We start from the raw sequence: 144,179 nt of genomic DNA on the forward strand, positions 1-144,179 counted from the left end.
CTTAAATATAAACCCTTCAAAAATACTTCTCAATATAGGAAAATGTAATTGGGTTTATTACATGAATATCTGGATGATCCCACTAATAAGGTCAAACCTATATTTTAATATAAATAAAGGCTTCCAAAATATTGTTATGCTTGGTTAACATGGATCATAAGTGTGCTACAAAAGGTTGTTAATTTTCCCATTAAACTTACACCATTTTTATTTATATTTAACAAAATTACAAAAGTTTTCATGTTTTTAGGGGGAAACTTTTCATTGACACTCAAACCGTTTTAAACATAAACTTCAAGGGAAACAATAAAGAGCAGCTGTAGACATAGTTGTAGTGATATTGTGTTTATTTCTCTCGAATGTTTCTTCAGACAGTCATTTCTCCTGAACTACTGCGCATGGACGCCACAACACGTCTTAACAGTGTAAAACCATTATTATTTTTTTACTTAATTGAAATATAACAATAATTTTCTTCTATTACAAAATACCCTGCTATTCACTGAGAGATACAGCAAATCGTGTAAGACGTCATTAGTGTCCTCCACCACTAGAGGGCAGAGCTGTAATGATACATTTAATGCTTAATCTAAGGTGACATTTCCTCTGCTCTTCTGCCAGTAATAACACACAATGTGATTTACAGTCAGTGATAAAAGAACATCTTAAAATCATGTGACATGTGTATGAACAGCCTTTCATATCACAACTGGCAGCTGATATGTCAATTCTAGAAGTTGTCCATATAAACTTGAGTGCATTTTCTATCCCCTCAAATTATAGGCCTAGCCTACAGTAAAATAAAGTTCAGCATAAAATACAAAAAATAACAATTCTCAAAAAACCGGAGCAAAAAACCAAACGTGTTAAAAATATTAATATATTTTCCTCACTGTTCTCCAGAGCTAAATATAACATGACATCTCATTGACGGATGACAGTGATGAGAGAACTATTGAATATGTGTCTCATCTTTGGTTCAAATAATACACAACAAAAGTGCACTCAGTAATTATTTTATGTTGCACTAAGTCTTCTCGGACTTACAGTACACTGATAGGCTAAATAGCAACGTGAATGTAGCATCATGCTAAAGATAAAAGTTTCGGTTTTAAATTCCATTATGGAAATGCACTTTTCACAGTTAGCCATGATAAATTGATTCTGTGAGTGAAATCGTAACAGGTAGATATCTGCAATAAAGTGATTAGTTTTATGTACGCAGTCGTGTATTTTGTCAATGTAAAAGCTTTTATTAGACTATATTAATGGAGTCTAATGTTATATGGTCCTCAATGAGGGCAAATTACTGAGTGCACCCTTTTAGAAACCTTTTAATAGCTCAAAATTTGATTTGGTTATATTTCATTAATATCTGGATGGATGTTGTATTTGCTCACACACAACAGAACAACAATACATGAGCATGTGTCTTGCATAACATTTGCATTGATCAATATGATGCAGGATTGTGCACAAATCTCCCAAGTTTAAATATTTCAAAACCTTTTTACAAAATGAACTGGGTGGCATGTGCGTATGAAAGGTTAATTAATCTGTGTGAGCATGAGGAGAAAAAAACAACAACATTGATTTGTTTTCAATTCTCATTCAATTCTCATTCTCCACACACACACACTTGTTACCGAATACACCACACCAAGACTGAAATGTGTGAATATTGAGTTTGGCAACATGTTTAACTGAGAACTGAAGCAATCTCTCAGTAATCAAAACGCCAAGTCCATGATGAGGTGCAAAGCATAGAACGGGCCCCATCATTGTTAGAGGAGGTGAACGTCTGCAAGTAAATGTCACACATTTGAATATAACCGTTATAGGCTAATCATTTTCTTCTATCAATTATAAAATACATTTTCAGTCAGTGCTAATAAACAGCTATTTTCACACACTCTTCAATAAATAGCATAGTTATTTAACAATGCAAGAATAAATAAGCACAGCTGCGCAGTTGTGTTCCAGATATTAATTACATATGACAGCTAATTAGTTTGCAACTTCATAGCACCTGACAGGTTTTATTTTCATTACAATGCAGGTGATAAAATGCGACGAGCTGAAGACAAACGAGAGCAACGAGTGCGCTTATGTCACCTTCTCACACCGGTGTATTTTTAGAAGTGAGAAAACTAGGAAAGAACTCACCCCGTTAGCACCAAAATATCATGCAAAATTCCATGCAAAAACTCCAGAATCTGTTAATCTGATGTCATGTGGCTGCTTTTGATATATGTGTGAGGCGATATAAATAGTGTTGATCCGTGTTTGTGTATTAGTTTGCTTAGTGCTGATATAGAATGAATAAATTATATGAATTATTAACACATTGGCATGCTTAATGTTGAATTAGTCTCAGAAAATACAATGCAATGCAAAAGCATAAGATGTGTTTTGCTGCCCACGTCTGTTGGTCATCTAACGAATCACAACTGCAACCAAGTGTGCTTGGCATTGAAGGGTACAATCTAAAAATACATTTATCTTTCACAATGACAAATTAATAACACATACTTGTCATTTATGTACAACACAGTACATATACTGTTTTAAATGTCAGTTCTATCTGCTCTGTTGTGCAGCTACCACATGTACGTTTTTGAAGTGTCTATCTGTGAGTTTTGAGGGTCAGCAGCACCCTCTTTCTCTTTTTCTGTCTCATTCTCCCAGAGGTTAATAAGCGGTGGGTAGAGTTCGTTCAGGGGAATGGAGGTGGTGTGCTGCATGTACTTCTTAAGAGAGTGATGACAAGATTTCTGCTTCATGCGCCGTCCCATATAGAACACCAACAGTGCCATGATGCAGATGGCGAACATTGAGCCCATGACCGCTGCCAGGGCTACATTGGCCGGTTGAGCAACCATCTCCACAGCAAAGCTGGCTTCTTTGGTGGTCACGTTGATACAAGAGTGCTGGGTCTGCTCGGTGCCAGCCATGGTCAGGCAAACTTGGTACTCTGTGGATGGTAGGAGGTGTGTGAGGTTGTATTCTTGGACATCTACGGGGACCATTGCTGTGTAGCTGATCTGTGGGTTGTCGATCTTTACAGTAGCGCTGAGCCATTTGGGTTGTGCCACCTCATGGTTAGAGGAGACAACATATGGATGCACCTTCCATTCCAGTACCACAGACTGGGAATGGACAATTTTTGCCAGGATAACCAAAGATCCAGTGGTGTTCACCACCCCATGATGACCTCCAGTAGACCGTCCACCATGCCAGTTGCTCCTATCCACGTACACAGAGACACTTCGGGTGTCAGCTCCCTCTGCATTCCAAGCAACACATGTGTAGAGACCAGCATCCTCAGGTTCAACATGAGGGATCTCTAGAGCACCTTGTTCTTGCATCCGGTGCTTCTTCATCATTCCTCCTCCTTCATTTGCGGATGGGGAAACAACTTCAGAAGTGACTTTGTCACCAGTGGGTGTCACCCAGTAAAACTGAGGTGCTGGATCTGCCACGGCCCAGCAGTTGAGTGTTAGAAGCTGCCCTAAGGTTACATTGAGCAGTGGAGGGAAGGCATGCTGGGAAATTAGAGGCAGGCAGGTATTGCTTGCCCCATTCCAACTTGCAGACACCACGTCCTGAAGGGATTGGCCGACAAGATGTGATGGGGAGGCACAAAGAGTTATTTGGGGCTCCAGAACTTTGAGGCTTGATTGGTTGCCCAGGACGGGCCACCAATTGGCGAGACAATCACACCTGAGTGGGTTGCTATGAAGACTGATTTCATCCAGATTGGGGAAAGCGGATAAAATCTCATGGGGCAAAAGCGTGAGGTCATTATTGTGGATCAGTAAGGTGCGCAAGCTATGCATTTTCATGAAAGCGGCTCGGTCTATAAAGAACAGGTGAGGGTTGTTGTAGAGCTCCAATTTGGCCATTTGCGGTAAGTTTGAGAACGCGCCCCTCTCCACCGCCACAAGTTCCTCCATGTTGTTCAAACTGAGTTCATCTAAGTGGGGAAAGTCTCTGAAGTCGCCTTCCTGTATACGGACGATAGGATTCTTGTTAAGGTCAAGGAACTTTAGGCTTGATAGAACACGTAGGGCTTTCTTTGGCACAGCTGTGAGCTTGTTATCGAAGAACGAGAGACTCTCAAGATACTCTAATCCCTGGAAAGCACCCTCAGGTATTTCCCTGAGCCCCATTCCCGCAAGAACCAGGCTGTGCAATTTAGAGAGGGGGTGGAAGTTCATGTCTTGCAGCCCAAGAATGGGGTTTTCCCCTATCATTAATATCTCAAGGTTGGGTAGGGACTCAAACCAATGGCTGTCTATCGCCACAAGCTTGTTGGAGTTAAGGTGAAGCCTCAAAAGGTTCCCCAAGCCTGAAAAGGCATTAGGACCAATAGAAGAGATCTGATTATGATTAATATAAAGCTCCTCCAAGCTGACCAGGTCCTTTAGACACACATCAGGCAGCTCTTTAATTTGGTTTTCCTCAAGGTAGAGTGTGACCAGTTGGGTTAGGTTACTTAAGCCAACGTCTTGGATTTGTGTGAAGTGATTCTGCGAGAGATCCAGTTCCGTGAGGTTGACCAAGCTCTGGAGTTCTGAGGTTACCCTGGAGATATTGTTGCTCTGAAGAAGCAGCACCTGAGTATCAGTTGAAATATTCCATGGGATTCTGCTCAAATGGAGTTCGTTGCAGTCAACAGTCTTGGCTTGATGGTAGACCGACTGAGGCGTGTACCATGGGCGGGTCTCGCAGACACATTGGGCAGGGCAGAAGGGAATCGCTAGGGAGCAGCGAGACACAGCCAACACAAAACAGACTGTGAGCAGTGAAGTGGAAATGGCAGTTCTCTCCATATTGAGCATCTCTAGAGTGCTGTGCCCAGTGGGTAGTTGACAGTCGGAGGGAAGATTTCTACGAAATGGAAGACAGGAGTTTTCTCATCCAGCCCTGCGAAATGAAAAAGAAAGAAGACATATAAATCATGCAGATTATATGATGTCAGCCGAGTGCAAATGACATTAACGGCAACTTTAGATGTGATATTTATTAGCATGAGTTGCAGTACGTGCAGAAGGAATATTAAACATAAAGACTGCAATTTCTGCTCTCTTTAAGATGACAAACAAATCAAAGCATCATTTTTTGCAATGAGTAAATACCCAGATTTTACATTTTTAATATTCTACACTTCGTTCCCCTGCCAGTGCTTAGAGATCCCTCTGATAATTGATTATTCAGTCATCTCTCATTCTAGTCAACTAGAGAGAAATTGTTAGCGAGTGTGCAGCATTATTCCGGCCTGCATGCAAAAATACACCTGCCAAGCACAGGCTCCAACAAACACATGAAAGGAGCTGCACATCAAAGCCTGAGTGTGCTCCACCGTATGTTTCAATAGCATCGCAACATAAATGTAAGTACAGCTGGAAGAATTGCACAATATTGTAACCTTTGAGTGTAACTGCTCTCAGAGGGGCTGTAACTATACAGAAGGAAAGACAAAATGAACACCAATGCAATAAAACAGATTCCAAGCACTTTATCACACTCTAAATATCCAACGGACAAAATATCTCCAGGCCAGACGCATTTGAGATCTCCAGAGCATGTTTAAGCCTCAAGCATTTTGGCTAGTTTTTGAATTTGATTACCACACATATTCAGTCTTCTGCAATACAAACCAAGGCATTTGTAGTGAAAATAATCTATACAAAAATGGCATTTGTCTTCGTCCTTTTTCAACATCATAAAACAGATATAGGCCTATCCTGTGTTCAAACAGGAGCCTTTGGTGATGGACTACCGTTTGATCTCCCACCATGCCAGGGTCTGTGATGCATTTCTCCCCTGATTGCCGCTCGGTGCTAATGAGCTGAATTTAACTGGCAGGAGGCGCGAGAGAAGAACTGAAGACTGAGAGCTGTTAATAGGTTTTACAGCATATGACTCACACAGACACTAAACTAGGAAAATCTAAAAGTCCTACCATATGTCTGAACAAATCTGTAATTGAAGATGAAGATCAACAGTGTTAATTGGAACAAACGGCAACATTGACTAACTTTAGAAGAGTTGTTACAGGGGTTCTCAACTCGTGGGTCAAAGGTTTGTACTGATGGGAAATTTAAATAATATAAAAAAACATTTAACTCACCATATACATGTGCATAGTTATGATAGAAAAATAAATAGGCTAGATAAGAAAACAATTCCTTATTCATTAATTAATATATTTTGTTGTTATTGTTAAAGGCTGTGTTTCCAATCAAACTTTACAGTCTGTTGATGCAAATACATCTCTCACTCATAGGGCTCTATCATACGCAATGGCAAGTGTTTTTTGCTAGTTATCATTTTCATTGTCAGCCCACAGATTTTTAAAATACTAAATACACTAATGCCCATCTGTTTCGCCCATAGGTGTGCAAGTATGAAAACAAGGTGTGTTCAGGTGCATTGTTGGCACATTAGTGATATGCGGCTAAAGGTGAGTACACCATGCACATACACTCTGCTTGTTATACACACGCAGCAGCACACAGACATGCAAAATATATTTAAAATAAAAGCAAAACAAAGTAAAATATTATAATTGTGTACATAAAGATTAGATTACTGTAATGCACTTTATGCAGGGATTAGTCAGTCTTCACTGTCTCGCCTGCAGTTAGTGCAAAATGCTGCAGCTCGTCTGTTAACTGGGTCCCGAAGATACGAACACGTTACCCCCGTTTTGGCTTCTCTGCATTGGCTACCTGTGCGTTTTCGTGTTGATTTTAAAATTCTTTTATTTGTTTTTAAGAGCCTGAATGGTCTCGCTCCACGGTATCTGTCTGACCTTCTTCAGCCTCATGCACCGTCCCGCTCCCTTAGATCGGCAAATCAATCTATGCTCATTGTCCCTAAAACAAAGAGAAAGCGAAGAGGTGACCGTGCTTTTTCAGTCGCTGGCCCCAAATTATGGAATGAGTTGCCACTTCATATCAAGCGGGCTGACTCACTTCTAGTTTTTAAATCTCTTCTTAAAACACATTATTTTTCTTTGGCCTTTAACACAGTTTGAGATGACTTTTATTGTGACTGCCCTTTTATTGCGTTAAACATCTGGTTATTAAATTTAAATTTTGATATGGTGACCTTGAATAGTTTTTAATGTGTTTTATGTAAATTATTTTGTGTATTGCCAATGTACAGCACTTTGGCTAACTTTGTTATTTTTAAAGTGCTTTATAAATAAATGAGATTGAGATTGAGATTGAAAGATACAAATGCCTACATGTAAGAATGGATAGTCATTGCATGTATCAGAATTAACTATTTAAAGTAATGACAAATGAAATTGGTTAATTATTTGACCAATTGTGGCAATACACACGTATTAAAACTGATTCATCAGGTCAAGGGTGACTATATTCCACCATGTAAATAGTGAATCTGTTATGGTGCAAACGCACCCGGCTTTTAAAGGTAATGGGAGATGAGACGCTGATTGTTTTATTGGACATTATGCCCAAAACACACACGACTCATTAAAAGACTAGGTACAACCCTTTTGGACCATGTGTCTGGCGCGTCCAACATTTTTTCTGTGTTAAACTAGCAAAAGTAGATTCAGCCCACAGTAAGTGCACCTGTGCCATGCGTTTCAGATCATTCGCGTAGATAGTTCAAATAGGGCCAATAGTGTTACTGTACTTTAAATAATAAAGCAATGGGTTTGGGTCATGGGTTTGATTCCCAGGGAATGCATGAATTGATTCAATCAGTTCAGTTCATGCAATCAGAGTCAAAACTATAATATTAATGACTAGTAAATTCAAAATTAGACGACAATGTAATATGAACAAATGTCAACATTTTAAAAACAAATTTCTTTATTTATGATAAAGTATTTTCCATAGACACACTGTAAAAAAAAATGTTTTGCCTTAAAATTGTGAGTTTATTGAAATTGAAAATTTGAGTTGATACAATGAAGGAAATTTGTTTAATAAATAGAAACTCAAAATATTATTGTATCTGAACCACATAAAAAATGTGATGAATCACACAATTACCCAATATGCTTACAAAATCTTTTAATAATATTTTAATAAAGGTTGTCGAATCTCAAAAAATGTTCATTGTATTAACTCAAAATTTTAATTTCAATTAACTCAAAATTTTAAGGCAACCAGGCAACTTGTTTAAAGGAAACTTTTTTTCTAAATAATTTTTTGCAGTGCAGTAAAAGAAATGGACAGAGCGATCCCATAAACTTCAACGGCGGAAAATGAAGTAGATTAGAAGCACTCACTTCCTGATGGCTGAGCGTACTGCGCAGGCTGAGGACGTAGATGTGACATGAGCCTCCTGTCTGACAGTTGTAAGTCTTCTAGTAGTTGTGGAAAGTGAAATCTGAATCACGTTGTTTAAATGTTTTGTCCCGTTGCTTTTGGCTCACTATGGGCTTCTCCCCATTCTTGACTTTATCGGACTTTATGTCTCCACGTCCCCCCGACTGCCTCATAGACAGTAAAAGATTGCTTCTGAGCGCCTCCTCCTGTCTATACGGTAATTTCTCACTGTGCAACGGAGTCACGTTGGTTATGCCGCATTCGTTAGCCTATTTTTTTTTACAAAAACAGCTTCTACGGGGCGATAGTGTAAGATACAAGGTAACGGAGCCCTTTATGCATTGTTGTGTTTCTTTATAAATAGACAATTGTCAAACTGAGTCTTTAAACACCTCAGATGTAAAGTCATTCACTGTCAAAGTGACACAAAAATGAATGGGAGTCAATGGGATGCTAACAGCAGGTGATGGCTTGGTTAGCAATGGCCGCCCCTATGGGTGGAACGCTTTCCGTGTGCTAGATTACCCCCTTGGTATTTTCGTACTGTGTTGGGTCAGCACTTGATATCCAATGTAAAATGTGGGTCCTGAAGAAACATCAGCGAAAAATAAAAATCATATTATGACACATTTCAAATCAAAGCTGATACATGACGGAGCGCTGTGCGGATTCAAAGTGACACTTATGTTGTGCACCAAATGTAACAACACTTTTGTTCAAAGCCCATCAGTAAGACGAATAAAGTTTCTCACGAACCACACATCCTGGTTGCACATTAGAATAGACCCAATGATGCAATCAAGCGCAACTTTCTTTTCTGTTATGTCATACGCAAAATAAGATACTAACTAGGAGAGCACAAGGTATTATATGCTTCTACATGATTCAGTATTGAACATCTGTTGTCCTAACTGCTCATCTGACCTTTACATAAATGCACTGTGGTGAAGCGCTTTCATAATACCCCAAAAAATACCATGGTATTTACCATGATGATAATACTATGGTGTCCTATACTTTGAAAAATACCATGTAGGGTTACGTGCAATTTACCATGCTATTTACACTTGAAGAAGTTCAAAAAACACCATGGTAAAAACCATGGTACTTTAAATAATATGAAAGAACTTTACATTAATGAATGTCATAAACCTCAGTGATCTGACTTTAGTTTGTGTGCTTTAAATAGCACACCATGGTAGATAAATCCACTTGTGGCGACAGTAAAACAAGCAAATCCAACGCTTTTCACACAGACATGAGCTGCCTATTCCGCTGAGTCTTGGGGTCTTTTAATCTGCTCAGCCTGCTCTTGATTGCAGCGATAGGCCTGTTAAAGATTTCTAGAACAAAGACAAAACGTGGACACGGCGCTCAAACGGCACTGGCTCTGGAAATGAAAACAAGATGGGGAAAAATTACCCACCCTCGCTCACCCCCTCCACACTGTGATCTTTTCATGCGTCGAACACAAATTAACTCCCCTGAGAGGTGTGTTGAAGAGGGGTGAGATGAGACGGGGGAGGGGACAGTCAGACGGATGGGGTGTGTCCCTCTTTGCTGCAAAGAGCCTCAAACGTCTGATGTACCTCAAAGACTAGTGCTGTCACAACACATCAGAGCATAAAAGTCCAAAATATTTCATGCAATCTCTTGCATTAGATTGTTGTCGAATTGGAGACAAGCTTCTTAAGCAGTTCAGGTAGGACAGATCAGATTTGAACAACACTAGAGTCACTTCTACACACTTACAACCTGTTTCTTTGGAAACAAAGCTGCTGGGAATCATGATGACATTTTAGATAACAAAATCCCTAATGACACAATACACCGTTCTGAATAAAGCCTGAAATGCACTCTACACAGGTATGTGAAAGCAAAAGCTTTTAGCAACTATTCTTCATAACTCAATATGCAAGCGCAGCGAGGGGTGCTGCTAAAGCTGATATTAGCATAAACCGTTTTCTCTTTCAGGTCAACTACTCTCGAAAGAATCATGCTGAGCCAGTTAAATCACATGAACATGTTTATAGCAGCTATCTGACCAATAAAACACATGGTTTAATGGCACAAACAAATGAAGGTAACTCTATCACTCCCTTGAGTACTGAGCTTTGTTACTGTCACAGTAACACAGGGTCTGTTTGTTTACATTTATTTACATTTACCAACTTTATGAAACCCCTCTGGTTCTACTCGCACCTCTCCGAGAGGAATTTAGTACTGGCGTTTCTGGCATAGGAGGCGGGTGCACTAACAAGGATCATCAGAGGCTAGGGCGCCTCTTGAGGCCAGGGGAGTGAGGTTTACCTGCAAAGCTCTTTACTAGCTTCCGTTACATTCACTCCCCTTAATCCTCACTCCCATCCAGGTCATGGCACTAATGTAACCTACGGTTCAACTCACACTGCTCCGAGTAGGAATTACACTAAAGACCGCAGCCTCTACACTGTAAAAAAATTCAGGTCTCCAATTGAGAATTTTCAAGTGACTGATCACATTAAAAATTTTCAGTTGGCTGGATTGAAATTCTGTAAATTGATGCAAGCGTCAGTTGCTAGTGCAACTCTTGAGGCCTGGGGAGTAAAGTTTACTCACACAACTCTTACTAGCTGGCCTTCGTTACAATCACCTCCTCTAATCCTCACACCCATCCGGGTCATTGCACCATTGTAACCCCTTCGGTTCTACTAGCACTGCTACATTTCTGGCATGGGAGACGAGAACGCTAACAAGGTTATCTGAGAAGTATCTGACAGTGGAGCACTGAGTCATTTGAGAAAATATTATGTGTAAAAAAAATTTTTTTTAACATGATTTTAGCATAAAAAGCACCGTTTATGATACCACTGCTGTCACATTTTATTCCTGATTCAATATATTTTTAAAAATGTATTTCGACAAACAGTAATCAGTTTATAATCAGTTTTATATATTACTATATAATATATTGCACACTATGTGTATATAATACAATTATAGTATGCAATTTATGATTCTAGCTTCAATCTACTTGAATGGAGAGAAAGTTACAGGCTTTATATCAGTGTGAATTTATTATTAAAGCACTTTTATATTATTTATTAATATTTTGAATTCACTTTTATTTTATATTTTCCGCATTTTATATTTAATAAAGTTTTTGTAATCTTTATTTCAATTACTTAAAAAGACATCTAGATTTAGTTAAAGGGTTAGTTCACCCCAAAATGAAAATGATTTCATTAATTACTCACCCTCATGACGTTGGACACCCGTAACACCTTAAGATATTTTTGTTGAAAGCTGATGGCTGAGAAAGGCTTCAGATAGGCCTCCATTGGCATTCAGTACATTCCCACTCACAAGACCCATAAAAGGCAATAAAAACATCGACACAAAGTCCATCTCACTACAGTGGCTGTACAATAATTTTACAATGCGACTAAAATAGTTATTGTGCGCACAAAAATAAAAATAACAACTTTATCCACCAAGTTATTGATGTGAACTCGACGCATGTGTGAGAATATGACGCAGCTCCACCGTCCGAATACATGACCCGGAAGAGGAGGAGCACCGCTATCTCGTGAGTTCACGTCCGAGACCTACACGGAAGACAATAACTTGCTGGATTTTTTGCGCATAAAAACTACTTTCGTCGCTTTGTAAAATTATTGTACAGCCACTGTAGTGAGATGGACTTTGTAACGAAGTCTTTAGTGCCTTTTATGGGTCTTTCTGAAGCCTTTCTCAGCATCAGCTTTCAACAAAAATATCTTCATTTGTGTTCCGAAGATGAACAAAGGTGTTACGAGTGTCCAACCACATGAGGGTGAGTATTTTCATTTTTGGGTGAACTTATCCTTTAACAATAAATGCACTGCTGCGAATAACAAGTATGCTACTTTCAGAAGAGGATAGTATTATGCTAGCAATGCGTTGGCCAAGCATTTACATCTAACTTTGCATATTTGCGTATTTCTTGCCTAAGGCTAGAGTGTTTCTCTATTCTCAGTGCGCTATCTCTCATTCTGCCAACTCGTGCATTTTAATAGCATCTGGGGAAGAATTCTTGGGAGAAAAGACAAAAAGATGGTAGTTAACATACAATAAGAGAACAGAGTACAGAGCTAGCAGCTCACATCATTGGTTATTTTGTGATCTTGAGTACATATTGAGATTTCTCACTTTGGTATCATGGCAAATCTCAGGCTTATCAATAAATCAGAGGCAAATTCTCCTTTTTTTCGCTCTCTTTTAAATCTCATTGCTGTCTCAGAGAAGCAAGCAATATTTAAAGAGTGATATTTCTTTCCTATGTCCCCACCCTCAGAAGTGCTGATCCTTTAACAGACTGGAGACAGAACATCTTAAGCAGAAGCCATCTTGTTTCCTCCCATCCTGCTGCTGCAGAGATCAGATCACCTTCAGCGATAAAGGTGGAGATTCTGTGAGTGTCTGCGAGGGAGGTTTCTGTGTATAAGTGCATCAGCTGAGTCTCAGGCTGGCTGTAGCGTGTAAAACTACTCCGCACGCCTGTCTGATCGCATTAGACACTGGGACGGTCATTCTGGACGTAACCCCCACGGCCCCTCTGCACGGCAGGAAATGGGGCCACCTTGCCTGATGCCATGGCAACCTGACAGGAAGAAGCAAAAAGGACCAACCCTTGGGGCTTCCTTGTGCATATGTGTGTGATGCCGGGACATACTCTCTCAGTGTGTGTGTGAGAGAGAGAGCTGGGAAAATACTGAATGAAAGACAGAGAGAACAACTTGAGTGGGTTAGTGAATCTGGAATATAAGAGATTACAAGAATAAGGCCCTAAAGGAAACAAAGATGAAAAAGACAAATATAGAAAGAAAAATGTATCTCGTTAAACTCTTGGAACTATCCGGTAATGAAAAATCATTCCAAAATAAATTAAAATAAACACTGCACTTTAGTTAAATAAATACCCACTATATAAATATGTGTGTGCGTTTGTGTGTGTGGGCATGTTTTTTGTGAAATATCAGGACACAAATATGTATAATGACATGGCTATGACATAGGTATTACAAGGAGAGGGTGAAATATGAGGACATTACTCATGTCCCCACTTTTCAAAATGCTTATAAATCATACAGGATGAGTTTAGTTTTTTTTTTTTTAAATGCAGAATGTTTCCAGTGATGGGTTAGGGGCAGGGGCAGTGTGGGGATAGAAAATACAGTTTGTACAGTCCCCATTTATAATACGAAGTTTGAGTATATGTAATGAAACTCTGAATATATATAATGCAGCATTCTTAAGGCTTATGAGCAATCATGTTGTTGCAGAAAACATTATGCATCATTATTGAGTGTTGGGGGAAATGTTGGCCAAAATTGTCACATGCCTGTCCTGTCTTGTGTGCACATGTGGGTTTGTCATGTCTACTGTCAACCCCGCCCTTCTTGTTATCTGATTATTGGTTCATTTGCCCCACCTGTTCTCCCTCATTATCTGCCTTGTTTGTTCCCTTTATAATCTCCTTGTGTTTGTCAGTCTGTGTTGGATCCTTGTGTAATGTCTGCGTCTTCCGTCCTCCCCGTGATTCTGTTGGTTTGTTTAAGTTTGTATTTATATTATTCTATTATGTGTTTTTCCCCTCGTGGGTTTTGTTTTGAGTTTATGTTTTATTTTATAATAAATTATCATTTTCTGCACTTGAGTCCTCGCACCCTTTTCCCTTGTCTGTGACGTGACAGAAGGATCCAACCACTTGAGGACTCAGCAGGACTTGTATTTTTTTTGTTGTTTTCATTTTTGTTTTTCTCCCTGTATCCTCCTATGGAGTGGGAGAAGAACCTGCGGGTGATGCGTTACCTGAACTCCCGGTACATCCGTCAACAGGGGACGGATGTACAAGAGTTTGCAGGACTGTTCCTCAAGGAGGTCGAACATTTTGGGCTCAACGAGGCAGAGTGGAAGGAGACTTTTAACCTCTGCCTCGACATGCCCCTCTCTCCAGGGGTGATGGACAGGATGGGGAGTCTGGGGTTCTGGGAATTTGTCTACTGCCTGGGCCCCAGTCCTTCCATGGTGCGTGTTCCGGCGGATCGTGCTCCGGTGGTCCCTGTGCCGGTGGATCGTGTTCCGGTGGTCCCTGCTCCGGTGGTCCCGAAACGGAGGAGGAGGAGAAAGGCTCCCTCCGTACCTGCTCCGGTGGTCCCGATTCCAGGGGTCCCAGTACCGGTGGATCGGATTCCGGTGGTCTCTTTGCCGGCAGATCGTATTCCGGTGGTCCCTATGCTGGCGGATCGTATTCCGGTGGTCCCAGTACCGGTGGATCGTGCGCCGGTGGTCCCTGTGCCGGTGGATCATGTTCCGGTGGTCCCTGTGCCGGTGGATCGTGTTCCGGTGGTCCCTGTGCCGGTGGATCGTGTTCCGGTGGTCCCTGTGCCGGTGGATCGTGTTCCGGTGGTCCCTGTGCCGGTGGATCGTGTTCCGGTGGTCCCGAGTCCGGAAACGGCCTGGAGGGCTGTGATGGGATGCTTTGTGGTGGCAGTCCTGCATGCGTGGAAGGAGCACAGGGCTTTATCCGAAGCCCCGGAGGCAGTTCCGGTGGTCCCAGTTCCGGTGGATCGTGTGCCGGTGGTCTCAGTTCCGGTGGATCGTGTTCCGGTGGTCCCTGTGCCGGTGGATCGTGTTCCGGTGGTCCCAGTTCCGGCAGATCATGTTCCGGTGGTCCCAATGCCAGCAGATCGTATTCCGGTGGTCCCAGTACCGGTGGATACTGCTGGACTGGAGAAGTTTCCCCAACGCCCTGCCTGCGCCGCTGAGGCGCCCTGCTCTCCCTGCGCCGCTGAGGCGCCCTGCTCTCCCTGCGCCGCTGAGGCGCCCTGCTCTCCCTGCGCCGCTGAGGCGCCCTGCTCTCCCTGCGCCGCTGAGGCGCCCTGCTCTCCGTGCGCCGCTGAGGCGCCCTGCTCTCCGTGCGCCGCTGAGGCGCCCTGCTCTCCGTGCGCCGCTGAGGCGTCCTGCTCTCCGTGCGCCGCTGAGGCGTCCTGCTCTCCGTGCGCCGCTGAGGCGTCCTGCTCTCCGTGCGCCGCTGAGGCGTCCTGCTCTCCGTGCGCCGCTGAGGCGTCCTGCTCTCCGTGCGCCGCTGAGGCGTCCTGCTCTCCGTGCGCCGCTGAGGCGTCCTGCTCTCCGTGCGCCGCTGAGGCGCCCTGCTCTCCGTGCGCCGCTGAGGCGTCCTGCTCTCCGTGCGCCGCTGAGGCGTCCTGCTCTCCGTGCGCCGCTGAGGCGTCCTGCTCTCCGTGCGCCGCTGAGGCGTCCTGCTCTCCGTGCGCCGCTGAGGCGTCCTGCTCTCCGTGCGCCGCTGAGGCGTCCTGCTCTCCGTGCGCCGCTGAGGCGTCCTGCTCTCCGTGCGCCGCTGAGGCGTCCTGCTCTCCGTGCGCCGCTGAGGCGTCCTGCTCTCCGTGCGCCGCTCCTCCCTGGCACCCCCTGCACTCACCGCGCCACCCAGGAGTCCTGCTCTCACCGCGCCGCCCTGGCCGCCTGAACTCTGCGGGCCGCCTGAACTCGGCGGGCCGTCCTGGCCATTCGAACTTTGTGTGCCACCGTGGCCTCTTGAACTTTTTGTTTTCCTTGTCCCTCCCTTGTTTACCCCTCCCTTGTCTGTTTCTTCCTGGTCTGTCCCTCCCATGCCCCCCTGGTCAGTCCCTCCCGTGCCCCCCTGGTCAGTCCCTCCCGTGCCCCCCTGGTCTGTCCAGAATATCAAAATATCACTCCAGGAAGAAGCTAATATACAAGTGTGTGGTATGCACATTTGGAGAGCACATGGATTAAATGATTATGACCACTGACAGGAGAAGTGAATAACAATGATTATCTTTTCATCACAGCTCCTGTTACTGTGTGAACAGTGGTGAACCGATCATGGGCGGCCAAGGCTCATTGATGCACAAGGAGAGCAAAGGCTGGCCCGTGTGGTCCGATCAAACAGCCAAGATACTTTAGCTCAGATTGTTCAAGAAGTTAATGCTGGTTTTAGAAAGGTGCCAGAATACACAGTGCATCACAGTTTGTTGCGTATGGGGCTGCATAACCACAGACCAGTCAGGGTAACCATGCTGAACCCTGTCCACCACCGAAAGCACCAACAGTTGGTTCGTGAGCATCAGAACTAGACCACGGAGCAATGGAAAAAGGTGGTCTGGTCTGAGGAATCATGCTTTCTTTTACATCACGTGTGTGTCTCTTACCTGGGGAACACATGGCCCCAGGATGCACTATGGGAAAAAGGCAAGCTGGCGGAGACAGTGTGATGCTTTGGGCAATGTTCTGCTGGGAAACCTTGGGTCCTGCCATATGGATGTTACTCCATGTACACCCATTCACAGAAACGGTATTCCCTGGTGGCTGTGGCCCTTTTTCTGCAGGATAATGCGCCTGCCACAAAGCAAAAATTGTTCAGGAATGGTTTGAGAGCACAACAATGAGTTTGAGGTGTTGACTTGGCCTCCAAATTCCCTAGATCTCAATCTAATCGCTCATCTGTGGAATGTGCTGAACAGACAAGTCTGATCCATGGTCCCCACTTCGCAACTTACAGGACTTAAATAATCTGCTGCTAACATCTTAGTGCCAGATACCACAGCACACCAGGGCTGTTTTGGCAGCAAAAGGCAGACCAACACAATATTAGGAATTAGGTCATAATGTTATGCCTGATTGTTGTAAATTACATTATAAAAAATTACCAATTAATTACTAATCACATTGACAATAAGGATCTATCTCAGTTCTAAATTTGATATAACTTACTGATTAGTTAAGCCTACTTTCCATATTGGTTAATAGTAATAGCTGTGTTTAATGTAGTGCTACTCATCTGACTTGCATTCATTCCTGCATAGTTACCTATTAATGACGGACCTTTATTCTAAAGTGTTATATAGTATATGTACTATATAATCAGTTTCATTCCATATATTCATTCTGACTATATTTATTTTCATTCCATATACAGGTCCTTCTCAAAAAATTAGCATATTGTGATAAAGTTCATTATATTTTAGATTTATTGCACTCAAATATTTCAGGTCTTTTATTATTTTAATACTGATGATTTTGGCATACAGCTCATGAAAACCCAAAATTTCTATCTTAAAAAATTAGTATATCATGAAAAGGTTCTTTAAACGAGCTATTAAACCAATCATCTGAATCAACTAATTAACTCTAAACACCTGCAAAAGATTCCTGAGGCTTTTAAAAACTCCCAGCCTGGGTCATTACTCAAAACCGCAATCATGGGTAAGACTGCCGACCTGACTGCTGTCCAGAAGGCCATCATTGACACCCTCATGCGAGAGGGTAAGACACAGAAAGAAATTTCTGAACGAATAGGCTGTTCCCAGAGTGCTGTATCAAGGCACCTCAGTGGGAAGTCTGTGGGAAGGAAAAAGTGTGGCAAAAAACGCTGCACAACGAGAAAAGGTGACCGGACCCTGAGGAAGATTGTGGAGAAGGACCGATTCCAGACCTTGGGGGACCTGCGGAAGCAGTGGACTGAGTAGAAACATCCAGAGCCACCGTGCACAGGCGTGTGCAGGAAATGGGCTACAGGTGCTGCATTCCCCAGGTCAAGACACTTTTGAACCAGAAACAGCGGCAGAAGCGGCTGACCTGGGCTACAGAGAAGCAGCACTGGACTGTTGCTCAAATTTTGCATGTCATTCGGAAATCAAGGTGCCAGAGTCTGGAGGAAGACTGGGGAGAAGGAAATGCCAAAATGCCTGAAGTCCAGTGTCAAGTACCCACAGTCAGTGATGGTCTGGGGTGCCATGTCAGCTGCTGGTGTTGGTCCACTGTGTTTTATCAAGGGCAGGGTCAATGCAGCTAGCTATCAGGAGATTTTGGAGCACTTCATGCTTCCATCTGCTGAAAAGCTTTATGGAGATGGAGATTTCGTTTTTCAGCACGACCTGGCACCTGCTCACAGTGCCAAAAACCACTGGTCAATGATTTACTGACCATGGTATTACTGTGCTCAATTGGCCTGCCAACTCTCCTGACCTGAACCCCATAGAGAATCTGTGGGATATTGTGAAGAGAAAGTTGAGAGACGCAAGACCCAACACTCTGGATGAGCTTAAGGCTGCTATCGAAGCATCCTGGGCCTCCATAACACCTCAGCAGTGCCACAGGCTGATCGCCTCCATGCCACGCCGCATTGAAGCAGTCATTTCTGCAAAAGGATTCCAGACCAAGTATTGAGTGCATAACTGAACATAATTATTTGAAGGTTGACTTTTTTAATATTAAAAACACTATTGGTCGGATGAAATATGCTAATTTTCTTTAGATTTATAATTTTGGGTTTTCATGAGCTGTATGCCAAAATCATCAGTATTAAAACAATAAAAGACCTGAAATATTTCAGTTGGTGTGCAATTAATCTAAAATATATGAAAGTAAATTTTTATCATTATGGGAAAAAAATGAACTTTATCACAATATGCAAATTTTTTTAGAAAGACCTGTATATATATATATATATATATATATATATATATATATATATATATATATATATATATATATATATATATATATATATATATGGAATGAAAAGTAATATAAGGAGTGAAAATGAATATATGGAATGAAACGGTTTCATTCCATATATATATATATATATATATATATATATATATATATATATATATATATATATATATATATATATATATATATATATATATATTCAGTTTAATTCTATACATTCAGAGTTTAATTCCATATACTACTTTTCACTCTATATATTCATTTTCATTCCATATATATATTTGGTTTTATTCCATATAATCAGAGTTCTGTTCCATAGATTCAGTTTCATTCCATATATTCAGACCAGCTTTTGATGTTTTGTTTTTCATTTTATTATTAAATAAATAAATTATTAATAATTATAAATAAAGTAGCTATGCATTTTGTATTTTAAAGTTTACATGTAATTAAAATCAACAACAAAATATACTTTAAAAACATCATTGCACTGTATAGTGACAGATGTTGTTTGATTCGCTGTCTTTATTATAAAAAGTTGTGCCACTCGGCTCGGACCAAGCAATGAATGAATGGCTCAGATTGTAATTTAAGCGAGATTATCCAGCCAGCTGTTCACAAGTCTGGTGCAGAAAGTTGTACTGCTAGACTTCGCCTTTGAGCTTTTAAAAGTGATTATGTTTGCTGGAAACAAACAAGCATCCTGACAATTGTATTTACATGGTGCCCTACATTTCACACTCTGCAATGTACACAGAACATAATAATGCGTTGCTGCAAACCATTAAAACGTAATGATATGAAAATGTACACGACTGCATACATCAGAGAAAAGTACAATGGAGAGCAAGACAATGGAGTTCCCGTCGATGTGCTGTAGTACAGCGGTGATCAGAGATTAGGAGGGTGTGTAGCCGATAACCCTCTGGGGCTGATCTCTCTTTTAGTATACTTTCCTTTCCTTTTTATTTGCCATGCCTGAACACAGCCCCTCACATCTGCAAACGTATTGAAGCCGATGAAATATTCATGGATGGGTTATTAATTATTGAGAGCACTGCAGGCAGGTCTTTAATTTTCATCCTTGCTTTTTACTATTGGGTAAAAAATGGAAAAAATGCAGCTGTTAATTGGTGTGAAGGAAAGATGCATCTGGCCCGTCACAATTTGTCAACACTTTGCAACCTCATTTTCGACCCTTCATCACCTTCTCACGCATTAATATAAATGACCAATACCAACATGACAGTTCAAGTGGTTAACCTGCACTGAACAAATGGTCTAACTAATGTAAATCCATTTAGCCTCAACATGTCTGGTATTGCATTTTTTAAAAGTTTTGTGCTGCTATTGGCACGGGAAATAACGCGAGGTAACCCCTGCTTGAGACCGGAATTGTTATTAAAAATTATAGCCCCAAAGAAGCTTGCGGTCCAATTGATGGACCAGGGAATGTTTGGGGAGATGTGGGGATCAAGAATTGTGTTCTGCAAAGAGAGTTTATAAAGAGGTTAATAAATAATTTTGCAATGTGCTGCTTTTGCGGCAGGTCAAGCAAATGTTTGTGCTTTGTTTCTGTTTGATATAATTGTAAATACATCTATTAAAATACTGATCTTCGGGTCTATATCTCTTCCCCAAACTCCCACTGCCCTGTATCTTGTTCTCTCATTGGCTGTCGGTCATCGCAAATAAAATTCTCAGTCTTAACACATTTCACACACACAGCAGAATTTTGAATCGCAAACAAGTCCAGATATTTAGCATGCCAAATATCTCACAGGCACCAGCGACTCACCTGCGATTCTCTCAGATTGCTTCTTTGATTGAATACCCAATGAGTGATTGTCACTTTAGTGAACAATCACCGAATTTCCTTACGATTTTAGGCATGTGTCTGCGATTTTCCTGTTGGCAAGTCAAAATCGGGGCTAAAATCGTGTAGTGTGAACTCGGCATTACTTGACCTAAAGTGTAACTTCACAGATTTTCAACCCACTTTGTATTGTTAAAATGTTGGTAGTAATGTTGGCAGTATATTATAAGTTAACAATGTTTACTCATTCTCTGTATTACTTGGACAGAGAAATTCCCACCAAATTGTCCATGAAACTAGCCTAGAAATCCAGAAGCACTCCATAGCAGCAGCAAATCTAATCCGCCGCGAATGTCGTCTAGCAACTCTCAATACTCTTCTGAGCTGTAAAAACCAAACTCTGGTCAGGCCAATCACATCGTGTATAGAGTCGGTGGGCGGGGCTTAACATAATTAAGAGAGAACTAGAGGTGTTAGTGAGGCCAGCAGGGGGTGCTCACCCTGTGGTCTGTGTGGGTCCTAACGCCCCAGTATAGTGATGGGGACACTATACTGTCAAAGAGCACCGTCCTTCGGATGAGACGTTAAACCGAGGTCCTGACTCGCTGTGGTCATTAAAAATCCCAGGATGTCTTTCGGAAAAAGAGTAGGGGTGTAACCCCGGCATCCTGGCCAAATTTGCCCATTGGCCCCTGTCCATCATGGCCTCCTAATAATCCCCATAACCTGATTGGCTTCATCACTAGGTCTCCTCTCCACCAATCAGCTGGTGTGTGGTGAGCGTTCTGGCGCAAAATGGCTGCCGTCGCATCATCCAGGTGGATGCTGCACATTGGTGGTGGTTGAGGAGATTCCCCCCTTCAATGTAAAGCGCTTTGAGTGCCTTGAAGAGCGCTATATAAATTGAACGCATTATTATCATTATTATCATTATTATAATGACGGCAGAGTTTTTATGTTAAGTAAAAATGGTGAGTTTCCAGACCAAACATTTTGATGTGGGTCAGGCTTGTCAGGCTACTATGAAAACAATCTGTCACCAAATATCCGTTGAACTTTTGACAGCTCCAAGGCTTTAGTGAAAACTATAGATTATACTTCCACATTTTTGTACCCCTGCACACGGACAGTCAGGCCGACAGAGGGTTATTAACAAACAGCTATAGTAAAAGTAGGTTTATCACCAAAAACGGAATCATACTTTGTCTATTCTTTAAGAATAGAACTACCGGAATTCTATAACTAGGCCTACTAGAATGGCCATAGCTGTCATTCTGACCGTTCCTACAAGTCTGCACCAAATGTTGTTTATGTCATATTTACATTTGAAGCTTCTAGGGGTGTAATGATATATCGTTAACCGATATATCGCGATATAAAAATATGACGATATGTATTGTTGATGGAAACGATATGACTCGCGATATAGAGTTGTTTTATCCAAGGCTCAACTTTCTATTTATAAGGTATAATTCACCCAAACACAAATTTACAAATGTAGGCTACCACAAATGTAAACTGTCATCATGTACTTACTTACCATCGTGTCGTTTTTCATTTAACTTCCAAACAAAAATGAAGAACTTCTTTTTGAAACCTTAGAGATTTATGTCCCTATTTTTAAAGTCCATTCCTCTCAAACTTAAAATATGCAAAAAATTTAATAAAGGCATGTAAAAATAACTAATCGAGTGTCTAATCCAAACATTCTTTAGTCTTCTGAAGAGACACAATGGTTTTATGTGATGAATATATATTTAACACGACGCACTGTAGTAAACACTGACGTTCAATTGGTTGCATGACGCGAAAACAACCAAGAATTCTTGGATGAGCTAAACGTTTACAGTTTAAGAGCGGTCATTCAGACGAGCTTTCTTGCGATTAGAGCTGTGACGGATTGCATTGATCATCTGAAGTGCGCGCGCTGGCGGAACTATACATAATGTTGAATATAATGTATAATAATGGAATGGGGGAATATTTTTGGGGCCTGATAATAAAGCACAAATAATAATAATATTAATAATATAAAAAGGTAAACAAAAATTGTTTTAAAAAGTTTTTTAGTTTATTTTCCATTTTTTCCCTGTATGAGTTTGACCTGAAACACTGTGTTTGTGTTTGAAATGCTGACAAGTTGTTTTTTTTTAAAAGATTTTCTAAATATTTTTGAGGCACTGCCTACAATCGAAAGTAATTCACACTCGCTAGACTTTTACTCGTTGAATTATTATTGCACTGGGAATAATAAAGTCGACAACTATATAACTAAGTTTGCTAAGAGGTATTTCCAACTAAAGCAAGATGGTATTTGACTCGAGTAAAGGCCCTCACACTTTCAACAATCCTGGGTAAATCCGAACATGGGAGGAATTGTGAAACAAAATGATAGCCAATCAGAAAGCGAGCTGACAGAAGATGGAAGCATAACAGGACTTCCTCCAAAGCTTTTTCGCTCCACACACAATAGGAACACAACTGTTAAATCAATGATTGTTTTCATCGTCATGTTTGTGACATTTTGACAATCTGATTAGTGTGGGCAAGCCTTAAGCGTTTCCATAGCAGACTGAGAGTGGCCTTGGACGGCAACATGCCCAGTGCATTATGGGTGTTTACGTTTTTGGCAAAAGGGAAAGACAACAGCCTTTTTTTCTCTGTTTTCTCTAGTCAGGTAGCCCTTCTATGGTATAGACAGCCAAGTTTGAAGTGAAAGCCCATTTTGCCTGCAGTGAAGTACCCCTTTAACCCACATTTGACAGTCCGAACTATAGATGTTTAGGTTGACATAAGCCAGTGACGCTATACATTTCATCATTGTAACATCCAAAGCTGTGAAGAGAAACAAATAAAAGCTGAAAATGTGGAGCTAGTGCAGCGCTTAAATGAAATGGATGCATAATGAATCAAAGAAACACCAGCATAAGCATTTTTGCGAGAGAAAAACACTTAAAATTCAAAGCTTTCTCGTTTTGATGCCAATAAATGCACTTGTAGGGCCCATGTTTTTTACCCTATCACTGGGCTGCTGGGGTGAAAAAACACTGAGCATTAAATGTAAAGGCCCAGAACATATCTCATCCACATACACCCACCATAGCAGAGAAAACTGTCCATGAATACACTTATTGGTGTATAAAAAAAGGACAGAGAACTGTTGCTGGGAGAGTGGGCTGAGTGTATAAAATAGTCTTATGAGTCACTGTTTAAATATCTCTAATGAAACATTACAGAGCAAAGTTAAGATCTGGCAATATTTGAAGCTGTAAAACTAACACGAGCAATCTCTGGCAGGAGTCAGCCTTTACTAAACAGGCTTGTGCGCTATTCTGGATCGGACTGAGAATGCCTTTTAAAGTCCAGTTCAAATCCAGAGTTTTGTAGATTTGAATTTATGGATGTAGAATTCAAGTGGAATGAAAGTCAAAGGCGAGTGCTCATTTTTGTTTGTGTATGAAGTCATAAAAGCTATCATGCACACAACATATGAGTTATTTCCATAAGATAATATTATTAATATTTAAAATTCCAAAAATATAAACGTAAATCATATATAAATATTCAAAACTCCTTTATTTTACCCTATGTATTAATATTTATATAATAAAATATATATTATATAATAAATATATATTATATAATAAAAAAGGTTTGACGTTATTTGTCTATGTTTAGGGGGAAAATATATTATTTAATTTTTTAACTAATGAAATACATCTGTTGTGTGATTGTACTACATTTCTTCTGATTTCTTTAAAATTCCTACTTCAGACATTCCACTTCCTGTTATTTAGATTCTGAAGCAAAAAAAAAAAAAAATGTAATGTCCGCACATTGATTAAACTGCTCCAATTTATTGCATTTCATCGTTTCGACCGATAGGTCTTCATCAGGCATTCAGGAATTTACATTCTGACTCATCAACTGTAAGGAACCCATTCAATTCAGATTTTTACTAAAACCTGGTATTAAATGGTAAGTGATAGACTAAGTGATTTATCACTGTCCTCTTTTCTCTTTCTTTGATTTAACATTGCGCTGTGAAGGCGAGAATCATTTCTGATTAAGAAGATAAGGATAAGAAGTGGAAAGGACAAGAGAGACAGAGTGAAAGTGAGCGAGACAGATAAGCCTAAATGTTGACAGAGACATGGAGCGAGGGAGAGAGATGGAGTTGAAAGCATCTCTCAGGAGACAGGAGGACTCGCTCAAGGACAAGTCCGAGAGTTATTTCATGCTCATTTGTTCTGGGCCACAAAAGACCTGATGCATTTCTCCACCCACAGCACCGCTGGCTCTTAAAAACCTCTCCAAACTAATGCAACGGTGCAACTCTCTGTACAGCCCAAACTCTTGAGTGCGTTATGCAAAGCACCGGCAGCAGCCCTTTCACCACTCAGGCTGGAGAGATGCATCCCACATCCAGCATGGTCCGGAGGTGGGACACTTCATCACACTCATAACACATAACTACAACTCACACAGAGATCAGCATTAGCATTTAATAATGCCTGAGAAACGTACAAAAACCTCAGCTAGAGAACTGTTCAGATAAAAGCTTTCCATGGTTCCATACAGTCTCCATGGAGTCAATAATTGTATACATCTTTGATTGCCAAAATGACATTCTGTATTTAAAAGTTTTGTTTTTTTTAATGTGAAAAAAATGTATCCATGCCTTAAAATAGCTTGAATGTAACTCTACACCCTTGCTTCATTTTGTATACGAGAAACCATGAATATGCAAATGAGCCCTGCCTCCGCTCACTCATACAGGGGCGTCTACTACAAGTCGATGTATTAGAATGGTAAATGAACTAAAGACGTCGTTACAAAGCCCATCTCACTACAGTGGCTCTACAATCATTTTATGAAGCGATGAGAATCATTTTTGTGCAGAACCCCCCCGAAATTCATAAAGCTTCGAACTGTTATGAATCAGTGTATCGAATCAGCGGTTGAGCCAAAGCAGACTGATCACATGAAATGGCGTATGAAGGATACGCCAATTCGTATGCCATTTTGGCTTGCGAATCAAGATGCATCATCGCTTGTTAATCAACGCCGTTTCATTCTATTTCCCTACACTGCCCCTACCCCTAAACCTACCCATCACACACACACACTGCCCCTGCCCCTAAACCCTACCCATCACAGGAAACATTCTGCATTTTTTACATTTTCAAAAAATATATAATTTAGTATGCTTATAAATCCATTTACATTGTGGTTCGTTTCAGGGTAGACAATCACACGGAATCACACGGCGTAGACATACACGCAGATAGCTCAAAATATGTACAGATAACACGCTTTAGAAAGTGCCGTGTATGTTTACGCAAAGTCACGATGTCATGTCGGCCAAAGTCACCTGATTTCAGCAGTTTGACGGTTTGACACACGACCCGAATCATGAATCGATATGGTGATTTATTAAGCTCAGAGGCTTCAGGAAGACGTGTTTTGAAATCAGCCATCACTACATAAGTCGTTATTTAGTTTTTTTTGCGCATGGTAAATGGACTGCATTTATATAGCGCTTTTATCCAAAGCGCTTTACATTTTTGCCTCACATTCACCCATTCATACACCAACGGCGATGTCAGCCATGTAAGGCGCCATCCAGCTCGTCGGGAGCAGCTGGGGTTAGGTGTCTTGCTCATGGACACTTCGACACTTGGTCAGGTGGAACCGGGGATTGAACCACCAACCTTCTGGTTTGTAGACAACCTACATGAACCACTGAGCCACTGCCTTCGCACAAAAATTGTTCTTGTCAGTTCATAAAATGATTGTAGAGCCGCTGTAGTGAGATGGGCTTTGTAACGACGTCTTTAGTGCCTTTATGGGTCTTGAGAGAGGAAATGACATTGGTGTCAAAGGCCTTTCTGAGCCATCGGATTTCAACACAAATATCTTCATTTGTGTTCCGAAGATGAATGGAGGTCTTACAGGTCTGAAACGGCATGAGGGTAAGTAATTATTGACAGAATTTTCATTTTTGGGTGAACTAACCCTTTAATGATAATGATATCTCTAAAGCCCTCCCACATGTTGACGTGATTAGTTATAAGGTGATTTGTGACGACAGAAACACCAGCGAATTCAAGAAACACCAGTGAGTTTTTGTTAATTAATTTTTTTACTGCATTATTAAAGAGAAAGCATTAAGAATTGGTATGTATGCCTAAATACAATGCAAGTTGCTTTGGAGAACGTCTAAATCAGTGGTTCCCAAACCTGTCCTGGAGGACCCCCAGCACTGCACATTTGGTATGTCACCCTAATCAGACACACCCACTTCAGGTCTTGCCATCTCTACTAATGAGCTGATGAGTTGGATCAGGTGTGTCTGATGAGGGAAACATGCAAAATGTGCAGTGCTGGGGGTCCTCCAGGACAGGTTTGGGAACCACTGGTCTAAATGCATAAACATAACATCACATTGCTTAGCAGTTGTCCACTATTGTGGGCCAAAACTGTTGTCAATTTCCTGAACAAAGATCTGGCTATAAAATCTCACTCTGGGATTGTATCATTAAAGCAGTAAAAACAGGGAAAGCAGCCCAAGGAAATAAATCCACACTTAGTAATCAAATGGAGTGTGAGATCACATGAACTGAGGATGTAGGCATCCATTGTGACTGTTAAGGGTTCCTTTGCTGTCTGCGCTACGGGTCACTCATATTCCCACGGGCCATTTTCTCCTGGTTTGTTACTTCAGGTCTCCTGCACGGTTTTATTTAGAGCAGCTATAATTAAACAGCGCATTTTTGTTCAATGCACGCCAACACAAGGCACTTAAACAAGAAAACATCACTGGGCCATCAACTATGATAGGTTATGATGCATTGTTTCTGCTTATATCATACGTGCCTGATATAAGATTATATATACAACTGCACTTCTATAACGTCATGCTATTTTGTTACATTTTTGATGAAACACCATAATTATTTAAATAAAACCATTATTATTTATTATTATAAAGTAGATACGACTTAAAATAGACAGTTTTGATGGCTCCATTTGGTATAGCCTATTGAAAGTCATGACAGGAACAAATGCACATAATACTTTAAATTACAGTGACATATTTTACAAATACTACAGTTAGACGAATAATACACTAAATGACTCAGTAAGTGCTCAGTTTTCTCAGTAAGTGCCGTGTACACTGTAACACAGTGAGACATTATCACTGTAATTTAAAGTGTGACCCATATAAAAAAATACACAGATTAAAATAATATAAACAAACAAGGCTGGCTTCTAATGGTTCTAAATATTCTAATATATGCTTCCTACATGGTCACTAAAAGCAGGTGAAGACGAATTGACCATCACCTCCACACAGACAAAAAAATCAAGCGAATTCAAAATAAAGGCACGAACTCCGAAACTTCAGAAACTCTTAAAATATAATACAGTACATTTACTAATTGTTTTATTCCCTTTAAGAAGTAACATTAGTTTGTGAGTTTGTAACTTCTGAACTTAAACCACAAATGCCAAAGAGATGCTTTCAGAAACGCCCTTACCTCCAGCGATTGTAGGATGGAGCCGATCCAGGGTCTCACTCTCACCTCTTTCTCTACTATTATGTTGCAATTTGAGCAAATAACCGCGTCTACGGTAGGCAGTTGATTTGATTATTTGCTTATTTCATCCTAAAAATGAAGTCTATCGTCACCATCTCGGTCCGTTCGAAAGCTTGTCTCCGGAGTGAAATTATTCTCGCATCACCAGCATCAGCATCGCTCCCTTATGCATCTTTTACAGTGTATTTGAAGCGCCCCTGCACGCCGAGGCCACGCCCCCTCGCTGCTTCCCGTTACGCTGTCATTAACCAATGGGAATGTCAGGCCAGGTCGTTCCGCCAATGGCACATAGGGGCAGGACCTCGGTCTATCCCACAGCAATGATGTAATGGTCCAGTTTTCGCTCTCCCTCCAGGTTGAGCGCTCCTGCGGCAGCGTCAGGGATGAAGAATAACCCCTGCCATCAGCGCTGAGCTCATACAGTCTCGTATTTCTGTTCAACACAAACGCATGATGTCAGAGATAACTCGTAAACCTTTATCCTCTCGGGAGCAAGCAAACAAAAGATGTTGACATTCGTAACATTCTTCAACATTTATTTGAAAGATTTATTGATTCTTTGCGGAAAAATATTGATGGTGAATATTTTCTTTTTGTATAAAGGGGCAATTAAATTTTTATTTTCCATATATGTTCATCTTCGGAACACAAATGAAGATATTTTTGTTGAAATCCGATGGCTCAGAAAGGCCTTTGACACCAATGTCATTTCCTCTCTTTTAAGACCCATAAAGGCACTAAAGACGTTACAAAGCCCATCTCACTACAGTTTTCACGAGGCAATGAGAATAGCTTTTGTGCGCAAAAAGACCAACGAAATAATGACTTATAGCTATGCTAGATATATATATAGCTATTGATGGGCCGATTTCAAAACAAAGATTCAAACCGTGAATCAGTGTATCGATTCATGATTTAGATCCCCAAAGTCACGTGATTTCAGCAGTTTGGTGGTTTGACACGCTATCCGAATCACGAATCGATATGCTGATTCATAACTGTTTGGCGCTTTGTTTTGAAATTGGCCCATCACTATATTCTTGTCGCTTCATAAAATTAGGCTATTGTAGAGCCACTGTAGTGAGATGGGCCTTGAGAGAGGAAATGACATTGTGTCAATGAAGGCCTTTCGGATTTAAACAAAAATATCTTCATTTAATGAACGGAGGTCTTGGGTGTCGGACATTAGGGTAAGTAATTAATTACTGAATTTTTATTTTTGGGTGAACTAACCCTTTAATAAACATAATAATTATTATTTTATATTGTTTTCTTTCTTGTTTGTTTTTGTTTTATTTTGTCAATTTTTTGTTGTAATTTATTTATTTACAAAGGATTTTTACATATGTAACAGTGTTCAATAATAAACAAGACATATATTTTCAAGATCTTTGTAGGAAAATAATGATGGTGACTATATTCTTTTTGTATAAAGACAATTTTATGTTAAATTTTATATTAAATTAAATATTTTTTAAAAACCATATTTATCTTTTTTTTCTTATTTTGTTCGTCCATTTTTTTAATAAATCTATTCATAATCATTTATTTATTTTTAAAAGATTTTGACATTCGAGAGTGTTCAATAAGAAACTTAAGTTATTAAAAGTAATGATTTTTTTCTTTATTTTTTTGTTGTTGTCTTCTTTTGTTTATCCACTTTTTTGTAATCTATAGTAATCCTAATAATGCATTTATTAACAAAAGATTTAGACATTCGTGTCCAATAGTGTTCAGTGTTCATCTTTGAGGATATAAATCAAAATATTGAACTATAGATGATGTGGACTATTTTAAAATTATATATATATATAACTTAATTTTTTTACCAATAATTTTTTTTATATTTTTTCTATATTTTTCTTGATTTGTTGTTTATTCATAGTGATTTCTTTATTTATTCATTTATTTGTAAAGCTTTATTTTATTATTTTTAAATTTTGCTGTTTTAATTTTTTTTTAATTTTGTTTTTCTTTCCAATCAAACATACATTTATTTTATGTTATGCATGCGGATATACGGTTCTCCTTTTTTTTAATCATTTAATGTTTAGTAACATTTATTGCATTGCTTTATAATATTTTGTTTTGTCTTGCTTTTCATTACCAGAAAATAATCAGGCAGTCTTTATGTACTGCAGTTTCTGCCAGCGTGTCATCGCATGTGTTCTGAATGTGACAGACTCAGTCCCTCAGTTTTATTTAGTCATAATTAAAAGTGCAGCCTTCATATGATGAAACGCTTCGGGACAGCTCTTCAGCAGATGGGAACAGTTTGATCAAATATGCTCTGTTTTTGTCACTAAGATTTTATGGCAACTTTATAAGATTGTAAAAATTACAGATTAGAACCATCAACCTTTGTTCTAATGGACATTTTGCAGTAAGAGGATGTATTCTGAGCATTTTCCAGTTCCAGCTGTTTTGGGCTCATGGAAGCAGCTTGAAATACGCAACAAAACCAAGGGTGACTAATAGCTTCACCCATGGGGCTTTGCTAGGGGAAGAGAATGTTTACAGCCTCATTACATAACAATAAAAAGTCATCTTTCCTCTCTATAAGAAACGATTGCTTGTGAAGCATACGGAAGCATGTGATGTCATTGTCGAATCATGATTGACTGTATCATGTCTTTACTGAAGGGCTAGGGAATTTGCTCATATTCTATATTTCAAAACAGCCTGTCAAAAGAAAATCTCTGTAATAACCTTTATGAACTGTCAAGCATTCAGACTATATTTGTTCTATCCGTAAATGCATTTTGGATACCACAGGTCAATGTGGTCTAATACACCAGCACTGGGTTGAGAACAGATTAAAAAGATTTTGAAAGATAATGAAACATTGAGCATTTGATTTTTATGCTTGTTATCTTGCTGAGCTGATTGGCTCCATTTTTCTATCTCTTCTCATCCACTAATGGAGGAAAAAATCCTGTGACCTTCCCATGATCATTAAGGCCTCCGTTTTCTGTCTATTTTTAATCGCCATGCTAGATTGAAAAGAAATTTCACATGCTTCTGAAACCTTTTAATTTACATTTATGTTCTTTGCAGATGCTTTGTTACCAATGTGAGATTTGTGTTTGTACTGGAAGCCAATGATACAAATCGAGCATTCAGACAAAACCTCAAAGTGCTAGGCAACAGAACATTTATTTATTTGCAGATTTGCTGTATTTCAGCATCACATACTTTGATGTGCAAAAGATATAAAAATACACTCTTGAAACCTCTGCATCAAAGGAATGTTCCAGGTTTAACGCACGACAGTGCTGTGTGACGAGCTGTCGATTACCAGAGAAGATAAACCTGACGCATTTCTCAGTCTGAAAAGTCACAGGGTAAAATAGCAGGAATTGACTGTAATGCACTTACATGCAAGTCTATGAAATTTGCAGTTAATATTTTTTGTCAAAGCACTTTTTAAAAGTAATTTTTACTTTTGAGTGCGGTTCACTTTTCTAGCTGTTAAAAAAAGAGTTTACTGTGCACTTGATTTTTGATTTTACTGTGCACATGATTCTTGGGATGTTCTTTTTTTAAACATCCCAAGGAGCACTGTGCAAGCGATAATATTGAAACGGAAGGAGTATCAGACCACTGCAAATCTACCAAGACCTGGCCGTCCCTCTAAACTTTCAGCTCATACAAGGAGAAGACTGATCAGAGATGCAGCCAAGAGGCCCATGATCACTCTGGATGAACTGCAGAGATCTACAGCTGAGGTGGGAGACTCTGTCCATAGGACAACAATCAGCCGTATACTGCACAAATCTGGCCTTTACAGAAGAGTGGCAAGAAGAAAGACATTTCTTAAAGATATCCATAAAAAGTGTTGTTTAAAGTTTGCCAAAAGCCACCTGGGAGACACACCAAACATGTGGCAGAAGGTGCTCTGGTCAGATGAAACCAAAATTGAACTTTTTGGCAACAATGCAAAACGTTATGTTTGGCGTAAAAGCAGGGACAGGGAAGATGGTTCAAATTCATGGGAAGGTGGATGGAGCCAAATACAGGACCATTCTGGAAGAAAACCTGATGGAGTCTGAAAAAGACCTGAGACTGGGACGGAGATTTGTCTTTCAATAAGACAATGATCCAAAACATAAAGCAAAATCTACAATGGAATGATTCAAAAATAAACATATCCAGGTGTTAGAATGGCCAAGTCAAAGTCCAGACCTGAATCCAATCGAGAATCTGTGGAAAGAACTGAAAACTGCTGTTCACAAACGCTCTCCATCCAACCTCACTGAGCTCGAGCTGTTCTGCAAGGAGAAATGGGCAAAAATTTCAGTCTCTCGATGTGCAAAACCGATAGAGACATACCCCAAGCGACTTACAGGTGTAATTGCAGCAAAAGGTGACACTACAAAGTATTACAAAGTATTATATATATATATATATATATATATATATATATATATATATATATATATATATATATATATATTCGGTATTCGGCCCCCTTGAACTTTGCGACCGATATATATACATATAATTAAAATTAAGGTAATTTATAATAATTCTATCTGAAAATTGATTAAAAAAATCCTTCAGTTGACCAATTTGATAATGTAACAATGAAATAATGCCCTTGTCCTAAATTGTGTTAGAGCAGTATTATTTAATATTTAATACTTACAGATTAAATTTTTTTTTAAATAAATACTATACAGCCCATTTTAACTTTTATTAATGTCCTTCAAAAAAAAAAAAAAAAACCTGTGGCTGTCTTTGCCACGTTCAATGAAAAACAATCCTTTGAAATCTGGGATTAAGTGGGATTAAGCAGGCAAATATTAATTCTCACAGGCCAGTCTGTGGGAGAGGCTCGTGACTTCAGAGGCCGCTGATACACACACACACACAGCCAAGTGAGTTTCCTTTGTAAATACCATGATCAGAGAAAAGTCTGTCGTACATGTGCTCTTTCATGAGGCTCATGCCAAGTAAGCTTTCAGTGCTATTACTTTTCTTTATTGAACAATGCAGTGCTTTAAGGCGATGTAGTTGTGGTGAAGTAGTTGTGTAGTTGTAGCAGATGCAGGGCTGGATTGCTGAATCATGAAGTGCTGTGTAAAAGGATGAGCCAGTCCTACACACAACACAGACATGCGACTGACTCAGTGAAGGCCATTGGGGACCAGTGTTAACTCGAGAAGAGACGGGGGGGCGTCTGTTCTGTCACGATAGAACAAACTGACTGTTCAAACATCTATTATTAGAATCTTTCTGTGATGTTTGTATAATTTAGATTTTTTTAAAGGGACCATATCATGAAAAAACAAAAGTGATACATCAAGTTATTTGGATCCCTGTGTCAGTGAGATTTGCACTGTCAAACATCACTCAGACTTGTCCTATATGCCCTTGCAACTATACTCAGAACACTATAGCAACTGCATAGCAATGCCCTGATAACCATCGACAACACTAGCCTGGATGCCAGCCGAACCGAACTCCACCCACAACATTTTTATGTCGGGCGGTTCGGTCTGGCCTCGATCCATAGAGGAGTAATTATCCCCGAACAGAAACTGTTCAGACCAATTAAATCATCAGGACGGGCTTTAGATGATGACGGACAGATGATCAACAGTAACGTAATCATGCACATCATCATGCACGTCAGCAAGGGGCTTGGATTATATTTGTTCGAATCCTAAATGGAGAGCTTGTTTGTATCTGCATTCACCTTCACTATTTCTCTCAAAAATGATGATCATGTTGGATAAGTACTCTGTGTATCATTAAATTATTTCATTTTTTTACAACACCGGCAAAGATCGTTTATTCCAGCGCGCGTGCAGACCATAGACCGTAAAAAAATATGGACGACGCGACATCATCCGTTTCCGCTTGGCAGATTTGAAGCTTTCAGGCGCCCTTGCACGGCGCGGACATCTTGGGAACGAGTCTGCGCAGTAGCGATTTCGGGACCGGAGTTGCGCAGTAGAGCGCAGGAAGTAGAGCAGGAAGTACAGTCGCGATATCAAAAGCCCGCCCACACTCTCGCAGATGCAGAACAATTAATTATGTTGGTGTGAAATAAACAGTTATGGAAATGTAGAAATTAAAGCTAAAGCTCTAATCTGCTCCCAAAAATTTCGAAAAAAGTCCGTTAGTGCCTCAGTGACAACTTCACTCAGAGAAGACGTCAGTCTCAGCTGTCAATCATGACGTCACACCCCCCGTTTTTATAGCATCAAATAACTAACTCAAAGTAAACTTATTTTTAAAACGAACACCTGAAATGAAATCATCGTGATGATAACTGCCTTCAGTGACATAAACTAACTTTGGGGAAACATTTTTGAAGTGTAATTTTATTATTTAGTTTGCCTCGCGTCCATTAGAAATCACAGAGGGGCGGCTATACTGGGACCGGTCACCGGGGGGCGATCGAGGCGCGAAAGCTTCAGTAAATGAGAGGGAGACTGCAGGCTTGGTGCAGACAGGATTGCCAAGTTTTTACAACAAAACCCGCCAACTACTAGCCCTAAACAATACCTTCTCAAGGTTGCCTGCTAAAATTTGCACTCGTAGGTCTATATATCACATATATGTTCGATTCAACCCGCGGACATAGAAAACAACCCGCGGAAAAAAACGCAGACTTGGCAACACAGTGCAGTTGAGCTCTGTTGACATTTGACAACTAACGTAATGCGTTGCTTCGTCGCTCTGATTGGTTGTAGCAATTGATGTCTTTTCTAGTTCGGTTGAAACACGCTCCATAATCACAGCCCAATAGAGCAGTTTCAGACTCATATACTGACTAGAATTGTATGACCACGTCAGACTAAGACAACACCCTACTGCATTGTGACACAATAGCAACTGCACAATGCACTATAATCCATTTAGAACACCTTAACAAATGTATAGCAACACTGCATTGTGCCAGTGAGTCATTCATAGCCAAAACCTACTCATATTTATGCCCTAGAAACCAGAAGAACACCTTAGCAACTGCATAGCAACACCCAGACAACCACCCATGACACACTAGCATTGTGACATGACATGACACATAGCATTGTTCTGGTGAGTTGGGCACAGACACACACCACTCACATTTGTCCTTTGTGCGTTGGTAAACAGTCAGAACACCATGCCAACTGCATAGCAAAGCACTAAAACTTCTGTTCTGCCGCTCCTCGGATTTGGAATGCCCTACCCGACCATCTGAGGGCACCTCAAGCTCTTGAGACTTTTAAAAATGGACTTTTTGGGCATTATGTTTATTGGAGCTTATGTCTTTTAGCTATTAAATCTATTCGTTTTTTCCCATTTTTAAATGATCTTAACTGTAGCACTCTGAGATTTGTTCCAAATGTAAAGTGCAATACAATTAAAATGTATTATTATTATTATTATTATAAAACACTTATAGAACACCTTAGAAACTTTATAGGAATCCCCTGGTAACCAATGACAAACACCCCAGAAGTGTGCCAGTGAGTTTTGCACAGACAAACGCCACACATATTTGTCCTTTATGCTCTAAACATTCAGATCTATGGCAACTGAGTAGCAAAGCACTAGACACCACTTCAAAACACCTTAGCTACTGCTAAGCAACACCATGGCAACCACCCACGATGCACTAGCATTGTTCTGGTGCACACACAATGATGCCAGTAACTTAGCTATTTAGTAACGCATTACTCTAATCTGACTACTTTTTTCCAGTAACGAGTAATCTAACGCGCTGCTATTTCCAAACCAGTAATCAGATTAAAGTAATTTATTCAAGTCACTGTGAGTTACCATTTTAGTCATTTTCCTTAGTAAAAAATGTAAGAATATATTTTTGCTTTCTTCTTGTGTCTCTGGGAGTATTTTTTCAGGAAATATTTTTTAATTTTAACTTAAAATGTCAGGAGATAAATTGTTGACGTTACTGTTAAAAATGCACTTCCAATAAAGTGAGTGTTGGCAAAAACGGTTGTCATTTCTATGTTGAGGCGGCAGGGGTGTTGTCGGCAACTGCTGAATGTAACTTGTAATCTTATTAAGTTACTTTTAAAATCAAATAATCTGTAAAGTAACTAAGTTACTTTTAAAAGAAGTAATCAGTAATCATTACTTTTTCAAAGTAACTGTGGCAACACTGCGCACACACCACTCACATTTGTCGTTTGCACTCAGAAAATGATCAGAACACCATGGCAACCACACAGCAAAGAACTAGAAACCACTCGTAACAACTTAGAATCTGCATAGCAACGCTCTGGTAACCATTGACAAACACCACAGAAATGTGCCAGTGAGTTGTGCACAGACAAACACCACTCATATTTGTTCTTTATTCTCTAGCAACTAGTCAGAACACTATGACAACTGCATAGTAACACACTAGAAACCACTCAAAATACCTTGGCTACTGCATAGCAACACCCTGGCAACCATCTACAACACACTAGCATTGTACAGGTGTACCAAATATGATGAGCCTTTTATGAGGGACCACCTTCCTAAAATCCATCAGTTTTTTTAGGTATGAAAAAATTATAATTAGTAAGCGTGACATTATAAATACAACATATTGTTTCCAAACTTAATTCAGCTATACTTATTGTTGGATGTACAAACCTGAAGGAGAACATTTTGAATCAAAATAATTTGTATAAGCAACTTTCAAAATAAATGTATATAAGCAGCTTACGTTAAGAACCCCAGTGAGCAAGATAAAGGGGACTATAGTAAGAACAACGCACTAGAAAGACACAAAGCAAACATATACAATTCTGGAAAGTACGGCAAGAAAGGTGAAAAACATTTAGAAATGTTCGGTAGACTTTATCCATTTTTGCTTTGTCTTTTTATTCTCTGAAATGTTCTGGGGACCCCTTAGAAACTTCTGGAGGACCCCTGGGGGTCCCCGTACCCCAGTTTGAAAACCCCTGCTCTAGTGAACTGTCAGAACACTATGGCAACTGCATAGCAAAGAAACCACTCAGAACACCTTAGAAACTGCATAGCAACGCCCTGGCAACCATTGACAAACACCACAGAAATGTGCCAGTGAGTTGTGCACAGACAAACACCCCTTGTGGTTCACTAGCACCACTATAAAACCACCTTGCCTACTGCATAGCAATGTCCTGACAACCACCCGCAACATACTAGCATTGTGCTGGTGAGTTCTGCATGGTAAAACACCTTTTACATGGTCTTTTATTCCCTAGAAACTAGTCAAAATGCCATGGCAACTGCATAGTAATGCACTAGAAACCTTGACTAATATTATAGGCGAAGTAGTTAGTGAAGTAGATTCTTTTTTCTTGTAGTTATTTGCATTGTGAGCATAAGATATATTTAATTTTTACACTATAAAAGTTAACAACCCAATAAAAACCTCATTTGTGCATATTGATATGATATGTCCACTGTCTCGTCTCATTCTTGCAGTAGATTGAGTGCGAGTATTTATGTGAAGATGTTTGCTGCGTTTATGAGACCTTGCTGCAGTCATGGCTTCTAATGACTGTCATAGCGCCGCAGACCGCCTGTTCTCCCCGCCTCGTTAGGGCTCGACATTGACAAAATAGGTCATTGTAATTCAGTATATGCTAAAGGACACAGGAGCGCTGGAGCGAGGAGAAAGGAACCCATGAGAGAAACCAGGATCACTGCAGGACTCTGGTTCACATTGGGTTTGAAAGGCATATGAAGTCTGGCTTTGCACAATCACATGCAAGCTTCTATTCTCAGTTATTATGAATTTTTTAACAAGGTTTTCTTTTTTTTTTTTCTTAAAGCAGCCTAATTTTCCTCCCCTTTCGTCTCCACTCATTTTTGTTATACAGAGGAAAAGGTCATTGTATAAGTAGCACAGAAAAATATCACTGCAGAACAGGGGTATTTTACCTCTTATGAAACCAATATTCAGACACTAATTAACCGTTCTGTCTCAGGCTTTTCTGAAACCTGCTCGAAATGACAGTTTAATTATTGCAGAATGAACCAGAGATTTCCAATTGATATGGTGATTCAGGCCATTTTCAAGAATTGACACCATTTATGTCCCCATGACTTACTACTGATATAATTAACAGGATTTTGAGATTTTCCACTTACAAAAATCAACCCCATTATTTGAAAGCTTCGGTGTTATATAGCCTAGTGTTCAGTGTGGTATAAAACATTGGTTTGTTTTTATATCAGCACATTTTCAGTTCCCTATTAATCAAAATTACATTTTACTGATAATAATTGACTTCTGACTTTATATCTCACAATTCTGACTTTATATCTCACAATTCTGACTTTATATCTCACAATTCTGACTTTATATCTCACCATTCTGACTTTATATCTCACAATTCTGACTTTATATCTCACAATTCTGACTTCATATCTCACCATTCTGACTTTATATCACACAATTCTGACTTTATATCACTCAATTCTGACTTTATATCACACAATTCTGACTTTATATCACACAATTCTGACTTTATATCACACAATTCTGACTTTATATCACTCAATTCTGACTTTATATCACACAATTCTGACTTTATATCACTCAATTCTGACTTTATATCACACAATTCTGACTTTATATCACACAATTCTGACTTTATATCACTCAATTCTGACTTTATATCACACAATTCTGACTTTATATCACACAATTCTGACTTTATATCACTCAATTCTGACTTTATATCACACAATTCTGACTTTATATCACACAATTCTGACTTTATATGACACAATTCTGACTTTATATCTCACAATTCTGACTTTATATCTCACCATTCTGACTTTATATCTCACCATTCTGACTTTATATCACTCAATTCTGACTTTATATCTCACAATTCTGACTTTATATCTCACAATTCTGACTTTATATCTCACAATACTGACTTTATATCTCACAATTCTGACTTTATATCACACAATTCTGACTTTATATCACTCAATTCTGACTTTATATCACACTATTCTGACTTTATATCTCACAATTCTGACTTTATATCTCACAATTCTGACTTTATATCTCACAATTCTGACTTTATATCTCACAATTCTGACTTTATATCTCACAATTCCGACTTTATATCACACAATTCCGACTTTATATCACACAATTCTGACTTTATATCTCACAATTCTGACTTTATATCACTCAATTCTGACTTTATATAACTCAATTCTGACTTTATATCTCTCAATTCTGACTTTATATCACTCAATTCTGACTTTATATCTCACAATTCTGACTTTATATCACTCAATTCTGACTTTATATCACACAATTCTGACTTTATATCACTCAATTCTGACTTTATATCTCACAATTCTGACTTTATATCACTCAATTCTGACTTTATATCACTCAATTCTGACTTTATATCACTCAATTCTGACTTTATATCTCACAATTCTGACTTTATATCTCACAATTCTGACTTTATATCTCACAATTCTGACTTTATATCACTCAATTCTGACTTTATATCACTCAATTCTGACTTTATATCTCACAATTCTGACTTTATATCTCACAATTCTGACTTTATATCACACAATTCTGACTTTATATCACTCAATTCTGACTTTATATCACTCAACTCTGACTTTATATCACACAATTCTGACTTTATATTGTTAGGGGTTACAGTTTTGACCCATAGACCAGATATGCGAAATGAAGACCAGGAGTCAGGATGTTCAATCATCGGAGAGAATTTTACTGAAGAATAGTTTGCAGCTTCATCAGTAGAGTCAGCTTCAGAGTCTCTCAGGGCGGTGTCAGGCCAGACTCTACTCTACACAAAATTACCACACCAGTTATACCAATTTCAAGGGCATGATTTACATCATTACAAACACGTGGAATATTACTGATTGGCATAAAGTCTAAACAATGTGTCACATGAGAATAGATAGGAGATGTTGTTGTTGTTAATCAGGATGTATACATCAGACAATCCCAAGATTGGGGTAGTGTTGACTTCAGGGGAGTCCTAGAAAGACGCCAAGAGGTCTAGGGTGTGAGAAAAGCGGTCCAATCCATTCCATAGACCTGCACAGAACATGTAACACACACACACACAAGACTCTAGGGCACATCTCTCCTCCAAGGTTAGCGCAGCAGTGAGCTTATCAACAGAACAAGATATCAACACCACATGACAAACAAATCTCCAGAAAGAAAAGTATGACTAATGTCATCTACCTCATTCTATAAGAAATATAAAGAAATATAAAGACAAAAATGTACTTCTATCAATGGGAAAAATCACACTATATAAATGGGAAGAAAATCACAATTGGGAGACTCAAATCCTCCCACCCCTTCCTTTCCTGGGGTTAACAACAGGCAGGATTCACCTCTTGGAAGTTCTAACTTTCTCTCCAAGGCCCTGTTGGTCAGGACCCAGAGATAGAGGTCAGGCTATCTATGTCAGGGCACATAGATAGGGGTCAGACTGTCTTTGTCAGACCGTCTCTGGAAAGCAAATTAGAAACCATACAGCAGACATAGAGTCAAAATCATATTAAATAATAGTTAAACGTATTAATGATCAAATAAAATTGATTGTCAAATGAATTCATTATTTTGAAAGGATAATAACTGATTATGAAATTCATGAGGTTATTAAAAATCATTCAAAAGGATAAGATGCATATGATGAAGATGCATATGATGAAGAGGCAAGGGTGTCGGCCCACTCCCCCCTTCAATCCCCCGTTTTAAGACCAATGTGGGGTCCAATACCGCCACGTCTGGTCTACAAGTGAGGTCTCTATGGAAGGTTGAGTGGTGACTCATGCTTCCCTGACGGGTCACACTTGTCTCTTCACCTCATCACGGACATGCTGGCCACTAAAAAGACCAGTCCCCATTCCGAGGCTCTCACACCTTCCACTCACATTAGGGGTACAACATGTTTCTTTGTCAGCTCGCTTCTCAGATTGTTCGTTAGTGTCAGCATCCTCCTGTCCTCCTCGGCAGGATTCAGCTTTCTCCTCAGCAAGAGGACCTGCACAGATAGAAAAGACTAAAACGAACACACACATCCAAACAGTTAAGTCAACGGTTAGTTTGAGCATGTGCAGATACATCAAGGCAGTTGCATCTGCAGTAGAGTTCTTCAACTGGAAAGCCTCTACCCATCTGGAGAACAAATCAACAATCATTAAGATGTATGAAAAGCCCCCACTAGGGGGTAGTGGCCCTATGAAGTCAATCTGAAGATGGGTCCATGGACCCTGGGGATATGGGGCGTGACCTAAGGGGATATTTAGCTTAGCTGAAGAATTAACCTTAAAGCAAACTAAACATCTGCAAAAATCCCTGCTGGAAGCTCTCATCTCTGGCCACCACCATGTTTTAGAAATCATTGCATATAGTTTCTCAGTCCCAGCATGTGCCAACCCTTGATATAACGACATGAGCTCGGTTTGAGCAGAAACAGGGCAGACAAAACGTTCATTGAGTTTCCAAAGTCCATCTGAGTTCATCAGTGCACCAAGTTTTGTCCATTGCTCTGTTACTTCAGGATCTTTATCCTGTGCATAAATGTCTGGGGGTGGCTCACTCTCCTGGGGAGAGATAGCCATTACACTCACGCATGTCTCTGTCTGTTGTGCAGCCTGCCTGGCAGGAGCATTGGCAGCTTGGTTGCCCTTGGATTCTGGGGCGTTATCAGTAGAGTGTCCTGTTCTTTTGATAACAGCTCCTTCTGCAGGAAAATCACAGGCAGACATGAGTTTCTGTACCTGCTTTTGATGAGAGATGGGTAGACCAGGGGTGGTAGGGAACCCCCGTTGTTTCCACACAGGTCCGAAATCATGGACAGTCCTGAAGGCCTTGCCGTATTGAAGTGTACGCGTGAGAGTGACCAGATCTGCCACCTGAGCCCCTCCCCCTGAAATAGAGTCACATTCAACAGTCTCATAATGTTCGTTTACCACAGCCCAGCCTGTGAAGCGTTGTCCTTGTTCATGAAAACTGGACCTGTCAACAAACAAGTTCATGGCATCAGATAGTGGTTCGGCCTGGAGAGGGCTCTGGCTGTCGTTCTCGATCAGATGGACACAGTTGTGGGCAGTTCCTTCTTCTGGAAGCAAGGAGGCAGGGTTTACAGCATTTTCATTGTCAATTTGAATTTCCACATTCTTCCTCAGAAGAGTGGTTTCCCCCTTTGCTCGTCTTTGATTTAAAATAGAGCTCAAGCAAGTGTTTGTCAGTAACTTCAAAATCTGATGTCTTGTGTGCAGTATCACCTTTTGATGTCTCACAATGTCCTCCGTGGTTTCCACAGCCCATTCTGCACAGTCACATGTCAGCAGGCAGGGGTGCTGACCTGCCATAGAAACAGGAATAGGAACAGAATAATATCCTACCATTCCATAGGAATTTCGGCCTGGAACTCTCTGGCCAAGGCCAGCAGAGTATGATCGGGTTCCCACCCATGTCCACAGGTGAAAAGGTTGGCTGCTGTCAGCATGTCTCAGTGCTGGGGAGGAATTAAGAGTTTCATTGATACTCACGAACGCCTCCTCCATCTCCTCCGTCCAGTCGATCAGGTCGGATCCAGGTTTTCCCCCTTTATGAGATTCTGTGAGGGGTTTAGACAGTTCAGTGTATTCAGGAACATACTGGCGGCAGTAATTCAGAAGATCCATTACCTGCCTTAGACCAGTAACCATGTTTGGCTTTGGAAGTTCGACGATGGCTTTGACTCTTTCTGGAGTGATTCGTTGGTCGTGCACCCCGACAATCTGCCCTAAATAAGTCACTTCGGGCAGTGCCAGCTGTGCCTTTTTCAAGTTGGCTTTGAAACCCCCGTCTTTCAGAGCATTCAAAACAGTTCGTACAGCAGTTAAATGTTTGAATTTGCTTGGGCTGGCAATCAGAATGTCATCCACATATTGTAGGACAAATGATCCATCATTTTCAACAGTCTTTCTTACCGGATCAATGAAGGATGCCAGTACCTGATGAAACAGGGTTGCAGAGTTGCAGAATCCTTGTGGCAACCGGCACCATGTCCATTGGCGACCCCTGCAGGTGAAAGCAAACTTTCCTGGGTCCTCCTTGGCTAGAGGGCAAGTCCAGGAAGTGTTAGAAATATCCAGTGCAGTGAAATAACAGTGTTCAGACCCTATTTCATAAAGGATCATGGCAGGGTTCGTGACAAGGGGGTGCATCTTTTCAGAAGCTGCATTTAACGCGGTGAAGTCTGTTGTGAGACCCCAAAAGTTGTCACTCTTTTTCACGGACCATATCGGTGAATTTGTCGGAGAGGTGCATGGTATTATGATACCCTGTTTGCATAATCTGTCTACCACACTCTTCCCAACCTCTCGAGCCTCATTTCTTAAAGGGTATTGTCGTTTGGCTACATGCATGGGTCCTGGGATGCTCAGTGACTGAACTTGGGCAAGCTCACAATCAAATGTATCTTTTGCCCAAACATCAGGAAATTTAGCAATCAAAAACTTCCACTCAGGTTGAGTTTCAGTCTCTTTGTCAACATCAGTCACTGCACATCTCTGTTTACAATGGTGGCCAGATTGAGGTAAGGGAAGCACGTTCAGGCTGCCTGTGCCTGATTCAAGGACAATGGAACAGTAAGTTTTATAGGCTATGCGAAAACGGTCAGCATATTCTAAAGGGCTTTCCCCTACTCTCTGTTTGACCTGGGTTACACTGGTCCAGGGGTATGACCCCTGACCTAACAGTTCTTCAACCTCATACTTGTAAGTGGTGTAGGCCTCGCAGTACTCAGTCCAGTCTGAAGGAGCGAAGGGGTGGGGTCTAATTGTTTGTACAGCCTTCAGTTTACTGGTAGGAATTAATCCTTCCACCAGTGCTTGTATGTCAGCAATGCCCAGATTTTGTTGTCTGGCAATGGCTTCTATCTTATCCCATAAAACTTTATTTGGGCTGTACAGTTTGAAAGGTTCTATCCCCGCAAGCAAACTATTTTTCTCAGCTGGGGTTAGTCTGGTCAATGACCCATATTCATGCCCAGCCCCCATTTCAGTGTTCTGGTCGTCCCACTCCGAATGTCGGATTGGGGCGGCAAAGACTGTTTTTCTGGGTTTATATGCCTCAACAGAGGACAAGCTGATATTTTTGACCTCTGTGGTTAATTTACTTTTTGCTTGTGCGGAAAGAACCTCTGGGTTGCACGGGGGAGGGATTTCAACCTGTGCATTCAATATTGGGCGTGCCTTTTCATGCGGTCCCTCCTCTCTGTTATCAGGAAGTGGGGCGGATCCCTGAGTGGGGGCCACCTGCACTTCCTGGTAAGAGTCAGTTGGGATAGAGGGAGGAAGAGACTTGGCAGCATTTTCTACTTTGTCACAAAACTTTCCCAGCCCCTTATTAAAACCTCCCTGATCATGGCCCACCTGCACTTCCTTTAATTTTGCTATTCTGTCACGTGCATCCAGGTCGTACCACTCATTAGCCCCATTAGGGATTGATTTCATTGGTACGCCTCCCATTTTACAGCGAGCACAAATGGCTATAAATTTGGGTTTATCTGACGCCTATTTGGTTTCTAAACAATCTTTTCTTGATCACAAAAAAAAGGTTTTTAGCAACGTAAGGCAATGAATCTTATTTTTATCCTCAAATAAGTTTTTAATAGAATAGAAGTGATTTCTACTCATGAAACCACAAAGTACCTTTTTACTCCTGGTCACATATACTGGTCCTTACCAATTTGGGTCTTATTTTATTCTACTCGGTATCGTTCCAGATGCATCCCTGGCAAACAACTCCTGAATCTATTTTACTTGTTTAAACAAGGGGATCCCTTTATCTGAATGGAAGAGACTAGCGCAGGTTTGCGATGCCTACTGGACTCACACACCGTTCCAGGGACGTACTCCTGTAGGGGTAGTGACTGCACTCAATGCCCACCGGGGACCCCTTTCTTAAGTACGCTTCAATGCACTGCCTTCTACCGTTAACCGTAACGATGCCATCAGCGACTTTGCTTTATACTATCACACAAGTATAATTAACTCCTCACTCCTATCGAAGTGAAGCTCTCTCGTTCCCCTTTACCAATCTTCCATTCAGATAACCTTATCCAAACAATAAAATAAATAAATACTACCTTATTTGTTGTTTTGCCAGGGGTGTCACCAAGGAATTATTGCCCGCGCATCCTCCACCAAAAACTGTTAGGGGTTACAGTTTTGACCCATAGACCAGATATGCGAAATGAAGACCAGGAGTCAGGATGTTCAATCATCGGAGAGAATTTTACTGAAGAATAGTTTGCAGTTTCATCAGTAGAGTCAGCTTCAGAGTCTCTCAGGGCGGTGTCAGGCCAGACTCTACTCTACACAAAATTACCACACCAGTTATACCAATTTCAAGGGCATGATTTACATCATTACAAACACGTGGAATATTACTGATTGGCATAAAGTCTAAACAATGTGTCACATGAGAATAGATAGGAGATGTTGTTGTTGTTAATCAGGATGTATACATCAGACAATCCCAAGATTGGGGTAGTGTTGACTTCAGGGGAGTCCTAGAAAGACGCCAAGAGGTCTAGGGTGTGAGAAAAGCGGTCCAATCCATTCCATAGACCTGCACAGAACATGTAACACACACACACACAAGACTCTAGGGCACATCTCTCCTCCAAGGTTAGCGCAGCAGTGAGCTTATCAACAGAACAAGATATCAACACCACATGACAAACAAATCTCCAGAAAGAAAAGTATGACTAATGTCATCTACCTCATTCTATAAGAAATATAAAGAAATATAAAGACAAAAATGTACTTCTATCAATGGGAAAAATCACACTATATAAATGGGAAGAAAATCACAATTGGGAGACTCAAATCCTCCCACCCCTTCCTTTCCTGGGGTTAACAACAGGCAGGATTCACCTCTTGGAAGTTCTAACTTTCTCTCCAAGGCCCTGTTGGTCAGGACCCAGAGATAGAGGTCAGGCTATCTATGTCAGGGCACATAGATAGGGGTCAGACTGTCTTTGTCAGACCGTCTCTGGAAAGCAAATTAGAAACCATACAGCAGACATAGAGTCAAAATCATATTAAATAATAGTTAAACGTATTAATGATCAAATAAAATTGATTGTCAAATGAATTCATTATTTTGAAAGGATAATAACTGATTATGAAATTCATGAGGTTATTAAAAATCATTCAAAAGGATAAGATGCATATGATGAAGATGCATATGATGAAGAGGCAAGGGTGTCGGCCCACTCCCCCCTTCAATATCACACAATTCTGACTTTATATCTCACAATTCTGACTTTATATCTCACAATTCTGACTTTATATCACTCAATTCTGACTTTATATCACTCAATTCTGACTTTATATCTCACAATTCTGACTTTATATCTCACAATTCTGACTTTATATCACACAATTCTGACTTTATATCACTCAATTCTGACTTTATATCACACAATTCTGACTTTATTTCACTCAATTCTGACTTTATATCACACAATTCTGACTTTATATCACACAATTCTGACTTTATATCACTCAATTCTGACTTTATATCACACAATTCTGACTTTATATCACTCAATTCTGACTTTATATCACTCAATTCTGACTTTATATCACACAATTCTGACTTTATATCACACAATTCTGACTTTATATCACACAATTCTGACTTTATATCTCACAATTCTGACTTTATATCTCACAATTCTGACTTTATATCACACAATTCTGACTTTATATCTCACAATTCTGACTTTATATCTCACAATTCTGACTTTATGTCTCACAATTCTGACTTTATATCACTCAATTCTGACTTTATATCACTCAATTCTGACTTTATATCACTCAATTCTGACTTTATATCACACAATTCTGACTTTATATCTCACAATTCTGACTTTATATCTCACAATTCTGACTTTATATCTCACAATTCTGACTTTATGTCTCACAATTCTGACTTTATGTCACACAATTCTGACTTTATATCACACAATTCTGACTTTATATCACACAAGTCTGACTTTATATCTCACAAGTCTGACTTTATATCTCACAATTCTGACTTTATATCACACAAGTCTGACTTTATATCTCACAATTCTGACTTTATATCTCACAATTCTGACTTTATATCACACAATTCTGACTTTATATCACACAAGTCTGACTTTATATCTCACAATTCTGACTTTATATCTCACAATTCTGACTTTATATCACACAAGTCTGACTTTATATCTCACAATTCTGACTTTATATCACACAATTCTGACTTTATATCTCACAATTCTGACTTTATATCACACAATTCTGACTTTATATCACACAAGTCTGACTTTATATCTCACAATTCTGACTTTATATCACACTATTCTGACTTTATATCTCACAATTCTGACTTTATATCACACTATTCTGACTTTATATCACACTATTCTGATTTTATATCTCACAATTCTGACTTTATATCACACAATTCTGACTTTATATCACACAATTCTGACTTTATATCACACAATTCTGACTTTATATCTCACAATTCTGACTTTATATCACACAATTTTGACTTTATATCACTCAATTCTGACTTTATATCTCACAATTCTGACTTTATATCACACTATTCTGACTTTATATCACACTATTCTGACTTTATATCACTCAATTCTGACTTTATATCTCACAATTCTGACTTTATATCTCACAATTCTGACTTTATATCACTCAATTCTGACTTTATATCACACTATTCTGACTTTATATCACACAATTTTGACTTTATATCACTCAATTCTGACTTTATATCTCACAATTCTGACTTTATATCTCACAATTCTGACTTTATATCACACTATTCTGACTTTATATCACACAATTTTGACTTTATATCACACAATTCTGACTTTATATCACACAATTCTGACTTTATATCTCACAATTCTGACTTTATATCACACAATTTTGACTTTATATCACTCAATTCTGACTTTATATCTCACAATTCTGACTTTATATCACACTATTCTGACTTTATATCACACTATTCTGACTTTATATCACTCAATTCTGACTTTATATCTCACAATACTGACTTTATATCTCACAATTCTGACTTTATATCTCACAATTCTGACTTTATATCACAATTCTGACTTTATATCACACTATTCTGACTTTATATCACTCAATTCTGACTTTATATCACTCAATTCTGACTTTATATCTCACCATTCTGACTTTATATCACTCAATTCTGACTTTATATCACTCAATTCTGACTTTATATCACTCAATTCTGACTTTATATCACTCAATTCTGACTTTATATCTCACCATTCTGACTTTATATCTCACAATTCTGACTTTATATCACACAATTCTGACTTTATATCACACTATTCTGACTTTATATCACTCAATTCTGACTTTATATCTCACAATTCTGACTTTATATCACACAATTCTGACTTTATATCACTCAATTCTGACTTTATATCACTCAATTCTGACTTTATATCACACAATTCTGACTTTATATCACTCAATTCTGACTTTATATCTCACCATTCTGACTTTATATCACTCAACTCTGACTTTATATCTCACCATTCTGACTTTATATCACTCAATTCTGACTTTATATCTCACAATTCTGACTTTATATCTCACAATTCTGACTTTATATCTCACAATTCTGACTTTATATCACACAATTCTGACTTTATATCTCACAATTCTGACTTTATATCACTCAACTCTGACTTTATATCTCACCATTCTGACTTTATATCACTCAATTCTGACTTTATATCTCACCATTCTGACTTTATATCACTCAATTCTGACTTTATATCTCACCATTCTGACTTTATATCACTCAATTCTGACTTTATATCTCACCATTCTGACTTTATATCACACAATTCTGACTTTATATCACTCAATTCTGACTTTATATCTCACCATTCTGACTTTATATCTCACAATTCTGACTTTATATCACTCAATTCTGACTTTATATCTCACCATTCTGACTTTATATCACTCAATTCTGACTTTATATCACTCAATTCTGACTTTATATCACTCAATTCTGACTTTATATCTCACAATTCTGACTTTATATCTCACCATTCTGACTTTATATCTCACAATTCTGACTTTATATCACTCAATTCTGACTTTATATCACCATTCTGACTTTATATCTCACCATTCATAGTCACAATTTGCTTTTTTATGTTTTATTCTGTGGAAACAAGAATCTATATATATAAGCATATACATTCTAAGTTAAAATAGCAATTTAGGATTTTTCTTTTTACAAGTCATCTGGTGTTTTTGGGAAACCTGTTTGAAAATAGACAGACTGGCTTTTCCACAGGGCGCGCTATTGGTGGGTTTAACACGAAGACAGAAACGATTGGTCGTTGCTTGTTGATCAACCCTGTTGTGGTTTGATCGGTAGAAGGACTATCCAATTGCCTACTGTCAGGGTTCTGTCACTTCGGTCTAGCTTTCTCTTGGCTTCGTGATAGAGCCCTGACACTTCTGTATTTTGTCATGTATTGTGCTTATGAGTTTTCATTGGCTGCATGTTCATGTCACGTTTGGTGTGTCACATTTGGTGTTTCAAAACGGGGAGGAGCTGCTAACAGCTGGAGCGGTTTCAGGGGAAATCAAGTCAACACATTGAATAATGCGGCGCGTTTCAAGGCACTTCAGTGGACCTTTAATCTCCTTGTGTTTGCAGTCCTGTGCTGGATTGTCGTCGTATGTACCTCATGTTTCCCTGTTTGTCAAGTCAAGTCAAGTCAAGTCAAGTCAAGTCAAGTCAAGTCAAGTCAAGTCAAGTCAAGTCAAGTCTTTCCCCCCTTTGGGGTAGTTTTTGTTTATCTTGTTTTATTTTATTTAAAGGTGCACTATGCAACTTTCCGTCCACTGGAGGGCGCCTATTCAAAACAAATGCGTAGTTTGATGACGCAAAGTTTGAGCGCAGCATCTTGGGACATGTGGTCTTCACCTCACAGCCGGTTGAAAATAGGACTCGGGCAGAAATCACGTTCATGCATGCGGTTATTAACGTTACTGTAGTGTAAAGCAGAGCAGGACCAAGTGTTGTGGAGCTGAGCATGGCTGCTGGAGCGATTGTTAAACAAATACCCGCCTCGCGAATACCGGGACTTTTATTATGACGGGACGGGACGCACCGTGCGCCCGCACTTCCGCTTTTCCGGTCATGATTATGAGGTAATGCAGCTCTGTTTATCATATTAGATACATTTAAGTGTGTTGAAAATGATGTTATGATGTTACTCCGTGTGTTCACTTGTTCACACTGCTAATAGTAAAGCGCTCCTGCCAAATAAAACCGAGGGTAGCGCAGATATGACGCAATTGACAGGCGACTTCGTCAGACACTATGCTGAAACGTCCCAGTCCTTAGTTAAAAAAGCAATTTTCTCACAATTTACAAATAGTTGGAAACATTTAAGATATTGTAGATACTCAATTGAACAAATATATAACACCGGCCTAGTGGTTTTGGGATATTTTACTGCAGAAATACTACATAGTGCACCTTTAATAAAGCCCATTCCTCTTGCAATTGAGTACTTGCTCCTTTTCCATTCAACAAACCCTGACACCTACAGAGTCATTCGAATAATGCCAGTTGATCACGCCTCTTGTGCAGTAGAAAATACAAAGCAGACTCCCCAGACCAATGTTCAATTTTAAATTGAGCTTGGTCTGGTGATAGACAGCTTCTCTGAGCAAAGTTGTCACTGAGGCACTAACAGACTTTTTTCTGGATTTTCGGGAGGAGACTGGAGCTTCAACTTTAATTTCTACAATTTTCTACAATCTTACGCAAGACAAAGATGTTTACAATCAGCCCTTGTACTTTGTGTCTGAAGTGGGAAAATATGCTCTATTCAAAGTTCCTTTTCAATGATAATTTCAGCAGTAACCTTTTCAAATAGAATGCCAAAAAAACATTTTAATACACAAAAGGCATAGTTTCTAAGAACAACCAAATTATCAGGCCTCTCTGCACAATGATAGTGAGCTGTGTTTGCAGCTTTGACAGCAGTTCTTAAAAACTAAACCTCAGCAGTTATTAAACCAAACAGAGGAGTCACGTATTCAGTCCCCTGATATGCGTTTAGGCCTTAACACCGCGGAGAACGCTCATTTAATCTAGGATTATTGTTGCTAGAGTTGAGGATCCATGTTGAACAGACAAACCGAGAGCGCTTACAGGTGGTGGCGTAAACAGACTGTTAATTGGAAGTTAATGAGCCTTACTGACGATCTTCATCTGTGGGACCTTGGGTGAGGCGCAATTAAAGCAAACCTGCAGCATGCAGCAACTGAAGTCCATTCAGCGCAATAAAAACCAGCGACCCGATGCTCGGGTCTCTTATGAGCCATCTGCAGCTGCGCCCAAGGCACCAGGACAATAAAACAAGGCCTTATGCTCTCAAATATCATTTATTCGACAGTCTCTGCTTTGTTATTTGAAATTTACAAAGAATAATTTGATTTTGGTCTCGCAATTTTATTTCCCTCTGAGTTCTTATTCATCGTTATTCTGAGTAGTAGGCTATACCCTAGTGTATACTTCACATTCTAGCAAATGTAGTATATAAAGAGAATATGCTACTATCCTGAACACAGCCACAGTTCATGAACTAAAAGTTCTACCCAGCCAAACTTTCTAAAACGTGCTTTATCTTCAGAAGGTTATTCCAGGTTCGTCTCAGCTGCATCTCTTCATAATATCAACAGTTCTTGCCGTTTCTCTCTGTAGCTCACGGCGCCGACATCGTCAACACGTTAAAAGAAGCCTGACGCTTTCATCGTTCTTTCTGCTTGCATCTCAGAAGAAATGAAAGTAATTTTTTTAGGAGGATTGTAGGGCTTGGTTAATCAGCGTTGTGTGTGGGTCGAACTGCGCCTGAGTCTTAGCCTGGCTTTAATTAATACCTATTCTAATATCTCTCCTTCCTGAGGGCTGCCGTCCCGGAGGAGGCATGACATACAAAACAGAGTCCCTCAGGGATTTGTTTTTGTGCGTGTTAATTTTCACATTCTCACACCAGGAAGAGGCGTGTATTATTTCATCCAATTTTTGAGGTTGAGAAGAAAGAAGGAAATAAAAAAAGGATTATTTATGGGTATATTGGTCTCTTTGCTCGATCATGTGGGATTTTTAGTCTTGATTTTTCTTTTTACCAAGTAAATGGTTTTTAAATTGCAGCGCTTGTATGGTGAGACTAACATTCAATTATTGTTAACCTTTTTTTGCTAATTCTGTACTTGCATAGGCATGCTCTGGTCCAGTTCTGCCCACTGTTGCCACTTTTTTTTGCAGTGGACGGGGTCGGCATGGGCACCCTGACTGGTCTGTGGCTATGCAGCACCATATGTAGTTTAGATGCACTGTTTATTCTGACACCCTTCTATCAGAACCAGCATTCACTTCTTGAGCAATTTGAGCTCCAGTAGCTCGTCTGTTTGATTGGACCACACGGGCCAGCCTTCACTCCCCACGTGCATCAATGAGCCTTGGCCGCCCATGACCCTGTCGCTGGTTCACCACTGTTACTTCCTTGGAGCACTTTTGATAGATACTGACCACTGCAGACCGGGACCATCTGTCACCTAGCCATCAAAATTTGGCCCTTGTCAAACTCGCTCAAATCCTTACGCTTGCCTAACTTTGAGGACAAAATGTCCTCTTGCTGACTAATATATATTATATTGTTGGCTCTTCTTACATGCTTTAAGACAAATCATGTGAAAATTCACAAGTCTACACCATTGCTAAGTATTACCTCCTTAACACTACAGTGAACCAAAGACTCGGTTTGAAATCCCTGGTGTTTCTGATGTCACAATCTACCTTTTAACCAATCAGGTCAACGTGCGGGCAGGCTTTAGCATATCATTAACTATTTTCTGAAGCAGGGGAGTCTCAAGAGAAGCCAGGTTAGCCCAGTGTATTCTTTACTAGCAAGTTATTTAGCAGCAGTTCTTCTAACATGATGGAGTGTGTAGCTTTTTATTTCTTAAACAACCATCTAGGAAGACACATCATAGCCATATTCCAGGATGACAATGTCAAGATTCATCCGGCTCAAACTGTGAAAGAATGGTTGGCAGGGAGCATGAAGAATACTTTTCAAAACATAAAATCAATGGAAGTCTCTGAATGTGCTGGAAGAGACTTACAGAGTGCTGGACTCTTGCAATGTCCATTCAAGATCTTGACCAATTGATGAAAACATTTTGTTTTTCCACCAAGAGGTGCGTACACACACACACACACACACACACACACACACACACACACACACACACACACACACACACACACACACACACACACACACACACACACACACACACACACACACACACACACACACACACACACACGTTGTGTTTCATGGGGACTTTCCATAGGTGTAATGATTTTATACTGTATATTTTATCCCCCTACACTGCCCCTAAACCTACCCATCACCGGAAACATTCTGCAGTTTTACATTCTCAAAAAACATCACTTAGTATGATTTATAAGATCTTTGTGGGGACATTTTGTCCCCATAACGTAGGGTTTACTAGGCCCCACTCACTCACACACTGATAAATATATAGAATAGAACTATTGACTGATAGACAAATAGAAACTGACGAACTGAATATTAGACAAGGTAAAGAACAAAATAGCCTTTTATTCATTTTCATATTAGTTCCGAGTCTTTTTTGTCTTTATAAAACAAGATTAATATCTATCACATACACAAACAAAGTAGAATGTGCAGATGAAAAATAGTTTTGTCTCTTTCCAGTACATATAATATAGTATTTAGATAGTTCAGAAAAATAAAAGCCTCTCCGTCCCTTTATGAAATAAACTCCCAGAGAGTGATTCTCATCTGGGAAAGGGAGCTCAGGCCGCAGAGATCTGCTTCCCAACAGTCCAAGAGTCCTTCAGGACCACATATTCGTTCTTCACACAAGTAGCATACTTTTAGCTTTTTTGTTTTTTAACACAAACATATGCGTAGCGCAAGATTTCCCAACACATTATTGAATACAGAATACATGAAGAACAGTTCCCACGTAACATTTCAAAGAGAAAACAACAAGTGAAAAGACTTATTACAGCATCTGACAACTGCAGATGTTCAAATTCAGTAACTTGAAAAGCAAAATGAGGCAAATGTCTTAACAGTTTCGAGCCACAATAATTTCAACTCCATCTCCAGTTTGGTGCTTGGATTTGTGACTTCATAAGCAGGTAACAAGCATTTAACATGTTTTCTCAATGAGAAATACTGAAAGGATCGACTGTCTTACAATGGAAACTTGTACATGGTATGAAATCTGTGCTGGTATTAGGAAATAATTTAAAGACTCCTCCACAAAGGAGAAAAAGCATCCCAGCCAACATCTCTATGGTCCAATCAATTATTCAATAAATGGCTTTATGTAATGTCATTTGCATAAAGGTTTCAGAGACTAGAACATTTACACATGCTGGTTACCAACAATCATTTTTTACATTTTTTTTTTGTTGCACAATTAAAACTTGCACAAATACAATTTCTGCACAATTTTGGTTCTAATGAGGGAATAGTGTGTAAGGGTGGGGGAACCTTTTAAATTAATATTCATTTGGAGCTTTTCTCGTTAGAAGCACAATAAATCTTACTCCGCATGAAAATATTCTGGGATGCTTTTAGAAATTTTTTTTTTTTTAAGCTATTACTACCAAAATAGTTCGTCACTGGACGAGCACATTCCCAGAAATCTAACTTTAAGGCCTATTTAATGTGGTATTAAAATACCCAAACAGTCTTTGAAGGTCCAGAGACGTGCAGCATTAGATTCATTATCTGAAAGGGGGCAGCGATTTCATCAACATGACAAAGGCTCATTAATATTACAATATTAAATATTGTCTGAATTTTCACAATGATTTTGAAATCATTTCTTTCAATATTTGTAAAACAGAAGTAGTTTTAAATAGATATGGCTCGCTATTTCTGTTTTTTGAGCATGCTATTTTGTAAACAACCCATCTGGGGATAAATGAAGTCATCACTATGTAATAGTTTGATTCGGGGAAGTGTGCACAGTATGCTGTCACCGTATTGATCAGTGCTAATGTACGGTAAAGGTAACAACATCATAGCAGGGGAAAGAGGAGGAGTCTCGCTCAAAGACACCAGCTGTTAAAACGCATTTGCAGTGCATTACAGAGAAAGAGCATAGCTGCACAGACATTCAGAGGCACAAACAATCCCAGAAATCCAGACAAGCTTGAGAAGACGGCTGAAAGCAGTACTGCAGACTCACCACACCGCATTAAAGATCACGAATGGGGAAAGTATTCCTCACAAATCACTAAATTCATCATCACAGTGAGTTATTTGATATTGCAGGCTTATTATTTTGCCCAAAGCATGGTGCAAAAGAACCTCACCAATGAAGTAACTCACCAATGAAAATTAATTTGTTTTGTATGAATTTGACAGACCAGGTCACTGAGCTTAGCATGTGGCAACGCGAGGGGGGCGACTCCCGAAACGCCCTCCCCTCGAACAGAACATTCAATGTGTCGACTTCAATGTGGCGTCCATGACATCATCTGTACATTTACTGACCTTCAAGGCTTTTCTCAAGAGCTTTATCCTAACAAACAGTCATCCACTGAGATAAGAACAGTTCGCATTGGTTCCGGATGTAACAAATCAGCCATGAGCTGCACAAAATGCAAGAGAGAACAATCTGAGAACTGGGAGGTGACACGTATAGGCAATTGCAGCATGCTACGAGCACATCCTCCCGAATTTATTACAATTACGCAGATATCAAACCAGGAATCTCTTTAAAATAAAAAAAGCACCAAATTAAAGAGCTGAAATGTGAAAGACACTGACCACCCAAAAGTGTTTTGAATTGAAAACAAGTATGTAATGCGTGGGTTTAGCAAACTCAAGGGCAAATGCAATGATAGAAAAGGCCATACAGAAAAGGCTGCATGGAGTGGAGGCAGTTACTGTCCATAAACACTGACTACAGCTTTCTGTAGAACGCTATATTTAACCACCTTGATTTCCCCACAGGAAACTTGAGCTTCATACATGAACTACAAGCGCTAGAAAATATGCAAATAATCGTTGGCTTTGTGTCGGTAGGAAAGAGTCGCAGCATATTTGCGTGCCTGCTTTGACGTGTCGAGCTGTTGACAGCTTTGAGGTAACAACCGTGAATGTGATTTTAACACATCAGACGAACATAGCATAAGAGGCAGGCCGCACAAAACTACTAACAATATCAAAAGCAGCTGCATAAAATCCTTTGACTATTTACAGCGTTTATTGAGTTTTACACTTATAGCTGGCGAGTCGGATGTATCAGATATATACAGGGTCAGAAGAGAGCGTTTTGGTTGTGTGAAGGTTCTTATAGCCCTTTGATGCGGCAGAGTAAAAATAGAAAGTCAGCAAGAGAAAGAGACTAAGAGAATGTGAAACGTAAGAGAAAAAGGAATAGAGATACTAAGATGGATTGTATATAAACAGCTGGTCTTTGGTCTCCTCTGGCATTTTCTTTAAAAAAAAAAAAAGGGGTGGGGGAAAGAGGCATGAAACTGCAAAGCTTCGTCATGACACTTCTGAAACATTTGCCTGCTTTGCCAGAGAAAGGGCTCCTTGATAAGAATTATTGAATAAAAAACAGGAACGTGAGAACAAAAAACTGAATCTGTCAAAACTTGGAATGGGTGCAACTTATATTTACAAGAAGAAAGTTTTGAAATAAAGGAATGATTTCATAGCAGAAAAAGACTGATACATTCCAGATCTTTTGTATCTTTTCCACCCTGGTTCCACCTTTTCAAATCCCGGGAATGGCCGTGACATTCCTCTGGCATTTTCAATTCTCTTTAGCAAAATGGACTCCTTTGTCCATGGAAAAACACAAAATGTTTAAAACAACAGTGTGTCATATCCTTTAAAAACTGATTTGAGTCTTTGTAATGGCAAAGAAAAAAACAATATGTCAGATTTCAAATGCATGCTTTCCATTTTCACAAAATAAAGAAGTTCTTAAGAAAGCAATGCTCTGTCTGTAAATGGCATTTCATGCCTTGATTCAATCAGAGGTTACCTCGTCTGTAACGGTGAGAAATCAAAAATAAAGTGAGATCTCAAGAGTTCCAAAATCACAATCTGTGCATTCCGGAAAAAGCATCTCATGATGCACCAAGAAACATACAAAATAAATAAATAACCATTGATGATCATATAAAAGGCAAAGGGAAAAACAAAAGAGCATATAGTCTATGAAATCCCACCATCAAGCCCAGAACCGGGCTGCTCCGGTCAACCAATCATAAAGGACAGCTGAGGACGCACTCCTCTCGTCGAGTCGTCATTGGAGCAGAGGCTCCACCCAACTCAAAGTAGAACTTGTTATGGAGTGTCTGATCTTTCATTAGTCGTCCTCAGCGTCTTATTGGCCGGGGAGCCGATCACCATGACAAGAGACAAATGAATTAAATCGCAAGTCAAGGTTTCTGTGGTCCAGGGGAGAGAACGACAGGTGTGGATAGGCCGTCCACACTCAGTGCTGGGATCTGGATCTGATTGCTTCCATTGGAGGGGAACTGCAAGAATAACAGCACGGTATTAATTAGGATTTAAGCCATTTTTTAAAGGGATAGTTCACCTAAAAATGTCCTGGCTAATCCAAGCATTATAAATGGTAGTGAATGGCAGCCCAAAAAGTGTCTCCATCCATTATAAAAGTAATCCACACGGCTGTGGGGGGTTAATAAAGACATTCTGAAGCAAATTGATAAGTTATTAACCTCCTGGAGCTGTGTGGAGTACGTTTATAATGGATGGATGGACTTTTTTGGGCTTCAAACCCTTGGCTGCCATTACAAAGCTTGGAAGAGCCAGGACAATTTGTTTTATATCACTCTGGTTATGTTTGGCTATGTCTTATACCATTAGGGTGGCTTGAGGGTCAGAAAATCATGGGTAAATCATAATTAAAATTTTTGGGTGAACAATCCCTTTTCTACCGCATTTATGGCTTGATATCAATCACTTTTACAAATTTTCAGTAAAAAAAATCAAAGCACGCATTTACAGTATTACATCTATATTGGAACATAAATAACCTGCAATACACAACTCGTAGTGATACTTGAGACCAATCACTAAATAAACTGGACAATATTAAAGATACTATAATAAAAATGCAAAACTATAGTCCAAAAATGACATCTACCAAGACAGACAGGAGGTAGGGTTTTACATGTTCCTGTAAAACAGTGTGTAAACCTTCCAAACTCTGCATTGCTGCTACTGTCCAGCAGAGGATGCTCACATGCTTTTCTGAAGACAATGGTCCAATAAAACAAAAGCCTTCATAAAATTAAACACAATAGATTTGCCAACCACTAAATGAATAAGCGAAAGAGAACTTGAAATCACTGCAATGTAAAAACCTTAGACCCTGAAAATCTTTTTGGTAATTTTGTAAAAAATGTTACAAATAGGAGCAATATAAGACAGTAATAGTAATAAGTAATAAATAATTATGTGTACTGTTATTATTAGTTATAGATATAATAATAATAATAATAGGAATAGTAATAATAAATAACTAATATATATATATATATATATATATATATATATATATATACAGGGCTCTACGCTAACTTTTTTCTTGAGGAGCACTTGTACTCCTAATTAAAAAAATTTAGGAGCACAGTCAAAAATTTAGGAGCACATTCTAATCCATCAAACACATTCCAATTATAACTTTCCCATTACAGGACGATATTTGTCCTTTAATGTCCAGGGTCATTTTTACCATTATAAGAGCAATGTTTTCTAATATTATTAAATGTATGCATCATCTGTCAATTCTTAAATTCAACATAATTCTGACATTATATTATCATTAACTTCTGAGAGTACAGCACAAATACACACAAAAAGCAGAACTGGACTTCATACTATCAAACACCTATGCATTTAATGCATGAGTTAATGTTGTATGAATGTTTTACATATAAGTTTTTGAATTTAGAAATATGTACAAATTAAACTTTAAAAGTTTAATATTTTAAATAAAAAAAAAGTCCATGCAAAGTATAAATATGAAAATAAAAACCGCCAGTAGGTGGCGGCACGTCATTCAGTCAATAGTTTCAAAACACAAGATTCATTTGAATCGAATCGCTTGGAGATGCGAATCAGTTCTGGTGAGGCTTTGATTTTCACAAATAGACAGTGTTGTGGCTAAAACGTTGTTACTTAATATCAACTTGTCTATTAGATTTTTGTACGAGATCAGTATCACACATGCAATCATGCCCAATACTCGGAGCTTTAGCAAGCTGTAACTTTTGGCGCTCTGGCGCTCCATAAACAGAACTGCATGCGTCTCGCGGGGAACATTGCAGCCGGATCTACTTCTCTCTGTTTGTGGTGAGTCACGCAGATATTGTGCTAATCCGCAGCTGGGAATAATTTATTTTGTGTGTAACGTTACAGTGATTCAGAATAAGACAAAAACCCGGTTTGGAAAAAATCTTCATGATATACTCGCTCATTATATACATTTAGTATTTTTTTTAAACAGCATGTGTGATAAAGATTAACTCAAGGGCTTTTTAAATGTATTATTAATACATTATTGTTTGATGGCATTTATGCCCCAAGCATCCGCTAATTTCTGGCTTGTTTATGATAATCCAAACGTGGTATTTCCAGTTAATTTTGATTTGGCTGATAAACAGCGCGAAGCGTCTGGTAAAGTGCGCATGGCTGCGTTGTCAGACCGTCACACATGTTTCACTTCAATCGTTGTAAACAATCGTTGTTTGAAGTGTAGTCCGTCGCACACGTTTTTGCACTTCTTCTGCTGAGTGCTGACTGAAGGCATGAAAAGCAGCTGATTGCAGTAGGAAACATAGCCTAACAGTTTCTCAGTGTTGATTCAGTCAGTGTTGTAGTTTTTATTCCGATTGTACACATCCATTCATGAGAATCGATCGGGTCACTCGCACCGGTGCGCCTAAATATTTTTTCACAGTCGCACGCAGTAATTTTTAGGCGTAAATGCGCCCAAAATGGGCGTTATGTAGAGCCCTGATATATATATATATAGCTAATTAAAAAATAGCACAACCAGCAATTTGATAACACACCAAATTCAGTAATAATGAAAATTATTATTAAATAATAATAAAACATTTAGCAATTCCAAGAGGGTCACCCTGGTCCTAATAATAATATAACAGTAATTCCACTTCGCGTCCTGTCTACTCACTTTCATAATCATAATAAAAAAGCAAAAATAATATTATTTATTTATTTAATAAATAAATAAAAACTAAAATAATGTCAGATTACCTGTGGCAGTTGTTTTCACAAGTTCAAACTTACAAATGATCGAATAGAGTAAAAGAATATAAGAGGTCAACTCCGCCCTCTCTCTTAGCTTATAGCCTTGCTTATACTTGACACGTCAGCACGAGCACGAGTGTCATTGCGGAGTGGGCAGTTCACGATACCCCATTTGTGTGCAGCGCATTTTTTTTACTTTTCGCACAGCTCTGCATCCAAAGACGCAGGACTTCTAGGCAAATCTACGTCTCATCACATCACCACCCAGTTTGCACGTACAAATTAATTGCTTATATTTACAAAATGAGCCTAAAAAAGCTTATATAAGCCCTTTTATTGAAAATAAAGATCCATGTTTTATAAAAAATAAATAATTAACGAAAAACTAAATGAAAATGTTTAGTGAAATTAGGAAATGTTTAAGAGATTGTTTATTGAGTTGTAAACATGTCTACATACATTTTGTTCTAATGTCACAAGTAATATTATCAAAGTTTACTGAGTTTTACACTATTCTTTTACAAAAAAAAAAAAAAAAAAAACAGGTTTTAAAAGAAAACTTGTAACAGAGAACTTTTACTGCCATTTAGGAGAACTCTTAGTGGTAAGATAATTTTTTTGTGTGAATACGGCCCCAGAACTATTAATATAAATAGATATTTAAATGATGCTGAATTTTTATGAAAAAAATATAACCAGTCGCCTCACAAGCTCAGCTTCTTTAGTCTTTTAGCCAGAACACAGCAAGAGGGGCGGAGAGTTCACAAAAACAGCTTGCGATGCCGTCCGCTGAAGAGACGGCAAGGAATGGCAAGGACATTTTTTATGTCGGATTTGTTCAGACGGTGTGTGAAGTCAAGATTCTGAAGAAGAAAGAATTGGCTTTTGGTGCAGCTTTATAAAAGGCACAGAGCCTCAAATGTGGTTGCACGGCTGTTTTTTGTTTCCTATTTCTGCAGATCTCTGGTCTCATTCTGTAATGACACCAATTTCCTAATCATTTTATAAAAACACAGTATTTCAGAATATAAAATTCTCAAAAGACTATTTGGGGAAAAAGTATTCTTCTTTTTATTCTCTGCATTTCTCCTCCTCTTATATGTCATATGTTGTGATGTATTTGATGATTATGAATGGAGTGGGCAGACAGTAAATTCTCAGCCATGAGATAAGCCGAGGGAGTGTGAGGAGACAGATGGTGTGCTGCTGCCATGCTGTGGACAGAAACTGTGTGGACAGGAAGTCTCACCTGGAAGGAGAGCTTGGCAGGGCTGCGTGGAGCGATAGGACTGAGCGTGCTCCAGAAGTGAATGGTTGATGGCAGCGGACTCGGTGTCAGCAGCACTGGAGTCTAGGTGAGACAGAGACAGAGAGGAGAGAGAGAGAGAGAGAGAGAGGAGAGAGAGAGAGAGGAGAGAGAGAGAGAGAGAGAGAGAGAGAGAGAGAGAGAGAGAGAGAGAGAGAGAGAGAGAGAGAGAGAGAGAGAGAGAGAGAGAGAGAGAGAGAGAGAGAGGAGAGAGAGAGAGAGAGAGAGAGAGAGAGAGAGAGATTTGAAGAGGTTGTTTGTGTGCGTGTAAGAACCATTTTCCAAGGTCATTGTGTTGCACCTCTTTGTTCTTGGTTATCTGGTAACACAAGCATTCATATCTCTCTGGCTTTGTTAAAAATCACATTTAGACTGTGTGAACAAGAGCTTGGTACATTCATTCATACCACACAAATGCTATTGTTGCCACCCACAAAAAAACAACATTTGATATTTATTTTTGATCATTATAAAAGTATGGCATAAGCAAACTTCTATTAAACACACCCAAACACAACTCCATTGAAAGACAATGAAGAAGCTCTGTGATTTAAAAAGTCAATCTCTTTGTGCCTTGTATGAGGTAAAAAAGGGAATTGTGTTGAAATCAGGGCTTTTTGAACTGCTTAATAATGCCATTGCAAGCAGCACCATTTTAATTCTATCAAATAGTGCAAACGACTTTCCATTTTTTTACTCAATTAAATGTACATTTACATGTTAGCACAAGCTTTTAAACAACCGTAATAATGAACTGGTTGGCTCACCAGGGCATGGGAGGTGATGACTGTGGGTGTTAAGGTATTTGTAGCACTGCCAGAGGCCAGCAGGCTGTTCACCGCTGCATTGACCTTATCCAGTGAGAGTCCAATGGGCAGCAGAGTAGACGAGGATGGCAGCTCCAGCACACGTGGCTTCTTTGATTTAGGAGGCTGGACTTCCTGTGTGCTCTCCGGGAGGGAGGCTGATGCAGTATTGGTGTCCTCTGAAAACAGTTTTGAATGAAGCACTGAAATTGGCAATTGATTTTTAAACACGGCAGTCTTGGTTGCCCTATAACTATGTTGAATAACTGTAAAGCATGGCCTGAAGTTGCTTATTGTTTCTATAATAATGCAAAATCAGCAATATGGTAAAATATATATATACATTTGATAATGAACTAATCACGATAAACTATTCTTCCATCAATACACACTACTGGAATAGTTTGAGGTTAGTAAGATTTTAAGGAAAAGGATGCATTAAATTTATCAAGTGACAGTTAAGAAATGTATTGTTATATAAGATTTCTATTTCAAATAAATGCTGTTCTTGTGAACTTTCAAATAATCCTGAAATAATGTATCATGGTAAATGTTTTAAACATTGATAATAAATCAAAAATATTTCTTGAGCAGCCAATCATCATATTAGAATGATTTCTGAAAGATCACGTGACACTGGATTAATGAGCACAAAATACTTCCTTCAAAAACAGCAATTAATTATCTTAATGCTAGGCTGTTTACAGATACCAAGCAGCTTGCAGTATGAATATGGAGTTTATTTGATGTCCCTTTTATGGCTGAGATTAAAATATTAAGGAATGAGCTAACAAAAAGATTCACTTGGAATTTGTAAATGTAGTAAAAAGAGACAGCTGCTTTGAACATCACCAGCTATTCTGAGCTCAAAGTTTTTTTAATTAACCAGTATCAACCAGAACTAACCAGGTAACTCCGGTTGCTCTTCCACTTCCCCTTCTTCAACCGGCTGGGCCACTGGCTCCACGCAGGGTGATGGGGCATCCACAGGGATTGGGGCCTCTGTGTCTCCATTGACGGGCACTGTGGACACCGGCTAAGTAAAGCAAATGAAAAAATTACTCTTATATTTCATTCCAACTAAACTTATTTTCCCCCTTTTTAGGGATGTTATGCACTGAATAATTTATAAATGACTGTGACATGTCTGTACACCTCAACATCTGTTTTTTCATCCAGATCGACAATCTCCAGCAAGTCTTCCTCAGATGGGAGATTGGACTCTTTGGGCAACCCAACAGGAGGAGGCTTTATGACCACAAACACAGGCTGAGAGGGGTTGACAACACATTCGCCATGAGCCAGAGGAATGAGCGAGGTCAGAGAGCTGGGATCGGACAAGTAGATCTGTGGTGGGTCACCCAAACTCTGGCTCTTCTGTGCTTGAGCATTCTGTGGGATTGATGGATAGATTAATTAAAAACAATGTTTTTATACACAGATGTCAGTGTGCATAGTCCGACATTAGAATTTCCTTGACACAAGCTGTTTTTGTGAACTCTCCGCTCCCCTGCTGTGTTCTGGCTAAAAGCTGAGCTTGTGAGGGCGCTGATTATATATTGTTCATAAAAACATACACACAAAAATATCAGTATTTAACAAGGGTGTTGGATTGCAAGCTGATTAGCAGACTATGTTCCAGGAATCATGATGCATAATCTTTTATAAATCTGCCTAACAATGTCATGTTGACCAGGCAGCAATAAGAGCTTAAATGAGCAGTGATTAAAGCTAATTTGTAACTGTTTAACTTCCATATTGTGACATTTTCAAGTGCAACAAACAACATTTGTGTGGGACTTGATTTATTAATTGGGGAAAGGGCTTGCAATGAATGCAATGCTATTTTTGAGACTATCAGAACTCCGTCAGCGGCTGAGAGTCTCTGCAAATATAATTAGCATGACTATAAACATGTCACACAAAGCAATCAAAGAGTGACGATTTTGCCTAAAACAAGCCATTCTTACCGTGGTTGCAGTTGCTGAGCCAGAGGGCGTCTGGGGGCTGAGAGCTGGTGTGGCACATGGGGATGGGTGGGTCACTATAACCTGCAGATTGCTGCTCTCCACAGTCGGCTGAGCCTGAATAGCTCCCTGCTGTCCTTCTGATGGACACATTCGCATCTGCAACACATACATAATCACTGTGAATCAAATCCCTGATGCGCCTTACAATCTTCAGCTCAGAGACGAAAACATGAAACCCTGAATAAAGCTGACCTCATGCACTGTGCGATCCAGAGAGGCAGGTTTGGGGCTGCCATCACTCAACAGCTCTGTTTTGATGAATTTAGAAGTGCTTTTGCAGGGCGTCTGCAAGGACTGGATGGTGAAAGTAGAGTAGAGACCAGATTTCATGTAATCGTTGCGGGAGCTGCGGTGCACTGAGCTGGGGGAGGAGCGCTGAACCTGCAGGCTCTTGGAGAGACACGGGCTGTTGTTGTTCGCAGCACCTATAGGTTTGGTCTGAATGGACAGCTCCAATTTCTCTCCTGCATTGGTCTTCTGTGAATCCTCAGGCCCTCTCAGACCATCAGCAGAGTTGGGGTCCGGAAAGGTCACAAACTTGTAGACGAATTTCTGGCCACTAACTTTCTTAATAATATTCTGTGGGAGTATAAATGCTTGGTGAAAAATTGAGTAACAAAAGAAATGCACTCAATATTAATTCAAACCCTTCTGCAAATTGTTTTTTGTAGTTATGCAATATAAATTCCAGAATTATTATAATTTATTCATGGGCAAATAATAGTGATAAATCGAAATGCTGTCCAGGATGACTAATTTGTTGAGTAAATAATGTCAAATAAATGTTTAATGTAATTTATGTGCTCTCATTTGCTATCATTACATTATTATATCAAATATATAGCTTGTGATACTGGCCAAAAGTTGGAGTCAGTAAGGCTTTTGAAATTTATTTGACCAAAAATATTTTATTTGAATATATATTTAAAAAGCAATTTATTAATGGGATGCAAAGCTGAATTTTCAGCATCATTACTCCTCAGTGTCACATGATTCTCCAGAAATCATTCTAATGTGATTTGCTGATCAAAAAACATATATTATCAATATTAAAAAAAGTTTGATGCATTTATTCAGGATTCTCTCATAAATAGAAAGTTGAAAAGTACAGTATTTATTTGAATAATATTTTGTAACATTTCAAGTGTCTTTCATTCCTCATGGATGTATTAAAGTAACGCATCCTTGCTAAATGAAACTCTTTCTTTCCAAAGAACACGTATTTGATATAAACAAAAATTATACTTAGGTCTAGGGCAGGGTCGTGGTATGACGATATACATCATGGCAACAATATAAAGAGATTTATTAAGTGGTCAGATGCACACACAATTATGTCAAAAAAATGTCCATTGTGTGGAGTATTCACTTAAACACAGTTGGTTATGTCTAAAGAGACCTTAGTCAAAGTGATTCCTGTGCATACCTTGTCATAGTAGTAACGAAGTGCCCTGCTTAGTTTATCATAGTTCATGTTGGTTTTGTTCTTGCGAAGCCCCCAGAGTCTGGCCACCTCCTCAGCATCCAGCAGTTTGAATTCCCCATCCCCAGACGTCCAGGAGATCAGATGCTTCTGACTCTGATCATCCAGCAGGTGTAGCAGGAATTGCCACAATGTAATGGACGGATCCATCGCTACAGGGCACAGAAAACAGACTATGTGTTAACCGGGCCATATTTGTAAACATTTGGTTAAAGTTTACAGGTGCTAGTACCATGTTAACGGTGTGTGTGTGTGTGTGTGTATATATATATATATATATATATATATATATATATATATATATATATATATATATATATATATATAACATGGCTGCAGATCCAGATCAATAGGTGTATTAGATGCAGTATTTTTTTTTGCAGCATACCTATTAAAATCAGTTGTGTAGTCCTTTTTCAAATCATTTACAACGTTAATATGGTACTAGATGATTATAAATGGTGAGTGAACATTTTATCTGCAGTGACATCGAGGGAAAACAGGCAAGAATTAATGGTGCTACAGTCAGCAGAGGACGTGTATCACAAGTTCAGGAAGAACATGTTGAGAATGCAAATTAACCCTATTACCAACCCCCCCCCCCCACCCCCTTCATTTACGTAACTCATAAGCAACACCTTAGAAACGATCACCATGGTAAAAGCATTTCAGCAACAGTTTCTAAGGAATATAAAAGACCCCGGCACCTTTTAAGCACACTGAACCAAATAAATAGCAGGGAATTGCTGATGACAATGAAGGGAAGCGTTTTCATTTTAACCCAGCGAATAAATTCTCATTAATTAAAACCATCATTAAAATGAGCTGTAAGTGACTGAGTGAGTGCATTCATTAACAGAAAAATGTCTTTAATAAACGGTGTCATTCTAGGACTCAAACACCAGAAGAATATCCTGTGGGCAGTTTGTACAACCACACACCAAGGCAAACAGAGGGTTTTACAAAGCTGTTGTTCAGGATTTAAATGTCATATTGTCCTGTTAGCCCATTATCTACACTTACTCATCAAATCAACATCTCACTGCAAGATTGCTGAAATTACTCATTTTCATACAGGCTGACGAAAAAAGTTTTTTGAAGGCATTTCTATTACTTTTCATAATTGTTCCTGCTAGAAATGCATAAAATAACTATGCACTGACAACATTTAGATTGAACTTTCAAACTTTTTACAACTAAAGAACAAATCCAGAAAGTTGAATTAATTTGACGAGTAACGATGAAAATAGAACAACCCTCAAAATTATTTATCAACAAAATATCACCTGAAAGATTTGTCTGAAAACATATTGCTTTAGTTTTAAGCAATTAATATGAATAGATCAATTAGAAATGTGTTAATTGTAGATGTATGCCCCGTAATAAACATATAATGAAATATAATAAAAAATGCTTGTGTAACTACACTGTAAAATGAACACAAAGAAGACATAATGCACCATACTGTTATTTGTCAAGATCATTTACCTAATAGTATGTCAATATTGGCTATTTCAGGTTTATTTCCCCGCTATCTAATTTTAAATTACATTTCAACAAATATTTACCTTTAAGAGCCTTTAAGGGCCTCACTGTTCGTTAGGGTTGGGTACCATTCAGATTTTACAGAATTTCAGTGCTGTCAACGGTACCTTTTTTTGGTACTTCAAGGACGTTTACCTCAACTAAAGAAACTCATTTATAGAAGTGTTATTGACATATACCATAGCTGCCTTGGTCTCTGTCTGCCATCGTCTGTAATTTTTACCAGTAAATAGTAGGCTAAACCAAATTTGAAGAACATTAAGTTTCTGTGTGTTTTTATTACTTTTTCTCAAATAATAAAATGCTCAAGAAGTGACTCTCAGAGCGGCTCTGGAGTTAATGTTCATGCATTCATGTCCTTGTATGAGATGGCAACACGTGACCATCAAGCACAATATATTGTGTGTAAGGTAAATAAAACCATCAATCTGCGCCATTCATTCAAACTGAGATACGCAGGACATGCATGATTCATATTTAAATCGTTAGGTACCAGAAAATTGGCACCAATGGATTTAAGATCTTTTTTTTATTAATTTCTATGTAAAGCACTTTGAATTGTCATTGGGTATGAAATGTGCTATATAAATAAATGTGCCTTGCCTAATGTGAATCGGTACTCTGTAGTACCAACAAAATTTGGTAGGTGCCATGAAAAGTATAGAGTTTGGTACCCAACCCTACAGTTCATATTGATGAGTATCAAGCGTCGAGGAAGCCTCTGGAGCTGAAATTCAGATATAGTAATGGACATTTCATTTCCGATATGCTCTGTAAGAGGTAGACCAATTGCAACACACTGGGCTGTCTGACCAATCAGAGCAGAGTAGGCTCTCGGAAAGGAGGAGTTTAGAGAAACTGAATCTTATAACAAACCATTTTCAGACTCTTTAAGAAATGATGTGATGTTGCAATTTATATTATAATGTGTTTAGATGAGCTTAGATGCATGTAAATCTATTGTAGGACCTCTCCACAACAAAATATGAACCTTTAGAATAGCAAAAAGGGCACTTTAACAGCAGAACCTACTGAACTCTACTGTTTGAGCCAGTAAAACAAACCGCTTTAGATTTTACCCAAAGCACAATAACAAGAAAAACCATGTTAACCACACATCTATACCTTCTTTAAAAAATAATAATACTGGAATCCAAATATAGTAGCGAAAATAACCACAGTCACTGTATTTAAGATAAAAAGGTCACGGTGAAGCAAAAACCAAAGAATCAGATCCACATTAGTCTTATTTAAACTTTGATTATTCACTAATTTTCCTTGCAGTGTTACATTCTAGCTGAAGAGCTCCAGCATGACTAATCAAGGGACTAACACTGCACAGCTTGCCTTAGTCTAATGCCTTATAAATCAGCCTGTACATCTGAGAAAAGCAAATAAAGACCGGCACTGAACAACACAGATCTGTTTTCCCCCGTCAGACCTTATTGCCTTAAGACTGTTTGGGGACCTCAATGCTCAATAGTCAATTATCTTGAGATCTCAGGCTGCATGATGACTTATAGCCAATAAATACGAGAAGAGAGCCAGACAGGACTGTGAGTTGAACATAATTAATAGTGCTAAAATACCAAAACAACTCCCCAATAAACATGTACTCTTGTATTAAGTGGGGCTCATAGCAGTTCATGGATGTCTCCTTGGGTTTACATGCTGTCTGCCAGTTAATATCAAGAGGACACTGGTTTTTACAAACAAACAAACATACACTGTAAAAAAAATATTTAGAAAAAAAGTTACCTAAGTTTAAGTGGCCTTAAAATTTTGAGTTCATCGAAATTAAAATTTTGAGTTAATACAATGAACATTTTTTTGAGATTCGACAACCTTTATTAAAATATTATTTAACGATTTTGTAAGCATATTGGGTAATTGTGTGTTTTATTTGTGATGACGCAGTAAAACATGCCAAATAGTGCTATTTTCATGATTTATAAAACTTTTTTATGTGGTTCAGTTACAATAATATTTTGAGTTTCTATTTATTAAACAAATTTCCTCCATTGTATCAACTCAAATTTTTAATTTCAATAAACTCAAAATTTTTAGGTTTTGATAAGGTTACTTACTTTTTTAAGTTAAACCAACAAAAAACAACAATTTTTTTTTTTACAGCGTATGAGAGAAACGCTGCTATATGAATTGCACAATCATGTTCAATGCAAGTTTGGAAAACACCAAGTTCTTATGCACTTGCCTCAAAGTTGTCAGAGTAATTAAAAAGGCCTTGTACAAACGATATCTAACAATAAAGGTAAAAGATAATACGCTTGATTATATTATAGCACCTTTACAAATAAAACAACAGTACGGGAGCTTGTTTGACAGCTCTGACACTCAAGATCAGAAAAAAAATGTAATTCTGTTAATACAATATTCTAAATATTTTGCTGGGCAGTAAAACAAAATAAATAAATAACAAGGAGAGAAACAAGTCAGCCACACATTGACATAACGCACTGTACCGTTATTTGATTCAGAACTAGCGGCATGTGGAGACCCTGTCAGTTTTGATTTTTTTTTAAACATGTAACGTTACTCAGGTTTGGACCAAAATAAGGTGTAAATACCACTAATGTATATGGTCCCTTTAATAGTTTTTGGGCAATCACGTTGATTTGAACACAACGTTCTGGCTCACACAAGGATCATGCACCATCCAACTCATGGACAAATTAACTGTGAATAAAAGAGAACGAGTTGTGGATGTATTTGGCTTTATTTGCCTAACAAGCACTTTATTAAACTTAAATACAAGCACTCCTCCTTCAAGTGGAATAAAACTTACCGCTGATCAGCGGGTTGGAATCCATCTCTCCCAAATAATTGTGTTTATGGGCGGTTTTATTCTTTGGCGATTAAATCACGTCCATTACTGTGCTTGCTGGGTGTCAAAAGTCGGTGGTTTAATTGCGTTTGGCTGTTATGTAACACATGCACCTCTCCCTCCATGTTAGTTGACATTAGCAGCTAAGTCGCTAGCTCGCGTTAGCTCACGCTGCCTGCGCGTGCACCGTTCCTGTCAGACGGAATGAAGACTTCTTCAAACGTCAAAATACTCCAGTAATATCGACCAAGGCCGCGGTTTAAAAGGTGGAATGTCACGCCCAGCCTTTAAACTAATAAAGAAACAGTAAGGTGGGGTTCATTCCAGTGTGGTGGACGGTCAGGGAGGGCAAATAAAATGAGACCCATGATCAGGTAGCCGTTGGTCCGTCTACTTCGGCGCGAAGCGCGCGATCATCTTGTTCAGCGGTGTCCAAGCAACGGACGGAAAGTCCTCGCGCTCTAGCCAACCGCAAGAGCGGCTGCACTGTTGGCTTAAAGAGCTCAAAATATCGGGGTAGTAAAAGACAGAGCCCTCCCTTCCGAAGTTTTTTTAACAACAACAACAACCTCTGCTTTCCCCCTCTTTGCTTCCTGTTTCCACGAACGCCTCGACTACTTGTTTCTTTTTTTTCCACCTCTCTTTGGTCCGCGAGTCCCCTGTGCGGCCGTGACGTCACTGCACAGGCATGACGTGAGTCGGCTGTAACGTTAGAGGTTAGCCAAATGAATGAGGAGAAACTTTTGTGTTGGTTTCTTCTTTGGAAGAGATACTTTTTATTCAGCACCAAGGTCGGATGAAATGGACAAAGAAAATACATATGAACCCAAATCCTCCCCCTCTCTCTCTCTCTCCCCCCCACACCACACACACACACACACACACACACACACACACACACACACACACACACACACACACACACACACACACACACACACAATCAGGTGCGATCCACAGGTTGCTACCGCAGGACTGGCCGGAAATGTTGCTTTCACCACATAATGCAGGGGTTTTCCAGGGGCCGTAAGAGAGTGCTAGGGGGTGTGTGCTAAAGTTTAGAAAACAGTGTAAAAAATGTAATCACTAATTAACTGCGTTACCTACACATAAATAAATAGAACCACATTTAATTTAATTTTAGGATGGGGTCCCTTGCATGAGGTTTGATTCATATCTAGTTGTCCCTGATATAATGTATAGTTAAATAATAAAATAATATAGGAAGCATAATTGATTTTCAGGGACTGACACATTGGGATGTGCAATGAGATGTACAATAAAAGGTCCCTCTAAATCCTGAATAATATATAATGTGTAATTCCATAGCCAGTGCTGATATTGTCACATTATAATGACTGTATTGTGTGTCATTGTGCCCAAATGCGGCAGTGAGTCTTTGTACAAAGAAAAATAATCTATTTCAGGAGGCAAGTCTTACAGTGCTGCCACAATTCAACATCCAGTTTCCATGGCAACTGTTACTAGTGTGACAGGGTAGCCGTCACACGGATGCTGCAGAAACTTACCATTAAGCACTGTCTTCATCAATCAGAACCGCTAAAATAGAAGTTCAATTAATAATCAATTAATTTCAACATAATTCTTGAATCCCAAATGCAACATAGAACTGATTATATGCATAGTTTATCCTCTTATTATTTGTAGATACAACCAACCAAACAAATACTACTTGTATTTTACATAACAGTATATTGATTTTGAGCTTTTATTCCAGAATCAGCCATTAAAAGGTTTTAACATTAATAATCCAACAATTTTTTTAAAAAGATCATGACATTCTTCATTTCCAATAATAAATTGCTTGACATACCTAACCAAGGGAAGCCTCATTTTTCTACATAATATCTATTTATATATATATAATCTAATCTTATATGAAGAAATTTAAAATGGTGTTTTAGTGTATGATCATGTATGATTTAGTAAAATGATCACAATAACACTAACAGTTGTACTGAAAATGTTACAATTTATTCAGCAAAATGTTCAAAAACAACAGTATAACCTGTTAAAAGGCAACTTGATTGCCATAATGTTCACATTGTTTGAAACAAACATTACAGTCATGTGTGCAAGAATAATACACTGTGCTGTGATTGATTCATGTACTAAACCTCCTCCCTCCTTCTGTTCTCTGGAAGATCCTTCAGACCTTGCAATTCCCTCAATCCCTGTCAAAAACAGATTATTTCTTAACTCATCACAATAAATTGTAAAAGGAGAAAAAAATAAAATAAAGCAGAATTATATGTACCTCCAGAACCATGCGGATGTTGGCCTTGATCTTTGCTGCATCTTTGGTAAGGACCTCAGTATACCTAAATAATTATAATAATGATTATAAACATCATTGAAAAGTTTTCAAAATGATCAAAAGTCAAACTAGAGGTTCTCTTACTCGGTTAGCTGATTCGTCTTCTTTTCTATGAACTTCAAAGCCTCTGCATGGGTGAGCTCGACAAAGAATCCATAACCAACTGCCACATATATTTTTGATGCATCGGGTCTAAAAAGAAATTAATCGTTTATGAGTTTGCCCTTCAAAATGTTAGGTAGAGGCATTGAGGCACAGTACACAGACATAAGACTTGCAATGCTTACACATGAGCCTGCACATAGAAATTGCAGCCAAGGTCTACATCTGTTTTGAGTTCTTTGCTGTCAGTTTCCTAAAGATGAATAAAAGAGTGTTCAATATACATATTGGGGCTTCCAAACAATTAATCACATCCAAAAGAAATAAAATTATATAATTATTATGTATATTTGAATACACACACACATTATATCTATCTATATATCTATCTATATATCTATATATACACACACATACATACATACACACACACACACATTTAAGAAATTCTTGAATAGATATACTGTATATATTTGATATAATTTAGGTTATATTTAATATTTTATACACACACACACATATATATATATATATATATATATATATATATATATATATATATATATATATATATACACACACACATCACATTAAGTTGTCCAAATGAATGCCCTACCAAAGCATATTATTAATTATAATACAATTTGTATATATTCACGGTAGGAAATTTACAAAATATATTAATGGAACATGATTATTACTTAATATCCTAATGACTTTTGGCATAAAATAAAAATGTATTGTTTTGACCCATACAATGTATTGTTAGCTATTGCCACAAATATACACATGCGACTTATGACAGCTCTGAAAAAAATTAAGAGACCACTTAACACTGAGAAATCTACGTTAAGTGGTCTCTTTTTTTTCTAGAGATGTACATTTTGTAAAACCATAAGTGCAGGACATCAGAACAAGCACAAATTTTGGTTTAATGGATAAACTACCTGAATGCTTTGTATTGTGTTCTTCAGCTGAAGGTATTGTGCTATTTTCTCATATACAGCATCTCTTTGCTCCAACACCTTCCTGACAGAATCGAAATAACAGTAGAGAAGCTTTACAAATTACATTTACGATGTCATTTTAATAGATTAACATAATACTACAATAGTTTATAACAATATGCATTATTATGCACTATAGGTATTTATACTATGTGGTATTACAAAGAATACCATGGTATTACTATGCTACATGTAGAAAATCATGGGATTACCATGGTACAAACATGGTAATACTATGGCATCTTATATACGTGCAATACGCGTCTGTGTTTCACCAAAGCTATAAATATTAGGTGATAATACTTACTGTAAGTCAACACTTCACTGATAAATGTCTCATACTGCAAGACTTTTTCATTAATACCTGGCGTCCCAGAAGTCATGATATGACAAAAAAGATGGTTGCAAATCGACTACAATAGAGACTTCCTTTATCAGCAATCAACGTTTCTAGTAATAATCTACATCAAACATCGAGGCTGATGCAACGATCAAAAGTGTACAGATGACAGATTATTTAGTTTAGTGAGAAAATACGCGTCTGTGTGAAGCTAAACCGTCCTTCTGTCTGTCACGTGGCTCTACACTTGTTTACATGATGCACGGAAACGTCTTCGAAACCGGATATGGCGTTGGCCAACTTTTTATGTTTCTGATATTGTATTTATATATATTTATATATATGGCATGTTTTATCTATCTGCTAGTGATACAAAATAACTCAATAATAATACGCATATGTAAATACTTTAAAGTAGTGTTGAGACGTACGACTCATTTCTGCGAATCGGTTCTTGGAAACAGTTAATCTCAAAGAACGGGCGTTTTTATCTCATGATGTTATCTTTGCATATTACATACAGTATGTGCACGCGCACACATTACTTTTTATTAAACGCATCTAGTATGTTCTAATAAAACTGTAACGTTCAAGAGAAACTATGTTCAATGCGGACTCAGTTCAGGTTCAGTTCAGGTTCAGTTCCTGAGTCGAAATGAACATGTCCAAGATTCGACTCGTTTACGAATCGCACATTGCTACTAGTTCAAAGTTCAAAAAGCAGCTGCGCAGATGGCGCATGTTCATGCAGCAATGAGACATTTCTGTCGTATAAAAGTACTATAGTTTTAACATAGTTTCAATTGTCACCGTGCTTTCATTCCAATCATTACAATACACTTAAAAGTGCCAGTGTTTTGAGTTCAGACAGTTGTAAAGGATAGTTTTGGAGTAACGTTAAGTTAGTCAGTATAGGAATGGCAGGTCCAGAGCTGCTCTTAGACTCCAGTATTCGCCTGTGGGTTGTTTTACCCATAGTCTTCATCACGTTCTTCGTCGGAGTTTTACGGCATTATGTCACTCAACTGATTCATAGTGAGAAGAAAGTGGATCTGCAACAGTTGTCTGATAGGTGAGATAACTGATACAAATGTTTAGCTATAAATATGCTATCAAACTCACAAAATATAGAACATTTATATGAGAAAAGGTAGGAAAAACAGTAATAATGTAATAGAATGTGTAAATTAGAATGTGTATATGTATCTTGATAAAGTTATCTTGGAAACGTTATACGTTTTTATTGCTGAGTAAACAAATGCAAATGCACCTGAATTAAAAGAGACATTTTCTGAAGTTTACCCAAACCTCAGAAACCTGATCATCAGATGTAATTAATTACCATTACGAAATATGCAAATCAGTTTCATTTCCTGCAAACATATTAAATCCTAGAGAAGTTCTCTAAGAGTTTAATAACTTCTTAAAGCTGCAGGAATCAGCTGGAGAGAAGTGTGTTTGTAATCTGATTGATACAATCATTGTAAATGTATGTTGTTGTGAACACACGTATGCATTTATCTAATAAAAATCTAACTTAAAGCTTTTTAGACTACTTAAAACCTTCAAAATTATTTAAAACGTATTCAAACTTCAAGATTTTTAAAAAGCAACATAAAATTTGTCTTGACAAACTTTTTAATCTAGTTTAATCTTATATCCAGAGGTGTTTAAGACTTTAATTCATTTGTTGTTTTAATCCACAGCCAGGTGTTGCTGCGCAGCCGCATTTTGAGAGAAAATGGAAAATATATTCCCAAACAGGTATTAATTACTTTAAAGGGTTAGTTTACCCAAAAATGAAAATTATTTCATTAAAGCTACACTGTGTAACTTTTTTTAGTTTATTCTTAGCTAAAAACACTTATATACAAAATATATGTGCTCATTAATGTATATTTACTTCTTCCAAGTAATAAAGTATTCTCGTAAGTTTATAATATGCCATTGAAAATACATACGGGTGAGGGGTTCGAATGCCGGTCGCCATGTTGCCCCTCCATCTTGAAAGTACATTAGTCAAAGAGAGACATACCCGTAAATTCAAGCTTCGCCGTGTTTTAACACTCGATGGCACCGTGTCGAATTTGAAGAGGGGGATTGCCATGTTAATCTTGGACTAAATCGGCCACCGTAGGAGTTAAAATGAAATCAGAATTGAGAGGAACAGAAACTATTAACTGTTTCAGGCGTGTTCGATTGGGGTTGGAGCTAAACTTTGCAGGATAGTGGCCCTCCAGGACCGAGATTGGGGACCCCTGACTAACGTGAATGACTGATAACAAACGTTTGTAACATTTTACTCCATCCTCTTATCTTTACTCAAAGTAGTAAGAACGACAGACAATCTGCATTTATAGACACAGTTTTAGGTAATAGTGACCCACAGCCACTTAGAACTATTTCAGTAAGTCAGTAATAATGCGAGTTAGTCGGTTAGCTGTAAACTTACACAATATAAAACACAAATCTGTATTTTGAACACCCGGTAGAAAATATATACATCAATAATTAATCATACTTACAGGTTGTGATTCTGAGGAGCAAGCTGGTCCAAATAAACTGGGTACTATCACCCCTTTCAAGAGAAAGTGTGTTGGGTCATGTTATACGTGGGTGGACAGCGTAAAACATAGGCGGACGTTATGCAAATGTGTTCTCTAGTGACGTAGAACCGGGATTCGAAATACATATTAATCATATAGGTGGGTCAGAGAGTTAATTCTTACTTTTGGGAAGAATTTTTAAATCTTAACACTTTATCGTGCACTTTTGACTTTGCAGAATGTTTACATTCGCAAACAGCTAGCTATACAATATTACACACTGCATGAAAGGGACTATTCAAAAACATAATAGGGGTGCTTTAAAATTTGCCAGTGCCACTGTTTTGTCTCAAGATGCACACCAATAATGTTTTTGTCTTAAATGTCCTAATTGAACTAAGGCCTAATCCTGGTTTAATGTAAGCCCTGTCTGTGAAACCAGGCCTTTTTATATTCATTTGAAGTGTCACTGATCAACAATGCTGTCCTGTTCCAGTCATTTGCCATGCGAAAACACTATTTCAACAACCCAGAAACTGGATTCTTCAAGATGGTCAAAAGAAAAGTGATCCCTAAAAACCCCATGACCGGTAAGAGATTACTTTAACATCCTGGACTTTAAATGACCTTCTGTGCTTCCTCACTATGTCTGAAAACCTGTCCCTTCTTCGCTCGCAGACCCCAGCATGTTGACGGACATGATGAAAGGGAATCTGACCAATGTGCTGCCAATGATTCTGATAGGAGGATGGATCAACTGGGCCTTTTCTGGTTTTGTCACAAGTATGAGCTTTTGATACTCGCAAGAATTAAAATGATAAACTGCCAGTGTGGTCTTTTGTACAATCATTTGTAAATGTGATCGAATTCAGGGCTGTAGGAAGAATCTGAAATGTGAAGGGAGACATTCTAAACCTTAACAGCCGGCTCATGAATTTTAATTGGGTGATGTAATGTTTGGCCAGTACATTCATTACTCATTTTCTGAAAGCCAGACTTTGGTAAGTGGGCGCTAACCAAAGCAGGATTACTGCATATGTACCCATTCAGTTCGCTGCTGATGCAAGCGGTTGGTGGAGGCTTTTATTTGGCCTTAAAGTGGCTACAGGTAGCTCTTAAAATATAACTATTTTCTAAAAGGCAGAAGGAGATTACTTTTTTAAAATGTCATACTGGCAACACATTTTTTGATCAAATAAATGCAGCCTCAATGTTGTTTTAATTTTGTGCCACTTTTTTTCCTCCAGCTAAAGTTCCGTTTCCTCTGACTCTGAGATTCAAGCCCATGTTACAGAGAGGAATCGAGCTTCTCTCGCTGGACGCCTCCTGGTACAGTATTGACGTGCTATTTTTTTTAAATTTGTTGACAGAATCTGAAAACTATGCATGAAATCTGAATTTCTCGCTCTTATAGGGTCAGTTCAGCTTCTTGGTATTTTCTCAATGTGTTTGGGCTCAGAAGCATGTACACCCTCATCCTTGGACAAGACAATGGTTGGTTGTTTTTTCTTATGATATCAGTCTTTTTATATTATATTACATTACATATTAATTTAAAACAATAAAAGCTATTTAATACACACGCACACATACCGGTCAGGCATAACATTGTGACATATGATTATATGATTCCTAATATAGTGTTGGTCCCCCTTTTGCTGCATAAACAGCCCTGACACATTGAGGCATGGACTCCACTAGACCCCTGAAGGTGTGCTGTCGTATCTGGCACCAATATGTTAGCAGCAGATCATTTAAGTCCTGTAAGTTGCAAGGTGGGCCCTCCATGGATGGGACTTATTTGTTCAGCACATCCCACAGATGTTCGATTGGATCGAGATCTGGGGAATTTGAAGGCCAAGTCAATGCCTCAAACTCGTTGTGCTCCTCAAACCATTCCTAAACCATTTTTGCAGGGAATACCGTTTCCTTTAAAGGGTGTACATGGTCTGCAACAATGCTTAGGTAGGTGGTACGTGTCAAAGTAACATCCACATGGATGGCAGGACCCAAGGTTTCCCAGTAAAACATTGCCCAAAGCTTCACACTGCCTACGCCGGCTCGCCTTCTTCCCATAGTGCATCCTGGTGCCATGTGTTCCCCAGGTAAGAGACATACACACATCCGGCCATCCCTGTGAAAGAAAATGTGATTCTTCAGACCAGGCCCCCTTCTTCCATTGCTCTGTGGTCCAGTTCTGATGCTCACGTGCCCACTGCTGGCATGTTTGGCAGTGGACAGGGGTCAGCAGGTATGCAGCCCCATACGCAACAAACTGCGATGCACTGTGTATTCTAACACCTTTCTATCAAAACCACCGGCATTAACTCATTAGCACATGACCCATCCCCGGATCACAACTGTTTCTTCCTTGGACCACTTTTTATAGATACTGACCACTGCAGACCGGGAACACCCCACAAGAGCTGCAGTTTTGGAGATGCTCTGACCCAGGCATCTAGCCATCACAATTTAGCCCTTGTCAAACTCGCTCAAACCCTAAAGGTCATTACATACTCCGCAAGAACGGAGAAAAAGTTCCTGATCCCAGGGCTGAAAGAACAAAATTACATCATCTTGTTCTCCCAGCCCTGGTTTGGGAGTTCTCGCAGTTCGTTCCCGACTTTTTTTTTGTCTGTGTCCGTGAACTATTATGTGATTGGTCAGAAATTTAAAGTAGGAGGGGTTAATGCGGAGAAACAGACATGTTCGGCACCTGCTTTTCTCGTGAAGTATGGGATGTCCTAGCCAGAACGATCGTTGTTCTTGTTTTTGCCACCTCGAGAAAATGAGTAAAAAAAAGTTTTTCTTGTGGAGTATGTACCACGCTTAACACATCAACTTTAAGGACAAAATGTTCACTTGCTTCCTAATATATCCCACACACTAACAGGTGCTGTGATTAAGAGAGAATCAGTGTTATTCACTTCACCTGTCAGTTGTCAGTTATGCCTGGTTGGTGTGTGTGTGTGTGTATATACACATTTATTTACATTTTAATCTTAGCCATGACACTTGATGAACAAATTTAAATATTAAATTATTATTTTTAGCTGCAGATCAGTCAAGAATTATGCAGGATCAAATGACAGGGGCTGCTATGGCGATTCCCCCTGACCCTAATAAAGCATTTAAGGTGAGTACAACATGATTTTTTGTTTCATTTTTTTATGATTTATGCTTTTTTTTTAGGACATGCACAAGCAAAAACTTTCAAAAAAAAATGTATGCCAGCAGCAGCTATTTGTGGTTAGCACAAATTTAGTTAAAGTTAATTTTTCTTGGGAAATCACTGCCTACGCCCCCAGTGGACGGATTGATGTATGCAACAGCAGCCTTGATGTGGAAATGTGCTCGCTTTAATTTCATAACCTCCTCATCTTAATATAATTGTGAAACCTTAAACTCTGATGTTTTGAAGCTCACATAATTACAAGACTACTGAAACCTACTCCTTTCCTGAAGGAATCTTCCTATTCCTTGCAATAAGTCAATGCAGTCCCAATACACACTATATATATCATACACAAAAAGATCCGTTGGTCATGATTTACTCACCCTCATGCCTTTGTAACCCGCATGGCTTTCTTTTTCCTGTGGAAAACAAAAGGAGATGTAACGTTTAGCAGGATGTTCACGCTGCTCTTGTGTAAAGCTCTGCACTGCTCTAAATGTCTTCTCCTTAATGGTCGTTTCAGAGCGAGTGGGAAGCCTTAGAGATCGTGGAGCACAAATGGGCCCTGGAGAACGTTGAAGAGGAACTCATGTGTCAGGACCTGAACTTCAGTGGACTCTTTAGCCAAGATCTACAGTAAAAACAACCATGTTTCGATGTCTGCCTGATTGCAAATCACCTTTTGATATGAAACAGTGCTGTGCATTTTACAACCAGTTGTTATTCTTAACATTATTCAAATGTTGGTACTTGTTGACTGCAGCGATTCTGATCGATTCTCTGCAGTGTTGTCTTAACACCCATATTTTATGTCTTAGTTTTGTGAAAGGGTTTGTTTCCTTAGTTTGTGTGAAAGGGTGCCTTGAAAAAAAAAATATATATATATATGCGTTTGTTAAAACGTTAGTTTGGTTTTCATCTTTGATTTAAAGGTTGCTATCCAGTTTTTCTCTTTTGTGGTTGATCATCACACAGTTCCTTGTTGACAAGCCATTGTTTCAGTCACAGAGATATTATAACAGCAAATTGAATGTAAAACAGATACTATTTTTGTCTCTGTGCTAGAGGAATTTAATAAACATTATATGGAGCCCTAAGGTGAGGAGGAAATCAATTTGCGCTTGTCTCTGATTGAATCAGATGAGAGGAAATGGTTGAGGCCGGAAGATGGTTTGTCTAATGTCGGTCAATTAAATGTTTAACATTTGAACAACTCCACGTGTCAGACAAAAAAAAAAAAAAAAAAATAGTTTGAAATGATCCTAAGTGTAAGTGGAGAAAACACTACATAAACTCAAATTCAAATAAGCTTTTATTTGACCATTTTAATTTATATACAGAAAATGCCTCCACAATGCAAAATCATAAATATTAAATTTGGTGACTAAATGGTGCAACAAACTGTGAAACCGGCTTTAGAATATTGCAAAAATGTGTATTGCATTGACAGAAATAGACTAATTCTGAAATCAAACCAATTAAATCGCTCTAACATTCCAATTGTTCATACAGAGCCGATGATCTCATTGATTTCACTAAAATAATGAAACCATTGCAGCTGTAATAAATATTTGAATACAAATTTTAAAAAACGCTTGCATAAAAAATTAGGCTGTATGTGACTTTTCAAAGCTGCTATGTCCAGTACCAGCACATTATTTTAGAATTAAATACTACAATTAAGCCATATAAAGGGATATTTCACACACAAATGAAAACTGTCATTACTATTCTCATGTTGTTCCATACCCGGGGGGTACGATGGAAGTCAATGGGTGCCGTCAACAGTCTGGTTACCAACATTCTTTTTGGGTGAAATATCTATTTAATTACTATAAAATAGTAAAACTGAGACTCTTTAAATAGATTGTTGCATTCAGTAAACATTGTACAAAATGGAAGACTGTAGGTGAGACTAAATCTGAAGGAATAATGTTTTTTAAAAATCTAGAGAAACTCACCATTTCTTCAAAACATTTTAAATCTCACAAATACACAGAACATATCCAGGTCAATTTAAATTTACCGCAATACATTTAATTAAATATGTATAAATTAAAAGAAGTAAACAAATGCTACCATGATGTATAAATGTAAAAATATAATTTCATATTTTTTTTCCCTCTGATTTTGTTCTGTACAGGTTTTGTGAGATTCACGTGTGATATTATATGAGATATTAGAACATCTTGAAGGTATTAAGTGCTCCTGTCACATACAGTGATATATGTATAGAAGTCTCATTCTAAGATCAGTGAACCGTGTACATTATAATCTGAGGAATGCAATAAAGCAATCACTTAATGGAAAGTGCAAATGAAAAAGCATTTTCTATAAGATCGTTACATGGTGGGCCAAATGAATTACAACACTGTAAACAGCTGAGAAGTTCATTTGCACTCAGTACAAACCAAATGAATTCATTTCCCATTGCCAAAGGATCTGCGCGTCCTTTTATTCAGAGGTAAAACAACGTAAATGGAAGCCAAATGTGTCAAATCTAACCTCGACTTCGTCATCATTTATTCATATCAAAAGATGTGTATACAATTATATATTCAATCTATTATTACCAAAATAAAATGAAGCGCCCCATCCCCAGCATCTGATCCAAATGATCAAAGATAATACAACATTTATTACAATACAAAAATACTGTACAGAGGTGCCTTAAAAATCATGTAAAGAGCTCTATCCAGAAAGCACTTTGCTGAAATATTCTCAATGCTCCAAATAGTTCTTTATAAATTTAACACAATTACTCAAAAAAGAATGTAATGTTTAAATCTTGCTGTGTATTTTCCTTTCATTTAAGATAAAAAAGCAAACTCTCGCTGGAAACCAGGCCTCCGTTTGTGTCCCGCAACAGAGGGGCTTTTCCCAGACCTTACGACAAATGGGGGGGGAAAAAGCATCAAAAGCTTGAAAATAAAAGTGGAAGATCTTTAGAAGCCGCACTTTAGAATTATAACCATCTCTATTTCTCACTCTACCGTAGAATGTGGCAATTACGAAAATAAATAGGTCATGAGTAAGTGGACAGACTTTACTTGAAGATCTCAGAAATCATAGTGATCATGACGTCCCTGATATGAGAAACCATCTCAACTTTCCCTTCCAATAGTGCCCTGGCTGAACGTCTGATGGAGTAAACAGGAGGCCTGATTCATGACGCTAAACAGCGCAAGGTTGGGCGTTCAAACATCACCAACGTAGACAGCAGCTTAGCTAGCTCAGAAAAGCAAGCTTAGGGAAAAAAGAAAGAACACAGTTGGTGACTTCGAACAGCGCAGACCTCTTTCTCCGAATTCCCATCATCGTTGAAGCGGCGCAGACAAATCAGTAAGCGATCTCTGAATCCGCAGCCACCAGCTTAACCCGTTTCCTTGAGTTCGTCATTAAGAAAAACAGCACAAAAATCCACAATCCCGCCCCATGATGCTTGTGCACCAGCCTGAGAGAGTAGCCCCTGCCTCGCGCTTCCCGTCGGAGTCGGAGCAGAGGCCAAGGTTCAAGTTTCTGTAGATTAAAGATTAAAGTTGAAAGTGAGAAGAGTGAGAAAGGGTGAAGTGGAGCAGGAAAAAGACGAAGAAGGAAAGGCAGAAATCAGTCCGTCTCCATGCTGACACAGGATGAGGCTCCATCCGCGGCCTCTTCGGTCTGGGGTGTGATGTGGTTCTCTGGCTGGGCGGAGGAGGGTACGGGTGGAGGGACGGTGGGCTGGCGGATCTTGTCTTGGCGCTGGTAGAACAGGAGGTAGGCGGCACTGGTCTGAAGAGCAGATAGAGATTCAAGGTTTCAGTGAGTGCTCATCAAAGTTGCATTTATTTGATCCAAAACATGGATTATGACAATATACTGTGATATATATGGATAATTTCAAATAAGTGTTCAGTCTCACATGATCCTTCAGAAATCATTCTAATATTACGATTTGCTACTCAAGAAACATCTTATTATCAATGTTTTTATCAGTACATTTTTGTAGAAACCGTAACAAAACCACCCCCAAGCATTTATTTGAAACAGAAATCTTTTGTGATATTATACATGTCTTTACTGTCACTTTTTGATCTTTGCTGTATAACAGTAGCCTGACGTGGTCATACTCAATTCTAGTCAGAATATGAGTCTGAAACTGCTCCATTGGGCTGTGATTATGGGGCGTGTTTCAACCGAACCAGGAAAAACATCAATTGGACAGACCTACAACCAATCAGAGCGATGAAGCTCTGCACTGCACTGTGTTGCCAAGTCCGCATTTTTTTCCGCGAGTTGTTTTCTATGTCCGTGGGTTGAAGCGACTATTATGTAATATATACACACGAGTGCTAATTTTAGCAGGCAACTTTGCCAAAATAACACACATTTTACCCCCCAAACGCCATTTTTTTTCCGGAGAAGGTTTTTGGGATTTGAACAAATATAATCCAAACCCCTTTGATGACGGGCATGATTACTTTCCTGTTTATCATCTGTCCCTCATTGTCTAAAGCCCGCCCTGATGATTTCATTGGTCTGAACAGTTTCTGTTCGGAGATAATTACTCCTATGGATCGAGGCCAGACCGAACCGCCCAACCTAAAACATTTGTGGGTGGGGCTAAGTTCAGCTGGCATCCAGGCTAGTATAACAGCATTACATTTACTATGAAATCAAAATTGGCAATTTCTTATTTTATGGAAATGTGCAGTATTTATTATAAATGATTTATATGTGCACATCAATTTAAAATTAATTTTAATTCAACTTTCCCTTCCTCTTGCAGTGACATCTTTTCTGTGATGATGCGTTTACTGGCGTGAGGGCGGGGCAACCTATCATTCACATGGCACAGCAATAGCAATCATCCAATTAATTCCCGAAGGACAAAATCAACTTCCACCCTACATTTTTGCTTGTTTGAGAGCCATTTGACTCTAATATTCTTCACAATAGGGAAGAAAAGTATTATTTAAATGTAAAAAAGTAATTAAAGCTGGGATGAAACAAAAAAAAGTGTTGAAAAGAAAAATTAGTCATCTTGTGCTTATATCGTTTGGTTTGTTTGTAGATGTGCTTTCGTAATATTTAACTCTGTAAAAACCTATAGGAAACTTACAAATCATATTTTTAATAATATTTTTATTAGTCAACTCCCAAGATGTGGCTGGACAACATGTGGTCTCAATCTGGAGGCCACGAGTTTATTATTTAGCTCTAGTCCACTAATACGTTTCTTGTAAAAAACAAAAACAAAAAAAAACGCCAAACCAAAACAACAAACAAAAATGATTCGAACAGATGTGTTTTTGGACCCGTGCGGCCAAGAGGCAGAGGAAGTTATAGTGCTTTGAGGAAAAACAAACATTTCATTTTGTTTAGAAGAGAATGCACTGATAAATCATACACAGCAAGGCCGAGAAAATGTATTAAAAAGTAAAAAGGTTATATTTTGATTTCATGTTGACCACAGAGGGGCATTCATCTCACCACAATCTGTTCCTCCTTTGCAAAGGTCACCTTGCTGTCGTCAAAGTAATACCACTGGCCATTGTCCTTGTTTTGGGCATAACTAGTATCTAGAAGGGGGGAAAAAGGAAATATTTATATAATGTTACTATCACTAAACAAAATAGCTAGGGATGCACCGATACCAATACTTTCATTTTTGGCACTCACCAATACCTGTATTGTCATTAAATTTGTCATTTTAAAAACATATATATAATTAACATATAATATTTATAATATAATGATTATTTTATTTAAATAATTTTAAATATAATATTTAAAAAAATATATTGGGTAGAGAAATCAAAAGTAAATAGATGTTTCCTTCAGTTATTTTCTTAATAATTTAATCTACCGTGCACATTTAGAGCCACTCCAGTGCAGTGGCACAGTAATCACATGATGTTTTCCTATAATGATGCATGTATATATAATAATATTATACATAAATCACGTAACAGTTCACGTTTTTACTTAAGCTACATATACTATTTAGGTGTAATCCAACTGTTGTGTGTGTGCCGAGGAAGCGGTCATCAATCAAGTGCATGCAGCAGAAGTGTGCTGTTGCATGCATCTGTCTCGCTCTCCTTACCATCAAGTAAAATTATTAATAGATGCATCATTTTACTTTCTTTGCTGTTGACATATCTGAACGAACTACAAACTTGTCATCGATGTCTATGCCACTGTGCGATCATTCCACTTAGCGTGCTTCACTTATCAGCTCATGCACAGCAGCTGTACAGGCATAAATGTTGAATTTATGCTTGGATAGATCCAGTTCATAGACATGATTAATCTCCATATCTCTGTTTGTCCTGTTGGCTGTGCTTCTTTGTCTGGACACTCTACTGTACACATGCTGTATTGTATTGGTATTTGGTATCGGAGCATTTTAATGAGTGCAGGCCTGATACCGATAATGGTATCAGCGCATCCCTAAAAGTAGCATACCATTTTTGGCATGACATTTTTAAATGTTGTTCAATAAAAGCTGAGAAGACTGATGCATACAGTGTCCATCTCGGAGTCCCCCGTAGTGGTTCGACACAGAGATCAGGTCATATCTACAGGGGGGTTCAGTACTGTTCATGGTCTTCTTTAGGAGGAAACCTGAGAAGTCCAAATCCCTGCAGACAGAGAATGAGACATATGAACAAAATGCAGTAAGGCCCTGATTAACTTCAAGCGAAATCAAAGTGTGAACTGATGTGAATTCATTTCGAACAGAATCGGGCTAAAAAGAAGTTGGATGTTTGGATTTCATTTTGGGAGTTCGAAACAGTTCGCCAAAGCGACCTTTCTGGAAAAGTTTGCTTTGAATGGTAAACCTTTGTAGTACAATTGGTCTGTGGCGATTACATAATAGCTAGGTATGCGCAGAGGCTCGTCTTTTTACATGGAAATCTTCTCTGCTTAATTTCTCCTGTTCAGTTCAGCCCGTTGAGGTCAGACATCCGTGAGTGAAAACATGAACACAATGGAGAACTGATTTATTGTAGAAAATGAAGTTGTACTTCTGATGAAACCAGACACAGACACTGACACAATACGGTAAAGCTGCTTGATTTCAAGCAATCTATTGTATGAATTGCTATATAAATAAACGTGGCGTGACTTCGCTAGAGTGCCAAATTGCAGAGCTTTTGCAAACACATTTCCACACTGCTATAGTCAGATGCTTTTTTTATGCTTTATTAAAAGGCTTGTGGTTTGCTCAGTTTTGATGTGGGTTTATTTTGTTATAAGAGGAAAAACACGCAGCACGTATTTACATAATCATCTAACTGTCGCTCTCAGCAGTGTGGGCGATGTCGGATGTTCGTCAGTGTATCGCTGGTCACGCATTTTGTTTTACCCCTAAACAAAAAACGAAAAAAAACTTCACCTTCAATATATTGGGGCCTTAAGAATCAACCATTGAAAAAATATAAAGGTTGCTCATAAATGTTGGGAGGATGTGAAAGGACATGTATTACTCACTATACACCCACTATGCTATAACTGAGTTATCGGCACCATTAAAACAACCAGAACATTTACAAATGTACACTTCAGGTCAAAAGTTTGGGGTCAGTAAGAGTTTACCTTTTTTTGAAGAAATTAATATTTTTATTGAGCAAGATTGCCTAATTAATGTGATCCAAAGTGACAGTACAGACAAAAACATGCTGTTCAATTGAACTTTCTAGTCAAAGAACACTGAAACAATGTTATCACGGTTCCAACAAAAAATATTAAACAGCACAATGGTTTTTAACATTAATAACAATAAAAAAATGTTTCTTGAGCAGCAAACCAGCATATTAGAATGATTTCTGTAGGATCGTGTGATAGTGAAAACTATTAATGGCCCAAAACTCTTGAACGGTAGTGTATGCATGCCTTAATCTGACAAAACAGACAGTACTTCATCTTACCGAAGGGGGAACTCCACGATAGTATCCAGTTTCTCTCGAGAGTATTTTGTGTAGGAGAAACGCTTTAAATGGATGATCAGAACCTCTGGCAAAGACCACAGATCCAATTTCTTAGTAGCAAGCTGATGCTTTTTACAGGTTGGGCAATACCTACAGACCACATAAACAAACACGTGTGGAGGATTCAGTCCTGTTCTTTAAATACATCACTAGAAATGATGAAACAGTTGGTTCTGGCTCTAAATTCTGCTACAAACAACACAAGATGTTCCTCTTTCTTCATTATGGATAAACTGGAATTAAAGCCAAGAATATGATAGGTCTTAGAAGTAGATTACCAGGGGTTTTCCTCTTCTAGTGTCTCTACCGTGGTAAAGAGCTCTATACATTCCTTTAGCTGTACTGTTGTTTGCTGGTGAGGGACGTCCATGCTCTGATGCTTTATGTATTTCTGGATTAACACATAAGCAACATATGTTTGCAATAGAAACGATGTAGTTCAAAAAGCTTTAAGACCAGTGGTTCTTGACAGGTGGAGTCACAGCATTCAGGAAAAATAAATACAAATAAGAAAATGTAATTAATACATGTTAAGATTGCTAAATAACTAGGCAATTACCTAGGGGAAAAGAGAGATTGTTTTATTTTGTGTAAATAATTAACTTTGGTGGCTTATTGGGTTGCTGCAAAACCAGTTGAGAACCACTGTTCTTGACAAATACATTGAGAAAAACTAGGTAATGCATAACATAAGATGAGATTTTCATATTTATAGCAGTGACGCAAAACAGATGCATCACTGCATTAGGAGTTATACTTTGAGCATGACACTAAACCTTGAATAGAAGACTGCATTGAGCCTTGTATGAGAGGTTGCATTCATTTCCTAATGCAACAACAGATCAAAGAGCTCATTAGGAATCTTACCTCGGCTTCATTCTCATTGTAATACTTCTTCTTCATGTCAGGGTCCCAGTCGATGGCGATGTATGGCTGAGCTAAACACAAACAGTGAGTCAGGCCATTTGGAGCAACAGCATTTACGCTTATGTATGCTCTGATTTAAAAGACACCATGACAACCGCTTCTCAACTTTGAAAAGGTGTGAATTGAGCAGCCAGAGAGATAAAAGACATGCAATCTCATTTTGTTATGACTCTCGCTTGTGCGCACACGACCCTAAAGTTGTACAAAGGCATCCATCAGAAGTAGAGAGGTCTTTAATAAATTGGGTTTCTCATTAGAGTGTACTCACAGCTGAAAGAGAAGCTGCTGTCCGCGTCTGCCATCCCTCTCTCTGTGGTGCCATTAGAGTTCACTGCCTGAATGGTGAAGAGGGCTTTTTTCCGTCTCTCCGTGTAATGCCGTCTGTCTAGAACTCTCTTATTTGACTGCGCACAAGTTGCAGCCCCTTCCCCGTCTTCGTCCTCCTCTTCATCTTCTTCCTCCTTTCCCGAAGGTACTGCGCCAGCACTTTGGTCCCCATCAGTGGCATCTTGGGAGTTGGTGTCGGTGCTGCCACATGCTGATTGGCCCTCCTCTGTACTGCTACCCCGGTCCGGTTCACTGTTTGACTCTTCCTCCTCAGTTCGCTCCTCCCCCTCGCTGCACGGGCTGGCTTCTAATGGGCCGTTGTTCTGCTCATCGGCTGGATTGCTCTCTTGGGTCAGTTCCTCTTTCTTGGATGGCCCCGCCTCCTCAGAGTCTTCCTCGCCCTCATCTGTTCAGAAGTGGATCACTATCAGTACACAATACTTTTCAAAAGTTTGGGGAAGATACAATATCTTAATGATGTGAAAAAATGTTGTGGTAAAATTTTACTTAAGAACTTTATGTACACAATGCATTATAAAAGCAATTTTAATTTTTGCATGATATCATGAGTAAAAAACAGTAATAATACATTATAATACTTATCTATTCATTGTTACACATTTAGAAAGTATAAATGCACTAAAACACATGACAAACAACCATTTTTTAGATGTAACAAGGAATCTGCAAATATTATAATGCATTTTAACTTTGGTTGCAATTATTTATGAAAAGATATAATGCATTATAATGTATTTTTTATGATGCATTATACATAAAGGCAAAGGCAAATATTAAAGTAAAGTTATCGAAGTCTCTTAAGCTTAACAATGCTGTAATTTTTATCAGATATACAGTAAAAACAGCAATATTTTGAAATATTACTACAATTTAAAATAACTGTTTTCTATTAGCCTAGAAATCTAGACGCACCCTAGTGGCAGCAAATTTAATCTGCCCGCGAGTGTCGTCTAGGAACTCTCAATACCCTTCTGAGCTGTTTTCCCCTCACTCTGGACGGGCCAATCACATCGTGTATAGAGTCGGCGGGCGGGGCCATAATGACGACGGCCGAGTTGCGTTTGCGTGCTTTTAGTAAACACAGAAACTGGCGAACGGCGGCGGTCTTTCAAATCAGTTTTGACTACGATTCTGGAAGACTTGGAGTTAAGCTTTTCTCCGAGAAAAGAACGGCACTGAAGTCATTCTTAAGAAGGGAAGATGTGTTCGGAGTTTTGCTGACCGTATACGGCGAATGTTTAATCTATCAACAAGCTCTGTTTCACCTTCGTTGCTCTGGTTGGTTGTAGCGCTATCCTATCGCGTGCAGAGGGAGTTTGAAAGACAACCGTTTATCCCGCCCCTCGGATTGAGCTTGATGTGGGTCTGGCTTGTCAGGCTAGTTTTCTATTTTAATATATTTTAAAATATATTTATTCCTGTGATGAAAAAGCTGAATTTTCAGCATCATTACTTTACCATCATTACCAGTCTTCAGTGTCACATGATCCTTTTGAAATCCTCCTAATATGCTGATTTGCTGCTCAAGAAATATTCTTATTATTATCAATGTTGAAAAAAGTTGTGCTGCTTAATAATTTAGTGAAATCTGTGATAGATTTTTTCCCCCATGATTCTGAGGAATATAAAGTTCAAAAGAACAGCATTTATTTGAAATGGAAATGATTTGTAACATTATAAATGTCTTTACTGTCACTTTTGATTAAAAATGTAAAACTTTAAGAAAATGCAGTCCTACCATCACTAACTCCATTGGTCTGTGCCTTGTACAACTCTTCATCTTCATCTTCTTCCTCCTCTACTTCTGCGGGATCTAGAGGATAGACATAACGCCTGTGCAGGGACACAATCATGACACATGAATGGAAACTCTGGCTTAAAAAAAAACATTCAAAATAGCACAATATGATAACAGAAATAAAAGGGAGTAGTTATTTATCAGATGCAAATAAACTTGTAATAGAATGCATATACAGACAGTAAAAAAAAAAAAATCAATAAAAAAATGTATGTTCAATAATAAATAAGAAGTAGTTTTGCAGTAAAAAAACAAACAATAAAACTACAGCACATTAAAAACGAAGCAATCTCGATATCAAGTCAAATCTAGCTTGTGACAAACCCTATATGACCGCTTTGACTTACGCCAGTCTTTTGAGAAGGAGCTGGTAGAGCTCTTCCCGTGTACACTGGGCGCGTGGCACAGACATCAGCAGCGGATGACCGAACAGGGAGGTGCTGTAGCTGTTGCTGCCGGAGCCGTAATCTCTGTAATGGGAGCGTTCACGCATGTAGATGGCCAGAATCACCTCCTCATCAGCCAGATCCATACAGCCACTGTTCAGCTGATACCTGCAGCAACGCACCACAAGACACAGACATAGCTAATTGCCTCCTTATACATATACATACATACACCAATATTACCTGTAAATTCATACATAAACAATATTGTCATAAGTTAATTGACAGGTTAAACTGGAAGATCCAATGAAACAGGCTTAATAAAAAACTGTACATTTGTGTGTGTTGGTGTGTTTGTACGATTAAAGCCGTTCACTCAGTCCTCACTTACACAAATATATCGTCCCGGTCCAGTATACAGCTTAAGGACTCGTCTGCTTGGTAAATCCTATAGAAGCGATGATTGAATACATCAGCCACAGCCATCTGTGGAGAGCAGATCAATTATTAGCTCAGAACAAATACAACATTTGTCAGCAATATATCTAAAGCTAAAATGAGCTGGATTCTTGACACCATGGATACAGGGTCATATGATTAACCAAATCTAATAATTGAATTGTCACAACAATTAAACAATGTTTCAATAGTTCAATCAATTGAGCAACATTTATTTGTTGAGAACATTGAAAAACAGCACATGTTGTCTAAAAATTTGTCAATAAGCACGTAACGTAACAAAAACTCAAAATACAACATTGAGCACAGTCCCAAAACCTAGGGGCAATTGTATGGCACCGCTTAGCATAGAGGTGTTTTTTTTTAGCATAGATTTTGAACATTCTATCGTTTATTGGTTTGATCGTTTATTCCTGCGCACGTGCAGACAGGGTTGCCAAGTTTTTACAAAACCTGCCAACATCTGGGGGGTGCTTCGGGGAAAAAACATTTTGGGGGTAAAATATGTTATTTTGGCAAGGTTTCCTGCTAAAATTCACATTCCTGAGTCTTTATATCACATAATTGAGGTCGCTTCAACCCGCGGACATGGAAAACAATCCACGGGAAAAAAAACGCAGATTTGGCAACACAGTGCAGTTGAGTTCTGTTGACATTTGACAACTAACGTAATGCGTCGCTTCGTTGCTCTGATTGGTAGTAGTTCTATCCAACTGATGTCTTTCCTGGTTCAGTTGAAACACACCCCATAATGACAGCCGAGCAGTATCAGACTCATATTCTGACTAGAATTGAGTATGACCACGTTAGGGCTAGTGATTTAGGAATATATAAGAGCAAACTCTTGAAAGATCTGAGGGGTCTGGCAGAACAATGATGGTGTAACAGACATGATATGGACCCTGGAGCAGACAAACCCATGTAATAGTTGAAAAAACTAGTTTGAACCTGGCTGGCTGGGACGTCTGTTGCCTGAGAGAGGGCATTGCACAAGTCAATCACTCGGCCAGCTTTAGGGACAATCAGACGATACTGTAGAGGGAAGACAGAAGACAAACACATTCATCAGTCCTCAGGATGAACAAAACTCAATGTAAAGCAGTGTTCTTAGAGCATTCTTACTAAGCGCTGTTCAACAGAACTCTCAGACTTGCCCTTAGCAAAACTGGTTCTGATGACATCATCACACACCACCAGCTGTCTTCCTGTTTACAGACCATCATTCACATCTGCCAAACTCATAGCATGGGCGCACTCATAATAAGCATGTCTGTCGTGCTGCACATATGCTGCGTTTCCTGCCAGAAATGACTAAGCATTACGGTATTTTCAGTTTTTTTTTATATATATATAACAAAACACACCTGTGTTGGTTTGGCCATGGGATCCAGTGAGACATAGAACACTTCCATGACCCTCTCCTTACTGACTGGTAGGGGCACACTCAAGTAGCAGAAGGGGTCAAAGGTCACAGAGACCTTATTGCACTCGGGGCACACCAGTGTCGACTTAAACAACCCATGGAATGTGTCGACGATGACCGAATCGTTCCTCCGCAGATGGTTGCGCCACGCTTCCTCAGCCACTTCCTGTAACACACAAATAGAAATGTGACTCCCATAGTAACGCTTTGTTTTGTTTTTTTGAGATTTCTTAACATGGTTATTTTAAAAAGATCAACAGCCAACAGCAGATTTTACAGATATTGATAACTAAGCTGGAAAACTGGCCAATAACAATGTTTTTTAAAATTATTATGAATGAAAACATTCCATTCAATATAAAAAAGAACAGATTTTTGTGTTACACTTTATTTCGATGGTCCCCTTTAGATTTTCTTTTGACTAGAAGCAATGTTTCACCTACACGTCAACTAGTTATAAGTAGACTTTTAGGGATTTGGGTTAGTAGAAGTTGACATGTACTTGGAAAGTTATTAATAGTCAGTATCTGTTGGGGGAATATCAAAATAAAGTGTTAGCTGATATACTAATAGCAGTCTAATAATACTCTAATGAAAGTTGACATGTAGATGCAATGTTACTTAAAGGCCCCCTAATGTTTAAGGTACCTTCAAAATAAAGTGCTTTTCTTACAACAATTTTATTACACATTAACAATGACTTTTTAACTAATTAACCATGAAAAATGCTATTATTAAATAATATATTAAATTAAATTATATAAAATAATAAACTATATAAGACACACAAAAAATAGAATTAATTACTTTTATTTTTCACGGTGTTAACAGATTATCCTTATCAGCAAAGCCCCTTTCACACTAGGGTTGTGCCGATAGACGATAGTATCGTGTATCGACGATAGGCAGAGAGATCGCCGAAAGCTGAACCTGTTGGCGATTTCAAGGCGATATTTGGCTCGTTCCCCATGAATATAATAAATAAATAAAAATTATTATTAAATGAAAATATTATGATCATAGTTATTATTATTATCATCATCATCATTACATTAATTGTACTTATTCTGCTTAGCATTACTATTCACATCAACATCAAAGCGCGTGGTGTTGCACTCACAGGCTATGTGCCGCATATATAGGCTACTGCGAGTGCAACACCACACGCTTTTAAAATGTAAAAATGAGTTACTCTTCAGTGAAAAAAATGTTTTTTTTAAAGACGAAAAAACTACATAGTTTCAGAATTTAATTGCAAGGTGATCAACCTAGCCCTATATTCACAAATTCACATAAGCCACGGGCCCACGGCGAAAACGGCATCATCATCATCATCAGCCTAAAGCATTTTTTTTTTCATAAATGTACATTTATTTTATACTTATAATAATACAATAACAAATTGCTATATTGTAATTATAGGCTATAGCCTATACATTTGAACAGAGCAATCAGTCAAAAAGTAAAAGCAGCTTTATTTCAAACGACTTAAGGACGGAACAACAATGAACAAAAAATATTGCACTGGCCGTTAAGCTAAGATTTCTTGTTAAAGTGCAGTGAAATACTTAAATGTCAGCAGACAATGTATTTTCTAATAATGTGTTTTAGCCCTTGCCCGCTGTATGGGCTACAGAAATAAATAGTCCATTAAAATAGACAGGCTGTGACACCAGGTTGACGGTAGCCTAAAAATAATAAATAACGAAATAGGCTTTAATAAATAAAAAACACAATGAAAGAACTCAAATAAAACGGCAAAACAATTAAATCACCTCAAATGTATAGGCTACTCGAATGAACTTATTGCTAAAACAAACACAAGGCCAGAAACAATTAAGACAACAATTATTGTTATGCAATTCAGGTATCTATTCCCAAAAATGTTTTGTATAAAGAAAACCAGCTGGTTTGAGAAGGTTGAGGTGGGGAGTATGTTGCCGGCTGCACTGAACACGTTCCGATGGAGCCCGTTTCACACATACTCCGTCTGCAGTCCGTGTGCGGTGCGTATTTTTTTCCGTACCCATGTTAACGGATGACAGCTTTCATACTGCACGCGGATGCTGTCCGTCAGTCCGTTCCAGGAGCGGTGCGTCTGCAGCAGTGCACGGATCGTTTTCGTACCGAGGCTATTTTTTGCTGCGCTGCGTTGCTGCATTAAAACGACAGAACATTGTTCGCATTAAAATAAACAGGTAGGCTATTGACGCGAAAATCTAGTAATTTAACCACAGATGCGTATAATTTAAAATATAGGCCTACTCTTGTTTCAAAGTCAACACATGGCTTTTTTTTCTCAAGTTAAGCAAGGAAACGAGACTGCAGGATTTCCTTTAAAAGGTTTAAAAACGAAAGAAAAGACGAGAGTCTGCTGTTTTTGAATAGCCTATTGTAAGTTTCTAATTTAAAATGTTTGTGATTTAGGCTATAACCTATGTTTAAATGTTTTGCCACTTGTGTGAGCTAAATCTAAATATGAATAAATGAATTGAATAAAATGCTGTTTATGTAGGCTAGCAGAATTGCAATTCTGACGAGCCATGTTCAGTAAAAACTTTTGGATTTTAAATAAAAAATAATGAATAAATGCTGTGTTTGTGGTATGCAACAGCGGACCAGTTGCACACGGATTGCTTCACGGATGAACCTAAATAATACAAACACAACACATCTGGTTAACTAGAAGAGCATCATTTCGATTGTTAAATAAGAGAAGATCTGGCGCTCGTTGCCGCTGTTTTCAGTGGTGCAGATTTCTCTCGTGGCTCGTGCATGTGCAGAGCACTTTAATCTAACTTTTGTATTCATTCCGGTAAAATCACGAAACAAAATGTACAAAAACTGTCCCTTCTCTTCATGTACAATCACTGATGATATTCGGTTTTAATGAGAAAAAAATACGAGGATTTAAAGTGTGCAAATCTATGCCTTTATTCACGTGAAAAATCTGGACACTAACGCTATATTGTGTTTAGATGCATCCCCTTATAATACGCCATAAAGTGTGTATCATATGCACACAAAAAAACTGCGTAGCCTACCATTTGTAAGCCAAAGTTCATTTTGACTTATACATTCCACGAGATTGCACACTCGTACTATACGCATTTTCGTGAGACTGTCCCACCCACTTTTTAAAACAAAGTTATGCCACTGAATGCTCCGCCCCGACGCGATAAGATCGCGTATCGGCGATCTCACAGGCTGACGATATGACGATTGGAAAATTAGGCATATCGCCCAACACTATTTCACACTGCACGTCGGACCCGCAATATTCCCGGAACATTGCCGGGTCGCCTTCTGTGTGAAGGCAACCACGTCAAGGAATTGATTACCGAATTGAACCTGGGTCGGGGACCTAGTAACATCGCAGGGTTCGATACGGGACGAGCGCTGTGTGAACAAAAGCCAAAACTAATGCCGCAACGTGTACGTAGTTATCGTGCGACTCCTAGAGCTTGTTTTTTCAATAATACAACCCTGCAGTGCCAGAAGAGCTAGTCGGTGTTTTAAATGCAGAGTGTTTTTATACAAAAGAAACTAAAATTAAACAAGCAGAAATGTGTGCAAACTGGACACAAGTCGAGACCACGGAGCTCCTTACTATCCGCGCTAAAGCCGAGATCGCTCGCCATTATACGTCACATCCGGATGTCACGTGTCAACTCGATTTGGGACCGTTACGGGTTGTGTGTGAAAGCGCACATATTACGGTATTTCTCTGGCAGTGTGAATGGACCAAATCTAGCGGCCCGGGAACAAATGCCCGGTCGCATTATCCGTGTATTTGCCGGAATCGCAGTGTGAAAGGGGCTCAAGAATGACAACAACATTCCATAAACAAACGGAATCTTGTGTGTTGCGTCACTGACTGTATATATGGCATGAGGTACACACAATGCAAGATATTCTTCATGTACTATAGAGTTCATGTGTAAAAATCACCTGGTCAGGTCTGCCATCAGCATCCTTGAGCTCAATATACTCCTTCTTTTTGACCCGGTTGAGGTCTTCATGTAGACCATCCAACAGGAAAGACAACAGCTCCTGGGAGTCGTGTTGCTGGTAGCCCAGAAACTGTGACGCAAAGTGGCCGACCTTCGTCTGCACAGACACACAAAAGAAATATGGTTAAATTCTGTACTACTAATAGAGCAAAACTAAAAACAAAACTCAAATATACAGAATTACCTTGTCTACAGCCTATAAATGACTGATCAAACTGTCACTGATCAAAAGTGACAGTAAAGATATTTATAATGTTACAAAAGATTTTGTTTCAAATAAACATTGTTCTTTTGAACTTTCTTTTTCTCAAATTTTGACATGTTGCAGTTTTCAACATTAAAGGGTTGGTTCACCCAAAAATGAAAATTATTTCATTAATTACTCACCCTCATGTCGTTGGACACCCGTAACACCTTCGTTCATCTTCGAAACACAAATCAAAATATTTTTGTTGAAAGCTGAATCGCTGAGAAAGGCTTTAGAAAGGCCTCCATTGGCATTCAGTACATTCCCACTCACAAGACCCATAAAAGGCACTAAAAACATCGACACAAAGTCCATCTCACTACAGTGGCTGTACAATAATTTTACAAAGCGACGAGAATAGTTTTTTTGTGCGCACAAAAATCAAAATAATGACTTTATCCACCAAGATATTGTCTTCCGTGTAGGTCTCGGACGTGAACTCATGCGATAGCGGCGCTCCTCCTCTTCCGGGTCATGTATTCGAACGGTGGAGCTGCGTCATATTCTCACACATGCGTCAAGTTCACGTCAATAACTTAGTGGATAAAGACGTTATTTTGATTTTTGTGCGCACAATAACAACTTTCGTCGCATTGTAAAATTATTGTACAGCCACTGTAGTGAGATGGACTTTGTATCGATGTTTTTAGTGCCTTTTATGGGTCTTGTCAGTGGAAATGTACTGAATGCCAATGGAGGCCTATCTGAAGCCTTTCTCAGACATCAGCTTTCAACAAAAATATCTTCATTTGTGTTCCGAAGATGAACAAAGGTGTTACGGGCGTCCAACGACATGAGGGTGAGTAATTAATGAAATAATTTTTTGGTGAACTAACCCTTTAATAACAAGAAATGTTTCTTGAGCAGCAAATCAGCATATTAGAATGATTTCTGAAGGATCATGTGACACTGAAGACTGGAGTTATAATGCTGAAAATTCAGATTTACATCACAGGAATAAATTACATTTTAAAATATATTCAAATAGAAAACAGTTATTTTAAATGCTAATAATATTTCACAATATTACTGTTTTCACAATCAAATAAATGCAGCCTTGGTATGACTTACTTCAAAAACATAAAAAAATCTTAGTGTAATGATATTGTTTTTAGTCGTTTCTGCATATTAAGATTTTTTAATTCACCTTCATTTATTTGAAAAAAGGTTGGAAACGGTTGCAAACGGATTCGAAATGGACGTAATGATTTCAGCTCTGTTGGTGTTCGCAAACAAGTTTTGCACTAAAAATGCTAATGCAGACTGCAGAGTGATTACACTATAATTACATTACCTTAAATACCCGAGGAACAACAGAATAGTGCCTCCCTGACCACATCTGTTTGATGACATCTGCGTAGGCTTCTGCAATTTCACCCTTCATGCCCAGAGGGTTGGTGAAGTTCAGCTCTTCCAGATACAGGTTCATCAGGAAGTACTCAGTAAGTGGCGGCGTGTTACTCAGACACTACAGGAAAAAATACACACTTCACTTTAAAAAGAGCCTTATAGATCCTCTTGTAAAAGATATATGACTGCGTGTTCAGCACTGCATGACCTCTGACCTGTAAAGCTGAGTTCATGAAGCAGGTGTTGCCGAGGTTGGTGAGGCCACACACTCCAGGAGGGCCTCGATACGAGTCCTCGTCACCAGAGTTCCGCCTGGAGACACAAAATTCCATATTAATTTCAAGTATTCAATAAAATCATAGTTATGTTTCAAAGCCCAAAGAGCTGCCCACCTAAACATCATTTCTGGCTGTGATAGCCACATACAAACATTTGATTTGAAAGATCTCTACGGAAATACTTGCTAGGTTTCAATTATTCTTGAGGTCTTTTTTAAAGCTTTCTGCAGAGGAAACCACTATAAATAATTTTTATAAGACCTTTCCCCCCTCTCTTTGATGGCTAGGCTTGTTTACCTTTTAGAATTGCTATACTTTTAGCTGATCTAAATTTAGACTATGCATTAAAATATTTTTTATTTATATTATATGACTTTCTCACCATTCAATCCATGCCTATAATACAATGTATTTCTACACTGAAATAGAGGGTAGTACTTTATTTCGATATTCTACTTTATTATATTATACAGTAACACCATTTTACAGTGTCCTTGTTACATGTTAAATTCATAAGAAAATTATGCATAATTACATGTGACTAACCCTCAACCCTAAAACCCTATAGTAAATACATGTTAATTATTATTACTCAGTACTTAAATATATAATTACACTGTAACAATGACAACATAAAATGTTAAAATAAATAAATAATAAATAATAAAGTGTAGCTCATTCTTTTTTTAGTGAACTAACCCATAAGTAACTTTGTAAGTACATGTCAACTTATTCCACTAGCCCTAACCAAACAGTCTACTAATACTCTAATGACATTTAGTTGATATGTTGATGCAAATTAATAAACGTTAGCAGAATGTCTAATGTGGACTATTGAAATAAAGTGTAACCAAATAAGGTTGAGGCAGTGCAGATCAAATTATTTTTTGCAGCCTTTTTTCAATAATCATTTTTAAATAAATCTTTTTGAACTGGGGATAAATAATACATTAAGCTCCTTAATTCTAAAAAATAAAATCATATAAAATAGGATTCCTCATGATATGACCTATTTAATACGTATCATATATCAGTTTAAAAAGATATGGGACATCATGACATGAGGACACACACACACACACACACACACACACACACACACACACACACACACACACACACACACACACACACACACACACACAAAAACACAAACTCCTTTTTAACCTACTACAATTTTGTTTGTTTATAATTTAGCTCCATGCCAAATACCATGACAATATTATTCATGGTGAAAAATTGAAAAAGTCAACAACAACAACAAATTTTTTGGGGGGATTTTATAAACCATTATAATCGTGTTGTAATGTATATAACCATGTTACCATTATAATCTGGCCACGCATCACAGTCCATCAAAATATGCTTTAGAGATACTGGACTCTGGCATAAAATATTAATATTACCCATTAACAAAAACTTAGAGTAAGTCTGGAGTGACCTATTCGACAGCAGGTGTGGATAATACAATCCCAGCGATTTTCTCAAAACATGTTTTCTCCAAAGCAAGATCATTTATTTGTCTAACCTATAACAACTAATTACAGATTTAAATGAATGGGGCTGATGAAACCTGTGTGGATGTTTGTGTGTTATATGTATGCATAGACTGTAAAAAAATATGGACGTAGTGTCCGTGACGTCACCCATAGGATTCTGATAAGCCGTTCTGAAGCTTAAAGTAGGGGCGAGCAGGGGCGTTGCCATTTTATGAGCGAGTCATCGCGTGCCATTCCCGGATAACAGAAATTGGGCAAAAGGCGGGATGTGGGCGGAGCTTAGGTGATGCAGTGACTATAGACGGCAGATAAATGGCTATCCACCTGTAACCACGCCCCTTAACTATGCAGAACTATAAGGCTTTATATAATGTAAACGAATGAGTTTCGAAAAATTCACCCCCCTCTCAGTTTTCATGAAGGGCAAAATTAGCCGTATAGGCCAAAACCACAATTTGGGCGAGTCTGTAAACATGTTTTTTTTCTGCTGTAAAGTTGAGAATTTTAACATGGGGCTCAATGAGATTCTGCTCCCTTCTGGAGCCTGCCTCTAGTGGCGAGTTGAGGAATTTACATTACTTCCATATTGGCTTCAAGAGAGGTCGCGGGAGGTTAACGCTTGGTTTTATGCTTTAGACACATGACTTTCCATTTACATAAAGAAAACAGAAAGGAAACTTTGCGCAAGTGCACGAGAGAAGGAAGCTGGTGTCTTCATACTCACATGATCTGAGGCCTGGATGTGGGCCACGTACCATCCGCATTCCTGATCTCCATAATCACCGTCTGTGGAGTGAGTGGTGCATGTTAGGACACAACACACCCACAAACACATACACTTGCAGGGTGGCCCATGACAAAGCATTCACATTTTTTAAGTACTAGTAGTTTGTCCATATGACAAACCTGACAGACGAGGTTGCCGGAAGTGCTTATTACTGTAAATGTCACCATATGATTATGCAATATGATGGACGATCAGAGTTAAGGAGGGTAAATGATAGGTGTGTATTTTACCATGGCGGAGCTGAGGCAGGCGTCTAGGACAGTCATGTTAAGGTTGCGTAGCCTTTCTGAGCTTGTATCCGTACTCCTCATCCACAGTCGGCTCTCTGCTGTCTCTGACACATTAAAATGCTGCCGTATCTTTTGATGTATAGCGTCTATGAAACAGATACACACACAGATAGAGATTTACACACATACCTGAGGAAAACACACATTCACAGATGTGTGGCTCAGATAAACCAGTCTGCCAAAGTCCTGAGGGGTTTCACACATTTCACGCAATTACATGCCAAATATAAAATAGCTCTGCGAGAACATTCTGTAAAACAACTGGCAATGAGATAAACCTTTGATGCTTTGAAGATGATATTTAGAAGCTGTTTATCAGGCATAGTTCATTGTTTTTAGCTATGAGTTTGTATGATCAGAAATAAGTTATTGAGGCTACTGTCATCTAGCTTGACACACATCAAATGATAACACATGATAACATCAAAAGTGTATGAGTAAGACATTTCCGTTTACACAGAGTTGTAATCCATCTCTTTTGTCCACTTTCTTCTGTCCTGATTGGCCAAGGGAAGGGTTTTTTATGGGCCTTTTCAGATTATTCAGTCTAATGAATGAATTAAGCTCACGCAATTTATATATGAACACAACCGGAAAAAATGAAAAACATACAGTGAGCAGCAGCTTGTTTCTGCACAGACAACCGTCAGAGAACACAGTGAGTGTGTGTTAGAAATCAGGAATGCTGCTTGGTACGTTTTTTGTCTTTTAATCAAACTTAGGTCTCCAGTCAATGCTTCCCATAATTCCCATAATGTTTAGGCATTAAGCTGAAGAGTAGGCGGCCTTCTGTGGCTGTTCGTTGCATTTTCGACTGCTTCTGTATTTAGAGTCATCCATTTGTGATCCGATTAACCAAAGCGCATCTTAATAAACAGGGCCCTTGAAAATAGTCTATACATTAGCAGCCTTTACTCACGTATCTTGTCTGCTCGACTGAACCGTGCCGTTACGGTGCTCTCCAAGTTGCTTGAGAGACAGAGGTAGATCTCCACAGGATAGACCTCTACTTTAACAGTGCTGGGAAGATCAACAACCTGGAAAGGGAAAGATGAAGGCTTTCACATCATCTTCATTTAATTGCAAACACTGCCTAATCTGACTGACTCCAATACAAAAAGTCAACAGTCTGGTTAACACTACCTTTCTTTCCAAAGGAGGCTGATCGTCCATCAAGTCATACCATGACAAGAGTTTATGCCAGGCTTCTGCCGGGACCAGGATGAAGTCCTCATTCTCCGACAGCCTCTCTTTCAGGTGGTAGGAATCCAAATCTACAGAAAACATTGTGTATTATATATAATATAATGATATATACTTAAAATAATTGTGTAAGTAGCATAACAATAAAAAACGCAAATGGGGCAAAAAATTCGTTTTAAGTTTAGAAACATTTTGAGTCCCCCCTCTCTTGCCTCACAGTAGTTTGCTCCATCACGCACCTCACCTACTCACACACACGTACGGTGGGAGAGAACAAAGTTCTTCAGTCGTTGTGGAACTCTAGTAGGTCGTTACGCCCATTTTATTCACTTTAAAAATCAGATTCATTGATAATACAGACGAGGCTGAGTTATTAATAAATAAATTAACAATAAAAATATATATATGATAACCGATTTTAGCGATTTTTGTACCAACTACAACTACAATGGCGATAAGCATATGTGTGAACTGATATTGGGCTAATATTGTAGATATTCTGCCATGTTGAGTTTTTCTCAATACTATGTGGAAGAAGCGAAATCATTTAATAATAATATAACCGTGTGGGGAACCTATGATAACTATTGCTTTGTGTTATTGGCCAGATAAAATGACAGGGAAAAGAAAAACGGACATAACACCAACACGCCACACATTTCCATTCCTTACAAGTACAATTTTGCCTGTATTATTTGTCCTCCCTTCAAAAATTGCCCTTGAGAATTTTTTCACTTTATTGTCCAATATATGTCGGTTAGACCTGTCTTCCATATTGTGACATATATCCAAATTAAATGGATTCTCTAATGAAAAACAACATAGGACAGGACTTGATTTTTCTCCATCAGGAATCGATTGGTTCATTGAATGGTTGTGATTTGCTATTGGTCGAGCCTGTGTAAGTGACAGGTTGCCCCGCCCTCACGCCAGTTAACACGTCATCAGTGAAGAGATGTTATTGCAAGGGGGAGGGAAAGCTATTCTGATGAAAGATTATGAGGGCATGTAAATTAATATGAGGGCACAGATTATAATAAATACTGAAATACTCAAAAAAACAACAACAACAAGAGTTTACAGGGGGTTTTTCATGGTGAATTTAACATCGCAAAACTTACCTTCAAAGAGCTCAGCGTTATCAATCTTTCCGGGGTAGGAGGATGAATTTTGGTCCCCGGTGTGCACATACTCTTTCCACTGATCAAACCATCTCTTGTCCAACAAATACCTACAATACAGATACTTGCAGCAGTCACATTCAGCACTGCTTGGTTATATCAGTTTAAAATCATTTAATGAGCTTGTTTAATGTAAACTGCACAGGGCGCCAGTGACAGACACGGATTAGGACACAAACCATCTGCCTTTAAGGGCGAGAATGAATTATCAGATTTGCTTTTCCTGTCCAAGGAGCGAGGACAAACCGAAAGTAACTTTCCCATTACAGACTGACACACCTTCCAGATATGGAAGTGAAACTTAAAGCAAGTGTATTTAATACATTTGATAAATGAAAATTAAACGAAACAGGCAGAGCTGGCAATGTGGTCAGACAACCAACATATGAAAACTTAATGATGCTTAGGAAGCTGTTAACCAGGTAAACAGATCTATCAGGCCTGGCACCGCACCTGTATGTTAGTTTCGCTCTCTTATTGGATCTTTAAATCATTTTTGACTCTCTAAATCAAATTGGCATATCTACTACTAATCCCGAAAAGCCTCAACCCCCCTAAAAAAGCATGTTATCAGTTTTACAGAGTTCTGCTAGTGCTCTGTCTGTGTTGTGGTTGTTGTTTATTGAATGTTTGTTTGTTTGTTATTTAGGCTGAAGTTTTTCTTACCAGCTGTCTCCGGCCCGGAGCTGCTGCTGGTTCAGGTTGTCGATCTCCCGCCACTGGGTCTCTAGTCCCGGAGGCTCCGTAGCCGAGCCGGTGCTGCAGTTAGCAGCCATAATCACTCCTAAAATCCGAAAATAGCGTAGAGTCGCATAGACATACCGGAATGTTTTGACGCAGGAAGTAGGAAGCGGTTAGAATGACAACTTCCGCCTTGAGAAAGTGGGCGGACCTCCAGGGGGCAAGAGGGTGTGTGTGATGTAAGAGAGAGTTTAGACTTTGAACCTATTTTGTTAGATCAAAACTGATGAATAAATAAATGAATTTTCCATTTGCATATTTTTTTTCATATTAATTTGGTCCTTTATTTAAGGCTGCAATATTGTAGTATTTTTGCAGTATTGCAGTATTTATTTATACATTACTGTGTATTATTATTATTCATAAAATGTACCCTAAAATTGTTTTCATAATAATTTGGTCCTTTATTTAATTCTGAAATTTGTAATATACATATATTTATTTATTTTTTACATTTCTGTGTACTGATTAAAACATTATTTATTTTCACATTCAATCATTTTATTATTAATTATCTATCACTTATTAAATATTGCTGGTAGCCTACTTTTAACTATTATTTATGTCCTCGTAAATCAACTGAACTGATTATTATTATCATTCATTAAATCCACCCTGAACTTATGTTTTCACATTAAATTGGTCCTTTATTTAATTCTGAAATTTGTGATTTGTAATATACAGTATAGTATTTATTTATGCATTTCTTAGTACTGATTAAAAAATAATCAATCTTCACATTTAATAATTTGATTAATAATCACTTATTAAATATTGCTGGTGCTTTTAATTATCATTTATGGCCCCATACATCAGCTAAATTATTATTATTATTATTATTATTATTATTATTATTATTATTTCACAATAGATTATAATATTCCAACAACACAGAATCCTTTAAATTCAGTCTATTTACAGTCCAATACGCTATGCATCAATATACATGTCTTGAGCTAATCTAGATATGTGAGAAGTGTCCAAATGATCTCATTCCTTCATTAATGTTCTCAGAGAACTGGGATGATGACTGTAGGACAGTACATATGGCACAAGGTGGCAGTGTTTGTCAAACATTTAAAGCCAAGAAATGACTCAGATGTGGATTGTTTTATTGATTGAGGACCTTTTAATCTGATGGTTAAAATTTTGCCTCGAACACTTTAGAAATTTTGTAAGAAATGTAATTTAATAAAATAAAAAAAATCTAACTAAAATAGTTAATTTTCTTCCTGATTTTGATGATTCTAATGTGGTTTTATTGACAGCAAAATTAATGTGCAGAGTGGACAGGTGTCTTTGAGAACACACATTCCCTGAGTGAGACTCTTATATAATACAATGAAAATACATATTTTACATTCTTTTTATCACATTCAAACTTCTCGTTGCCCCTGAATCTTTATGCCAGCAAATGTGTCATTGTCATAATTCCATATTTCTGACTGATGGCTGATTGATTTGTAAGCAGCTGATAATTTGGTGGTGAATGTTCACTCTGTGGAGCCTTTCAATCTTTCCGTAGCAGTCTTTGTTTAGTCTTCTATTGCCCCATCATCAGATGTCATCATTTCTTCACCTCCAGCGCACATGTCTGTCATCTAGGTTTAGTGTTAAGGCGCTCAGACTGAGTAAACTGTGCTGGCAATAGCCTAATGGCTCCTCAGCAACAGAGAGAGAGAGAGAGAGAGAGAGAGAGAGAGAGAGAGAGAGAGAGAGAGAGAGAGAGAGAGAGAGAGAGAGAGAGAGAGAGAGAGAGAGAGAGGGAGGGAGGGAGGGAGGGAGGGAGGGAGGGAGGGAGAGAAGAGAGAGAGTACAAGATCCATTAGTTGTTTTTCACCTACAAACTGTCAAACTTTATTTAAGCACTTATGTAAATAGGGCCGAGTGACTCTCATTAATACACAATATTTACACCTAAGTAAAGTAGTTTGTGCATTGCATGTGACAATGCAATACAGTAGTGCATGCAAAATGCATGAGAACTTGAACTCTTATGTTTTAAGTCGCTAGTCTTAAGAACAATCTACTGTAAAATTAATATTTTATATTTAACTTGATCCCAGCTAACAGAGAATGTTCTCAAAACTTTGGCAAGAGGCAAAAGGTTGGTTCCGGCAAAATAAAATTATCTTTTAGCTCAATAATCCAAAGAATACAGAGCAGAAACATAGGGTAACACATCCACTTCACAATGACGAGACAGGACATAGAACTGATCAAAATGGAGTATATATATATATATATATATATATATATATATATATATATATATATATATATATATATATATATATATATATATATATATATATATATATATATATATATATATATATATATATATATATATATATATATTGGGGAGAGGGAAAGGGAAACAGGGCAGCATCCTCTTTAAAATCATCCATGCCAGGAATGCCCACAGAGACCAAACCCATTCCATTCCCTCAAACTCCAAGAGCAGCCCCATGGCTTTCAGGAAGGCTTTGGCTTCACACACGTGGCAGGCTCAGGCTCTCTGTCTGTGGTGGGCTCATGCGTAATCTCTATCACGATCATGGTTGGTGGCCAGCTGGGGTCTGGGTGCGGAGTGAGGCTGGCGATGTTTTCCTCGACCGGGCAGATGGTAAAAGACGTTCCGTTAAACGTCAGCACCCACTCCAAAAATGTGTTGAAATCTTCCCTCGGACCAATCACCGGGAGGCGTGCCTGGGACCGCTCACAAAGGCTGGTGTGAAAGAAAGCACAGAGCGAGTGGTCTGGCTAGCGAGTCAGACACAACAGGCTGATACAGACCAGGGTAAGATCCTCCAGTGGACGATCCCTTTTCTCCAAGCAAACAGTTGAATTGCAGGTAAATCCATGAGGGGAAAAAGAAAATGCTGCAAAATTAACTTCTGTTTTGGTCTGGTCTTCTGTCACGGTTAGATGTATGGAGTCAAAACAGAACATATGTGACAGTAAGTTTCTCTTAAAGTCCTCATGAAATAAAAATGTTAGCACATATTACAGGACTTAAGGTGCATCACAGCACTGAAGAAAACTCACTTCCTTCCAGTTTTGCTACTTCCGGTTCAATGGGACTTTAAAATTATGAACAAACATTCTTCCAGTAATGTTAATATAATGTTCATTTAAAGTTTTCTGGTCTTTAATAATGTTCACAAAATGTTAGCACAATCTTTTTATTATACATAGTTAATGGAAGGTTTTTTTCTTAAAATGTTTTAGTTGGACGATTGTCTAACATTTTTTAAATGTTCAGAAACATTCCAAATGTCCAAAACATTTGCAAAATGATCAAATGGAATTTGGGCCATACTGGGCCATTAGGACACACACAGACCACAGGGTGAGCACCCCCTGCTGGCCTCACTAATACCTCTACCAGGAGCAACCTGGTTTTCCCATTTGGTCTCCTATCCAGGTACTGACCAGGCTCGGCCCTGCTTAGCTTCAGTGGGAAACTAGTTTTGGGCTACAGGGTGATATGGCTGCTGGCCAAATGGCCCGTTTTATGAAGCCGGAAAACATCTATTCTACTGTGAAGTCCGTTGGCCAAAGCCTGGCACCCCACCGAAACAAAATGGGTTCTAGCAAGGGTGTAACCTGAACTGGAGACCGTTTTTTGAAACACTCAATTATTATTAGAGGATGCTTTAGGTAGGCCATTGTTAGTTGTTTACTCACAGGCCTGTATTGCAGTTACATGAAAGTTAGACCTTTTTTGAAAAAACTCAATTGTTATTGGAAGATTATTTAGTGAGGCCATAGGGTGTTTTCACACTAGCAGAATGAGTGTGAGAGAGTTGCTAAAGTTTGAGGACACTGTAATGCAATACAGGTGGTAGCTCATTCTGAGGGGCATTTTGAGACCCTCAGAATATGCTGCCTTTCCATATGGGATGTTTTGTCAAGCCAGAAAACATCTGTTCTATTGTGGAGTCCGTTGGCCAAAGCCTGGCTCTCCAACACAGCTGAATGGGTTCTAGCCAGGATGTAACCTTAACTGGAGACTGTTTTTTGAAACACTCGATTATGATTAGAGGATGCTTTAGGTAGGCCAGTCTTAGTTGTTTACTCACAGGCCTGTATTATAGTTACATGAAAGTTAGACCTTTTTGGAAAAAACTCAATTGTTATTGGAAGATTATTAAGTGAGGCCATAGTGTGTTTTCATACTAGCAGAATGAGTGGGAGAGAGCTGCTAAAGTTTGAGGACACTGTAATGCAATACAGGTGGTAGCTCATTCTGAGGGGCATTTTGAGACCCTCAGAATTTGCTGCCTTTCCATATGGGATGTTTTGTCAAGCCAGAAAACATCTGTTCTACTGTGGAGTCCGTTGGCCAAAGCCTGGCTCTCCAACACAACTGAATGGGTTCTAGCCAGGATGTAACCTTAACTGAAGACTGTTTTTTGAAACACTCGATTATGATTAGAGGATGCTTTAGGTAGGCAAGTCTTAGTTGTTTACTCACATGCCTGTATTGCAGTTACATGAAAGTTAGACCTTTTTGGAAAAAACTCAATTTTTATTGGAAGATTATTTAGTGAGGCCATAGGGTGTTTTCACACTAGCAGAATGAGTGGGAGAGAGTTGCTAAAGTTTGAGGACACTGTAATGCAATACAGGTGGTAGCTCATTCTGAGGGGCATTTTGAGCCCCTCAGAATTTGCTGCCTTTACTTATGGGCCGTTTTATCAAGCCAGAAAACATCTGTTCTACTGTGGAGTCCGTTGGCCAATGCCTGGCTCCACACCACAACTGAATGGGTTCTAGCCAGGATGTAATCTGAACTGGAGACTGTTTTTTGAAACACTCGATTATGATTAGATGATGCTTTAGTAAGGCCAGACTTAGTTGTTTACTCACAGGCCTGTATTGCAGTTACATGAAAGTTAGACCTTTTTGGAAAAAAACTAAATTGTTATTGGAAGATTATTTAGTGAGGCCATAGGGTGTTTTCACACTAGCAGAATGAGTGGGAGAGAGTTGCTAAAGTTTGAGGACACTGTAATGCAATACAGGTGGTAGCTCATTCTGAGGGGCATTTTGAGCCCCTCAGAATTTGCTGCCTTTCCTTATGAGCCATTTTATCAAGCCAGATAACATGTATTCTACTTTGGAGTCCGTTGGCCAAAGCCTGGCTCCCCAACACAACTGAATGGGTTCTAGACAGGATGTAACCTGATTTGGAGACAGTTTTTTGAAACACTCGATTGTTATTAGAGGATGCTTTAGGTAGGCCAGACTTAGTTGTTTACTCACATGCCTGTATTGCAGTTACATGAAAGTTAGACCTTTTTGGAAAAAACTCAATTATTATTGGAAGATTATTTAGTGAGGCCATAGGGTGTTTTCACACTAGCAGAATGAGTGGGAGAGAGTTGCTAAAGTTTGAGGACACTGTAATGCAATACAGGTGGTAGCTCATTCTGAGGGGCATTTAGAGCCCCTCAGAATTTGCTGCCTTTCCTTATGGGCCGTTTTATCAAGCCAGATAACATGTGTTCTACTGTGGAGTCCGTTGGCCAAAGCCTGGCTCCCAAACACAACTGAATGGGTTCTAGCCAGGATGTAACCTGAACTGAAGACTGTTTTTTGAAACACTAGATTATGATTAGATGATGCTTTAGTAAGGCCAGACTTAGTATTTTACTCACAGGCCTGTATTGCAGTTACATGAAAGTTAGACCTTTTTGGAAAAAACTCAATTTTTATTGGAAGATTATTTAGTGAGGCCATAGGGTGTTTTCACACTAGCAGAATGAGTGGGAGAGAGTTGCTAAAGTTTGAGGACACTGTAATGCAATACAGGTGGTAGCTCATTCTGAGGGGCATTTTGAGCCCCTCAGAATTTGCTGCCTTTACTTATGGGCCGTTTTATCAAGCCAGAAAACATCTGTTCTACTGTGGAGTCCGTTGGCCAATGCCTGGCTCCACACCACAACTGAATGGGTTCTAGCCAGGATGTAATCTGAACTGGAGACTGTTTTTTGAAACACTCGATTATGATTAGATGATGCTTTAGTAAGGCCAGACTTAGTTGTTTACTCACAGGCCTGAATTGCAGTTACATGAAAGTTAGACCTTTTTGGAAAAAAACTAAATTGTTATTGGAAGATTATTTAGTGAGGCCATAGGGTGTTTTCACACTAGCAGAATGAGTGGGAGAGAGTTGCTAAAGTTTGAGGACACTGTAATGCAATACAGGTGGTAGCTCATTCTGAGGGGCATTTTGAGCCCCTCAGAATTTGCTGCCTTTCCTTATGAGCCATTTTATCAAGCCAGATAACATGTATTCTACTGTGGAGTCCGTTGGCCAAAGCCTGGCTCCCCAACACAACTGAATGGGTTCTAGCCAGGATGTAACCTGATTTGGAGACAGTTTTTTGAAACACTCGATTGTTATTAGAGGATGCTTTAGGTAGGCCAGACTTAGTTGTTTACTCACATGCCTGTATTGCAGTTACATGAAAGTTAGACCTTTTTGGAAAAAACTCAATTATTATTGGAAGATTATTTAGTGAGGCCATAGGGTGTTTTCACACTAGCAGAATGAGTGGGAGAGAGTTGCTAAAGTTTGAGGACACTGTAATGCAATACAGGTGGTAGCTCATTTTGAGGGGCATTTAGAGCCCCTCAGAATTTGCTGCCTTTCCTTATGGGCCGTTTTATCAAGCCAGATAACATCTGTTCTTCTGTGGAGTCCGTTGGCCAAAGCCTGGCTCCCAAACACAACTGAATGGGTTCTAGCCAGGATGTAACCTGAACTGAAGACTGTTTTTTGAAACACTAGATTATGATTAGATGATGCTTTAGTAAGGCCAGACTTAGTATTTTACTCACAGGCCTGTATTGCAGTTACATGAAAGTTAGACCTTTTTGGAAAAAACTCAATTGTTATTGGAAGATTATTTAGTGAGGCCATAGGGTGTTTTCACACTAGCAGAATGAGTGGGAGAGAGTTGCTAAAGTTTGAGGAAACTGTAATGCAATACAGGTGGTAGCTCATTCTGAGGGGCATTTTGAGACCCTCAGAATTTGCTGCCTTTACTTATGGGCCGTTTTATCAAGCCAGATAACATCTGTTCTTCTGTCGAGTCCGTTGGCCAAAGCCTGGCTCCCAAACACAACTGAATGGGTTCTAGCCAGGATGTAACCTGAACTGTAGACTGTTTTTTGAAACACTCGATTATGATTAGAGGATGCTTTAGGTAGGCCAGTCTTAGTATTTTACTCACAGGCCTGTATTGCAGTTACATGAAAGTTAGACCTTTTTGGAAAAAACTCAATTGTTATTGGAAGATTATTTAGTGAGGCCATAGAGTGTTTTCACACTAGCAGAATGAGTGGGAGAGAGTTGCTAAAGTTTGAGGACACTGTAATGCAATACAGGTGGTAGCTCATTCTGAGGGGCATTTTGAGCCCCTCAGAATTTGCTGCCTTTCCTTATGGGCCATTTTATCAAGCCAGATAACATCTGTTCAACTGTGGAGTACGTTGGCCAAAGCCTGCCTCCCCAACACAACTGAATGGGTTCTAGCCAGGACGTAACCTGATTTGGAGACAGTTTTTTGAAACACTCAATTGATCTTAGAGGATGCTTTAGGTAGGCCAGACTTAGTTGTTTACTCACATGCCTGTATTGCAGTTACATGAAAGTTAGACCTTTTTGGAAAAAACTCAATTGTTATTGGAAGATTATTTAGTGAGGCCATAGGGTGTTTTCACACTAGCAGAATGAGTGGGAGAGATTTGCTAAAGTTTGAGGACACTGTAATGCAATACAGGTGGTAGCTCATTCTGAGGGGCATTTTGAGACCCTCAGAATATGCTGCCTTTCCATATGGGATGTTTTGTCAAGCCAGAAAACATCTGTTCTATTGTGGAGTCCGTTGGCCAAAGCCTGGCTCTCCAACACAACTGAATGGGTTCTAGCCAGGATGTAACCTTAACTGGAGACTGTTTTTTGAAACACTCGATTATGATTAGAGGATGCTTTAGGTAGGCCAGTCTTAGTTGTTTACTCACAGGCCTGTATTGTAGTTACATGAAAGTTAGACCTTTTTTGAAAAAACTCAATTGTTATTGGAAGATTATTAAGTGAGGCCATAGTGTGTTTTCATACTAGCAGAATGAGTGGGAGAGAGCTGCTAAAGTTTGAGGACACTGTAATGCAATACAGGTGGTAGCTCATTCTGAGGGGCATTTTGAGACCCTCAGAATTTGCTGCCTTTCCATATGGGATGTTTTGTCAAGCCAGAAAACATCTGTTCTATTGTGGAGTCCGTTGGCCAAAGCCTGGCTCTCCAACACAACTGAATGGGTTCTAGCCAGGATGTAACCTTAACTGAAGACTGTTTTTTGAAACACTCGATTATGATTAGAGGATGCTTTAGGTAGGCCAGTCTTAGTTGTTTACTCACAGGCCTGTATTGTAGTTACATGAAAGTTAGACCTTTTTTGAAAAAACTCAATTGTTATTGGAAGATTATTAAGTGAGGCCATAGTGTGTTTTCATACTAGCAGAATGAGTGGGAGAGAGCTGCTAAAGTTTGAGGACACTGTAATGCAATACAGGTGGTAGCTCATTCTGAGGGGCATTTTGAGACCTTCAGAATTTGCTGCCTTTCCTTATGGGCCATTTTATCAAGCCAGAAAACATCTGTTCTACTGTGGAGTCCGTTGGCCAAAGCCTGGCTCCACACCACAACTGAATGGGTTCTAGCCAGGATGTAATCTGAACTGGAGACTGTTTTTTGAAACACTCGATTATGATTAGATGATGCTTTAGTAAGGCCAGACTTAGTTGTTTACTCACAGGCCTGTATTGCAGTTACATGAAAGTTAGACTTTTTTGGAAAAAAACTAAATTGTTATTGGAAAATTATTTAGTGAGGCCATAGGGTGTTTTCACACTAGCAGAATGAGTGGGAGAGAGTTGCTAAAGTTTGAGGACACTGTAATGCAATACAGGTGGTAGCTCATTCTGAGGGGCATTTTGAGCCCCTCAGAATTTGCTGCCTTTCCTTATGGGCCATTTTATCAAGCCAGATAACATGTGTTCTACTGTGGAGTCCGTTGGCCAAAGCCTGGCTCCCCAACACAACTGAATGGGTTCTAGCCAGGATGTAACCTGATTTGGAGACAGTTTTTTGAAACACTCGATTGTTATTAGAGGATGCTTTAGGTAGGCCAGACTTAGTTGTTTACTCACATGCCTGTATTGCAGTTACATGAAAGTTAGACCTTTTTGGAAAAAACTCAATTGTTATTGGAAGATTATTTAGTGAGGCCATAGGGTGTTTTCACACTAGCAGAATGAGTGGGAGAGAGTTGCTAAAGTTTGAGGACACTGTAATGCAATACAGGTGGTAGCTCATTCTGAGGGGCATTTAGAGCCCCTCAGAATTTGCTGCCTTTACTTATGGGCCGTTTTATCAAGCCAGATAACATCTGTTCTTCTGTGGAGTCCGTTGGCCAAAGCCTGGCTCCCAAACACAACTGAATGGGTTCTAGCCAGGATGTAACCTGAACTGAAGACTGTTTTTTGAAACACTCGATTATGATTAGATGATGCTTTAGTAAGGCCAGACTTAGTTGTTTACTCACAGGCCTGTATTGCAGTTACATGAAAGTTAGACCTTTTTGGAAAAAAACTAAATTGTTATTGGAAGATTATTTAGTGAGGCCATAGGGTGTTTTCACACTAGAAGAATGAGTGGGAGAGAGTTGCTAAAGTTTGAGGACACTGTAATGCAATACAGGTGGTAGCTCATTCTGAGGGGCATTTTGAGCCCCTCAGAATTTGCTGCCTTTACTTATGGGCCGTTTTATCAAGCCAGATAACATCTGTTCTTCTGTGGAGTCCGTTGGCCAAAGCCTGGCTCCCAAACACAACTGAATGGGTTCTAGCCAGGATGTAACCTGAACTGAAGACTGTTTTTTGAAACACTCGATTATGATTAGAGGATGCTTTAGGTAGGCCAGTCTTAGTATTTTACTCACAGGCCTGTATTGCAGTTACATGAAAGTTAGACCTTTTTGGAAAAAACTCAATTGTTATTGGAAGATTATTTAGTGAGGCCATAGGGTGTTTTCACACTAGCAGAATGAGTGGGAGAGAGTTGCTAAAGTTTGAGGACACTGTAATGCAATACAGGTGGTAGCTCATTCTGAGGGGCATTTTGAGACCCTCAGAATTTGCTGCCTTTACTTATGGGCCGTTTTATCAAGCCAGATAACATCTGTTCTTCTGTGGAGTCCGTTGGCCAAAGCCTGGCTCCCAAACACAACTGAATGGGTTCTAGCCAGGATGTAACCTGAACTGAAGACTGTTTTTTGAAACACTCGATTATGATTAGAGGATGCTTTAGGTAGGTCAGTCTTAGTATTTTACTCACAGGCCGGTATTGCAGTTACATGAAAGTTAGACCTTTTTGGAAAAAACTCAATTGTTATTGGAAGATTATTTAGTGAGGCCATAGGGTGTTTTCACACTAGCAGAATGAGTGGGAGAGAGTTGCTAAAGTTTGAGGACACTGTAATGCAATACAGGTGGTTGATCATTCTGAGGGGCATTTTGAGACCCTCAGAATTTGCTGCCTTTCCATATGGGCCGTTTTGTCAAGCCAAAAAACATCTGTTCAACTGTGGAGTAAGTTGGCCAAAGCCTGCCTCCCCAACACAACTGAATGGGTTCTAGCCAGGACGTAACCTGATTTGGAGACAGTTTTTTGAAACACTCGATTGATATTAGAGGATGCTTTAGGTAGGCCAGACTTAGTTGTTTACTCACATGCCTGTATTGCAGTTACATGAAAGTTAGACCTTTTTGGAAAAAACTCAATTGTTATTGGAAGATTATTTAGTGAGGCCATAGGGTGTTTTCACACTAGCAGAATGAGTGGGAGAGATTTGCTAAAGTTTGAGGACACTGTAATGCAATACAGGTGGTAGCTCATTCTGAGGGTCATTTTGAGACCCTCAGAATTTGCTGCCTTTCCATATGGGATGTTTTGTCAAGCCAGAAAACATCTGTTCTATTGTGGAGTCCGGTGGCCAAAGCCTGGCTCTCCAACACAACTGAATGGGTTCTAGCCAGGATGTAACCTTAACTGGAGACTGTTTTTTGAAACACTCGATTATGATTAGAGGATGCTTTAGGTAGGCCAGTCTTAGTTGTTTACTCACAGGCCTGTATTGTAGTTACATGAAAGTTAGACCTTTTTTGAAAAAACTCAATTGTTATTGGAAGATTATTAAGTGAGGCCATAGTGTGTTTTCATACTAGCAGAATGAGTGGGAGAGAGCTGCTAAAGTTTGAGGACACTGTAATGCAATACAGGTGGTAGCTCATTCTGAGGGGCATTTTGAGACCTTCAGAATTTGCTGCCTTTCCTTATGGGCCGTTTTATCAAGCCAGAAAACATCTGTTCTACTGTGGAGTCCGTTGGCCAATGCCTGGCTCCCCAACACAACTGAATGGGTTCTAGCCAGGATGTAACCTGATTTGGAGACAGTTTTTTGAAACACTCGATTGTTATTAGAGGATGCTTTAGGTAGGCCAGACTTAGTTGTTTACTCACATGCCTGTATTGCAGTTACATGAAAGTTAGACCTTTTTGGAAAAAACTCAATTATTATTGGAAGATTATTTAGTGAGGCCATAGGGTGTTTTCACACTAGCAGAATGAGTGGGAGAGAGTTGCTAAAGTTTGAGGACACTGTAATGCAATACAGGTGGTAGCTCATTCTGAGGGGCATTTAGAGCCCCTCAGAATTTGCTGCCTTTCCTTATGGGCCGTTTTATCAAGCCAGATAACATCTGCTCTTCTGTGGAGTCCGTTGGCCAAAGCCTGGCTCCCAAACACAACTGAATGGGTTCTAGCCAGGATGTAACCTGAAATGAAGACTGTTTTTTGAAACACTCGATTATGATTAGAGGATGCTTTAGGTAGGCCAGTCTTAGTATTTTACTCACAGGCCTGTATTGCAGTTACATGAAAGTTAGACCTTTTTGGAAAAAACTCAATTGTTATTGGAAGATTATTTAGTGAGGCCATAGGGTGTTTTCACACTAGCAGAATGAGTGGGAGAGAGTTGCTAAAGTTTGAGGACACTGTAATGCAATACAGGTGGTAGCTCATTCTGAGGGGCATTTTGAGCCCCTCAGAATTTGCTGCCTTTACTTATGGGCCGTTTTATCAAGCCAGAAAACATCTGTTCTACTGTGGAGTCCGTTGGCCAATGCCTGGCTCCACACCACAACTGAATGGGTTCTAGCCAGGATGTAATCTGAACTGGAGACTGTTTTTTGAAACACTCGATTATGATTAGATGATGCTTTAGTAAGGCCAGACTTAGTTGTTTACTCACAGGCCTGTATTGCAGTTACATGAAAGTTAGACCTTTTTGGAAAAAAACTCAATTGTTATTGGAAGATTATTTAGTGAGGCCATAGGGTGTTTTCACACTAGCAGAATGAGTGGGAGAGAGTTGCTAAAGTTTGAGGACACTGTAATGCAATACAGGTGGTAGCTCATTCTGAGGGGCATTTTGAGCCCCTCAGAATTTGCTGCCTTTCCTTATGGGCCATTTTATCAAGCCAGATAACATGTGTTCTACTGTGGAGTCCGTTGGCCAAAGCCTGGCTCCCCAACACAACTGAATGGGTTCTAGCCAGGATGTAACCTGATTTGGAGACAGTTTTTTGAAACACTCGATTGTTATTAGAGGATGCTTTAGGTAGGCCAGACTTAGTTGTTTACTCACATGCCTGTATTGCAGTTACATGAAAGTTAGACCTTTTTGGAAAAAACTCAATTATTATTGGAAGATTATTTAGTGAGGCCATAGGGTGTTTTCACACTAGCAGAATGAGTGGGAGAGAGTTGCTAAAGTTTGAGGACACTGTAATGCAATACAGGTGGTAGCTCATTCTGAGGGGCATTTAGAGCCCCTCAGAATTTGCTGCCTTTCCTTATGGGCCGTTTTATCAAGCCAGATAACATCTGTTCTTCTGTGGAGTCCGTTGGCCAAAGCCTGGCTCCCAAACACAACTGAATGGGTTCTAGCCAGGATGTAACCTGAACTGAAGACTGTTTTTTGAAACACTAGATTATGATTAGATGATGCTTTAGTAAGGCCAGACTTAGTATTTTACTCACAGGCCTGTATTGCAGTTACATGAAAGTTAGACCTTTTTGGAAAAAACTCAATTGTTATTGGAAGATTATTTAGTGAGGCCATAGGGTGTTTTCACACTAGCAGAATGAGTGGGAGAGAGTTGCTAAAGTTTGAGGAAACTGTAATGCAATACAGGTGGTAGCTCATTCTGAGGGGCATTTTGAGACCCTCAGAATTTGCTGCCTTTACTTATGGGCCGTTTTATCAAGCCAGATAACATCTGTTCTTCTGTCGAGTCCGTTGGCCAAAGCCTGGCTCCCAAACACAACTGAATGGGTTCTAGCCAGGATGTAACCTGAACTGTAGACTGTTTTTTGAAACACTCGATTATGATTAGAGGATGCTTTAGGTAGGCCAGTCTTAGTATTTTACTCACAGGCCTGTATTGCAGTTACATGAAAGTTAGACCTTTTTGGAAAAAACTCAATTGTTATTGGAAGATTATTTAGTGAGGCCATAGAGTGTTTTCACACTAGCAGAATGAGTGGGAGAGAGTTGCTAAAGTTTGAGGACACTGTAATGCAATACAGGTGGTAGCTCATTCTGAGGGGCATTTTGAGCCCCTCAGAATTTGCTGCCTTTCCTTATGGGCCATTTTATCAAGCCAGATAACATCTGTTCAACTGTGGAGTACGTTGGCCAAAGCCTGCCTCCCCAACACAACTGAATGGGTTCTAGCCAGGACGTAACCTGATTTGGAGACAGTTTTTTGAAACACTCAATTGATATTAGAGGATGCTTTAGGTAGGCCAGACTTAGTTGTTTACTCACATGCCTGTATTGCAGTTACATGAAAGTTAGACCTTTTTGGAAAAAACTCAATTGTTATTGGAAGATTATTTAGTGAGGCCATAGGGTGTTTTCACACTAGCAGAATGAGTGGGAGAGATTTGCTAAAGTTTGAGGACACTGTAATGCAATACAGGTGGTAGCTCATTCTGAGGGGCATTTTGAGACCCTCAGAATATGCTGCCTTTCCATATGGGATGTTTTGTCAAGCCAGAAAACATCTGTTCTATTGTGGAGTCCGTTGGCCAAAGCCTGGCTCTCCAACACAACTGAATGGGTTCTAGCCAGGATGTAACCTTAACTGGAGACTGTTTTTTGAAACACTCGATTATGATTAGAGGATGCTTTAGGTAGGCCAGTCTTAGTTGTTTACTCACAGGCCTGTATTGTAGTTACATGAAAGTTAGACCTTTTTTGAAAAAACTCAATTGTTATTGGAAGATTATTAAGTGAGGCATTAGTGTGTTTTCATACTAGCAGAATGAGTGGGAGAGAGCTGCTAAAGTTTGAGGACACTGTAATGCAATACAGGTGGTAGCTCATTCTGAGGGGCATTTTGAGACCCTCAGAATTTGTTGCCTTTCCATATGGGATGTTTTGTCAAGCCAGAAAACATCTGTTCTATTGTGGAGTCCGTTGGCCAAAGCCTGGCTCTCCAACACAACTGAATGGGTTCTAGCCAGGATGTAACCTTAACTGAAGACTGTTTTTTGAAACACTCGATTATGATTAGAGGATGCTTTAGGTAGGCCAGTCTTAGTTGTTTACTCACAGGCCTGTATTGTAGTTACATGAAAGTTAGACCTTTTTTGAAAAAACTCAATTGTTATTGGAAGATTATTAAGTGAGGCCATAGTGTGTTTTCATACTAGCAGAATGAGTGGGAGAGAGCTGCTAAAGTTTGAGGACACTGTAATGCAATACAGGTGGTAGCTCATTCTGAGGGGCATTTTGAGACCTTCAGAATTTGCTGCCTTTCCTTATGGGCCGTTTTATCAAGCCAGAAAACATCTGTTCTACTGTGGAGTCCGTTGGCCAAAGCCTGGCTCCACACCACAACTGAATGGGTTCTAGCCAGGATGTAATCTGAACTGGAGACTGTTTTTTGAAACACTCGATTATGATTAGATGATGCTTTAGTAAGGCCAGACTTAGTTGTTTACTCACAGGCCTGTATTGCAGTTACATGAAAGTTAGACTTTTTTGGAAAAAAACTAAATTGTTATTGGAAAATTATTTAGTGAGGCCATAGGGTGTTTTCACACTAGCAGAATGAGTGGGAGAGAGTTGCTAAAGTTTGAGGACACTGTAATGCAATACAGGTGGTAGCTCATTCTGAGGGGCATTTTGAGCCCCTCAGAATTTGCTGCCTTTCCTTATGGGCCATTTTATCAAGCCAGATAACATGTGTTCTACTGTGGAGTCCGTTGGCCAAAGCCTGGCTCCCCAACACAACTGAATGGGTTCTAGCCAGGATGTAACCTGATTTGGAGACAGTTTTTTGAAACACTCGATTGTTATTAGAGGATGCTTTAGGTAGGCCAGACTTAGTTGTTTACTCACAGGCCTGTATTGCAGTTACATGAAAGTTAGACCTTTTTGGAAAAAAACTAAATTGTTATTGGAAGATTATTTAGTGAGGCCATAGGGTGTTTTCACACTAGAAGAATGAGTGGGAGAGAGTTGCTAAAGTTTGAGGACACTGTAATGCAATACAGGTGGTAGCTCATTCTGAGGGGCATTTTGAGCCCCTCAGAATTTGCTGCCTTTACTTATGGGCCGTTTTATCAAGCCAGATAACATCTGTTCTTCTGTGGAGTCCGTTGGCCAAAGCCTGGCTCCCAAACACAACTGAATGGGTTCTAGCCAGGATGTAACCTGAACTGAAGACTGTTTTTTGAAACACTCGATTATGATTAGAGGATGCTTTAGGTAGGCCAGTCTTAGTATTTTACTCACAGGCCTGTATTGCAGTTACATGAAAGTTAGACCTTTTTGGAAAAAACTCAATTGTTATTGGAAGATTATTTAGTGAGGCCATAGGGTGTTTTCACACTAGCAGAATGAGTGGGAGAGAGTTGCTAAAGTTTGAGGACATTGTAATGCAATACAGGTGGTTGCTCATTCTGAGGAGCATTTTGAGCCCCTCAGAATTTGCTGCCTTTCCTTATGGGCCATTTTATCAAGCCAGATAACATCTGTTCTTCTGTGGAGTCCATTGGCCAAAGCCTGGCTCCCCAACACAGCTGAATGGGTTCTAGCCAGGATGTAACCTGATTTGGAGACAGTTTTTTGAAACACTCGATTGTTATTAGAGGATGCTTTAGGTAGGCAAGACTTAGTTGTTTACTCAGAGGCCTGTATTGCAGTTACATGAAAGTTAGACCTTTTTGGAAAAAACTCAATTATTATTGGAAGATTATTTAGTGAGGCCATAGGGTGTTTTCACACTAGCAGAATGAGTGGGAGAGAGTTGCTAAAGTTTGAGGACACTGTAATGCAATACAGGTGGTAGCTCATTCTGAGGGGCATTTAGAGCCCCTCAGAATTTGCTGCCTTTCCTTATGGGCCGTTTTATCAAGCCAGATAACATCTGTTCTTCTGTGGAGTCCGTTGGCCAAAGCCTGGCTCCCAAACACAACTTAATGGGTTCTAGCCAGGATGTAACCTGAACTGAAGACTGTTTTTTGAAACACTCGATTATGATTAGAGGATGCTTTAGGTAGGCCAGTCTTAGTATTTTACTCACAGGCCTGTATTGCAGTTACATGAAAGTTAGACCTTTTTGGAAAAAACTCAATTGTTATTGGAAGATTATTTAGTGAGGCCATAGGGTGTTTTCACACTAGCAGAATGAGTGGGAGAGAGTTGCTAAAGTTTGAGGACACTGTAATGCAATACAGGTGGTAGCTCATTCTGAGGGGCATTTTGAGACCCTCAGAATTTGCTGCCTTTACTTATGGGCCGTTTTATCAAGCCAGATAACATCTGTTCTTCTGTGGAGTCCGTTGGCCAAAGCCTGGCTCCCAAACACAACTGAATGGGTTCTAGCCAGGATGTAACCTGAACTGAAGACTGTTTTTTGAAACACTCGATTATGATTAGAGGATGCTTTAGGTAGGTCAGTCTTAGTATTTTACTCACAGGCCTGTATTGCAGTTACATGAAAGTTAGACCTTTTTGGAAAAAACTCAATTGTTATTGGAAGATTATTTAGTGAGGCCATAGGGTGTTTTCACACTAGCAGAATGAGTGGGAGAGAGTTGCTAAAGTTTGAGGACACTGTAATGCAATACAGGTGGTTGATCATTCTGAGGGGCATTTTGAGACCCTCAGAATTTGCTGCCTTTCCATATGGGCCGTTTTGTCAAGCCAAAAAACATCTGTTCAACTGTGGAGTAAGTTGGCCAAAGCCTGCCTCCCCAACACAACTGAATGGGTTCTAGCCAGGACGTAACCTGATTTGGAGACAGTTTTTTGAAACACTCGATTGATATTAGAGGATGCTTTAGGTAGGCCAGACTTAGTTGTTTACTCACATGCCTGTATTGCAGTTACATGAAAGTTAGACCTTTTTGGAAAAAACTCAATTGTTATTGGAAGATTATTTAGTGAGGCCATAGGGTGTTTTCACACTAGCAGAATGAGTGGGAGAGATTTGCTAAAGTTTGAGGACACTGTAATGCAATACAGGTGGTAGCTCATTCTGAGGGTCATTTTGAGACCCTCAGAATTTGCTGCCTTTCCATATGGGATGTTTTGTCAAGCCAGAAAACATCTGTTCTATTGTGGAGTCCGGTGGCCAAAGCCTGGCTCTCCAACACAACTGAATGGGTTCTAGCCAGGATGTAACCTTAACTGGAGACTGTTTTTTGAAACACTCGATTATGATTAGAGGATGCTTTAGGTAGGCCAGTCTTAGTTGTTTACTCACAGGCCTGTATTGTAGTTACATGAAAGTTAGACCTTTTTTGAAAAAACTCAATTGTTATTGGAAGATTATTAAGTGAGGCCATAGTGTGTTTTCATACTAGCAGAATGAGTGGGAGAGAGCTGCTAAAGTTTGAGGACACTGTAATGCAATACAGGTGGTAGCTCATTCTGAGGGGCATTTTGAGACCTTCAGAATTTGCTGCCTTTCCTTATGGGCCGTTTATCAAGCCAGAAAACATCTGTTCTACTGTGGAGTCCGTTGGCCAATGCCTGGCTCCACACCACAACTGAATGGGTTCTAGCCAGGATGTAATCTGAACTGGAGACTGTTTTTTGAAACACTCGATTATGATTAGATGATGCTTTAGTAAGGCCAGACTTAGTTGTTTACTCACAGGCCTGTATTGCAGTTACATGAAAGTTAGACCTTTTTGGAAAAAAACTCAATTGTTATTGGAAGATTATTTAGTGAGGCCATAGGGTGTTTTCACACTAGCAGAATGAGTGTGAGAGAGTTGCTAAAGTTTGAGGACACTGTAATGCAATACAGGTGGTAGCTCATTCTGAGGGGCATTTTGAGCCCCTCAGAATTTGCTGCCTTTCCTTATGGGCCATTTTATCAAGCCAGATAACATGTGTTCTACTGTGGAGTCCGTTGGCCAAAGCCTGGCTCCCCAACACAACTGAATGGGTTCTAGCCAGGATGTAACCTGATTTGGAGACAGTTTTTTGAAACACTCGATTGTTATTAGAGGATGCTTTAGGTAGGCCAGACTTAGTTGTTTACTCACATGCCTGTATTGCAGTTACATGAAAGTTAGACCTTTTTGGAAAAAACTCAATTGTTATTGGAAGATTATTTAGTGAGGCCATAGGGTGTTTTCACACTAGCAGAATGAGTGGGAGAGATTTGCTAAAGTTTGAGGACACTGTAATGCAATACAGGTGGTAGCTCATTCTGAGGGGCATTTAGAGCCCCTCAGAATTTGCTGCCTTTCCTTATGGGCCGTTTTATCAAGCCAGATAACATGTGTTCTACTGTGGAGTCCGTTGGCCAAAGCCTGGCTCCCAAACACAACTGAATGGGTTCTAGCCAGGATGTAACCTGAACTGAAGACTGTTTTTTGAAACACTAGATTATGATTAGATGATGCTTTAGTAAGGCCAGACTTAGTATTTTACTCACAGGCCTGTATTGCAGTTACATGAAAGTTAGACCTTTTTGGAAAAAACTCAATTTTTATTGGAAGATTATTTAGTGAGGCCATAGGGTGTTTTCACACTAGCAGAATGAGTGGGAGAGAGTTGCTAAAGTTTGAGGACACTGTAATGCAATACAGGTGGTAGCTCATTCTGAGGGGCATTTTGAGCCCCTCAGAATTTGCTGCCTTTACTTATGGGCCGTTTTATCAAGCCAGAAAACATCTGTTCTACTGTGGAGTCCGTTGGCCAATGCCTGGCTCCACACCACAACTGAATGGGTTCTAGCCAGGATGTAATCTGAACTGGAGACTGATTTTTGAAACACTCGATTATGATTAGATGATGCTTTAGTAAGGCCAGACTTAGTTGTTTACTCACAGGCCTGAATTGCAGTTACATGAAAGTTAGACCTTTTTGGAAAAAAACTAAATTGTTATTGGAAGATTATTTAGTGAGGCCATAGGGTGTTTTCACACTAGCAGAATGAGTGGGAGAGAGTTGCTAAAGTTTGAGGACACTGTAATGCAATACAGGTGGTAGCTCATTCTGAGGGGCATTTTGAGCCCCTCAGAATTTGCTGCCTTTCCTTATGAGCCATTTTATCAAGCCAGATAACATGTATTCTACTGTGGAGTCCGTTGGCCAAAGCCTGGCTCCCCAACACAACTGAATGGGTTCTAGCCAGGATGTAACCTGATTTGGAGACAGTTTTTTGAAACACTCGATTGTTATTAGAGGATGCTTTAGGTAGGCCAGACTTAGTTGTTTACTCACATGCCTGTATTGCAGTTACATGAAAGTTAGACCTTTTTGGAAAAAACTCAATTATTATTGGAAGATTATTTAGTGAGGCCATAGGGTGTTTTCACACTAGCAGAATGAGTGGGAGAGAGTTGCTAAAGTTTGAGGACACTGTAATGCAATACAGGTGGTAGCTCATTCTGAGGGGCATTTAGAGCCCCTCAGAATTTGCTGCCTTTCCTTATGGGCCGTTTTATCAAGCCAGATAACATCTGTTCTTCTGTGGAGTCCGTTGGCCAAAGCCTGGCTCCCAAACACAACTGAATGGGTTCTAGCCAGGATGTAACCTGAACTGAAGACTGTTTTTTGAAACACTAGATTATGATTAGATGATGCTTTAGTAAGGCCAGACTTAGTATTTTACTCACAGGCCTGTATTGCAGTTACATGAAAGTTAGACCTTTTTGGAAAAAACTCAATTGTTATTGGAAGATTATTTAGTGAGGCCATAGGGTGTTTTCACACTAGCAGAATGAGTGGGAGAGAGTTGCTAAAGTTTGAGGAAACTGTAATGCAATACAGGTGGTAGCTCATTCTGAGGGGCATTTTGAGCCCCTCAGAATTTGCTGCCTTTACTTATGGGCCGTTTTATCAAGCCAGATAACATCTGTTCTTCTGTCGAGTCCGTTGGCCAAAGCCTGGCTCCCAAACACAACTGAATGGGTTCTAGCCAGGATGTAACCTGAACTGTAGACTGTTTTTTGAAACACTCGATTATGATTAGAGGATGCTTTAGGTAGGCCAGTCTTAGTATTTTACTCACAGGCCTGTATTGCAGTTACATGAAAGTTAGACCTTTTTGGAAAAAACTCAATTGTTATTGGAAGATTATTTAGTGAGGCCATAGGGTGTTTTCACACTAGCAGAATGAGTGGGAGAGAGTTGCTAAAGTTTGAGGAAACTGTAATGCAATACAGGTGGTAGCTCATTCTGAGGGGCATTTTGAGACCCTCAGAATTTGCTGCCTTTACTTATGGGCCGTTTTATCAAGCCAGATAACATCTGTTCTTCTGTCGAGTCCGTTGGCCAAAGCCTGGCTCCCAAACACAACTGAATGGGTTCTAGCCAGGATGTAACCTGAACTGTAGACTGTTTTTTGAAACACTCGATTATGATTAGAGGATGCTTTAGGTAGGCCAGTCTTAGTATTTTACTCACAGGCCTGTATTGCAGTTACATGAAAGTTAGACCTTTTTGGAAAAAACTCAATTGTTATTGGAAGATTATTTAGTGAGGCCATAGAGTGTTTTCACACTAGCAGAATGAGTGGGAGAGAGTTGCTAAAGTTTGAGGACACTGTAATGCAATACAGGTGGTAGCTCATTCTGAGGGGCATTTTGAGCCCCTCAGAATTTGCTGCCTTTCCTTATGGGCCATTTTATCAAGCCAGATAACATCTGTTCAACTGTGGAGTACGTTGGCCAAAGCCTGCCTCCCCAACACAACTGAATGGGTTCTAGCCAGGACGTAACCTGATTTGGAGACATTTTTTTGAAACACTCAATTGATATTAGAGGATGCTTTAGGTAGGCCAGACTTAGTTGTTTACTCACATGCCTGTATTGCAGTTACATGAAAGTTAGACCTTTTTGGAAAAAACTCAATTGTTATTGGAAGATTATTTAGTGAGGCCATAGGGTGTTTTCACACTAGCAGAATGAGTGGGAGAGATTTGCTAAAGTTTGAGGACACTGTAATGCAATACAGGTGGTAGCTCATTCTGAGGGGCATTTTGAGACCCTCAGAATATGCTGCCTTTCCATATGGGATGTTTTGTCAAGCCAGAAAACATCTGTTCTATTGTGGAGTCCGTTGGCCAAAGCCTGGCTCTCCAACACAACTGAATGGGTTCTAGCCAGGATGTAACCTTAACTGGAGACTGTTTTTTGAAACACTCGATTATGATTAGAGGATGCTTTAGGTAGGCCAGTCTTAGTTGTTTACTCACAGGCCTGTATTGTAGTTACATGAAAGTTAGACCTTTTTTGAAAAAACTCAATTGTTATTGGAAGATTATTAAGTGAGGCCATAGTGTGTTTTCATACTAGCAGAATGAGTGGGAGAGAGCTGCTAAAGTTTGAGGACACTGTAATGCAATACAGGTGGTAGCTCATTCTGAGGGGCATTTTGAGACCCTCAGAATTTGTTGCCTTTCCATATGGGATGTTTTGTCAAGCCAGAAAACATCTGTTCTATTGTGGAGTCCGTTGGCCAAAGCCTGGCTCTCCAACACAACTGAATGGGTTCTAGCCAGGATGTAACCTTAACTGAAGACTGTTTTTTGAAACACTCGATTATGATTAGAGGATGCTTTAGGTAGGCCAGTCTTAGTTGTTTACTCACAGGCCTGTATTGTAGTTACATGAAAGTTAGACCTTTTTTGAAAAAACTCAATTGTTATTGGAAGATTATTAAGTGAGGCCATAGTGTGTTTTCATACTAGCAGAATGAGTGGGAGAGAGCTGCTAAAGTTTGAGGACACTGTAATGCAATACAGGTGGTAGCTCATTCTGAGGGGCATTTTGAGACCTTCAGAATTTGCTGCCTTTCCTTATGGGCCGTTTTATCAAGCCAGAAAACATCTGTTCTACTGTGGAGTCCGTTGGCCAAAGCCTGGCTCCACACCACAACTGAATGGGTTCTAGCCAGGATGTAATCTGAACTGGAGACTGTTTTTTGAAACACTCGATTATGATTAGATGATGCTTTAGTAAGGCCAGACTTAGTTGTTTACTCACAGGCCTGTATTGCAGTTACATGAAAGTTAGACTTTTTTGGAAAAAAACTAAATTGTTATTGGAAAATTATTTAGTGAGGCCATAGGGTGTTTTCACACTAGCAGAATGAGTGGGAGAGAGTTGCTAAAGTTTGAGGACACTGTAATGCAATACAGGTGGTAGCTCATTCTGAGGGGCATTTTGAGCCCCTCAGAATTTGCTGCCTTTCCTTATGGGCCATTTTATCAAGCCAGATAACATGTGTTCTACTGTGGAGTCCGTTGGCCAAAGCCTGGCTCCCCAACACAACTGAATGGGTTCTAGCCAGGATGTAACCTGATTGGGAGACAGTTTTTTGAAACACTCGATTGTTATTAGAGGATGCTTTAGGTAGGCCAGACTTAGTTGTTTACTCACATGCCTGTATTGCAGTTACATGAAAGTTAGACCTTTTTGGAAAAAACTCAATTGTTATTGGAAGATTATTTAGTGAGGCCATAGGGTGTTTTCACACTAGCAGAATGAGTGGGAGAGAGTTGCTAAAGTTTGAGGACACTGTAATGCAATACAGGTGGTAGCTCATTCTGAGGGGCATTTAGAGCCCCTCAGAATTTGCTGCCTTTACTTATGGGCCGTTTTATCAAGCCAGATAACATCTGTTCTTCTGTGGAGTCCGTTGGCCAAAGCCTGGCTCCCAAACACAACTGAATGGGTTCTAGCCAGGATGTAACCTGAACTGAAGACTGTTTTTTGAAACACTCGATTATGATTAGATGATGCTTTAGTAAGGCCAGACTTAGTTGTTTACTCACAGGCCTGTATTGCAGTTACATGAAAGTTAGACCTTTTTGGAAAAAAACTAAATTGTTATTGGAAGATTATTTAGTGAGGCCATAGGGTGTTTTCACACTAGAAGAATGAGTGGGAGAGAGTTGCTAAAGTTTGAGGACACTGTAATGCAATACAGGTGGTAGCTCATTCTGAGGGGCATTTTGAGCCCCTCAGAATTTGCTGCCTTTACTTATGGGCCGTTTTATCAAGCCAGATAACATCTGTTCTTCTGTGGAGTCCGTTGGCCAAAGCCTGGCTCCCAAACACAACTGAATGGGTTCTAGCCAGGATGTAACCTGAACTGAAGACTGTTTTTTGAAACACTCGATTATGATTAGAGGATGCTTTAGGTAGGCCAGTCTTAGTATTTTACTCACAGGCCTGTATTGCAGTTACATGAAAGTTAGACCTTTTTGGAAAAAACTCAATTGTTATTGGAAGATTATTTAGTGAGGCCATAGGGTGTTTTCACACTAGCAGAATGAGTGGGAGAGAGTTGCTAAAGTTTGAGGACATTGTAATGCAATACAGGTGGTTGCTCATTCTGAGGAGCATTTTGAGCCCCTCAGAATTTGCTGCCTTTCCTTATGGGCCATTTTATCAAGCCAGATAACATCTGTTCTTCTGTGGAGTCCATTGGCCAAAGCCTGGCTCCCCAACACAGCTGAATGGGTTCTAGCCAGGATGTAACCTGATTTGGAGACAGTTTTTTGAAACACTCGATTGTTATTAGAGGATGCTTTAGGTAGGCAAGACTTAGTTGTTTACTCAGAGGCCTGTATTGCAGTTACATGAAAGTTAGACCTTTTTGGAAAAAACTCAATTATTATTGGAAGATTATTTAGTGAGGCCATAGGGTGTTTTCACACTAGCAGAATGAGTGGGAGAGAGTTGCTAAAGTTTGAGGACACTGTAATGCAATACAGGTGGTAGCTCATTCTGAGGGGCATTTAGAGCCCCTCAGAATTTGCTGCCTTTCCTTATGGGCCGTTTTATCAAGCCAGATAACATCTGTTCTTCTGTGGAGTCCGTTGGCCAAAGCCTGGCTCCCAAACACAACTTAATGGGTTCTAGCCAGGATGTAACCTGAACTGAAGACTGTTTTTTGAAACACTCGATTATGATTAGAGGATGCTTTAGGTAGGCCAGTCTTAGTATTTTACTCACAGGCCTGTATTGCAGTTACATGAAAGTTAGACCTTTTTGGAAAAAACTCAATTGTTATTGGAAGATTATTTAGTGAGGCCATAGGGTGTTTTCACACTAGCAGAATGAGTGGGAGAGAGTTGCTAAAGTTTGAGGACACTGTAATGCAATACAGGTGGTAGCTCATTCTGAGGGGCATTTTGAGACCCTCAGAATTTGCTGCCTTTACTTATGGGCCGTTTTATCAAGCCAGATAACATCTGTTCTTCTGTGGAGTCCGTTGGCCAAAGCCTGGCTCCCAAACACAACTGAATGGGTTCTAGCCAGGATGTAACCTGAACTGAAGACTGTTTTTTGAAACACTCGATTATGATTAGAGGATGCTTTAGGTAGGTCAGTCTTAGTATTTTACTCACAGGCCTGTATTGCAGTTACATGAAAGTTAGACCTTTTTGGAAAAAACTCAATTGTTATTGGAAGATTATTTAGTGAGGCCATAGGGTGTTTTCACACTAGCAGAATGAGTGGGAGAGAGTTGCTAAAGTTTGAGGACACTGTAATGCAATACAGGTGGTTGATCATTCTGAGGGGCATTTTGAGACCCTCAGAATTTGCTGCCTTTCCATATGGGCCGTTTTGTCAAGCCAAAAAACATCTGTTCAACTGTGGAGTAAGTTGGCCAAAGCCTGCCTCCCCAACACAACTGAATGGGTTCTAGCCAGGACGTAACCTGATTTGGAGACAGTTTTTTGAAACACTCGATTGATATTAGAGGATGCTTTAGGTAGGCCAGACTTAGTTGTTTACTCACATGCCTGTATTGCAGTTACATGAAAGTTAGACCTTTTTGGAAAAAACTCAATTGTTATTGGAAGATTATTTAGTGAGGCCATAGGGTGTTTTCACACTAGCAGAATGAGTGGGAGAGATTTGCTAAAGTTTGAGGACACTGTAATGCAATACAGGTGGTAGCTCATTCTGAGGGTCATTTTGAGACCCTCAGAATTTGCTGCCTTTCCATATGGGATGTTTTGTCAAGCCAGAAAACATCTGTTCTATTGTGGAGTCCGGTGGCCAAAGCCTGGCTCTCCAACACAACTGAATGGGTTCTAGCCAGGATGTAACCTTAACTGGAGACTGTTTTTTGAAACACTCGATTATGATTAGATGATGCTTTAGTAAGGCCAGACTTAGTTGTTTACTCACAGGCCTGTATTGCAGTTACATGAAAGTTAGACCTTTTTGGAAAAAAACTCAATTGTTATTGGAAGATTATTTAGTGAGGCCATAGGGTGTTTTCACACTAGCAGAATGAGTGTGAGAGAGTTGCTAAAGTTTGAGGACACTGTAATGCAATACAGGTGGTAGCTCATTCTGAGGGGCATTTTGAGCCCCTCAGAATTTGCTGCCTTTCCTTATGGGCCATTTTATCAAGCCAGATAACATGTGTTGTACTGTGGAGTCCGTTGGCCAAAGCCTGGCTCCCCAACACAACTGAATGGGTTCTAGCCAGGATGTAACCTGATTTGGAGACAGTTTTTTGAAACACTCGATTGTTATTAGAGGATGCTTTAGGTAGGCCAGACTTAGTTGTTTACTCACATGCCTGTATTGCAGTTACATGAAAGTTAGACCTTTTTGGAAAAAACTCAATTATTATTGGAAGATTATTTAGTGAGGCCATAGGGTGTTTTCACACTAGCAGAATGAGTGGGAGAGAGTTGCTAAAGTTTGAGGACACTGTAATGCAATACAGGTGGTAGCTCATTCTGAGGGGCATTTAGAGCCCCTCAGAATTTGCTGCCTTTCCTTATGGGCCGTTTTATCAAGCCAGATAACATCTGCTCTTCTGTGGAGTCCGTTGGCCAAAGCCTGGCTCCCAAACACAACTGAATGGGTTCTAGCCAGGATGTAACCTGAAATGAAGACTGTTTTTTGAAACACTCGATTATGATTAGAGGATGCTTTAGATAGGCCAGTCTTAGTATTTTACTCACAGGCCTGTATTGCAGTTACATGAAAGTTAGACCTTTTTGGAAAAAACTCAATTGTTATTGGAAGATTATTTAGTGAGGCCATAGGGTGTTTTCACACTAGCAGAATGAGTGGGAGAGAGTTGCTAAAGTTTGAGGACACTGTAATGCAATACAGGTGGTAGCTCATTCTGAGGGGCATTTTGAGCCCCTCAGAATTTGCTGCCTTTACTTATGGGCCGTTTTATCAAGCCAGAAAACATCTGTTCTACTGTGGAGTCCGTTGGCCAATGCCTGGCTCCACACCACAACTGAATGGGTTCTAGCCAGGATGTAATCTGAACTGGAGACTGTTTTTTGAAACACTCGATTATGATTAGATGATGCTTTAGTAAGGCCAGACTTAGTTGTTTACTCACAGGCCTGTATTGCAGTTACATGAAAGTTAGACCTTTTTGGAAAAAAACTCAATTGTTATTGGAAGATTATTTAGTGAGGCCATAGGGTGTTTTCACACTAGCAGAATGAGTGGGAGAGAGTTGCTAAAGTTTGAGGACACTGTAATGCAATACAGGTGGTAGCTCATTCTGAGGGGCATTTTGAGCCCCTCAGAATTTGCTGCCTTTCCTTATGGGCCATTTTATCAAGCCAGATAACATGTGTTCTACTGTGGAGTCCGTTGGCCAAAGCCTGACTCCCCAACACAACTGAATGGGTTCTAGCCAGGATGTAACCTGATTTGGAGACAGTTTTTTGAAACACTCGATTGTTATTAGAGGATGCTTTAGGTAGGCCAGACTTAGTTGTTTACTCACATGCCTGTATTGCAGTTACATGAAAGTTAGACCTTTTTGGAAAAAACTCAATTGTTATTGGAAGATTATTTAGTGAGGCCATAGGGTGTTTTCACACTAGCAGAATGAGTGGGAGAGATTTGCTAAAGTTTGAGGACACTGTAATGCAATACAGGTGGTAGCTCATTCTGAGGGGCATTTAGAGCCCCTCAGAATTTGCTGCCTTTCCTTATGGGCCGTTTTATCAAGCCAGATAACATGTGTTCTACTGTGGAGTCCGTTGGCCAAAGCCTGGCTCCCAAACACAACTGAATGGGTTCTAGCCAGGATGTAACCTGAACTGAAGACTGTTTTTTGAAACACTAGATTATGATTAGATGATGCTTTAGTAAGGCCAGACTTAGTATTTTACTCACAGGCCTGTATTGCAGTTACATGAAAGTTAGACCTTTTTGGAAAAAACTCAATTTTTATTGGAAGATTATTTAGTGAGGCCATAGGGTGTTTTCACACTAGCAGAATGAGTGGGAGAGAGTTGCTAAAGTTTGAGGACACTGTAATGCAATACAGGTGGTAGCTCATTCTGAGGGGCATTTTGAGCCCCTCAGAATTTGCTGCCTTTACTTATGGGCCGTTTTATCAAGCCAGAAAACATCTGTTCTACTGTGGAGTCCGTTGGCCAATGCCTGGCTCCACACCACAACTGAATGGGTTCTAGCCAGGATGTAATCTGAACTGGAGACTGTTTTTTGAAACACTCGATTATGATTAGATGATGCTTTAGTAAGGCCAGACTTAGTTGTTTACTCACAGGCCTGAATTGCAGTTACATGAAAGTTAGACCTTTTTGGAAAAAAACTAAATTGTTATTGGAAGATTATTTAGTGAGGCCATAGGGTGTTTTCACACTAGCAGAATGAGTGGGAGAGAGTTGCTAAAGTTTGAGGACACTGTAATGCAATACAGGTGGTAGCTCATTCTGAGGGGCATTTTGAGCCCCTCAGAATTTGCTGCCTTTCCTTATGAGCCATTTTATCAAGCCAGATAACATGTATTCTACTGTGGAGTCCGTTGGCCAAAGCCTGGCTCCCCAACACAACTGAATGGGTTCTAGCCAGGATGTAACCTGATTTGGAGACAGTTTTTTGAAACACTCGATTGTTATTAGAGGATGCTTTAGGTAGGCCAGACTTAGTTGTTTACTCACATGCCTGTATTGCAGTTACATGAAAGTTAGACCTTTTTGGAAAAAACTCAATTATTATTGGAAGATTATTTAGTGAGGCCATAGGGTGTTTTCACACTAGCAGAATGAGTGGGAGAGAGTTGCTAAAGTTTGAGGACACTGTAATGCAATACAGGTGGTAGCTCATTCTGAGGGGCATTTAGAGCCCCTCAGAATTTGCTGCCTTTCCTTATGGGCCGTTTTATCAAGCCAGATAACATCTGTTCTTCTGTGGAGTCCGTTGGCCAAAGCCTGGCTCCCAAACACAACTGAATGGGTTCTAGCCAGGATGTAACCTGAACTGAAGACTGTTTTTTGAAACACTAGATTATGATTAGATGATGCTTTAGTAAGGCCAGACTTAGTATTTTACTCACAGGCCTGTATTGCAGTTACATGAAAGTTAGACCTTTTTGGAAAAAACTCAATTGTTATTGGAAGATTATTTAGTGAGGCCATAGGGTGTTTTCACACTAGCAGAATGAGTGGGAGAGAGTTGCTAAAGTTTGAGGAAACTGTAATGCAATACAGGTGGTAGCTCATTCTGAGGGGCATTTTGAGCCCCTCAGAATTTGCTGCCTTTACTTATGGGCCGTTTTATCAAGCCAGATAACATCTGTTCTTCTGTCGAGTCCGTTGGCCAAAGCCTGGCTCCCAAACACAACTGAATGGGTTCTAGCCAGGATGTAACCTGAACTGTAGACTGTTTTTTGAAACACTCGATTATGATTAGAGGATGCTTTAGGTAGGCCAGTCTTAGTATTTTACTCACAGGCCTGTATTGCAGTTACATGAAAGTTAGACCTTTTTGGAAAAAACTCAATTGTTATTGGAAGATTATTTAGTGAGGCCATAGGGTGTTTTCACACTAGCAGAATGAGTGGGAGAGAGTTGCTAAAGTTTGAGGAAACTGTAATGCAATACAGGTGGTAGCTCATTCTGAGGGGCATTTTGAGACCCTCAGAATTTGCTGCCTTTACTTATGGGCCGTTTTATCAAGCCAGATAACATCTGTTCTTCTGTCGAGTCCGTTGGCCAAAGCCTGGCTCCCAAACACAACTGAATGGGTTCTAGCCAGGATGTAACCTGAACTGTAGACTGTTTTTTGAAACACTCGATTATGATTAGAGGATGCTTTAGGTAGGCCAGTCTTAGTATTTTACTCACAGGCCTGTATTGCAGTTACATGAAAGTTAGACCTTTTTGGAAAAAACTCAATTGTTATTGGAAGATTATTTAGTGAGGCCATAGAGTGTTTTCACACTAGCAGAATGAGTGGGAGAGAGTTGCTAAAGTTTGAGGACACTGTAATGCAATACAGGTGGTAGCTCATTCTGAGGGGCATTTTGAGCCCCTCAGAATTTGCTGCCTTTCCTTATGGGCCATTTTATCAAGCCAGATAACATCTGTTCAACTGTGGAGTACGTTGGCCAAAGCCTGCCTCCCCAACACAACTGAATGGGTTCTAGCCAGGACGTAACCTGATTTGGAGACATTTTTTTGAAACACTCAATTGATATTAGAGGATGCTTTAGGTAGGCCAGACTTAGTTGTTTACTCACATGCCTGTATTGCAGTTACATGAAAGTTAGACCTTTTTGGAAAAAACTCAATTGTTATTGGAAGATTATTTAGTGAGGCCATAGGGTGTTTTCACACTAGCAGAATGAGTGGGAGAGATTTGCTAAAGTTTGAGGACACTGTAATGCAATACAGGTGGTAGCTCATTCTGAGGGGCATTTTGAGACCCTCAGAATATGCTGCCTTTCCATATGGGATGTTTTGTCAAGCCAGAAAACATCTGTTCTATTGTGGAGTCCGTTGGCCAAAGCCTGGCTCTCCAACACAACTGAATGGGTTCTAGCCAGGATGTAACCTTAACTGGAGACTGTTTTTTGAAACACTCGATTATGATTAGAGGATGCTTTAGGTAGGCCAGTCTTAGTTGTTTACTCACAGGCCTGTATTGTAGTTACATGAAAGTTAGACCTTTTTTGAAAAAACTCAATTGTTATTGGAAGATTATTAAGTGAGGCCATAGTGTGTTTTCATACTAGCAGAATGAGTGGGAGAGAGCTGCTAAAGTTTGAGGACACTGTAATGCAATACAGGTGGTAGCTCATTCTGAGGGGCATTTTGAGACCCTCAGAATTTGTTGCCTTTCCATATGGGATGTTTTGTCAAGCCAGAAAACATCTGTTCTATTGTGGAGTCCGTTGGCCAAAGCCTGGCTCTCCAACACAACTGAATGGGTTCTAGCCAGGATGTAACCTTAACTGAAGACTGTTTTTTGAAACACTCGATTATGATTAGAGGATGCTTTAGGTAGGCCAGTCTTAGTTGTTTACTCACAGGCCTGTATTGTAGTTACATGAAAGTTAGACCTTTTTTGAAAAAACTCAATTGTTATTGGAAGATTATTAAGTGAGGCCATAGTGTGTTTTCATACTAGCAGAATGAGTGGGAGAGAGCTGCTAAAGTTTGAGGACACTGTAATGCAATACAGGTGGTAGCTCATTCTGAGGGGCATTTTGAGACCTTCAGAATTTGCTGCCTTTCCTTATGGGCCGTTTTATCAAGCCAGAAAACATCTGTTCTACTGTGGAGTCCGTTGGCCAAAGCCTGGCTCCACACCACAACTGAATGGGTTCTAGCCAGGATGTAATCTGAACTGGAGACTGTTTTTTGAAACACTCGATTATGATTAGATGATGCTTTAGTAAGGCCAGACTTAGTTGTTTACTCACAGGCCTGTATTGCAGTTACATGAAAGTTAGACTTTTTTGGAAAAAAACTAAATTGTTATTGGAAAATTATTTAGTGAGGCCATAGGGTGTTTTCACACTAGCAGAATGAGTGGGAGAGAGTTGCTAAAGTTTGAGGACACTGTAATGCAATACAGGTGGTAGCTCATTCTGAGGGGCATTTTGAGCCCCTCAGAATTTGCTGCCTTTCCTTATGGGCCATTTTATCAAGCCAGATAACATGTGTTCTACTGTGGAGTCCGTTGGCCAAAGCCTGGCTCCCCAACACAACTGAATGGGTTCTAGCCAGGATGTAACCTGATTGGGAGACAGTTTTTTGAAACACTCGATTGTTATTAGAGGATGCTTTAGGTAGGCCAGACTTAGTTGTTTACTCACATGCCTGTATTGCAGTTACATGAAAGTTAGACCTTTTTGGAAAAAACTCAATTGTTATTGGAAGATTATTTAGTGAGGCCATAGGGTGTTTTCACACTAGCAGAATGAGTGGGAGAGAGTTGCTAAAGTTTGAGGACACTGTAATGCAATACAGGTGGTAGCTCATTCTGAGGGGCATTTAGAGCCCCTCAGAATTTGCTGCCTTTACTTATGGGCCGTTTTATCAAGCCAGATAACATCTGTTCTTCTGTGGAGTCCGTTGGCCAAAGCCTGGCTCCCAAACACAACTGAATGGGTTCTAGCCAGGATGTAACCTGAACTGAAGACTGTTTTTTGAAACACTCGATTATGATTAGATGATGCTTTAGTAAGGCCAGACTTAGTTGTTTACTCACAGGCCTGTATTGCAGTTACATGAAAGTTAGACCTTTTTGGAAAAAAACTAAATTGTTATTGGAAGATTATTTAGTGAGGCCATAGGGTGTTTTCACACTAGAAGAATGAGTGGGAGAGAGTTGCTAAAGTTTGAGGACACTGTAATGCAATACAGGTGGTAGCTCATTCTGAGGGGCATTTTGAGCCCCTCAGAATTTGCTGCCTTTACTTATGGGCCGTTTTATCAAGCCAGATAACATCTGTTCTTCTGTGGAGTCCGTTGGCCAAAGCCTGGCTCCCAAACACAACTGAATGGGTTCTAGCCAGGATGTAACCTGAACTGAAGACTGTTTTTTGAAACACTCGATTATGATTAGAGGATGCTTTAGGTAGGCCAGTCTTAGTATTTTACTCACAGGCCTGTATTGCAGTTACATGAAAGTTAGACCTTTTTGGAAAAAACTCAATTGTTATTGGAAGATTATTTAGTGAGGCCATAGGGTGTTTTCACACTAGCAGAATGAGTGGGAGAGAGTTGCTAAAGTTTGAGGACATTGTAATGCAATACAGGTGGTTGCTCATTCTGAGGAGCATTTTGAGCCCCTCAGAATTTGCTGCCTTTCCTTATGGGCCATTTTATCAAGCCAGATAACATCTGTTCTTCTGTGGAGTCCATTGGCCAAAGCCTGGCTCCCCAACACAGCTGAATGGGTTCTAGCCAGGATGTAACCTGATTTGGAGACAGTTTTTTGAAACACTCGATTGTTATTAGAGGATGCTTTAGGTAGGCAAGACTTAGTTGTTTACTCAGAGGCCTGTATTGCAGTTACATGAAAGTTAGACCTTTTTGGAAAAAACTCAATTATTATTGGAAGATTATTTAGTGAGGCCATAGGGTGTTTTCACACTAGCAGAATGAGTGGGAGAGAGTTGCTAAAGTTTGAGGACACTGTAATGCAATACAGGTGGTAGCTCATTCTGAGGGGCATTTAGAGCCCCTCAGAATTTGCTGCCTTTCCTTATGGGCCGTTTTATCAAGCCAGATAACATCTGTTCTTCTGTGGAGTCCGTTGGCCAAAGCCTGGCTCCCAAACACAACTTAATGGGTTCTAGCCAGGATGTAACCTGAACTGAAGACTGTTTTTTGAAACACTCGATTATGATTAGAGGATGCTTTAGGTAGGCCAGTCTTAGTATTTTACTCACAGGCCTGTATTGCAGTTACATGAAAGTTAGACCTTTTTGGAAAAAACTCAATTGTTATTGGAAGATTATTTAGTGAGGCCATAGGGTGTTTTCACACTAGCAGAATGAGTGGGAGAGAGTTGCTAAAGTTTGAGGACACTGTAATGCAATACAGGTGGTAGCTCATTCTGAGGGGCATTTTGAGACCCTCAGAATTTGCTGCCTTTACTTATGGGCCGTTTTATCAAGCCAGATAACATCTGTTCTTCTGTGGAGTCCGTTGGCCAAAGCCTGGCTCCCAAACACAACTGAATGGGTTCTAGCCAGGATGTAACCTGAACTGAAGACTGTTTTTTGAAACACTCGATTATGATTAGAGGATGCTTTAGGTAGGTCAGTCTTAGTATTTTACTCACAGGCCTGTATTGCAGTTACATGAAAGTTAGACCTTTTTGGAAAAAACTCAATTGTTATTGGAAGATTATTTAGTGAGGCCATAGGGTGTTTTCACACTAGCAGAATGAGTGGGAGAGAGTTGCTAAAGTTTGAGGACACTGTAATGCAATACAGGTGGTTGATCATTCTGAGGGGCATTTTGAGACCCTCAGAATTTGCTGCCTTTCCATATGGGCCGTTTTGTCAAGCCAAAAAACATCTGTTCAACTGTGGAGTAAGTTGGCCAAAGCCTGCCTCCCCAACACAACTGAATGGGTTCTAGCCAGGACGTAACCTGATTTGGAGACAGTTTTTTGAAACACTCGATTGATATTAGAGGATGCTTTAGGTAGGCCAGACTTAGTTGTTTACTCACATGCCTGTATTGCAGTTACATGAAAGTTAGACCTTTTTGGAAAAAACTCAATTGTTATTGGAAGATTATTTAGTGAGGCCATAGGGTGTTTTCACACTAGCAGAATGAGTGGGAGAGATTTGCTAAAGTTTGAGGACACTGTAATGCAATACAGGTGGTAGCTCATTCTGAGGGTCATTTTGAGACCCTCAGAATTTGCTGCCTTTCCATATGGGATGTTTTGTCAAGCCAGAAAACATCTGTTCTATTGTGGAGTCCGGTGGCCAAAGCCTGGCTCTCCAACACAACTGAATGGGTTCTAGCCAGGATGTAACCTTAACTGGAGACTGTTTTTTGAAACACTCGATTATGATTAGATGATGCTTTAGTAAGGCCAGACTTAGTTGTTTACTCACAGGCCTGTATTGCAGTTACATGAAAGTTAGACCTTTTTGGAAAAAAACTCAATTGTTATTGGAAGATTATTTAGTGAGGCCATAGGGTGTTTTCACACTAGCAGAATGAGTGTGAGAGAGTTGCTAAAGTTTGAGGACACTGTAATGCAATACAGGTGGTAGCTCATTCTGAGGGGCATTTTGAGCCCCTCAGAATTTGCTGCCTTTCCTTATGGGCCATTTTATCAAGCCAGATAACATGTGTTGTACTGTGGAGTCCGTTGGCCAAAGCCTGGCTCCCCAACACAACTGAATGGGTTCTAGCCAGGATGTAACCTGATTTGGAGACAGTTTTTTGAAACACTCGATTGTTATTAGAGGATGCTTTAGGTAGGCCAGACTTAGTTGTTTACTCACATGCCTGTATTGCAGTTACATGAAAGTTAGACCTTTTTGGAAAAAACTCAATTATTATTGGAAGATTATTTAGTGAGGCCATAGGGTGTTTTCACACTAGCAGAATGAGTGGGAGAGAGTTGCTAAAGTTTGAGGACACTGTAATGCAATACAGGTGGTAGCTCATTCTGAGGGGCATTTAGAGCCCCTCAGAATTTGCTGCCTTTCCTTATGGGCCGTTTTATCAAGCCAGATAACATCTGCTCTTCTGTGGAGTCCGTTGGCCAAAGCCTGGCTCCCAAACACAACTGAATGGGTTCTAGCCAGGATGTAACCTGAAATGAAGACTGTTTTTTGAAACACTCGATTATGATTAGAGGATGCTTTAGGTAGGCCAGTCTTAGTATTTTACTCACAGGCCTGTATTGCAGTTACATGAAAGTTAGACCTTTTTGGAAAAAACTCAATTGTTATTGGAAGATTATTTAGTGAGGCCATAGGGTGTTTTCACACTAGCAGAATGAGTGGGAGAGAGTTGCTAAAGTTTGAGGACACTGTAATGCAATACAGGTGGTAGCTCATTCTGAGGGGCATTTTGAGCCCCTCAGAATTTGCTGCCTTTACTTATGGGCCGTTTTATCAAGCCAGAAAACATCTGTTCTACTGTGGAGTCCGTTGGCCAATGCCTGGCTCCACACCACAACTGAATGGGTTCTAGCCAGGATGTAATCTGAACTGGAGACTGTTTTTTGAAACACTCGATTATGATTAGATGATGCTTTAGTAAGGCCAGACTTAGTTGTTTACTCACAGGCCTGTATTGCAGTTACATGAAAGTTAGACCTTTTTGGAAAAAAACTCAATTGTTATTGGAAGATTATTTAGTGAGGCCATAGGGTGTTTTCACACTAGCAGAATGAGTGGGAGAGAGTTGCTAAAGTTTGAGGACACTGTAATGCAATACAGGTGGTAGCTCATTCTGAGGGGCATTTTGAGCCCCTCAGAATTTGCTGCCTTTCCTTATGGGCCATTTTATCAAGCCAGATAACATGTGTTCTACTGTGGAGTCCGTTGGCCAAAGCCTGACTCCCCAACACAACTGAATGGGTTCTAGCCAGGATGTAACCTGATTTGGAGACAGTTTTTTGAAACACTCGATTGTTATTAGAGGATGCTTTAGGTAGGCCAGACTTAGTTGTTTACTCACATGCCTGTATTGCAGTTACATGAAAGTTAGACCTTTTTGGAAAAAACTCAATTGTTATTGGAAGATTATTTAGTGAGGCCATAGGGTGTTTTCACACTAGCAGAATGAGTGGGAGAGATTTGCTAAAGTTTGAGGACACTGTAATGCAATACAGGTGGTAGCTCATTCTGAGGGGCATTTAGAGCCCCTCAGAATTTGCTGCCTTTCCTTATGGGCCGTTTTATCAAGCCAGATAACATGTGTTCTACTGTGGAGTCCGTTGGCCAAAGCCTGGCTCCCAAACACAACTGAATGGGTTCTAGCCAGGATGTAACCTGAACTGAAGACTGTTTTTTGAAACACTAGATTATGATTAGATGATGCTTTAGTAAGGCCAGACTTAGTATTTTACTCACAGGCCTGTATTGCAGTTACATGAAAGTTAGACCTTTTTGGAAAAAACTCAATTTTTATTGGAAGATTATTTAGTGAGGCCATAGGGTGTTTTCACACTAGCAGAATGAGTGGGAGAGAGTTGCTAAAGTTTGAGGACACTGTAATGCAATACAGGTGGTAGCTCATTCTGAGGGGCATTTTGAGCCCCTCAGAATTTGCTGCCTTTACTTATGGGCCGTTTTATCAAGCCAGAAAACATCTGTTCTACTGTGGAGTCCGTTGGCCAATGCCTGGCTCCACACCACAACTGAATGGGTTCTAGCCAGGATGTAATCTGAACTGGAGACTGTTTTTTGAAACACTCGATTATGATTAGATGATGCTTTAGTAAGGCCAGACTTAGTTGTTTACTCACAGGCCTGAATTGCAGTTACATGAAAGTTAGACCTTTTTGGAAAAAAACTAAATTGTTATTGGAAGATTATTTAGTGAGGCCATAGGGTGTTTTCACACTAGCAGAATGAGTGGGAGAGAGTTGCTAAAGTTTGAGGACACTGTAATGCAATACAGGTGGTAGCTCATTCTGAGGGGCATTTTGAGCCCCTCAGAATTTGCTGCCTTTCCTTATGAGCCATTTTATCAAGCCAGATAACATGTATTCTACTGTGGAGTCCGTTGGCCAAAGCCTGGCTCCCCAACACAACTGAATGGGTTCTAGCCAGGATGTAACCTGATTTGGAGACAGTTTTTTGAAACACTCGATTGTTATTAGAGGATGCTTTAGGTAGGCCAGACTTAGTTGTTTACTCACATGCCTGTATTGCAGTTACATGAAAGTTAGACCTTTTTGGAAAAAACTCAATTATTATTGGAAGATTATTTAGTGAGGCCATAGGGTGTTTTCACACTAGCAGAATGAGTGGGAGAGAGTTGCTAAAGTTTGAGGACACTGTAATGCAATACAGGTGGTAGCTCATTCTGAGGGGCATTTAGAGCCCCTCAGAATTTGCTGCCTTTCCTTATGGGCCGTTTTATCAAGCCAGATAACATCTGTTCTTCTGTGGAGTCCGTTGGCCAAAGCCTGGCTCCCAAACACAACTGAATGGGTTCTAGCCAGGATGTAACCTGAACTGAAGACTGTTTTTTGAAACACTAGATTATGATTAGATGATGCTTTAGTAAGGCCAGACTTAGTATTTTACTCACAGGCCTGTATTGCAGTTACATGAAAGTTAGACCTTTTTGGAAAAAACTCAATTGTTATTGGAAGATTATTTAGTGAGGCCATAGGGTGTTTTCACACTAGCAGAATGAGTGGGAGAGAGTTGCTAAAGTTTGAGGAAACTGTAATGCAATACAGGTGGTAGCTCATTCTGAGGGGCATTTTGAGCCCCTCAGAATTTGCTGCCTTTACTTATGGGCCGTTTTATCAAGCCAGATAACATCTGTTCTTCTGTCGAGTCCGTTGGCCAAAGCCTGGCTCCCAAACACAACTGAATGGGTTCTAGCCAGGATGTAACCTGAACTGTAGACTGTTTTTTGAAACACTCGATTATGATTAGAGGATGCTTTAGGTAGGCCAGTCTTAGTATTTTACTCACAGGCCTGTATTGCAGTTACATGAAAGTTAGACCTTTTTGGAAAAAACTCAATTGTTATTGGAAGATTATTTAGTGAGGCCATAGGGTGTTTTCACACTAGCAGAATGAGTGGGAGAGAGTTGCTAAAGTTTGAGGACACTGTAATGCAATACAGGTGGTAGCTCATTCTGAGGGGCATTTTGAGCCCCTCAGAATTTGCTGCCTTTCCTTATGGGCCATTTTATCAAGCCAGATAACATCTGTTCAACTGTGGAGTACGTTGGCCAAAGCCTGCCTCCCCAACACAACTGAATGGGTTCTAGCCAGGACGTAACCTGATTTGGAGACAGTTTTTTGAAACACTCGATTGATATTAGAGGATGCTTTAGGTAGGCCAGACTTAGTTGTTTACTCACATGCCTGTATTGCAGTTACATGAAAGTTAGACCTTTTTGGAAAAAACTCAATTGTTATTGGAAGATTATTTAGTGAGGCCATAGGGTGTTTTCACACTAGCAGAATGAGTGGGAGAGATTTGCTAAAGTTTGAGGACACTGTAATGCAATACAGGTGGTAGCTCATTCTGAGGGGCATTTTGAGACCCTCAGAATATGCTGCCTTTCCATATGGGATGTTTTGTCAAGCCAGAAAACATCTGTTATATTGTGGAGTCCGTTGGCCAAAGCCTGGCTCTCCAACACAACTGAATGGGTTCTAGCCAGGATGTAACCTTAACTGGAGACTGTTTTTTGAAACACTCGATTATGATTAGAGGATGCTTTAGGTAGGCCAGTCTTAGTTGTTTACTCACAGGCCTGTATTGTAGTTACATGAAAGTTAGACCTTTTTTGAAAAAACTCAATTGTTATTGGAAGATTATTAAGTGAGGCCATAGTGTGTTTTCATACTAGCAGAATGAGTGGGAGAGAGCTGCTAAAGTTTGAGGACACTGTAATGCAATACAGGTGGTAGCTCAT

General features: G+C 39.4%; 5 protein-coding genes across 5 annotated transcripts; 1 reads left to right on the plus strand and 4 right to left on the minus strand.

Annotated features, from left to right (window-relative positions):
- Nucleotides 1–329: 329 nt before the first annotated feature.
- Nucleotides 330–28,492, minus strand: si:ch211-180f4.1 (uncharacterized protein LOC100144405 homolog). Its single transcript, XM_067414336.1, has 2 exons — nucleotides 28,197–28,492; nucleotides 330–4,929 (listed from the first exon to the last, which is right to left on the minus strand). Exon 2 carries the CDS (start codon nucleotides 4,842–4,844, stop codon nucleotides 2,601–2,603), a length of 2,244 nt encoding a protein of 747 aa, XP_067270437.1. The 5' UTR covers nucleotides 4,845–4,929; nucleotides 28,197–28,492; the 3' UTR covers nucleotides 330–2,600.
- A 28,411-nt stretch (nucleotides 28,493–56,903) lies between these two features.
- Nucleotides 56,904–71,431, minus strand: elk1 (ETS transcription factor ELK1). Its single transcript, XM_067414338.1, has 9 exons — nucleotides 70,695–71,431; nucleotides 66,287–66,495; nucleotides 65,053–65,439; nucleotides 64,801–64,956; nucleotides 63,986–64,222; nucleotides 63,737–63,866; nucleotides 62,792–63,009; nucleotides 61,968–62,069; nucleotides 56,904–57,954 (listed from the first exon to the last, which is right to left on the minus strand). Exons 1-9 carry the CDS (start codon nucleotides 70,717–70,719, stop codon nucleotides 57,856–57,858), a joined length of 1,563 nt encoding a protein of 520 aa, XP_067270439.1. The 5' UTR covers nucleotides 70,720–71,431; the 3' UTR covers nucleotides 56,904–57,855.
- A 1,275-nt stretch (nucleotides 71,432–72,706) lies between these two features.
- Nucleotides 72,707–74,798, minus strand: uxt (ubiquitously-expressed, prefoldin-like chaperone). Its single transcript, XM_067414340.1, has 6 exons — nucleotides 74,484–74,798; nucleotides 74,121–74,202; nucleotides 73,359–73,426; nucleotides 73,156–73,263; nucleotides 73,012–73,075; nucleotides 72,707–72,928 (listed from the first exon to the last, which is right to left on the minus strand). Exons 1-6 carry the CDS (start codon nucleotides 74,561–74,563, stop codon nucleotides 72,866–72,868), a joined length of 465 nt encoding a protein of 154 aa, XP_067270441.1. The 5' UTR covers nucleotides 74,564–74,798; the 3' UTR covers nucleotides 72,707–72,865.
- A 418-nt stretch (nucleotides 74,799–75,216) lies between these two features.
- zgc:86609 (ER membrane protein complex subunit 3-like) lies at nucleotides 75,217–81,338 on the plus strand. The gene is made up of 8 exons (XM_067414339.1): nucleotides 75,217–75,592; nucleotides 76,227–76,284; nucleotides 77,563–77,656; nucleotides 77,745–77,849; nucleotides 78,314–78,395; nucleotides 78,481–78,560; nucleotides 80,120–80,202; nucleotides 80,765–81,338. The coding sequence occupies exons 1-8, from the start codon at nucleotides 75,438–75,440 to the stop codon at nucleotides 80,879–80,881; spliced, it is 774 nt and encodes a 257-aa protein (XP_067270440.1). The 5' UTR covers nucleotides 75,217–75,437; the 3' UTR covers nucleotides 80,882–81,338.
- Nucleotides 81,339–81,535: 197 nt separating this feature from the next.
- Nucleotides 81,536–105,247, minus strand: usp11 (ubiquitin specific peptidase 11). Its single transcript, XM_067414342.1, has 21 exons — nucleotides 105,073–105,247; nucleotides 104,347–104,456; nucleotides 103,166–103,296; nucleotides 102,942–103,059; nucleotides 101,963–102,108; nucleotides 101,670–101,731; nucleotides 99,384–99,480; nucleotides 99,113–99,286; nucleotides 97,510–97,668; nucleotides 93,500–93,724; nucleotides 93,084–93,167; nucleotides 92,068–92,162; nucleotides 91,638–91,844; nucleotides 91,231–91,325; nucleotides 89,413–89,877; nucleotides 89,085–89,155; nucleotides 88,496–88,608; nucleotides 88,158–88,307; nucleotides 86,752–86,867; nucleotides 85,714–85,802; nucleotides 81,536–84,012 (listed from the first exon to the last, which is right to left on the minus strand). Exons 1-21 carry the CDS (start codon nucleotides 105,180–105,182, stop codon nucleotides 83,848–83,850), a joined length of 2,982 nt encoding a protein of 993 aa, XP_067270443.1. The 5' UTR covers nucleotides 105,183–105,247; the 3' UTR covers nucleotides 81,536–83,847.
- Nucleotides 105,248–144,179: the final 38,932 nt, after the last annotated feature.

Source organism: Pseudorasbora parva, chromosome 13 (genome assembly GCF_024679245.1).
Source record: "Pseudorasbora parva isolate DD20220531a chromosome 13, ASM2467924v1, whole genome shotgun sequence".
Lineage (NCBI taxonomy): Eukaryota > Metazoa > Chordata > Actinopteri > Cypriniformes > Gobionidae > Pseudorasbora > Pseudorasbora parva.

Bases quoted from the DNA above. Each gene is read 5' to 3' on its own strand.
- si:ch211-180f4.1 (XM_067414336.1), bottom strand. From the start codon at position 4,844: ATGCTCAATATGGAGAGAACTGCCATTTCCACTTCACTGCTCACAGTC.
- elk1 (XM_067414338.1), bottom strand. From the start codon at position 70,719: ATGGATTCCAACCCGCTGATCAGCG. The intron at 64,223-64,800 runs GTAAGAATGGCT...TCAATCCCACAG, and splicing joins GCTCAGCAACTGCAACCACG to AATGCTCAAGCACAGAAGAG. The intron at 62,070-62,791 runs GTGAGCCAACCA...TGTCTCACCTAG, and splicing joins TCATCACCTCCCATGCCCTG to ACTCCAGTGCTGCTGACACC.
- uxt (XM_067414340.1), bottom strand. From the start codon at position 74,563: ATGACTTCTGGGACGCCAGGTATTAATGAAAAAGTCTTGCAGTATGAG. The intron at 74,203-74,483 runs GTATTATCACCT...CGATTCTGTCAG, and splicing joins GAAGTGTTGACTTACAGTAA to GAAGGTGTTGGAGCAAAGAG. The intron at 73,427-74,120 runs GTAGTTTATCCA...ATTCATCTTTAG, and splicing joins ACACAATACAAAGCATTCAG to GAAACTGACAGCAAAGAACT.
- zgc:86609 (XM_067414339.1), top strand. From the start codon at position 75,438: ATGGCAGGTCCAGAGCTGCTCTTAGACTCCAGTATTCGCCTGTGGGTT. The intron at 75,593-76,226 runs GTGAGATAACTG...TTTAATCCACAG, and splicing joins CTGCAACAGTTGTCTGATAG to CCAGGTGTTGCTGCGCAGCC. The intron at 78,561-80,119 runs GTTGGTTGTTTT...TATTATTTTTAG, and splicing joins CATCCTTGGACAAGACAATG to CTGCAGATCAGTCAAGAATT.
- usp11 (XM_067414342.1), bottom strand. From the start codon at position 105,182: ATGGCTGCTAACTGCAGCACCGGCTCGGCTACGGAGCCTCCGGGACTA. The intron at 93,725-97,509 runs GTGATTTTTACA...TGTGTGTTACAG, and splicing joins CTGATGGCAGACCTGACCAG to GAAGTGGCTGAGGAAGCGTG. The intron at 91,845-92,067 runs GTAAGTGAGGAC...GCGTTGCTGCAG, and splicing joins GACCGGGACGATATATTTGT to GTATCAGCTGAACAGTGGCT.